The following is a 105,182-nucleotide window of genomic DNA, read 5'->3' as shown; positions in this document are numbered from 1 at the left end:
CATGAAACCCGACTCCCCTTCCAGGACAATTTGACGCGGGAAGTGTAAGAGGATAAAGTATTTGAGAAAAGCACCCCGGGAGCATTGGGTTGCCCAGAACGAGAGAATGTTGGGGTGGGGTTTTTCGAACAGAGGAGAATCGCTCCCGTGCTCTTTTCTGGAGGAAAACCAGCCCCTGGCTCAGGCACCCTCCTCCATGGGATTCTGCGATTCCATTTTCCCTGGATGCAATTCCTCTTTATTCGCAGGGGCTCAGTCGTGCCCAGGGCTGGGGCAGTACCCGTGTGCAGGTGCAGTCCAGACAGGTATTTCCACACCGCTGCTCACAGACACGGCGCCTTTGGCAGGCACCTGTCCCCCACAGGTTATTTCAAGCTTTACCCCCCCAAAAATCTCTCTACCTGTCCACTACAGATTACCTCAGTTTACCTCAAAAATCCTTGTTCCCTCTCCCTTACAGATTACCTCAGATTTTACCCTCAAAATGTGAATTTTGTCCCTGGTAATTACCTAGATTGTACTGGCATGAAAATCCAATGGGCTACATTTACCTTATCCCCAATTTGTTCATTCTGGCCCTAAGGATTTGATCAGACTTTTCCTGGAAAATACTTCTTTTCTCTTACAGATGGGCTCAAGTTTTCCCCCTAGATTTTTCCCTGTCACTCGTGGTCACCTCATTTTTACCTCACTATGTCTGTTCTCTCCCCTAGAGATAATCTCAGATTTTAGCCCCACAACTTTCCCTTCCAACCCACTACTGACAGACAGTTTTGGTTTCACCTCAACGCCACTTTTCTCCCCCACAGATTAACTCAGATTTTTACCCCCAAAATTTCCGCTCCCTGCCAACTCATGGTTACCTCAATTTTACCTCAAAATGTTCATTCTCTCCCCTCAAGTTTTACCCCCAAAACCTTTCCTTCCTGCCCACTACAGATAACCTTGTTTTTACCCCAACACGTCCATTCTCTCCCCTTACAGATCACCTCAGATTTTACCCCCAAAACATTCAATGTGTCCCCTGTAAATTACGTAGATTTTATAACCACACACACAAAAAAACCCAAAAAACAATGACTACGGGGAGGACCCTTTGCGGGGGGGTCGGACCGCGCCGTGCCCTGAGGGGGCGCGCGGGGGGCGCCCCAGTGCGCACGCGCCTCCCCCCAGCGCCCGCCGGCTTGGGGTGGGGGGGGAGAGCGAGCCGGTCCGGCCGCGCTGCGCATGCGCGGCGCCGCTCCGCGCCCTGGCCGGGAAAAGCGGCTGAAGAGAAGGGAGGGGAGGGGGGGGAGCGCAGAGCCCGGGGCGCATGCGCAGAGCGGCGGCGGCGGCGCGGGCAGGGAGGGAGGAGAGAGGGAGGGGAAGGGGAGGGGGGAGGGTTTATCGCGCGGCCGATTTTTGGTTAAAATATTCAAAATGGCGGACGGAGGAGCAGCGAGTCAAGATGAGAGTTCGGCGGCGGCGGTGGCGGCGGCGGCAGGTAATCATTACTGCGTTTTACATATTCATATTCATACTCGCGCGCGCGGGGCGCACCCCCCCCCCGCCCGCCCGCCCGGCCCCGCTTAGCATAATTTATTAGTACTCAGGATTATTATAATTAACGGCACAGGAGGGAGCGGGGGGGGGAAGGAGAAGGAGAAGCAGAGCAGGCTCCCCGCGCTGGGGAGACACACACACACACGCACACACACACACCCGTCCCTGCCGCACACGGAGCCCGCACCGGGGCACCGGCCGTGGGGCGATGGGCGAGGGGCGGCGGCGCGGCCGGGCGGAGGGTCGGGCCGGCGGGGAGGGAGGGAGAGAGGGAGGGAGGGGGGACACACACGCTGGGAGGGAGAGGGGGAGAGGGGGGAGGCAGCCCCGCACCCAAAAGCGTTCGGGGGTGGCTCGGCCGCCACCCGGCCCGCACGCCCACAATAAACCCGCTTTACATATTCATGGGGGGGGGGGGGGGGGGGGGGGGCAGGGGGAAGGGAGGGATGCTGGAGGAACCATCCCGGCGGGTCGGCAGAGCGGGGCAGGGTCCCCCCGGCCGTGGGGCGGAGGGGGCCGGGGGTGCCGGCGCCCGCCCGGGGCCCGGGGAGGCAGATAGGCTCGATTTCCTCACCGCTCCCCTCGGTGCCCCCCTTCCCCGAGCCGCCCCCCAGCCCCCAGCCGGGGTTTATTTCCCCAGAGCTCGGGCCTGGCGGAGCGGGGCGGGTGGGTGCGGGGAGGGGAGGGGGCGGCAGGAGAGCGCGGTTTGGTTTTTTCATTTAAAGCTCCCCCTCCCCTCGCCAGGGGCGGGTTCGGCGGGGGGGACTGCAGGGTGCACGGGCAGAGCCCCCCGCGCCTTTCCCCGGCGGGTTTGCCCCCCCATGGCCGGGTTTGCCCCCCAGGTTCGGCCCTGCCCCGGCGGCGCTTGCCCCGCTCTCCCCCTTTGCCCCCGGGCACGGCCGTGCCGGTCCCGTCCCTCTCCCCCGCGCGCTCCCTCGCTTCCTTCTCTCTCCTTCTCATTTGAATAATGTCTAATTCGGGGAGGTTTATATTATTGAAATGGCCGCCCGGCTTTCCCCGCCTCTCATGTTTAGTAATTCAGACCTTTAATAACAGCCACTCAGAGCCCAACGCCGTGTTTATATTTTACATTCGCCCCATGTGCTTTTGTGGTTCAATATGATTCTTCTTTCTCGCTCTCTCGCTTTTTTTTTTTTTTTTTTTTTTTAAATTTTCTTGGCAAACCCACAGGGCCCCGAGATCAAACCCAGGCTGTGTGAGGAGAGGAGGGGGAGAGCCAGGCCCCGGCTTCTCTGGCAAGCGCCTAGGCCTCACTCTGCTGCTTGATTTATTTACTAATAACCAAAATGACCCCCCCATCTCCACTCCACCCCTGCCAGCAAAAACAAAACCCTCCTGGGGCTTGAGCAGCATCAGATCTGCTCATAGATTCTCAAACACTCATGTCTTTTAAATAAGGAGCTTATTTTTAATTTATAGCAACTCAAGACTGTAAAGCTGTTCCTTTCATATCTGCTTTTCAGAGGCTTGGGCATTTTTGGTCCCTTTGTCCTTGATTCTTTTCCTTAAAGGAGAGTTGGTTCTAATTTACGTTTCCTGGCACTGAGAGAGCTATAGAAGACACACTCAAAATCTAAACAGCTTTCCTCCTCCCTCTGAACACAAACAGAATTGAATGCATTGAAGATAATCTTATTCACCTTCTTTTTGCTTAATGTGGATGAGGTTTAACAGTGCAGTGTGTCAGATGCTTTTGTCGCTGCTTGTATCTTTGACTGTTCTGGGCTGAGGGTGGTTTTTTTTTTTTTTTTTTTTTTTTTTTCTCCTCTCTTTCATTTAGATTTGGCTTTCAAGACAGAAGATACCACTAGGCAGTACAGGGTCTAGAAAGGAAGATAAGTTTTCTGTGATTGTGTCATAAGAACGCCAAGTGAAAATTGAAATTAATCCTCTTAAATTGTCTGGAGTAATTCAGTTTTAAACCAGATATTAGTCTACTTAGAAATAAAACAAATGGGCTACTTGATTAGGGGGAGGCAGTAATTTAAAATAGAAAATATTTATGCAGGGATGGGTTTCAAATAAAACTGTGTAGGTTTTCATTAGTGACCATTGTTTTCACCCTGTGGAGAAAAAGGACCGAACAGCAGGGTACTTGAGAGTAGCAGTGCCAGATTAGCATGTAAACATCTTTGAAACACTACTAGGAAGAGCCTTCACGTGCAAGTGCAGATGGCGTATTTCGTAGTTTGGTTCTAAATTTAATTTGTCACAAAATACTGCACTGCAGCTAATGAAAAGCATTTTGATTTAAAAAATAACGACTCAGATTATTTATCCTTTTTTTCTTCACCCTCGGCAAAGACAGGCCTTGAATACAAGAAGGAAAAAAAAAAAAGCTGTACAAGCTGTAATGAGACTGTTCAGGTGACTGACTGTTTCACAGACCAACAGCACAAGGCTGGCTGGACAAAAAGCAGTAATATGATTTCATGCCTTAAATAGCATATGTTTTTGCACTCGCTTCACAAGATGTGGTCAAGCCGATGATGTCATTGGCCAGAGGACAAGGTGCAGTTAATTTGATTTATTGACCTGGGGTGAGGTGTAGCACTGAAACCTTCTCATAGGGAAACCATTTATCTGAGGACAATTTCCTTTATAGCAGCAATTTAACCACTGCTGAGACTGTAGATATTTTATCCAGCATGATAAAAATGTACATTGCATCTTGCGAACAAAATTTCTTTGTCACTGGCGTTTTAGTAATTTTTATAGAATGGAATACTGGACAGTGGCCTTGTGCAGTCTTATGGCTGAGCTGGGGTTTGTAATGCTGAATTCAGGTATTTGCACACCAAAATACAGATGTATTTCTCTCAAACATGTATCTGTGTGCTTGTGTTGCAGGTTAAAATTTTACTGGGATGTGCTAGGGATAGAAATGTGTCTTTACCAGTGAAGCCCGTAGGCAACATGTTAGCGTAATGCGCCTTTTCCCAAACCTTGGCATCACCTTCACTTGTCTGAAGGTGCCCAGACTGCTGTATTACTGCTCTGTGGGTGTTGCTGCTCAGTCAGAGAGTGTGTCTGAGTCTCAGACTTCTGTCTTAGTTGGTCACAGGTGGGTGTCAGATTTTAAGCTGCTCCTTGGACCATCTTTGTGTATGTTGGGTCAGAGAGTAAAAAAAACTTTTTCTCCTCTATTGTCTACCTGGCTGTGGTGAGAACAGAGGATTGTGCTACTGTTACAGTGCTTCCTAATTCTTATCAGGAGAATATACTCAATTTTGGCTGTCTTTTCAGCTTCTAATTTATTAGAGACAGAGGGAAGTGTCCTCCTGTGAAATAGTTCCACCGCCTGATTACATCTACTCAGTTATTAAGGTGATGCTGCATTTTTTATCTTTTCTTTTTTTTTCCTTCTCTTTTTTAAGACTGACCAAAACTTAGCAGTCTGACAGCTGGTTGGAAAACAGGCCAGGCTATGCCAGTAGCCATGCTGCTGCATGTGGAGCCGAATTGGGAAGGCGTGTGCCAGGATGGTTTTAAAACTGGAGAAGCTAGAGCTTCCCTCTCGCTTCCCAGAGGGAAAGGGAAAAAAAAATCTAAGCTTCCCACCCTGTTATTTAAATAGGAAAAAAAATCTCAGGTTTGCTGTCACTATCAATTTCTCCAAGATTAGCCTGCAGCCCTAATTCAAGCATTAAATGTTAATAGTGGCTCCCTGATGCTGGATGTGGATACCCTGTGAGTGCTTGTCTTGGCGAGTGACGGTGGCGAGGTCTGGAGGTGCCTCGTTTGACGGGATGGGTGAGATTGCCTTCGCCTTGGTCTGTCTGTTAAGCCCAAGGAAGCACCAGCTTACTCTGTGTTGAGAGTCCCTTGTCTGTGAAGAAGTGCTGTTCCTACTTTGGCTTGATCATAATAGTTTATTGCCCAGAAAAACGAAGTTTGGAATGCCATAGTCATAGTGAAATAATAGTCAGATTTCAAGCGGTAAATTCCGCGTTTAGAGTAGCACACTTTTGCTGTTTTCTTTATATCCAGATGCGTGAGGATGCAAAGAGTTCTGTAGTAAATATTTTGTCCATGTTGCCCAGGATGTTTTGCTTTGGTTGAACTGTCATCCAGTTTCTTTCTGTTAAATAGGGTGCAAGTCCCTCTTAGGTAGGTTTGTTTACTCTCCTGGTTCACTAGCAAATTAGCAGTAGTTTTTTGCAGCATGCACTAAGTTTTCATTTGCTTTCCTTAAATTTTTACTCCTGTGGAGTTCAGGATTTCAGAACAGGTTGCAGTGTCATTTTCTATTCCTCTTAAACTCTTGTTGCCCTCAGGACAATAATCTTGATACTTCTATTTTATACAGCTGACAATTAGGCAGCTTCTGCTCCTTGCACTTACAGCTTTATTATTTTTATCTTGAGAGAATCAGTGACAGTCCTGGCAAATGACTGTCTTTTTTGACATACGTATTTTGAGACTTGGTGACAAAGCTGTTGTCAAAAGAAGGTGTTGAACAAAATTAAGTATGACTTGAGCGTCCCAAATGTGATGTGCTTGGCTGTGCTTAAGCTGGAATGTGAATGAAAGACTATCTCGTGTTGCTGGATAGACTTACAGTGCTGGCTGTTCACTACTGCAGAGATTTGCTTCTGTGTTAACACATCCCCCCCCTTTTCCAAATGTGCTTCATTGTTACACAGAGCAAGTTAAGTGTGGGAATTGTTGGGCTAAGTGTAGGAGATAAATTTAAAGGGAAGATACTGGTCTCGCTTAGGGTATATTAAATAATTGCTGGCATTTCACATGAAATGATTTTACAATGCTAATCTGTGGGAAAAAGAATCCGTAGCTGTATTTTCCTTTCTGTAGCTCTTTGCATTAAATTTCTTGGATTGTGTGAATAGGGCCTCATGCTGCTTCATGTGCACTTATTTTTCTCTATAGAAAAGGAAATAATTACTTAAGATCTCAGTATTATTCCTTTCCCACTTTCTTATTTCACAACTATCTAGGAAATATCCACATTTGTTAACTGTATTATATATGTGAGCTTTATAGTGCATTAGAATGTCTTTGCAAAAGGGGCTTTTATAGACTGCTACTGACTAATTGAATTAGTTTAGGGTTAATACTGAGTGATGAAGTGTTGGTTTGGTGTAGAGGATTTACTGGGTTCCAATCCTGAGTTTGTCACCAATTTTGCTTGCTTTGCTGTTCTGGGCTAAATCTGTGTAATGGGAATTATAGAGCACGTTTTCACAGGGGTGTTGCTGGGGGAAAAATTAGCTAATGTTTTCTAGTGTCTCTGAGGATAAGAGAACTGTGATTCTCTTGCTTTTACATGCAATCATCCAGGCTGGTGCCCAGGTTGAACTTTGCCGAGGATGTTTGAGTGCTGGCACTGTTGGCACACTCCCGTCAGCGCTGAAGGCCTCCCGTTGTACAGGCACAGATTACTGTCAGTTCTAACTACGGTGTGATGCAGATCTGCTCCAGGGTATGCGCTTCAGTGACAGCTTAAATCAGCCCCAGCCTCTCCTCATCTCCCTGTGTGTTCCTGCCTCCTGCCCTGCACTGGTGCAGATGCTTGCTGGATTCCTTTGCTGAGCTACTTCAGGGAATTAAATTGGCAGAAAACAAGCCTCGCCAAAAATAATGAATGGTTGTTTTGTTGGTTTAGCTCTTTGAACTGGCTTACAGTGAGATTAGAAAAGTAACAGTACCAATCAAGGAAGGGAACAAGAAGCACACATGTTGACCCAAGTCTTCTCATAATTCCATTCTCTCTGATGGCTTTCCTGTTGGCATAAATGGGGACTCATGCTCTCAGCCCTGTGATCCTACCACTTATTTGTCCTAGGACTTAACTGGATTCCAGGATGCTCCAGGTTGACTTGCTAACCTGGTGGAAAACTAGCTCCAGATCGTTTTATGTTTTTGGTTTATGAAATTGGCTCCACAAAGACCTTTGAGTGCCGGCAAGGGGGTAGCAAGAACCACTGAGTGAAAGTGGAGGAAAGGGAAAGAAGGAAGGGAAAGGAAGCTTCCTCTTTTCAAAAGCAGTAGTATTCTGGTTAGCTTAGTTATGTAGCTTTGCTTTTAGATTTATAGAAACCATTGTGGAAGCACAGTTGATTGAGTTGATGAGCTGAACTTTATTTAAAATGGTACTGACCAAAGGGGAGCAGTGGCAGTGTACAGCTGTGGGCTCTATGCTGGACCTTCTCTTTGAGCAGTAGGCTGTACATAGATCCTGGAAGCCAGAGGTGAAACTGCACCTAAGTGGAATAGTAGCTTGGAAACCAATAGATGCTGAAAATTTGGTGTGGTTTGTACTGTCACAGGTATGATTACATTAATGGTAGCAAGGGCAGAAACTCCAGTAAAAATAGTGGATGAGACCATTAAGTGGTTTCCATTATTTTAGTGCTGCTTATAGTGAGACACGTCTCCAGAAAGGACTGTGGCTTTAAAGGACATATTGACAAAAGTACTTGGGAAATTACAGACACCATTACTTCTGCTAAATTTTGGTCTGACATCCTTATAAAGCAACCTTAAAAAAACCCCCACCAAACCCAAGCATAAGTGCTTCAGCCATTTAATATGATCACTCTGAGGCAGATTTATCTTTTCTATAAATTGTAATATTGTGACAAGAAACCTTTTGCTCGTCATTCCTTTTATTTTTTTCTTCCCAGAAATCTGATTTTGCCGTATAGAGATGAAGTAGCATATATAGCATGTTTGACACTGTATGACAGGGCACGAAGCATTGGAAAAGGGAGATAAGAACATCTGAGTTACTAAATTAGTAAATACAGTTGAAGACTTAAAAATAAGTATAGAAAAACCTGTTGAATCAGGCTGGAGGTGTAGCTTGCATCTTTTTCCTCCTCCTTTTCTTTGAGGGCTGCTAGGAAGTCACCATCTTTTTTGCAGTGAGCTCCTTTGCTGTTTGTTCTCTTTGTCCTTTCGATGATTCAGTTTTATTTGAAAAATACCATGTGACTTAGTAATTTGTGCCTGACCATACCAGTGTGAAGTTGTGGCTTTATACTACTTGGCTGCAGCAGAGGGAGAGGAGTGTACAGTGAATACAGGTAGAAATGATTCACATGTTTGAATCACTCCTTTCTACATTATTAGTTAATACAATCTACTGAATGGGAAATGAGATTTAAGTTTCTTTCAGGAATTCTGTTGGCAAAGATTCATTTCTAAGTATTCATAATTTTTTTTTCTTACCTGCTGATCTTAAGTAGGCTATTGCTTTTATTTGAATTTTCAAATGTAAGTTTAGATAGATACTTGAATTTTTCTAAGGCTGCAGAGAGATGGATATGACAGTAAATGCTGCCTCCCCTCCCTACCAGCTCCTCTGGGAGCATTTCCCACCCCATCCTCCAATGCATGTACACACACCTGCATGCACATATGCTTTGGAAAAAAGTAACAGAAAGCTTGGGCTGGGGACAGCTTCTTCTAGCTCAGATTGTAGTAGTAGAAGACCTTGCTGTTTCTAATTGTTCGTTTTCCTGTTCTTCTGCACCTGTTAGTGGGTATTTCCATTTGGGCACTCTTTAATCCATTTCTTTTAAAATCAGCTGAGTTATTAAAGGCTGTGATCTGAATTGCCTAAAGTAGCCCAGATTATTCGGATTGAAACCTATGAGGGATCCTTGGAGGTGCTTTGTCATCACACCTGAGGGTACAGTTCATGTTACACTTAATCCAATTGAAGGGTGGGCTGCTGCCCAAAAGGAAAAGAAACGTAAGCATGGTAAGTATTTGGCCATGACTCTGTGGGCTGTTGTCCCTTTTGACAGAGACTGTAAAATTCTTTCCTGGCTTCTTGCAGAAATGTGTTGGGATTGTATGAGGAGAGGGCAGGTAGGAGGGCAGAGGGAGCAGCTTTCCACTTGTAACATTTGTTTCTGAATGAAGATATCTGTTAGCAGTGTTGGAAATGTGTGGCCCTTTTCTGGTGTTACTGACTTTGCAATGATACTTTCCCATTTTTAATGAATTTATGTTGATCTGAACTACACAATTTAAATTGTGGTGTTTCCAGTATTGCAGTGAAGCATACAACTTACTAGTCATTTCCCTTAAGTGGACTTTATAATAAGAACATCTTTACTGCTGTTCCCTTTCAGTCCTATTACAGGTATTTTAGACAGCTTATGGCAGCAAAGTTAGCTAAACTTTAGGAGTATCTTTTGGAACAATGGAGAACTTCTGCATATTTAGTCTGAGGTTTAGTAGCTTCTGACTTCAAATCAGTTACAGTGTGTCACACATCCCAGCTTGAATCTCTTCATCACTAACCTTGAGCTCCTCTTTTCATGCCAGGATGGCTTTGCTTTGGTTGGGGTGGGTGTGCCAAGGTGAGGAAGAAAAGACATCAGCTGCCAGGCTGCACTGCTGCATGCCCAGTAGCCATGATTGTAGGACAGACTTCTAGTAAAAGTTCTCAGGTGAGAGCACATCAGGTGAGAGTATGAACTAGAAACCTGATTGTTTTCCTGATTGGTTTTACTCAGGTTTGCAAAGAAGTGAGTCTCCTAAACTTGCAGAAATTTTTCATGTATCTGTCTACCCCTTTTTCAGTTTGTGCAAGGAGGTACAAAGAGGGGCTGAGCATGTTGTTCTTTACCTCTGTCTCAGTCATGTGCTGGGCTGCAACTTGGTGTTTGGGAGTGTAATCAAAGGAGCTATCCTTGTGCTTGTCCTGTTTTTATACTCTTTCATAGTTGTCTGTTGTTGGAGAAGAGTCAGGTAGATAGATCTCTGGTCAGAGCCAGGATGGTGCTTTTAGTTCTCTTCCAAACGAAAAGAAAATACCTTCATGTGTATTTCCCAGTGCATCCTAAGTTTTGTACCTGACTCCTTTCCTGAAGTGTTCAGGAGCCACCATAAAAGAGTTCAAGCAAGATGATGTTCCTTGTCTGCTCTGCACATTTTCAGCTCTAGGAAACAAGTGTGAGGTTGTTCCAAGTGCTTTCCTAATAATTTTTGATTCCCTACCAGCGAGTTGGAGAGCTGGCAGCTCCTTTTGTTCTCAGAGTTTGTGCATATAAGAGGGTGAGTATTAAAAATTCAGTGCTTCTGTTACTACTTCAAGTAAGAGATCCACAACTGAGCAGATTCTCAACTCCTTAAGACGAGTAAAGGGTCTTGAGTATGAGAATTATCCTACAGACAGGGACTGGAGAAATCTTGAGATTTTGAATTATTTTTATTTCCAGACTATTCCTTTAGTCATTACTCTGGGAGATAGTGACATTGTAAATATCTCCTCTCAGTTCTGAGAAATTAAAATGCTGTGTTTTATCATTTTGTGATTCAGTTTGGTTTGGAACTCAGTTGCAATGTGGGTGCATCTTACGTGGTTCAGTTCAGCGGTACATAAGAGGCTGATTTTAAATATACCAATGTATGAATCAAGGCCAGTGCCTCAAAACTTGCTGAGATCAAGCTTTAGCCATGCCTGGTTAGAAAGAAGCTATTTCATTAATATCATTCTCAGCACAGTTAAAATTGAAAATGGATCCAGGCACATGTTGTAACACATTTGAATGGTATCTAGAGTAAACATAACTATTTCTAAACTAACAGCTAAATTTAGTGGATATAGCATTGTATTTAAGTGCTTTTACACTCAAGTTTCCTGTAATTGTGGATGATGGACTCCTAATAGTGGAAAGAATTGCTGTGTGGAAGTTTGAATAAAGGAGTTATAATAGTTGTTTGGCATCTTAAATCCCCTAGCCTTTCTCAACTTGGTTTGTGAGGGGAGAGAGGAGGGACAGGAGGTGTTTCTTTGTGCTGTGGTGTCTCTAGTAAGATTTGCAAGTGGTTTGATCATCTCTACAAATCCTAGTGGAACATTTTTAAATGTTGCTTTTGTTATGATACTGATACATGAATAATATAAGAAAAAGTACCACGTGCAGAGGTGGGCCAGCACCTACCTCTTTGCATTCCCCTGTCTAGTATTAACATAAAAGTTAGACTTAACAGAAGGACTGCCGGGGAAGACCTAATTTAGCAAGTTCATTTTAAAGTCATATGAAACACTTTGTAAAATCTTGAGATAATCCATAATTTTCTGTGTGCACTCAGAAAAGACACATTAGTTGCTTAAGGGATCAATTAATCTGTCAGTCTTTCAAACAGCAAAATCAGTTGCAGACGTGGTGGGGATTTTTTTATTACTTATTAAGCAGTGATTTCATATTGTGTCAGAGCTGGAAATGCAGCGTGTACTAATGAAGAAGGGAATGTCATTGCCATTTATCCTGTGTTTATATCACAGATAGGTTTGTGAATTGTATAATATGGACACTTTCAATTTATACTCAGTTGCAGAGAAGAAGATTCTGCATTTGTGATGTACATTGCTTGAGGTTTTATCAACTTACTTAGTTTTCTGCAATTGTGGCAGTTGTTTTAACTGTATTTGATGTATTTGGGTATATGGTTGGAATCACAGTTGTATTCACCAAAGGCAGCATCTGTTCCTAAGACTTTTAAAAACCTATGAAAGACTGTTAATTTCCTTACATTTCCGTGGGAGGGAGTACATTGGCACACTCCATGATTGCCTTGGAATGTGTTGTCAACTCTAATAATTTCCCAAGTACACTTGATGTTGTGGAACATGAGTTAAACTTGGGATTTTTGTGGTATCATCACTCAAGCAGTAGTCATCATTCTTGATTGTGTGAAGTAATATTGAGAGAACACCGAGGACAGAGGGATATGGGATACAGCTGCCTACTAATCCTCAGTATCTGAAACTCTTGATTGTATTGTTTGTATTCTCTTTGTCCAGTGCTCATTTTTTGAGACAGTCTTTATAAAGAGGCTGGAGAGAGCAGGTTACTGCAGTACTCTTCGTTTTGGTGTCATCAGTGTGCTTGATACCAGTAGAGAAAGTGTCCTACAAAGGCACCGAGCCAATGTGGAAATGTGCTGTTAATTGGTAACTGGGGCACTTTTGTTTCCTTAGAAGCTGAGAAAACCCCATCAGTGTGTACTGAAACTCTTTAGACACACTGACTAATTACAAGTAGTTATGTGTAAGTGTTCTTTGGTCCAGCAATAATTTATAGATTGCTCTTTAAGAACCATTGAGGTAGCAAATAAGTATACTTTACTGTATAGCATGGGCTGTTTGTTAAAATTTGTTTTGAAACAATTTCTTTGTGGCTAATCAGCCATAAGGGTGAAGTGTGAAACACTGTCTCCTATTACTGACCTGCAGCTCTTGACTTTTATATTCAGCAAGTTAATTTGAAGAAGTTAATTTTCAGATGTGCTTTCCTTCATGTGCCGTTTTAATACTGATTTATTCCCGCAGATATTTCAGCTTGCAACATCAAATGGGGCACTTGTGCATTTTATGTGTAAGTGCTACTCACAAACATAATTGTGACCTGATAAATTGGCAACCGCTTCTTTGTAGTTTTTGAAGCTTTTATATTTGTGAATGGGGAGGAGCTGAAAATAGCAGATCTGCCTCATGTGAAATAGGGCTGTTCAGAGGAAAAGGGCTGAGGTTTTTATTTACAAGGAAGCTGTTGTGGGAGCCCTGCAGATTTGAAGCTCTGTGTTTAGTCAGTGCATGAAAAACCGTGACTGGGGTTCGAAGGCGCTGTTGGTGCACTCCTTAAACAAAAGGAACCGTGGGCTCCAAATGTGGAATATGTTCTTTATCAGTTAGTTCTGCTGCTGTGCGACAGTTCCAGTTTGACCATTTCTGGCTTGTTGAAATAAGAGATGGAAAATATTGTTTACTGGAGGATTTTTGGTTCTTTTTTGGCTCTGTTTCATGTCTAAACTGAGTTTTGTTGTATATGACTGCAGTCATATGCATAGGAGAAGAAAACACAAGAAGAACTACTGCTCTGGAAAAATTGAGGAACATTGGAAGAAAACCATAGTTTTTTCAATTACACTATTTTTATCATGCATATCAGACCTCTTTGTATGTGCCACCATGTTAAATAAGTCTCACACCAGGTGAGCAAAACAAGGTATAGAAAAAGCAGTCCACTCGCAGTAATATTTTATTTCCTGTGTTGTTGACTGGATTTTTGTTCAAATAAGAACATTTATTTTGTGGCAGCACACGGGTGCTCCTTGATTCTGCAGTGAAGGCAGTATTCTGTGCTTGATACTAGCTAGTTGCCATGGCAACAATTATGATGTCATGAATTCAGTACAGTGACTTCACTGCAGTGTATTTTATCTCTATTTTCAGTTTTCTTCAGATCTTTCTAGCAAACCAAAAAGCACTTCCATGTTGTAGTGTGACTTGATTATACTGTGATCCAGCTCCAAAAGTTTGCTGATAGGAGGAAGAGGAGAATACATTTTTTTAATCACTCAAATGTGGTGGTTTTTGTCTGAGAGAAAAGTATTTTTAAGGCTGAAAACGTGAGCGTGGCAGTGTCCCGTTATGCCTCTTCTGCCAGAACTACTTGTTCAATCCTGGCTTGCCTTTTTTATTCCTGTATTCTATAGAAACAGGTGAAATGTTCTCTTTTCATGGGTTTGTTGACCAGCAAATTGTAGCTGGAAACTTCCTGCCCATCAGCTTTTGGAAATGGTCAGCTGCTTTCAGCCTTGTGAGCACTTCCATTTATCACCAGGTTGTGTACCTCCATTTCACAGGTAGCAGAGCTAACTGTTGAGTGCATAGTCTGGCCTCTATTGCTTTCTGACAGTCAAAAAGAAGTATTTAGCATTTTTTCCTAGTTCTGAAAATGATACTATTTCCAAATTTAGCCCCAGTAAAAATGCCAGTAAAAACACTGAGTTTGACTAGCCTGCATTTCTTTTGTTGACATAACTGTGTCTGTTTAGAGCTGGCTTATTGGCTTAACTCAAAGGTTGCCTGAGACTTCTGGACCATCTGATTTTACATTATTAATGAATAATGCAGAGTGTGCTAAAGTGCTATGCCAGGTATTTTTTCTATAGGTTTATTTCCCCCCTTGGTATGTAAAAGGTTCTTCACCTTTGGCATAGTTTGGCAAAGATCGATTCTTCATATAGATGAGGCCTAACTGTGTTCTAAGTGTCCTGGAAAGCCTTTCTAGGAACAGGAGAAAATGTAGGATGGGCTGATTTCTTCCCATGGCTTCTTGCTGTAGCACTAATTTGCGTTAAATTATATTGAGCATAAAGCTGGTTAGGCAAGGTTAGAATTAAAAGGCCTCTTCACATTTTTCTTCCTCTGAAGAAGGATGGAGATTTGAAAAGCAGCCAGTAGGAAGGAGCCTTCCACTGGGAGGGTGTCATGGACAGCACACAGGGAAGATGAAAAACATAATGGGAAAAACAAAGTTGCAGTTGTTTTTCTGCAGAAGGGAAATAGTACCCTGTGTAGCCTGTCATTTGTGATAAACATATCACGGGAGTTGAGTTGTGACATGCTGCAACTGCAGTTAAGAATATGTGATTGAGATGTTTTTGTTAACGAGCTACTGACAGAACAAACTCCAAATTAGTCTCGCAGGTACTGCTGTTCCCATCACCTAAATTATGAGGAATTGTACTTGAAGATTTTGCTGGTTTTTGTTGCTTAGTAGCTTTTCTTTAATGAGCATAAATGTGTTGGTGATGGGGTGACTTGTGTCAAATTCTCTAAATGCCTTTTCAAAATTATTGTCTTGTTATGGAGGGGTTTATTTACTTATAGAATGTGCCATGATTTGATTTGTTGAAGTTTGGGGTCTTTAGACTCCTTAGTCTAACCCTTTGTTATTTAGGTATTTTTGCTTGATTCTTTCTGTTAATTTCTTTTCTAAACATGTATGTTTTCAAGATGTGATTGGACATGGAACTGAAGAATCTTACCTAGGCTTTCCTTCCCACAAAAGGTTGGACCAGGTGATTTCTCAAGGTTCCTTCCAAGCTGGACTGGTCTAGGATTCTACGATTGAACTGTTGGAAGGAAGAGCAGCTTTCTTAATGGCAAACTGACGTAACAGTGTGTGAAAAAATTGCTAACTCAGAACGAACTTTTTAGTAATGAGGTGGAGATGAGATCATCAGTTCTCAACGTGAATGAATGTTGCATTTAGAAATCGTATTATGGAAGTTAATACTAGACTGTGTATATATGGAATTTAACTGCAATGGCAGCTTCTCTGAAGGGAAGTATAAAAGTTTTTTTGAAAACTTGGGAAAAGTGATCACATCTACAGTGCTTCAGTATGTGAAAATGAAAGGAAACTTGAAATGGAAAAAGCAAAACCAAGGTTTACTGCGTGAATCCCTTGTTCTGTTTTGTGAATGGATGGGCACATGGCCCGTCTGTACCAGGTGGAGCAGAAAGGAGCCTGCTGCATTTTCTCAGACTCAGTGTTTTGGAGACTGGGATGATGATTTGATGGGGAATGACAAGAAAGCACCCATCCCACCATTTTCTTTTAGAATTATTAAACGTAACAACATAAACTTCCAGTGCTTCCTTTATTCCAGTCCAAATGCTTCTGAGAGAACCAGTTACGTTCTTGCCCACTGGGACTCAGAAAATAAATAAGCAAATTACAATTGCCTCAGTTAGTGCTCTGCTTCTACTTAAACATACAACAAAAACCCAACGCTGAGCATTGGCTCCAGTTTCACTTTACAGGCTGTTACATGTTCTGTTTATACAGGGAGGCTGAAACCGACCTTTTAAGTTATTACCAATACTGGTAGTGTGAGGAAAAATGGTAATATCTGTGACAGTATGGGAAAGTGTTTGTCTTGCATTTCAGGATACAGTGACAGTTAGTGGCTTGAGTTTGTGTTTAATCAGTCTCTAATGTTTTTAGTTTGGCACTTTTTTGGTTGCAGCTTTGAAGACTTTTCCTCCAGTTCAGTGGTTTCAAGAGAATTTCGGTGAAAAGAGTTAAAATGCTTGGATGCATCTTCTTGCAGTGCCTTCTTCACAGTCCAGAACCAAATTTGGTTCAGAATTGGAGTGTGAAAGATGAGTCAACAGAAGGAGGTGGAGACTTCTAGGGCTGCTTGCTACTGTAGATAAGTTAGGAGGCTGGAAGGGCCAAAGTGGTGTTTCAGGGCCAGTATCTGGTGAAAAGCTGATCTTCTAAACTTCGTCCTGCTCAGGGGTCCCTTGTGACCTATTCACCTGTCCATGGGCTCATCTGTCATCTTCTGGATATCAGGTGACCCAACCCACCAGTCCTTTGCTGCTTGCAGTTTCCTGGGGAAGGCTGTGAACACCATCAGAGGTAGAGGTATCCTGTCTTTTAACAAAAACTCTGTTTTTTTAGGGTGTTATTGACTTCATAAATTGCTGCATGTCTTGCAAAGACTTACATAGAGAACTCTATGTATCACCTTCAAAGCAGGTTTGAAACATTGTTTTGAAAGCAGTTGGGAGAATCTTCATTGGTACAGAAGGGCTGGTCTTAGCATGCATTTGTTAAAATTATTATAGGTGAGCTTTGAATTAAAAATTTGCGTTAATTGGGAACCAAGTGAAAATGTCCATGACAAATCTGTAGCTGGAGATGGGTGCTTCCCCCAGAGCCAGGTCTGTGAGTGGGAGTGCTGTGGGCTGGGGGTGACATGGTTATCTTGGCCTCAGCAGGCTGCCTGGTTCCCTTTTGCTGCAGCTCTGATTCAGATTACCCAGCAGTCCCCGTGCTTCGCTATGATCAAACGATACAGCCCTCACGGAAAAATGTGCTTCTCAAAGCTCTGTGTGGCTCCTGTAGCCAACTTGATCTATACAATGGGAAATAGGAAAGCCTTCTTTATCTGATTAAACAGCCGACTTTGGCATGAAATCTCCTTTTTAAAATCAACTTGCTGGAAGTGCTATGACAATAAAAATGCCTTTTTTTTTTCCTCTTGTTGTGAAAGCAAAAAATTGACTGACGCTTCCTCGTTTCATGTATTACTGCCAGAGTGTTCTCTGACATTCTCTGAGTTTAATCATCAGATGTGATATCCTGGTTGTACTTAAGCACAAAACTTTCCAGTGCTCTATCAGCTGCCAGTATCTGTGCTGCATGAGGGTTTCTTCATGGTGACCTCAACTGTTGTTTCTTCTTGCTTGCTATACTGGTGTTAGATGAGTCAATAACAAAATCAATTGTCTTGACAGTAATCATTAAATTACACACATCAACTCAAATATAAATGATGTGAACATGTTTGAGTCCTGAATTTATCTTAAAAAAAAAACCACGTGAATTTTGGGAAATAACTTTTAGCACACAAATTACATTTTAAATGTAAAATATGTACATGGTTAACAAGAAGTAGTTTGATAAAGTTGACTGTATACATAAGGAAAAAAAGGCAAGTTAATTGTGTATGTTATTTTTTTAGAGAGCTCCATGAATGTGTGTATATCTGATTTGAACCTACTGTGTCTTGCCTACTGAAGCTCCCTCTGCAGTCAGTGTAGCTGGTGATTCAGATGGTGAAGTTGGTCTTTACTATCCAATAGCCATGAGACAGTGCTCCTTGTGTATTCAGGTCACCCTGCATAATAAGTATTTGTGAACTTTCAAAGATTAGCCTTGGTTCTGATTCTGGTCTGCTTTCTAGTTTTGGTTCCTCTAGATAATTTTGATTACTGGGGACTCAGGAAAGGTGATATTGTTTAGACACTTTTCTTTTTGATGTGACTCAAGGTTTTCTCCTCACTTACCAAATATACACGTTGTTGCTTCTGCTGCAGTGCAGTGGTGGAGGAAGGATTTGGGGGAAAGGGAGAGGAAGCACAAAGGCAGAGGAATAAGCCTTTGGAAATGGTTTGGAGACAGATATAAGAGAAAGAGAACAGCTCTGTAGGAGAAGAATACTCTGCATATTCTTTATAAATAATGCATCATATGGATGAGCTTCTTGTCTGCATCTGTGGTGTAGCAAATAGAGATACTTGCCTGGTTGTAAATGCCAAGTGTAGTTGGAGTAAATGATAGAAAAGTCACAAACTGTGAAGTCTTAGGATCAGAGAACATTTTCTTTTGTCATTCAGTTACCTATGAGTACCTGTAATTAAAAAAAGAGCAGTTGGAGTAAGAGCAGTGTTCAAGTCACACAACCTCAAGATTTTAGGCAGAGATTGGCATTTCATCTGGTTCCCCAGATTTGTGGTGTTTGCATTGGCTTCTGCTTCTCAGACAGCATTGATTCAGTAGGAAAAAAAAAGATGTTTACAATAAACACTCTTTAATATAGTGTTTGTGAGCACTATCATTAATTGTAGGCATAATTAATTATAGGATGAGGATAATAAACAAAGTTGATGATAAATAAGGTTGGTATTTAGTCAGACTGAAGAAGAGTTTCATTGAGGTGTTATCTGAATAAAAGCAGTTGTCCAGAGCTCTTGGAACAGAGAGGGCAGCATTCTTTGGACTCTGAGGGCATCACAAGGTTCCGTGTAGGATTTCTAGGGATGATTCCAGTTTTGAGAGCATGCAGAGCATTTCATGTGGGACATATCTCTTCCAAGCTAAAGGAATTTATCATCGTGTTTTACTAAACACACATATGTTATAATAGTTTTGTTCTTTGACCTAGAATTAAATTCAAATCTAGAGACTATACAGCTCAGCTGGTTGTGCTCTCTTGGTGGGATTGTATTTTAATTTGGGCAGTGTCCACGATGGGGAGAAGACATACAGATTTCTTAGGAAAAATGTGGATGTTTGATATTTCCTGTTCCAGAACCTTTGCTTGAGAAGCTGCATTGGATTTATTTCCCTTTTAGATTTATAAAAGCTATCCTGAACACTCAGCTGTTTAAATACTGGTGTGATGTGCCACTGCAGAGGCGTTTTACTTTCATATTGCTTTCATTCAATAAGATGCGCATTTTTTCTGTATAAATGAACTCATATTCAGTAGTGCAATTGATGAATTCTCCTCCTCTTTTTTTCCTGCTGTAATGCTGGCAAACAGTTCAGTTCATCCAGGTGTCAGTGCTTTTAGTTATGTGATCAGAATTTTCTAATGAGGGGAGGAAACAGTAAGAACTGGTTTGAAATCACTTTTCAAGGTCCAAAAAGAAAAAAAGAAAGCAAAGCCATCTTAAAATTAACAGCTGGAGTATTATTCTTTATGGCCTTTCAGAAGGGAAAGAATAGAGGTGGATTTTTTTTTTTTCTTTGCTTGGATAAGTGCAACCTTACACAGTTTTCCTCTCATTTTTCTCTCATGTTCACCCCTCATCTTTATCCTAGAAATGTAATTCCTCTTCTGATGTCTTTCCTCTGAGGTTTGTCCTCTGTGACGCAGACTTAGTTCGGTTGACACAATCTCTGATTCTGTTCAGTTCTCCTCTTTTTTTTTTTCATCATGTCTCACCTTATTTTTGGTCAATTAATTTTAATGATCTTTTTAGAAAAAATCTTTCTTTTATTTCAGGGTTTTGGGGTTTTTTCCTGAAGCCCAACTAAATTGAAAGCAAAAATAAAGCCTTTCCAAGTGTTTTCAGGGTGCTTAGGACAGAGTAGTGTCTGCACAAGGGCACTCCACCCCATCTTGTGAATAAAAAGCTTGAGTGAGACAATATTTCTAGGCTCCAATTTCTGTTTTCTCTTGGCATCTTGGCAGTGGAGGTGGGATTAACCACATTTAAATAATATTTTGAATATTTTGGGGTGGACTTTTTTTTTTTCCTGTGAAGATGTTTCTACAAGGAGAGTCAATAATTTTTTCTTTCCTTTCCCTATCCCCAAAACCACAAAACAGAAATGAGGAAGTCCTTCACCAACCAGGCTTGCAACATCACAGATGCAATACTGTGCTACCTGAAGTGACTGACTTCTGACCTCGCTCTGTGTCATAAGAGCTTTTTTTTTCTTTGATACAGGATACTTGTATCCTGTTTGGAATGACTTCTAGGCTTTATTGGGGTCCACTTGGACAACAGGGGGATGTAACTCTTCTGCTAGGCAGCTCTTGATTTTTATGCAGTTGAGTTGTTGAGTGGTTGAGGCAGATGATGTCTTTCATTTAACTAGTTCCTTCCTCCCAAAGCCAGTGGGTTTGATAACTTTGAGCAGCAGCACTGATGAGTATTTTACCTATAACTGGGTAAGAAGTATTTTGAAGTGGGAATTGGGACAGGAAGCTGCATAATAAACAGGTGTGATTTCTAGACAGACACACGAGTTCTGCAGACACAGGTTGGTCAAATGAGGATGTTTGGTGCTATTAGAGACTCAAGTGTGGGAGGAAAAGTGTTATTCAGGCTGCTTTGTAGCATTGATGCTTCCAGTGAGCAGAAACAAATGTTTGGCACACAAACGCCTCTGACTGTTTGATTTCAAAAGATAGTCCAAGTTTACAGTAATAAAAACCTATTTTATATTTATAGTGTTCTAGCAAGGAAGGTTTTTTTGCCTTTAGAAAGTCCCTGTAGGACTAAAGAGTCTGTAAATGCATTACAAGTTCTGTCTGTAAACTGGCAGCACAGTGCAAAGCTGCAGTTTAGTGCCAGAACTTGCATTTGTAGTAGAAACAGATTTTCATAGGCTGTTGCTGCAAAGTGATGTGCTCTGATATTTGAAATGGTTGCTTCAAAATGCCTTCCCTGGGTTTTCAGAGGATGGCAGTTGGATCACATTTCAGTTGAGTAGGCTGGGCTTTAATCTGAAGGCACCCTCTTCCTTCCTGAAGTCTTGAGTGAGAAGTTAATGCTGCAAGAATGTGCTCTGCTTGTTAGAGGAATCTTATCAGTACACTGGGCTTTAATTTAAGGTGGAAGTGAATGGACAAATACTCAGGAATTCTATGGCACTTCCAGGCTTTCTTCCTGAGAAGCCAGCTCTCAGTGCCTGCTATTTTGTCTCAGGGCCACCATAATCCATGTTCCTCACATGCAGAGAAGAAATGAAGACTCTCTCTGAACTCTCATTTGGTGGAGTTTTAGCTGTATCATGGAAAGACTGTTGGCTCTTATACAACAAATATCTTATTAATTGTGCTGTTTAACAACAACTGAGGGGAGACTATATGACAGGGTGAAGACTGATCCTTTTATGAAGTAGCAATAGTTTCAATTACTTTGTTTCATTTTAGAATAAGGATCTTGTAATTATAAAATTTAGGATTATCTTTGGCTTCCTTTAGCACCATGCTATGGATATGTCTAACCCTGCAGAAATGTGGAGTACACATTTGCTCTTCATGTAAAAGGAGAAAGTATTTTTAGCTGTAGTAGCTCTAATTAATTTAATGACATCACTACAGTAACAGAGGTCTAGGAATGCTATTATAATTCAGTCACATAATTCATGCTATTATAATTCAGTCATAGTTAAGAACTCATTTTTGCATGTAGATCTTGGGGCACAGCATGCCCATTCATCAGGATTCTGGTGAAACTTGAAGATCTGTAAGGTTGAAAGAATAAGAGCTGGTGGAGGGATGAATAGGGATATTTAGAAATTCCTTTGTTGTACTGTACAGCAGTTCTAGCCAGGAAAATAGGCTGGATGTTATCTTCTTCAAACAAGAAATTTGGTGTGCTTGTGGAAATTCGGCCTTTCAAAGGGACATAATAAACCAAAGGTCTCAGCAATGTCTTTTTGCTTTTCCAGACAGAGACTTCCAGGTCTTTGAGCTTTAATCTTGGAGCCAGCAGTGAGAGGCGCTGCCTTTTGCGGGATCATTGCAGCTCTTGGCACCATCACCAAATTTTAATTTTATTGTTGGTTAGGGATTCTTTTGTCTCAACTGCAATTCCTTGAGGGGTATTGTTTCATAAGTATTAGCAGATCTTCCCTGTTTCCCTTGAACATAATTCTGCCCTGAGGTGTTGCTGTTTCTTCCCTACATTAAGGTTGTGTGCATTAACTTTGAACATATTCAGATCAAGATATTTCATATCCATAAAGTACTTCCTATTTAAGGTTTTGGATGTTGTGAGGTAGGAAATAGGACTACACAGGAACATAACTACCATGTTGTTAACTGAGGAGCAAAGAAATCAAATACAGAATATGTAGTAAAAGAAATGGTTTGCAGTTGTTGTTTTGGCAATGAACTTGTATCTTCACCAGGAAACTTTGAGGTACTAGGTTCCATAGCAAAGCAAAACATAAAAATGGAATAAAATCCGTAAAATAAGGGTTGATTGCCAAGTCAAATATTAGGATGCTGCTTTTCAGTATGCTACTGTGAGTAAATTCAGACAGCTGAGGTTGGGACTTGAGAGATTTTTCACTGGTTTATACTGCCTCCAAATGGTATTTTAAGCAAGTTTCCTTGCTTATGTGTTCCTCAGTTTCTCAGGTTACAGTGGTTTTGATTTGCTTTTGTTTCTTTCAAGTTAAAAAAAACCCCAACAAAACAAAATGTCAAACAGATAGAAACCAAGCAGAAAACCACCCCCAAACCAAAATCCTAAATAACCTGCCTTGTTGGGTGCTTGAGGTTTTAACATTTGGGATGTATTTTGTGACCATTGGGTAAAATACACGTTCCCTTCTTCCCACTTTCGTTTAAGTATTGCTGGAGTAAATAATCTCAAATGTTGATCCACTGATAAAAGATCCTTCAGACCAGATAGGGCACCACAGACAAAGGTATGTTCTATTCCTGCCCAAGAAATGGCATGATTGCAATTTTCAGATTCAGGTTCTTTTTCTTGAAATCCTGTCTCCTTTATGTTATTCAATATTCAATTTGTAGTTTTCACAGAGTATTATTCAAGCTACAACCCTTTTCAGCAGTTCGCTTGTTTTGCACTGTCTGTTCAGGTTTTGTTCTGATTGCTGTCAAATATCTGCATTGTGTTATTAGGTTAGCTTTGGGATAGCTCCCTTGGATATTTTAGAGCTCACTTACACTTAAAAAGTCATAGATGTAGTAATCTACCACTGATCAAAAATTTTTAGTTGAATTCTCAAAAACAAGAATTTGTAAGAATAGAAAAGTATGGTTTCCAAGGAAGCTTTGGCTCTGTTACACCAGATTCTGAAAAAGGAAAAGCCATACAGTTGAAAGAGCTATTGTAGAAGTTTCTCTGATTGAATTAGTAGTGAATGCTCTTCTAAAAGCAGCCTTCATTATTAACCCAAATCAGTTACTGATACTCGAGGACAGCTGAGTGAGGAGTCACCAGCAGTGCACTGAAGAAGGTAATTGTAAGAAGGACTTAAGGAGTGCTCTTCCTAAGTGCCGTGGTATGAGCTGCTGCTGTGGTGAAGCAGTAACCATGTACCTGTGATATCTGAACAGTTGCTGTTAAAATGAACGTGATGTCAAATGTTTGCTGTTGGCATTTCAGTATGGTAAAAGAAGATTGGATAAATTGAGAGGAAATGAGCCAGTCTTTGCTTGAAACTCACGAGTGTGTGGTGCGCAAAGCCTTGTCATGAGGGAAGTTGTTTCCTCTGCTCTGGTTTCCTTTATGACTCTCCCAGCTTCTCTAAAAGAAGCATGATGGGTGTTCTTAGTTGCCATGGAAGTCATGTTGTGCCGAGGCAGGAGGTAGAACTCTTCTAGCAGAGTCCTTTTAGTCAAGATACGAAGATACACCATTTAACTTAACTGAACCCTTGAATTACACTGAAGCCATAGATCTCAGAGCTACTGCTTTTAAAAGCTTCATTTGACTGTTTGCGATAAGGATGTGGTTTCTTGTTTTTCTGCCTTACCAGATTTGGGAAGCTCGTGATACCAAAATCGGCCAGGAAATAAACTTTTTAACACAATCTGAAGTATTACAAAACAGGCATTCTTTATTATGGACACAACCAGAGGATATCTCCCCTAATCAGATGTGTATGTTGAGGTTTTACAACGGGGTATTTATTCCATCTTGATCAAACGCTCATCACAACATACTTCCTAGCTAATGCATAAATTCGTTTTCTCCTAGCACTAATTTCCATGCATCTGCCTCCATGGGAAGTCCTTTTATGGTCCTGGAGGGTCTTCTAAAGGGGTCTCTGGTGATTGTACTCGCTGAGTTCTTCAGTATTAAAGGTGACCTTTCCTTGAACTTCTTTGGGCATGTGCTGTTGCTTCTTGTTACAAAACTTGCCAAAACCCCCACTATATTCCTCATTATCTGTTTATCCCCTGGTTCCAGCTATGTTTATCATCCTGTGTGCATGCTTTTACCTTCTTTTATCTTGATTTTTTTTTTTTTCTACTTAGCCTTTAAGATCTATCTAGCAAGCTCAGGGGAGCTGAAAATGTCTATTCTCTGTTATTTATCACTTGCACAAACTCCTTGTCAGAGCATGAGACTATTTCACGAGTTGTGCTCTGCATGGACCAAACCTTCCTTATTTGGGGGACAAGCTCTCTCCATTTCTATCGATGTGTAAGCAGTAGTGTGTCCATCTCCATCATTCAAACAATAGCTTCTCTTTTCCCAGCAGCCACAGCTGCTGTTGAGAGAAGGATGCAGAGGCCAAATAAAAGGGCAGGCTTACAGCTCTTACACATCTGAGGATGTGTGGCAGTGTTGGCTTAGGGAAAAATCATGCAGCATTTCCACAGTGTTTTTCTACTTCCTTGGTGTCAGGAGCAAGTCTATCTCGGGGTAAGAGTGTTCATACAAGAAAAGCTGAGCTGCCTGGACAGTGTTGCCTGCTTTAAGAAACATTCCTGCAACAGTGGAAATAGCTTTTGTGCACTTGTTCGACCATACTGGCTTTATGCTGACTTTTGAACTAAAATAACTACACTGGTTTAATATTGCTGCAGAACCTCATTCAGGACTTGCTAATTCAGTGTCAGGAACAGAATTTGTCATGTTAAAGGGTCTTGTACCAACCAAACTGAGGGGTTTGTATTTTGGAATTTGATGACAATGTTGCCTTTTTTTTCCTCTTGGTACTCTTTTTTTACCTATACTATGCTCTTATAATCACAATGGCTTTAAATCCTGAATAAAAGTTACCTCTAGTGCAGTTTCATGTTAGTTTATCTGATGTCTGGCCCTTCATGAATCAGATCTCCTTGCCTCTTTGACTATTAGTTTTTATGCCTTTCCTCCCTGAATGTTTTATTTTGTTATTGAACAATGAAGATGTAGCTGTTTAATTTGTTAATTGCATGAAGATCTGTCCCTCATTTCAGGGTTGATTTTGCACTCTATCAGGTGGGGGAGCTGATTCTCGTGGTGCCACATAGTAACTGTCTGAGAGAGGGGAGCAGTGGAGCGTTTGCTCTTTGGGATAATCTCATCTCTTCGCTTTGGTGCAGCCAACTCACACTTACCTGTTTTGGGGAACTGTGGCACCAGGGTGATGGCCAGCTCTTTGTGGTGTGTTTTGCTTTTTTTTTTTTTTCTTTTTTTTTGTAATACTGACACGAGGGTGTGTTGCTGCTGGGCAGAAGGGATCTCGTGTTTCCATAGCCTTCCAGCATTCCTGTGACTTGTGTTGCCACACGCCCACCACCAGGCCTCTGCTGGGCAAATTCCTGCTGTCATTTGGAGGCAAGTGCAGTGCTGAGGTCAAGTGTGCAGAGACCAAGGGAGGATGGAAAGTCAGGAACTCTGTGTAATGACCCATTTGTACCTCAGTTTAGGATGGTGCTGTTTCTGGCCGGCGTGAGGTTCTCTTTAAAGAAGCAATCTGATATAAGTAAAGTCTCTTTGAGACAAAGAAATGCTTTTGCCTGATTGCTTTCGGTTCTGGTTTGATTTTGTAGTCCTGCTTTTTCTACAGACACCTATAGGAACTGAGGCTGCGGTTTGATTAGGGAAGAATGCCAGAAAAGTAAAAAGAGGATGAGAATGTGGAGAGATGATGATGATTATTGTTATGGTTATTATAAAGTTTATTTTTGCTTCTTGCTGTGGGTCTAGTATAGCCCTGAAATCTGATGTGTCTTTAAGTAAAATAAAAAAGTGAGAGCAATTACCTGGTTTTGGTAGCATGGCAACATTTCTGGAAAGATTCTCTGAAGTATTCCCAGTGGACTTGCACAATTAAGGGAAGTAAGTAGTCTGGGATAGAATATATAATCTACATAGTGACTTTGAGAATAGAAAGCCTCTAAGTAGACAGGTGATTACTGTGTGCATCACAGGAGAAGGAGGACTGTATGAAAGCTATTTATGCAATATACATATTCCCTGTCTGAAAGCTAAGTGAGCCTATGCCTGGGAGCTGCAATAACAAAATAAACAGATGAGATTGCTTTTTAACTTCAAAATAATGCAACTGCTGCCTGCAGTCAGCGTGAGGATGAATGACTTCTCTTTTGTGATCTGTATGCTGGATTAATGCGGTATATTTTATTTGGGTTGCTTTCTGAACTGTTTCTTGATGGCTGGTTCAAGTGTGGGATATGACTGTACTCTGCTTGTTACCCCAAAAATTAAGGCTACACTCTAGAAGTCTTTTCTTAAGAAGCTGTGCTTAACACCTTGTTCTCCTGTGTGCGTGGGATAAAATGATTCAGGACCTGTCTGCTGAAGGAGTGGTGACTCTTATGTCAGTCATCATGATAACTGTTGCTTGCTAAATCTTTGGTGTTTTCTTTCCATGTACTTGAAATCTTCTGCTGCCTAAAACTAGTTTTTCCATCTTTCTTTTGGTTGAGAATTGTCAGAAGTCCATTGTTGGAACTATTGGGCTTGAGCCAGAGGAAAGGTTTTACACAAATCGAATCTCTTTTTTACAAGAAACAATTAATTTTCTATTTTAGAAAATTAGTAGTGGTGTGTGTTTCCAGTTCCCTGATTAACTTTCTAATTTTGGTTGATTCTGAGCAATTTGTCAAAAAGGCAGATGTACTTTTTCTGTAAGTCCCATGAAACTGAGCTGGGGCAGGAGAGGGATCTTAGGAATGCTCAGAGAAGACAGTGAGACGGACTCGTGTTACAGGCATGGAAGAGTTAACATCAATAAATCTGTCTTTAAAAAGTCCCAAAGATAAGCTGTGGTCAAATGTAATGTATGAAAATCTAGCATTTGAGCCAGCATTCTCTGAAGGAAATGTTGAGATGGTCAAAGCTCTGGGTTTTGGCAAAACAAAAGTAATTTTAACAGCTTTCTGTGGATTTTTTAAAAAATATATGGGAATTCTCCTTATCAGCAGTAAGGCTTTGTAGTCATTCATGTATTTCTTTGCCAGCTGTAGGAGCTTCAGTGCTGTCCAGTATCACCAGGCACTTGTGTCTGCATTTCTGTTCAGGTAGATGCTCCAAGAGAAGACAGTAGAATCTTTGAATTCAGCAATTTTATGCAAAGTTATGTTAGTGGTTGTCTCAAGTATTTTACATTTCTACGATTAGTACCTCAGAAATATTCCACTGCTGTCTGCTTCATATAGCTGTAACACTGTCAGTATTCAAAGTGTTTAATAAATTTAATTAATACTCAAAGACACTCATTGTACACAAAACAGATGGACTTGGGTTTTTTTTCAGTTACCTAAATTGCTCTGTAAGTTCTCTATTCCTTTTTTTTTTTTTTTTTTTTTTTTTTTTTTTTTTTTTTTTTTTTTGCTTCTGTTCAGCATCTGTAATGTGAAATACATTCAGTCTGGTTTGGAAAACTGACATAATAGTTGTAGGTTTTGTAATTCTCTCTAATGCAACTCCCCCAATTTATTATTACTAAAAACCCAAACAAACCCCACATAATTATTTCAGAAGCACAGTTCTTAATCATGGTAAAGAAGCCTGTAAAAAAGGAAGGTTTTTACCAATTTTATTTCACAGTGTTTCCCAGGTTACCTTACAGGTGATACAATAGAATATAAATATGCTGCCAACGTGAGAAACCTCCCTAAAAAACACAACGACTGAAATCCGCTGTGTCAGTGACAATCTGCTGGAGATGTATTTGTCTGTCAGTTTATGACCTTGCAGTTTTTGGTAGAATTTTCATAGTCTAACTGTGCACTGGATTTTAAAGAAAATTAACCTTGTGCAGGCTAATTAAGATTCATATCCTTAAAACTGGCTGTACTTTATATCCCTGTTTGGAAAAGAAAGAGAAATCAAGTTACAGAACTAATTTAAAACTTTTGATTTTGGGTACTGTTTTTGTTCAGCTGAAGAAAAGCTCTGTCCTCAGAATAGTCAAGAGAGTATTATCAATTAGCAAAGTTAGATTGTTAATGTTCCTTTCTGCACTCTGGAAATAGCATGCTCTAGGTAGACTCTGGTTGTCAGAACATGTAAATCAGGATGGAGATGGGTTAATTGTTGATAAGGGACAGCTTAAGATCATTATGCATTAAAAATCTATTATTGAATTAAGTTAAAACTATTCACTATTAATAATTTATCGTGATATTGACACAAATCTGTACATTTTCCAATCTCATGCTTTATTACAAATACTATTGGCAAATATTTGCAGCATATACATCATAGCTAAAAACCCACGAAGGAATATATAAATTATGTGTAAGTAGTTGATGCACATTACCAAGGGGAGGAAGCGGTCTAGAGGACAAAAAGATGCTCGAGAGAAGCACAGTCTGCAGTTATGAATTATTTCATATAAACATTGCCCATGGCATGGATATGGATATTTAAAGGGGGCGAGAAGCCGAATACATTACAGGGAGCTCATATCGGCTGCTGTGGGCGAGCTCCGGGAGCGGTTCCGAGAGGAGGGACCCAACCTGGGAGCCTCGGACACCCCCGAATGTTCTGTCTCCAGTCACCACACCCGGCGGGCTCGGCGCTGTGAGGAATCCCGGCTGTGTGTTCCCCGGCGGTGCAGGGCCGCTCGGGCCGGGCCCGGGCACGGCTCGGCCGCAGCCCCGCAGATGGCGCTGGCCCCGGCGCCGCTCTCCCGGCGCTGTCCGGGCAGCAATCGCTGTGCCGGGAATCCTGATGGGCTCCGCGCACAGCGCCTGCCTTTCAGGTGACTGCTGGAAACCAGATGTTTTTGATAAGATTTTGATAAATGTATCGGGATCCACTGAGAATAAGGTTTAACATGAAAATAAATAAAAAGCACTCGGGGGAGTAATTCTATTTTATTTATATTCCTTAGCTCGGATAGATTTATTTTTTAAAATTTTTGTTCCGTTCCTTTCTTCTAGCCTTCTTAATAAGAGCATCGGACAATTTATCCCCACGATGAAATTATATGAAATGTTTTTTGCCCTTTTTTTTGAATCTAAAACCTTCAGCAATGCATACATCACAACTGAATTTTCAAAGGAAAACTCTTTGAAGTCCTTTTTTCTTTTTTCTTTCTTTGTGTCTCTGTCTCCCCCTTTCTCCATCTCTCCCCCCTCCTCCTCTCTGTCTGTCAAGTTCAAGAGCAGCTCAGATGCCATGAATTAAGTGAAGCACAAAAGGGGAAAAGGAGACCCTTTTGAAGAACAAAGGCCTCCCATTAGGCTGCCGTGTTCTTTCTCTGACCAAAATTGCTCCCTACATGGTTTTTATTGCTGTCCACATGCTTGGCACATAAGGTAAATACAGTAGGACCCTCGTTACCTCACACTCTCTCTTCCTCTTCCCCCTTCAATAAATGTTTTGTCTCTTTGATGTCCCTAGTAATTCTTATACTGATTGTTCCCACCCTCATAAAAGCCCCAGGGGTAGTCATGGTGGTGGATAGCATTAGATACTGTGTAAATGCTTCCAGAAAAGAAGACAAACTGCAGCCAAAGAATTTATTTCAGGTGGAAGAGAATGGGAAGGAAATACAGATGTTTTCTTTTCAACGTGTTCCCTCTTTGCCCCAGCTACGCTTATATTTCCCAGTGAGGTTCCTAATTTCTTCCTGTTTGTTTCAAAAACAAACAAGGAAATAGGGCTAGGTCAGAATCACAAGAAAATGCGTGCCACAAGACTTAAAAGTGATAGGAACATTCTCTTAAGCCTTCTTGATTATTTATTTTTCTTTGGTTTGGACAGCTCTCTGTTTCAGAGCTCTGGTGAGAAGTACCAGCTAAGGTTCAGACTGAGGTGGATTTTCAAAATGTGAACTTTGCAGTGCATGCCTTTTAAAAATAAATCAGTCAGGCCCTTCCTACTGAAGAGAAGTTTAAAAATAGCACTGAAATGTATGCATGCATATAAAATCTGGAATCAGTGTAAAACGCTACTTTAAACCTAAAATTGCAATGGAACTTTTTAGTACTTGAATGACAAAATTTGATGATAGTTTCAAAGACACCTTTTGGTGTGTTAATTTTTATGGCAGAATCCTGAAAGGTGAGAAGAATTGATGTGAGATTGCATAATTCATGCTGAAGTTGTCTGGAAATCTAAAGTATACAAGTATTTCCTGGAATTTGAAATTATGTTCTTCCCAAATAAATTGTTTTCAGAGCTGTCTATTTGTTTTGGTATTTGTACTTGTTTTCATCTTCTGGCTCTGCATTTTTGGTGACATGAACTAGTTTCATTAGGTTGTGTAAAACAATTTAATATGTAATGATTAACAGAACAGGTAACTTTTTTATTTTTGGCACTGCTTACTGCTACCACCTCACCTCCTGGAGTAGATGCTTTTTGTTACAAACAGTAATTCCAGAGAAAATGTCAACAAGGCAACCTAAAGAAATAACAATGACTCTTATCAGTCTATTTTGTAGATTACAAGGCAAGGAAAATCCACCTTGAAATCTGACTTTTCATGGCAAGCTTGATTTTTTTTTAAAGCTTCTTTTTTTTTTTCCCCCATGTTGCTCATGTTGCATAATAAATTTTCAAATAAATTATTGATTGTAATCAGTTGAATATTTCCTCACTCTGTGTGAGCAAGGTTTTACATACACATCTCTGCAAAGGAATTAAATTTGCTTCCCCATCCCCTTGTAATTGGCCTACTTAGCTTCCTGCTGTGTGTGTGTGGGGGGAGATGATGCTGGCACTTACTGAACTTTCAGTGTGTAATTGGCATATTTTGATCCATATTTCATGCAAGGATGGGTCGTCTAAAGCGGCATCTGCACCTTCAGGTGTTGTGGTAGAAGGCCCCATAGGTAGCAGTGGTTCATCTGCTCGTGGTGGATGTGGATGCTGTGATTAATGGCAGTGGCTACAGCTGCCTGAGTATGGAAGATGAACCTTTGTTCTGCCTCCCCCCTCCCTCTTGCCATGCCCCATTTGTCATGTAGCCTCTCCTGTTGTCGTTTAACCTATGTCCCCTCGCTCCATGGAGCTGTACCTGCACTCATCTTCCCCAGCCCCACAAATCTGTGCAGACCTCCCTTCCCCTGTGCCTGGGGGCTTGGTTCTGCTCACAGGGCAGAGCTGATGCTCACCCTGGGCCTGAGCAGCAAAGGAGGACCAGGCTGTGCCGGGATGGAAGTGGCTGCAGCTGGAAGTCCAGCCCAGGGAGAGGAGGCGCAGCTGCCACATCCACAACCCAGTTAGTTGGTTTGCATTACCCACTGACCAAGAGCACTGGAATGCTTTTGTGGGGACCTGGCACAAGTCTGGGAGCCACTGGGTTCAAAGGCCCCATGGGCAGAGGAAGACTTTCTGAGGGAGGTTGGGCTGTGTCGCACAGAATTAACGAGGTTGGGAAAACCTTTGAGATCACTGAGTCCCACCTATGGCCTAACACCCCCATAGCACTGGAGGAGTGCCACATCCAGTCTTTTCTTAAATACCTCCAAGGATGGTGACTCCAACACCTCCCTGGACAGCCCATCCCAATGCCCAGTCCTTCTTTCTGTGAGGAACTTCTTCTTTTTGTCCAGCCTAAACTCCCCCTGGTGCAGCTCAAGGCTGTGTCCCCATGTCCAGTCACTGGTTTTCTGGGAGAAGAAAACAAGGTCATGCAATTAAAGTAACATGATTTTAATACTACTTAGAATTTCTATGAGGATGAATAGGAACTAAACTATAAATCAGCTTTAGCAACACAATAAAAAGTGAGTGCCAGCTTCTGAGTATTCCTTTCAGCAACAGTAAAATCATTTTCCTAGGCATGTCTTGTAGGTAACTTTTTTTAATTCCATCAGATTTTTCTTCCTTATACTTTTTTTAAAGAATATGTAATATACACCTGAAACAGAACACTGGGAATTTTCAATTGTATGTCTGCACAAAACAGACTGAATTTTGAGTTTTACTTGACAATTTCTGTATAAAGACCAGTGCCATAGTAGACATAAAGGTTTGGTGGCTTCCATTAAAGGCTTGTTGAAATAAGTAATGGAAGAATGTGTTAGCAAGAGGCTGAGTTTTAATTATTCAAAACTCTGTTCCTTCCTTACATAGGAACTGCAAATTTGTAAGAATTGTACCTAGTGCCTTGGAAACACTGCACAATGAAAACACTTAGATTGCTACTCTTTAAATAAGCTGAACATTTTAAAGAAATGATGATGTCTTCAGAATGATTTTGTTTCTTTGGCACTGATGCTGCTGGAATTTTCCCAGGTTTGTCTTCATTTTGAACTGCTAGATATTGAGGAGAGGCTTAGCAGAGCTCTGAAATGGGAGGTTGGTTATTGTAGTCATTGAATAGTCATATTCACAGTGTCAATCCAGGATAAGGGGTTCTGTACATCATCTGTTTCTTCCCAAAGGGATAATATTTCTTATTAGATTCTTAGTAGAGCCTTGAAGCTGTGTAACTACTCTCATCTTCATCACACAAAATGTAAAATCTCTTGAGGTAAATAACATTTTCTGCTCTTTTATTCTTTCATTTGCAGACAGCAGTAAGCAAGACTCCTTGTACTTCAGGTTGTAGCTTGCATTCTGAGTTCTCTGCCACTGGAACGTGCTCTTTTTCACCAGCTTGCTTTAGGTTATAATACAGAGATTATTCTTTCTATGTTTACCTTGCTTGTTTCTTGTATTTAGCTTTTTTTTTTCAGGCAGCAACATAAAATAGAAACTTGTGCAAAAAAGATTGTGTTGCATGTTGAATTTTGAGCACTGGCTAAAATGTTCAAAGTTAATTATCATTCCTCTGCAAGAGGAGATTTTGCATACTGACACTTGATGTTTTCTTTTTTAGGGGCTTTAGGGGTTAAATAAATTAGAAATTGGTTTGACAACATCCATTCAATCACATTCAGTGAAGAGACTTCTCTGGTGGATGATTTTTCAGGCTGTAGTGGTTTAGGAAATGATGTCCTGTTTTGCCATGGTGGTGTGGCCTACCCTGACTGGCCATTAGAAAAGAGGAGACAGGAATTTACATACAAGTGACCTTATAGTAACCACTTGCTCTGAAGAACATACAGGAGCTGTCCCTGTATAGAAAAGTCAACACCTTTTTGACTATAATCTGCTTTCATTAAGGGCAAAAATCTAAAATACTGAATTATTTTGTACAGCTGCAAGGACACAGCCCACGTTATTGACACACTGTCACTTGTGGTGCTGGAGACCTTTTCTTTTTGTGTATCATTTTTGGATAAGGAGCCTTGTGTTGATTTTTGGGTATGTGTGTAGCATTCAAGTTTGGGAAGAGCAGATGAAGATTTTAGATATGGAGGGCTTCATAATATGTAGCCCTGAGATGTCATCTAGAGAGATGTATCTACACTTACCTGTTTTCTGTGGCTTAGATTTAGGGACCATTCCTGATTTTTTTCTGAGCTACCTACAAATTTCTATGAGCATATATTGTAATATTGTGCAGGAGCAACTGTCAGTATTGTTGGTGTGGTCTAGAGAGTTGTGTAAATGGCTTTTTCACTTCAGAGCTGTTGTATGAAACTCGCTGTCGAGGATTAAGCACTCTGATCCCAGGGTCTGTTTCTGGGCAGAGAACCCACACTGGAGGAGAGCAGCCCTGCAACACTCAGTTTTACATTAGAGTCTCACGGATGACTTCCATATCCATACTTGGAGAGCTTAATTAACAAAACTAATTACTGCTCCAGATAGATCTACATGTCCCAGTGCAAATTAACATGGACTTTAAGAAAGTAGAAAGGAAATGAAGCTGTCATGTGTGTGGCTGCTTATCGACTGTGCAGTCTGTTTTAGGAGTGCTGAACACTGGTGTGATCCTCGGCAGCTGAAAAGTGGTGTCCGTGGTTGTGCCTGGCATTAGGAGAAGCACAGAAGCCCTTTCTGAGGCCAGTCTGCTTTTCCTTTTGCTTGCCTCGTAGCCAGAGTGTGGCTTTGCTTTGTCTTCCTCAGGAAAATTGCTGCTGCTGTCGGCTGTGCGGATTTGTTCTGCGGACACAGGCCGGGAGTCTTGGGAGGAGAGAGACTCGCAGTTGTAATCTCTCCTTGCCTTGCCTCTGGTCAGGCAGCCGATTGTTTTTCTGGTTTGGTTCCTCCGGGTGGCATCTGTCTTCAGGAAAAATTTCCTTACAGCCAAGTGTGGGCTGCTGAACTGTGGCTGTCTCAGCGCCACTGTTTCTGGCTGCTACGCTGAATTAATTATGTGAGCAGTTATGATGTAGGTGCTGGAAATGTTTGTGGCTGCTCAGAATGGAAGAGCTGCTCTTAAATGAATTTCTTTGTCATCCTCTGGAGCCTTTTTTGGGTTGGTTTTACTTAACTCTTTAAAAAAAAAATCCTGAAAAATAATATTTCATATGTATAAAAGTTGTGTTTGTGCCACTTAGAATGCCTTTCCTATCCTGTGATTTTATTCTCAGTACTAGAAGTGTTCATATGCCTACACAGCTTTTCACTCCCATCTCCTAAGCTTAATCTTACTGTCACTTTCTAGTTGTAAATGCTGGTTTAATACTAATCAACTGTTTCTTTGTTGTTCAACATATTATATTTTAACTGTGTGTTATTGACACAGTATTACTTGAAGGTTTCTCTTAAATGCCTGCTTTAAAGATCTGGAAAACAGTGTTCTTTGAAAGATTGGGTTAAAATGACTTGTACAGAATTAAAAATATGTGAACAGTGTGGCTGTACACAGCCAGATGTTGCAAGATCAGCATGAACCTGACAAAGCCTGGAAGGGATTCTGCTCTTGCTAGGTAAAGACTTGAACAAATACATGGGACCTGCAGTGTTCCCCCAAAGGCCAAAAGAAATGAATTCTCTTGAATCAGAATGTGATTTCTCTGGAAAAGTTTGCTCCACTGAGAACACCTTCTCAGCATCTCCTGGGACTTGAGCCATAAAGGTCTTGGGTTCAAAGCAAGCTGGAGTTTGCACAAGGCAAGTGTAGAGAAATAATTAGTCTAGTCAAGGCTGGGGTACTCAATTCTCTTTTGTTTCATGGAGAAAATGTGGCTGTGTTTTTGCTGTATGAGTTATTAAATTGTTTTCTGTTGCAATATTTTCATTAAGAAGGGGAGAGCTTTAAATGTCCACTTTTTTTTTTTTTTTTTTTTCATGTTTAGTTTTTAAGAAATCAAGGGCTCTTTGGCTGGCATAGTGATTTATGCCATTCATAGCTGTAAAACTGAAGTTCTTTGTAATACAAGACTCAAACTGGTGTAATGGCGAACAATTTTCCAAATACAAAACAAATGTGTATTTTACAGGGTTTGTATTGCTTTGGCTGCATCAGCTGGGAGGTGCCCTTGCTGCTCAACAGCTTTACTGGTCAGTGCCTGAGTGAAGTTAATAGGACTTGCAGGTAGCAGAACCTCTTTGGTTTTCAAACAAAAAAGCAGCATCACGTTCATGTTCTTGTTTTTCTTCCTGGGGAAGCCACGACTAAAGACACAAGTTAAAAGTATGGAAATGACAAAATGCGATTAAAATAACAGAAAGGTTTTTAAACGTTTATCGGTGCGTAAAATATACGGTGTAATGTCTGCTCTCAGAGATAACAACTGTATTTTTTATGGTGAAAATGGAACACAATGAACTGTTGTTCAGCAGATACTTAAAGCATTACTGGGACAGCTTTGCCTACTCTACGCCTGCTGTAAATTTATGTAAACTGTACCAAAATCTGGGTTTTAAGAAAATACGTGTGCTGAAGTTTCCAGTATTGTTTTTTCAGATGTTTTGAGCTTGTCTTATGTGCACAGAAGTTCCAAGTACCAGTGCTGCTTTAAAGTTAAAATAAATCTTCTGCATTTCAGCATGTGCTATTTTAAAAGAGTGTAGTTCCAAATGAGGGGAGGGAACTCTCTTATTCTATTTCAGAGTGTTCCATGAGGAAGAACCTGTAAAAATGCTGCTTGTGTGAATTTTCTCCTCTTCATGGGCAAGGTGGGAAGTAGAGACGAGCAGCAGTTGGAACTTGAAAATGGATATTTCCGTATAACTAATAAAATTACTCTTCAGGTCACCGGGGCTGCAGAGTCAGCTGTTGTGTCCAGTGGATTTTGATTAAATTGGAGCGCAACATTTTCTTTTCCCCTTTGTGTGAATCTGGCTCTTTGAGGCATGCCCTCCTAGAGCATGTACTGTTTCAGTCCTTATTTCAAGCATTTCCACTCTTTGTACCTGCTTTGAGCCCGAGGATTTTTTGCCTTATACCTTGACCTTGGCGTACCGTGCATTTGTGAAGCTAATAAGGTGGATTTAAGAGAATAGCCTGTCCCTCAAGTTAAGGGTGAGAGGCTAGGAAATAAACACACAGCGTGCTACAGAATGGAAGAGAGCAGAAAGGTGTTTAAGTGGAGATTAAATACACCTTTACATACTTTCTAGGCAGCAGGGAAAAAGATGATGTACTGACAAAAGATCATATTTTCTTTCTTTGGTAATATATTTTTGTTGTTTGTTAACCTGTTTACAAGCTGTAAATTAGATTTTTATACAAAAAATCTCTGAGCTTTATTAAACCTCAAAGGGTGACAGGAGTTTTTGGGCAGGGGATGTTTAATCCTGTTTTTCAAAGAACATTGAGATTATTAGATTATGCTGACTGTTAATTCCATTTCTTGTCATTTTTTTACATCCATTGTCCAGTTGGTTACATTTTTCAGGCGTATAGAAGTTTTAAGGAGACTGATTTCTTAGGGATTCCCTAGTAAATGGGCAGGTAGAAGAAACTGCTACCATTCACCTGAAAGGAAAGAATTCAGTAAGAATATGAGACACCTCAGTTGTTGGAAAATTAATGCAGAGAAGGGACCTTTATAAACATGCTTATTGCAGAAGATCAGTAAATCAGAGAAACCCATCTTTAATCTATCCTGTATATATATATATATATATAAAAATATATAAAATGCCCTTAAGGTAGACAAGTCTTTTGTATGGTGAACTGTACAGTTACTTTTCATCTCTATCAAATGACTCTGTTTGTGGGACACTGTACAAATGATGGTACTGATGCAAGTGAGGGTGTAGGGTAGGGCTGGAACAGTGCAGGCACAGAACTGGGTTCAGGGGACATGGCTGCCAAAAGAAATGCTTGCCAAAAGGGTGGATTCACTGCCACATGAATTCTTGTTCTGAGGTAATACAGATTTTTAGCTTTTCTGGAAATGACTATGCAGAACAGCTTTTTGTGGGTTGAGTCTCTGATGTACCTACCAAAAGGGGCAGACTTCTGTTTTAATCATAATCCGGTTGCAAAATCTCTGAAATATAATAATTGCAAGATGCAAACAATTCAGGAAAGAACCTTTAGTAGTTTCAATTCCCAGTGAATTACATTGCTGCTATCTGTGCTCTAATAACATTTATATCTTGTGTTGCTTCAAGAGGAAAAAAAAAGTTTTGGCTAACTTTTAACCAAAATATGAAAATCGTATCAATTCATGTTTTCTTGGAAGTTTCTGTTCTAAGAAAGGGGGTAGTGTCTAAATAGATTGAGATATTAAGGAAAACTGAAATTGAGCAGTGCTATGCCAGCTCTTTTTCTGTGAATTTCCTCTGTTAGAGTATTACACATATCAGATACTAGTTCAATCCAAAATAAATGTTTTTATGGTATGGTGGGCTCTGACTTGTTCTTCATTACCATGGCAAGTATTAGAAGCACCTGGAAAAATGAAGGACTTATGGGTAACTTTTCATTCTCTGTTGCTGGTAAGAGAGTTGATGGAACTCAGTAGTCTTGTTATTTTTCAGTCATAACAGTCTGTCAACTAATTTTTAACATGCTTAACTATGAACTGTTGATCAAAATCTACCTAGTAATTCTAAGAGATGAGAATTGCATCAGATGTCTTGAGTCACTGTTGACAAAAACACATCCTGATTCTGTGGCTACAGCTTCAGTAGGTTTCTGTTGACATTGCCTGATTGCATTTTGCATTGCATTTTGCACATTGCTTTGTATTTGAAGGAAACTGAGAACATAAAGGTGCAAGTGTATTTTGCAGTAAGACTTTTGGGTGGTCACAGTTGAATTTAAGGGGAAAGTTAATATGTTACAATCACTAATGTACTGGAGACGAGCAGCAGTGATGGTGACTTGAGTGACTCCTCTATATTTATATCTGATTACAACTCTTTTTTGGGGGGCACTTTACACTGTAACAATACATCTCTCTCTGAAACAGAAGTATCTATACTTAAGTTATGGTTCCAAGCTCAGCTAAGCCAACTTAACAGCTCTCTGAAGCTGAAATGGAACTCCCCTTGCTCCTTACCTTCAGCTTCATTATCTTGTCTTTGCTCTTCTTCCTTTGGAAAGTCTTCTACTGTTCTAACAAGTTACATACCCTTCTGGAAGGGTGCAGTGACAAAGCCAGTACAGTATAGCCGAAAGTGGTGGGAAATCCACGTGTGGAGTGGGGCCTCTCTTTAACACTGCTAAGCCATCACATTGCTGTACCCTGGCTCTTCACCCTCATGCTGAAGCTGTGACAAACCTTTTTAAGTTTCCTGCCACTGAAAGGACAGGGCAGTTCTCCTGTCTTTCCCACTCCTTCATTTCAGTCTTTGGCTACCATTCATAGCTGATTTAACTTAAAAGGAAAATAATTTTCTTAGGGTTTTTGTTTTTTTTTTTTTTTTTTTTTTTTTTTTTTTTTTTTTCTTCTGGACTGCCAACTAAAATTGTCTCTCCCTCTGTTAGGTGAGCACCAGGGAGGGGGCAGTCTGAGGGAAGAAGTAGAGCCAACTTGTGATTGGGGGACACAAAGGAAATGAAGCTTTTCTTTTTCAGTGCTGGACAGTCATAAGATTTGGTTTGTTATAAAATCTAAAATTATTGTGAGGCTGTGTTTTAAACAATTCAAACTGAACTAGATTGATTCTGCTTGGTCCCACCCTCGATGCATTTGCTCTGCTGGGCTTGTCTGATTTTGCAGGTTGGGAGCTGAGCTGCCAGAATTGTTTTTCAGAAGGGTTAATTTTCTGTTGGCCACTTCTGTGGGCTAATCATGCCAGCCATGGAGTGAATGGGATGCTGGTGTGACCCCATGGGAGGGATGGCCAGGGGAAAGGGGGACTGCCCTACAACTTTGTCAGCTTAGGTTGTTTTCACTACCACATTAATAAAATGTTTCAACTACTTTTACATGTGTTTTGTAGATGAGATAATTGACATACATGATGCAAACAAGAGGGAGGTGTTATGTGAATAAGACAATGTTTCTGCAGCCCTGAGGAAGATTGAGTTATAGTGAGAGTAATCAGGGGTTTGTGAAAAATATGAATCAACAAAGGAGATAAAGGAAGCTCTGATGGATAGAAGGTACTTGACTGGGGCTCCTGGGAGTCAATATGAGACGTTCTTGGTATGTTCCTGGCAATCATGTTCCCATGGTGATAGGAAAGCACTCAGTTATCTGTGTCTTGTTCTGGACTTGTATTGGACAGATGGAAATCAAAATACAGATCTTATACTTCTTGCATAATTAACATTTGCATCTCACTGCTGTGAGATGTAACTGAGGCCAAAAGATTAACAGGATCAGGAAAGAAAAGGGATTATTCATTTACAGTACATTATGCTAGGTTAAATGAAAGCTTTGTAAAGCCTTTGTAAAGAATTGAAAAACCATTATACAACAGGGGACAAATAAAGTGCTAACCAAAGGGGGATTAGGAAGAAACTTCTTTGGTAAGTGGGCTATTCCATGGGTGTCCACTGTGAGATTTCTTGTACCTCGTATTAATCATAGTCAGGCAAGTTTTAGGTTCAGCAGTTCATCTCTTTGCAACAATTCTTATGACCATTTCCACAGATGCTATCTGTTGATTCCAATAGAAATGTGTAGCTGGAAAGGCACCTTGGGGAAGCAAAGTTTAAATTCAGTTGTGTACGGGATCTCTTTCCAGGAGAGAGAGCCTCTGGAGAAAGGCCAGGGTCTGCCACCACCAAAGTGTAACCAGAAACCTGACAAAGAAATAGTAAGGGTGGTTATTTGCAGTAGGGGTGTGTGGTGATACTTGTGAGGAGGAGCATGTGGAACATCAAATTGGTGCTGGGGAGGTTTAAAAATTCAGCTAAAATAGTGGGCACATGATTGAGAACTGAATGTATGTCTGATTTCAAGTGCGATAATAATAATAAAAAAAAGTAATAAAAATCAGTGTTAAAACCAAATAAGATGATCCCAGCAGCAATAAAAAGGACCTTTATAGTATGATACATGTGTTTCTGTAATTAGCAGGACAAACCCCCTAATAAATCAGTCATTAATTTGATTGTTAATTTAATAGGCAAACTGATGATTCATTGCACACATAGTAGTTGTCAAGTGAAGTAATACTGTAGGATTTCAAACTTGCTTAGTGAAGTAAAATATGAAAAAGGAATTTTGAGAAATGCTGTTTGAAGAGACTTCCTGATGTACCTGTTGACTCTTGCAGTTGAGTAATCTCTGAGAGAGCAGCTCATGGGGAATGCACAAGTATTGATGGCTGATATTTTAATACAAAAATCAGGGAAATTAAATAATAAATTCAGATGACTTATTTAAAATTGTACCTCTGCTACTGGGTGACTACTGTGCATCAGCAAAAGCTGCTTGAAAGACAAGTAGTTGTCCATACTCTGCTATTTAGAAGGCTGCTATAGATTTTTAGATTCTTTAAAAAAAAGGTTTATTGAAGAATAAACATAATAAATACCTTATATGGCTTCCCCCCTCCTGATGAGGTGAAGAGGAGTCCAAATGGAGGTCTAGTCTTCAATGTCTTTCTGCTGGCTTAGAGGGATTCCAGCTCCAGCTTTGCCAGTTTGCTCTCTGTACTCTCCTTCTGAAATAGCAGTCTGTGTTATTTTCTCTCCACAGTGGTCATGTCCTGCTTAACAAATAAGGAGGAGAGGCAGTGGCATGGCTTGGGAAGCACTCTCTGATGTAGTCATGTGGAATTACCTTTCTTAAGCTAATAAAGTACAAGTACACAAGGAATTGTTCGGAATACCCTGATCTGTTTTTTCTGATTGTGTTTAGCAAGCTGATAAAGCTCAAGTAATACCAGTGAATGCCTTTATTTCAAAATTTGCATATAGCACTTGCTATGATTGCATGATGCAGGATGAATGTCTTTGGAGATAGACTTGATGAGCCGAAGTGAGCCACCACAGCAGCACCTCTCCCCCTGCTCCCCATTTATCAACTTCTGCACTAGTGAGACACCTCTCTGGCCTGATAAATAGTGCCAAAAACCCACACCAAGCCCCCCAAAATAGAGGAAATTGTGGAATTTCCACTCCCCTCTTTGGTGAGAGACAATTGTTATGTTAACTGACCAGGCTGTGGAGTTGTAGTCCCTGGGCACTTTCTGAAATGTGCAGAAGGGTGAGGACCTCTGTTCCTACACAGATCACCACCTGCTCACCTGCTTTGAGTGGCCTTAAGTGTTTCCTAAACATGGGGAGAAAAATGCCATTCCCAAATTAATGGGAGTGGGGAGGAAGAGGAATGCTTGAGAGAGTGCATAAGTTGGGTTTCTAAAATGTGCAAGACAAGGCAGCTTGCATTTAGTACTTTAAACTGACTGGAAAGAAACTAATTTGTTGATGTTATGTATTTGTTGATGTCAGTAAATCTTAAGTGACCAAGGAAGCTGTGGAGAGGCGGTGGAAAAATGAGTGAGTCAATAATGTCAAAAAAAATAGGGCAGTTTTATTTTAAAAGCTGGAGGTCAGTTGCACTCGCTTGAGTAACTAGATAATTTTGTTTGCTGATAGACAATTTTTGGTCAATAAAAATAATCTAATGTCAATTCATACAATTTTCTGGGGTAGGAGAGAAAGTATTTTCAGATGAATTTGCTGTAAGCCTTTTCAGTTCTTGTTAAGATTAAAGCTCTGTTTTGTAATTGTATTGATAAAATGCACTCTTTTATAATGTATGTGATTTAGAATGGCTTACTTCATTGATTACCAAATTAAAGTGATACAAAATCAATAGTAACACATACTAAAAGGATTAAGGACAGGATAACTGAAAAATCTCAATACAGTTGTTAATGGAAAGTCAAAGTCTACTGACTGTGTCTTTTTCTTCAGCAAGTGCTTTCTGTATCTGCCAGTGATCAGGAAGAAGTATGGAAACTTCAGTGGTGAAGTTTTCCGTGGATACAAATACTGGTGGAGTCGCTACTATCAGGTCCATTACTGCAAAGGGGTCAATTTTTTTTTATGGCAACTTACCCATGTATTTTAATTCAGCTAAACAGAGTGTCTGCTAAACACCTAGCAAAGAAAGATGTGGGTTTCACTTTTGGTAGAGGAGCTTGTGCTCTGAAACATGTACACTCTAAAAATGAGTTGAATTGTGGTGAATTACAGTCAGGAAATGGCTTTTGGAGGGAGGCAATACCTATGATAACACAAGAGTTACAAATATGGTTGAGTCTAACCTTATGGTGCTGCTGGGAAATTTGTAACATCAGGAGAGTTGCTAACAAAGCCAGAGAGCTGATGGATTCAGAATGTCTCTCAAACTGAATTTAAAATTCAGAATCTTCTGGTTACACCCAATTTGATCTAGTGGACAGTGGCTTGTTCACTGAATGTGAGGAGTCTTGTGGTTAAGGGAGCCTCTTTAACCAGCCAAAGGTGCACAGTAAGATCCAGTTGCTGGTGATGCTGGTGATTTCAGTCTTAGGGCATGCCTCCTAAAAAATGAACTGCCAGTTAACAGCTGAAGTTAAGAAAATGGTTTATAGCTCTGTGTATTAAAGTGTGTTAATGAGACTGTTTTTAATCTAATCCATCACCTGGAAGTTGAGGTAGAAGTTATACTGGAGGTGCTCAATGGCCTTCTTTTATTACAAAAATGTTGTGTTTGTCTCCAGGTCTCATGAGAAGGCAAAACCTTCACTTGTCCCTATTACCTTCTCCCTTCCCCTCCATCCTCTATTTCAGCTGTTCATCAGCAAGTACCAGGTATAGGGTTAGAGTTGGTCAAATGACATTTGAATTGCATATGGGCAATTTCAGTGCCAGTTTGTCCTCGGCATGCAACAGATAACATGAAAGGAAGCACAGCAGAGATAAGAGCTGTAGAGGACAGAATCAATATGTACTTAAATCTTCTATATTTTTGAGATGTACAAAACTTGCCTCTTTGTTGGTGTAAGAGATACATATGAGTGAGAGCAGAGAGCATGCGTGTGTGTGCATGACTGAATTTGCATTTAGAGTGTCTCCTCCTTAACACCTGACATTAAATATTTATTTGTTATACCAGTATTAGCTGGTATTACTACTAATTCTTTCAAAATTGCATGTTCACTTCCAGTGTAAAATCTCTTCATTTTTCAGCCTCTCAGTTTCCAGACTTTTCCAGTTGTATGCCTCTTTTTTTCTTCCTGTAAAATGTGCAAACTTACTGGCTTGCAATACAGAGTGCCTTCAGTTTTTAAATCTTTGGCTTTTATTAATATGCAGTGGACTGTCAGTGTTAATATGGTGTGGTTCTTAAAGTGCAAATTATGCCAGGTGTATAGGGGGATACTATTTTTTTCTTCCTTCTGATGAATTGTGATTTTTCCTTTTTTCCCCCAATTGAGAGAGCTTACACTCCTCATTTTTAACATTAAATGGCATGTTTCTCTTGCTCAGTGGTTGTGCCCTGCCAAAGCTTTGTGTGTTTCCCTGGTCATTTTATTGCCACCAGCTCAGCTGTTTCTTTGAAGTGCTGCTGATTAGAAAAAGAAAAGAGATCTGGAAGGCAGAAAGGGTAGAGAAGAAAATCAAAAGTAGTTAAGCAAATGAGCAGCTTTCAAGTTAGTGATGGATTAAGGGTAGTTCCCACAGGTGGGATGATGGGAAGAGCTCACAGGTGTACAGTGTCTTGTATATGTTATGGAGGAATGAAATTTATAGCTGATGTCCAATATGCACATTGAACCGCTCCCGTTTGTTTATATTTCCCCTTTCCTAGATAAATGTCATATAAGACATCTGGCATAATGGTGGCCTCTTGTGAAGTTACAGGCTGAATGCTCTGGGTAAGCTGCCATGCCCTCCTTGAAGAATAGGGATCACTGGGAGATAGTTATGCCAGGTACAAGGACAGACATTTTGTAAAGTCAGCACAAACAGGAGTGACTGATACCGAGTCTGTTTCTTATCAGCTTCCTGCTCTTTTGGGGACTGATAAGCATCATGTCGTTATTTTTACTTAACCAGGTTTCCAAAGGAAAGAGAGGTTTGTGTCATGTCTTTTTGACTTTTCCTTTCCACTCTTCCTCAAAAACAGTTGTCCAATTTTAACCAAATTGAACAGATTTTGATGTTTCAATGATACTAAGTTTATGGAGAATAAGAGATAAGATCCTGAGTTTATGTGCAGTTAATATAGGGATTCCTAATTCTTCATGTATGAGATCTTTCATATTACAATTTTTCGTGGAAATAATTGCTGTATTTTCATGCTCCACAAGGAGTCAAAAAGCCAATCAAATGCTAGGATTTAGCAAGAAAACATCAGAGTGCAAACCAACATAAGAAAAAATAGCACAGTGCCACAATACATTAGTGCTTCTTTCTCTTGGGTACTGGACTGCAGCTTTTCTCATCAGACATTAAAAAAAATATATAGAAAAGCAGTATGAGGAATTATTTTTTTGATCCATTCACACTTTTAATGGACAACTGTGTAGACAATGAGATGAGATTATCATCCTAGAAGATAGATATGGCAGAAGTTAGTGAAGTGTCATGAAGGGGGACTAGAAGCTTACAGTTCATGGATTCTTTTTGCACAAGAAGTAGGGGATATTAACGTAGTCCTAAAGAAGAAGATAGATTCAAAGTAAAATAGAAAATAATGTTCTTTGTTGTATGCTTAGACTGTAGGACTCCTTGCTGCAGTCTGGTTCCACAAAGTTTGTGGGGCTTCCATGGGATGTTAGTGCAGATTCATGGCAGAGAAAGATCTGTTGAGGTCACTTCGTGTTTAACACCATCCTCTGCCCCAAAAAGTCTTTGATTGATAATTGAGAGTGGCAAGTGTCTTAGGTACCATCTGTGTTCCTGCTTCCCAAGAGCCGTAGGATGTTAGTAGGGATACTTGGGCCCATCCTTTCCCCTGTGCCTCCAGGGGTTGTTCTTACCTGAAACCTCAGTCTGAGGTGAGATTTCTTCTTGTGGCTGTGCCAGAGGAAAAGCAGAGAAAGCCTGGCTTTCTCTGTATGGCTTTCCTGATGGGTTGACCAGCCAGTCCAAATCTGTGGCCAGTCAGCCCTCCCCAGGTTCCAGATCAGCCCCAGTGCTTTCTCCCTGGTGGTTCAGCCAGCTGATATGGAGTGGCACGGTGAGAAGGCTGGGATGAGGAGCTGCAGGCAAAAGTAGTGAGCTGTGAGTGCAGGATGCTGAAAGGCATGGAATTAATAGAAGGAGGGATCCATGTTTGTAGGTAAGGAACAAAGGGCAGGTTTTGTATGGAACGAAGGGCTGTTTGTCAGTCACGGAGTAGCTTTGGACTTTTACATTGAGGCTTAGAAAGCTGATACAAAAAGAGTACAGTGAAAATTTGAAATTTTACAAAGCACTTGTCACAGAGGTACTGTCTTGTCGAAGTCTTATAACTTGTTGAGAAGGATTTGAGTTTCTGTCTTTTCTCTTCCAGCTGTGTTTTTTCTTGATGGCAAGGTACAGAGTGACAGGCATTTTCCAAATGCTGTCGTGATTCTTAAACTTCAGTTCCTTGCAGCAGAAAAGAGAAGCCATTTCCTTCGCAGGCATCGCCTCTTCTAAATAACAGATACTTTACATGCTGAGCAATCGTTGGACTAGGAGCATATCCAGAGGTTTATTTTCCCATGTTAATCAAGGAAAAATGGATGTGCTTTTTAGTAGATGTTTCCTTTACAAGATGCGGTAATTGGTGTTTCACTTGCTGAGTGTTTAAACTCTGTAGCCAATATGAAGCAGATACAACCTCTTTCTCGTGGCCAGCTGTGCAAGTTGCTATGGGAACTCGGTGGGGACTGTCTGCAGATTACTGCTCTGGGGACCACACCTGGTTTATTTGCATTCAATTTAAGTTGGGGGAAATTCAAAAGAAGAAAAGAGGAGTGTGGACTCGCCGGTAGGCAGGCAAAAAAGGGCTTGTCATTTTGAGACTGTCACATTGGATGGAAAAGATGCTTGTATTCATGCTTCTTACAGGCTCGTGCAGGGCTCTGAATTTTGTAGCCATTTTTCATTCATTTCACCAATTTTCTGAGGCTTGTTGGAAATGAAATGTCACAGAGGATTTTTTTTAAATTATTGTTATTGCCCCTGACTTAGCAAATTCTCTGGGATTTAACTAACTTCCTCTGCATTTTTAATGAGTAATCTCTCTGTGATGGTGAGAGATTGTGAAGGCAGTGTGGAATGCAGGTCCTTCTTTTAAAATGGCATGTGAGATCAACTCAGTGCAGTATTAAAATGTCAGTGCAATATTGAGTGTTGCTGGAGAGCTTAGCTTGAGGGTTTTTTTCTGAATACTGAATTGCTCTTCTTTCAGTGGTGACTGACTTACTAAGAAGGCTGGGGAATGGTTTTCATTCAAGTCAGCAGCACTGGTCAGTTGGTAGCTCTTGGGCTGTTTGTGGCTGGATTTTTGGGGATGATGGTATCCTGCCGCTTAAGGGCTTTACTTTTTTTCTTGCTTGTTCATTCTCACTACAGTGACTTGCTTTTTGACAAAGACTGGACAAAAGTGATGAAAACAGCCCTGTGTGCTGACTTGTTCTTTATGCTGTTTCTTCCACTGGGTTGGCAGTGTCGTGGTACCTTTCTGCAGGAAAACAGGGCATGTAAACTATTTTCAGAACAGGAGGCTTAAAAGCTTTGAGAAATCTGAGCTCATTACCTTATTAAAAAAATTGATATAAACATATTGTGTATACTATATATAATGTAGTATATATGTTCTAAATAAAACACAAAATATGTATAAATAAAAAAGTATGTATGTTTATATATCAACTATGTGTGTATATATGTTTATAGATCAAATATATATATATCAAAAATTCTGAGGGTTGATGTGTGGTTGCTTGTAAACAGCTTCAGTTCTGATTTGTTGTTAATGTCACCGGAGCTGTGGTGTCCCTTGAGAAATCCAGTTTTCAGCCTGGCTTGATGCTCTGGATCAGCCTACAGTGTTTGTATATAGAGGTCTCAGACATTTATGAGGTGTACTTGTTTAATTTCTGTAGATTGGTCTACTGTGACATCTTAGGGTTGTTAGTAGTTATTTTAAATTCTTATGTGAACAGTTCCTTGAATTTGGGGTTTAGTGCTCTAAGTTGGGTCTGTGCTAAACTTCTTACTGGTATAATTGTAGCTGTTATTCTGCTGCTGCTTCTGTCAATCCACAACTCCCCGTTTTCTTTACTTTCAAAACCTTGAAATTCTAATGCCTTCTTCCATGCATCTGATGAAAATAAGTCTTAAAGGTACAGAACACATATCACAGAGAGAACAGACGATTGGGGATCCAGGCATCATAGTCACCCTAGGACAATAAGTGATTCTATGGTGAATTTTTACAGTGCAGGAATCACATTTCTATTTTTGAGCCTGGAAATGGCCTGAGACCAGAAATCAGAATATTCTCCAGAGAGGCATTGGAGGGGTGTGTAAGTGTACTTAATTATTACAAGTTGTCAGCATTAGGGCTGAGAGTCAATGTCCCTAAGAGGAGATAAATAGTTGTTGTGAGGTATTAATTTCTTCTGTTTGTCACACAGTTTGTGTGACAGAATTCATAAGATGGGTGTGTAATATAGAAATAAAGCTGTAGACAGTGAAACTTCTAAGGCAATATTCCTGCTGAAACCATCTTTCCCATTTGTTTGTTTCTGCATCCTTGCTGTCTTCATGTTTTCACCAGGGTAAACATTTCTCCTCTTGGATTAAAAACCAGGTTTGGGTTAGTATTTCTCCTTGTAGGTGGAGTACTTTTAAGACAGACCAATTCTCTTGTGTAGTTGTGTAAGAGGCAGCAGGGCAGCAATGCTGCTTTCTGCTGCCTCAGCATTCATCACCCATGGTTGTGGTACTGACAGAGCCCTAAATTAAGTGTCCTGGTTTTAATTTTTGATTTCTCTGTGGGGAAAAAAAAAATTAAAAAAAATAAATTAAAAAAAAAAAAAAAAAAAAAAAAAAAAAAAAAAAAAAAAAAAAAGCATATATGAGACTTGTGTTTTATTGATGAATGGACAACTAAGAACTTAAGTATTCTGGACATCACTTTTGAAAGTTTTTCGTTAGGCCTTTTGACCTATATTTTTGAATTGCCTTCTTTTACTGTGTAATTTTTAAATAGATAATGATTTTTTTTTGAGAGGATTCTGCACCTGTCAAGCTAACAATTCCAATCAAAATAAGCTACAGAAAGTGAGGCAGTGTGGAAAAGTTTGTCTCTTCTCTGATTCGCCAGAGAAATTAACAAGACATTCCTGCCTTTGATGGTGTGTCCATGGGCCTGCAAATAAAGTGTGTGCATGTCTTCCCAGCAAATCCTCTGCAAACACAGCCACAGGTGTCAGTCATGCTGCCTGCCCTTCTAGAAAACCCCTTCTTATGGTTATTCCCTGGAAAAACTGGCCAATGCCTTTCCTGCTTAAACACAGCATCGGTGCTAAAACAGGCAAAAACGGGCTTGTGAGCATCTCCTGGAAAGCTCATAGAGGTGGTACTTTATCTGTGTAGTTATGCTGTGGTTTTCACTTTCTGCTGTTCTTACATTATTGTAAATTAAAGGCCCGAGCACTGCGTATTATTTTTTTTTTCCTAGTTGGTAGCAAATACAGCATCATGTTAGCTCTGAGCAGCCAAATGATAAATACCTGGATACCTGTGCTGATGGATGGAATCAGTGTCTGCAGTGTGAATAACTCTGTTTCTTTCTTCAGATCTTGCATCTGGCAATTTTTTGTTCAATTTGTAACATACAAAGCAGCTTGTCTGGAATTTGGCCTTTTCCTCTTTTGAGATCAAATAATTTAAGCTTCAGAAAGAAGCATTCTCATGACATGTCTTGTGGTTCCTACAGGTGTTAATAGTGTCTGGATCAGTGTGCTGAGGGCATTAAAGCAATATCTTTCCTTGGATTTGAGATAGTTATTAAGGAAGAGAGAGCAAAAGCAGTTCCTGCAAAACGTGGGCACAACAGCCCCATGCAACTCCAATTCATATGATGAACTGCAGAGATTTTGCGTGTGCTTTTTGCTGTTAATTTGTTTGCCAAACACTCTAATTAGCTAACTAGAGCTAAATACTGTCAGGGCTGTTGATATTGATGAGTCAAGTTGGCTCCAGCAGGACTCAGTGTAAGCTTAAACCCCTGACTTTGATTTATGTATTTTGGGAGTGACCTGTAGTGTAGTTAATGACAAGTGGTGTGGAGGCTCTGGAGTTTGAGCAGCGCTGTGTGGTTAAGGCATACACTGAATTAGTCTCTTCTTTGTAGAGCCCCTGTTCATCAAGCTAGACTAGTAATTGCTCCTTTGGCAAAGTGGAGAACAGGGAAATAGGATGTTTGCATAAGGCATTATGTTTTGATTTACAGGTGAGTTTGAAAATGATGTTTTTAAGCTTTGAGGGCCTGTCCCTATTATGTGAGTGGACATGGGGAGGCAAATTTAATGCTTTTGGAATGCACATAGAGTGATGCTTCCAGAGCATAATAGTTCATACTAAAACAAATATTTCTGTTCAATATTTGAGCTTGGCATAAGTACTCTTCATATGTCAATTGTGTTGTGATTTGCATATTAGATAATATTTATTTTTCTGAAATATGTGTTATTTTTAGTATGTATTGCAATAACAATTTGAAACTACCAGTATTTATGCCACCTTCACTGGTTGGTGTTTTGGTAGTATAAGCTGCATTTACCTTCCCCATTAAAATGTGTGCACAATTTCAGTAGCATGTGGTAGAGACAAGTTCCCATAAATGTAATTTGTGGGAACAAATGACCCCACTTTAGGTCCAGGAGGTACATGAGGGTTGGCTGGTGTTCCCTGCTGGGGGAAATTTGGGGTGACCCCATTCCTCATGGGGCTGATGGTGCTCCAGGTTCTCCAGCTGCCCCAAGATGCAGCATCCATAAAAGCTTGCAAGCTTTTCATGAGGTTATTTTTGGGTTTTGTTCGTTTGCTTAGGGGAGGGGACAGTTGGGAAGGAGGAGGAAGTAATATGGCCTTTTTTTTCCTCCTCCATACTACTATATCACACATCTGCATCCTTAAATTGTTGCTTTTTTCCTAATTCTGATAAATGTTGAAGTTTTACTGATCTCGTTCTCCAACCCTCCCCTGTGTTTTGTTCACACACCTTCACATCAGTCTTCTTTTCAGACTTTGTTTTGTCCTGCAGTCCTTTTTTGAAAAGCAATGTGAGGCATGCAAATCCTGTAAAAGTAATAAAATACAAGAGGTGTTAACTAAAAGGTAATATACATCCACCCAAGGTGTTGGGTACTTGTCAGTGTGAAGTATTTTAGACTTGACAAAACAATAATTTTGTCGGAGACGGAGGCCCACATGAGTGAATAAAAATTCAAAACAGGTGTTTCTCATACAATAGTCACATTTTAAGACATTTTTGTGTGTGTTTTTAAAAAAGCCCTGCTTAAGTTTGTATATTACCTTTCATATAGAAATTTACTTTTCATATAGAAGTTTACTAGCACAATGAATATGTAATGGTATTAAACCATACCTTAAGTGTGGTGGAATCAGCATGACTTGTTCATTTTCTATGCCAACTTCAAGTTAAGTTGGAAGGAAGTGAATGCCCTGAAGACAATAAAATGTGCTAATGTGCAACAGCTCTGCGGCAGGTGGAACATGGTAGTTAAACAGCACAAATTGGTTCTTGAAGGTGTGACACTTGGGGTTGGTTTTTGAAGTAAGTTCCTGGAGTCAGTGCTTATGATGCATGTAAATAAGCAGAAAACACTCAAAACAACAGGAAAGAGAAAAAGTCTCAAGCCATTATGAAATAGTCATGAAAATGTGAAAACATAATGAGTGGAACACAAGAGCTTAATTCAGGAGACGTAAAGACCTAATGTTTGCTGCTCTTCAAAATATCCCATCATTTCTAAGTAAATGTTATGACAATAACATTTACTTAGACAACAAGGGTTGTGTGCACTGAATTTGTGTCCTTTGCTGCTGAAAAGAAAACGTTCAACAGGATGAAAGAAAAGCTTTTATGTAAATATAATATGGATGCTTTCTTATGTGCCATGGCTTGTAGGCAGTAAGGGTAGGGCAAGAGTGTTCAGACAATGCACCTGAATGACAGAATTTGCTGTAAGTTTCAAATAAGGCTGTCTGCTTGTGGAAGTTATAATTCTGTATTTTTTGAATAAGGGTATTTATTTTATTTTCTCTCATCATATCACTGCCCCTCCTTTTTTCTTCCCTCTTCAGGTGGTGGTATTGTAAATTTGTCATGAACAGAGTTTTCTTTCTATGAAAAAAGAGATTTAATCCATAGTAGTTGCTACATTCTGTGGACAAAAATAAGTTGAGGCATAAGAAGCCAAACTCACAGAAAAACCCTTTTATATGAACATATCAGGTGTTTACAAGTATCCGCTGTCCTGCACTGATAAGATAAATTAGCATTCCTGCTTAGCTCTCCACATGCTTAATTTCCTTCAAAAATGTACACAAAGGAATTTTGAAAGGCGTTTTGTGTGGTTGAAAGTTTTAAAGGATAGTTGTGATTTGAGTTTGTGAGAAGTAAAATTAGATGTAGACTAAAGTTCCAACTCATAGCAATTGCCTAATGACCAGTAATTCTAAACCAGGCCAATTTTATTTGACTTTTCCAGAAAACTGCTCTTTTTGGCTTTGAGAGCAAACTTACCAATTTTCAGATAAAATCAATTTTGTTAGCCACAGTCAGAGGTGGTGGCTAAAATTAGAGTTAGCTTGCAGCCCTAGCTATGAACAGGCTGCTGTCTGTCTGTAATTACTCTAAGAGGATTGTGCCAACTTGAGTAACAGTTTATTTTGTTGAAGTATGTGATTTTTACAATTATTTTTAACAGCACATTGAAGTTCTGTTTGTTGAAATTTTTGTTAGGTTTCATTTGTCTTGTGGGATGGAGACTTGGAAATGTCTTGAATTAAAATGTACCTTCAAGGTAAAATGTCCTAGGCATTGATACACTAATGAAGGCAGCATGCTAATGTTGCAGTTAATACTGCATTTCCTTTCCTTGTATTTTGTATTCCATTTGTATGTATTCCTTTGCACTTCACTCCACTGTTTAAAAGGGAAATAATGAGTTGGCTGATTGGCTAAATCTCATCAGAAAGTGCTGGCCCTGAAGTTTGCAAAGGTCATGGTTGTCACCGAGCTGGACAGGGGCAGAAATGTCTTACCTGTCGTGGAGGGCATGTAGTAAATGACATTTTAGTAATATATGGAAACACATCCATGTAAAGAAAACAAGAGATGCATAGTCTACAGGTAAAAATGATGTTCCCTTTCAAAAAATGGAGTTACTAAGGAATCAGGTATTGTCATTATAACTGAATAAAAAAAGTGACATATTCATGGGACAGACTGCAAAAGGAAGACATTCATATGAAATGGTGTGGTGTGGAAAATACATAGAAAGTGACCAAAAAAATAATAAAAATCAGAATGGAGTAGAAAGAGTCTCCTGAAATGTTGTCTGCAGGTTCCAAAGTGTTTGGCTGAAGAAAATCCGTCTTTGTCGTACATGGGTCTGTGTTAATTCCCTTGGTTTTAAGGAAGAGTTTGAATAGGTTTATGGGGGGAAAAATCATTAATGTAAAAACCGGAGAATTGGCTGAAGAGGAGAGACACATTTTTTGAGATATCAAAAAAGTAGTTTCATGGTATGTGGAGAGCTTTTTACTTATCACAAGGTCCAGCATTTTCTCTTCTGAGAGGTGCCTTTGGAGGGAAAATGAAACTGTGAGCAAAGCCCAGAGTGTTGTTTTGCTTAAACATGAGTACCAGAAGAATGCCCTTGGTTCGGGGTGTTAAGTAACTTTTAATAAGTAGCCATGAAGAAAAGAATGGGCAGTGTTGTGACAGAACCTAAAGAGAACATTAAACTAATGTATTCCACTACTGGTTTTGGAGCAGAGAGATAGGCACTGTTCATCCCTAGACATTTTTCTTCCCTACTACAGCAGAAATTAAGACTGTCAATGGTAAATTTAAACAAACAAACATAAGAAAACCAGGGCAAAGCAAAAAGTGGATGCCCCATCCCTGCAAGTGTTCCTGGCTGGGCTGGATGGGGCTTTGAGCAACCTGGTGTAGTGAAAGATGTCCCTGCCCAGGGCAAGGGGTTGGAACTGCCTGATCATTAAGGTCCCTTCCAGCCCAGACCACTCCATGTTTCTATGAGCTTAGATAAAAGGTAAGATAATAAATTTGTCAAAGAAGGAAGTAGTCACTGAAAGAATCATTTGGTCTGGGTTTTTTGTGGTGTTTGGTATTGGTTGGCTGGTCGATTTGGGGTGGGTTTTTGTTTATTTGTCTTCTTTTTTTTGGCCAGTTGTTAGTTTGACAGGTCAGCACATAAATTTTTATTTCAATTAGGCTGTTAGTGGACGTTCCAGCTCCAGTGAAGATTTGTGTGTAGGGGGTTGATGTTTGTGAGGCAGATGAGCCATGGCCACACGGGCGCCCGATTCTAACGGCCACTTCCTGCGCTCTCGGGGCTGCACCTGTGTTCCCCCAGCCCAACACACTCTGCTGAGAGGAGAGCTCTGCTGTCCTGCTCTGCTGCTGCCCCAGCTCACACACTTGCCTTGTGAGGTGCTTGGTCTGCTGCACCATTGGTGTCCAGGCCCTTCCCATAAAGCAAAGGGGTTATCTCCCAGTGCGCTCCAAAAGCAGGTGTGCAGGAGTGAAGTTTACTGAAGGTGTGTGAACCATGAAGATGTGCCTCAGAGGTCTCAGTGGGACACGTGAATGAGTAGAAAACCAAGTTGGAAACAAGGTATTAGGAAAACCTATTCAGCGCATGCAGTTGTTTCCCTGTGGTAAGGAGCACCTTCTCCCTCTCTTCTTGCAATCTTTTTCAAGTGTAGATCACTCATGTTAAATATATAGCTGGGAACATCTTGTGTTAAGTAGAGATATGAACCTGAACAGAAGAAGAGGTCAAGCGTGGAAATAAATTCTAGTCAGTACTGGATGATTGAGAAGTCCCTTTTCTCTCACTCCCTCTTGTTTGGAGAGGTGGTGCTTGAATTCACTTCAAAATGAGGAGAAGAAAAGTACAGCTAGGGTATTTTTAAAGGAAAAAAAAAAGAGAAAAACAACTTACTCTTTAAATTCACATTAGCACCTGGAAGTGGGTGGCTCAACCCTATAATCATCTGCATCATCATATTACCTTTTCTTGATCAGAATATGAAGTAATAAATTTTATGATATCCACATCACGCTTGAATTTTTATATAAATGTTCTTGCTGTTTAGGACACAAGTATTTGAGTGGCAAACAAACTATTCGAAATGGTTTAATAGAGCTTCATAGTTAGTCCACTTACTTACTTTCCCAAAAGTGGACCACTTTTGGAAAAGCAGATTGATTTCTCCGTAGACCAAAGCCTCTTCTCAGTTCTCCAGTGCTCTGGTGTACTTCGTGGTCACAGCTGTGAGCTCGTTCTGGTTATCACTGAGTGGTTCAGAGATGCAACGTGGGTGTGACGTGCCCCTTTCAAAAACCATAGCTCTGCAATAAGCTTTCTTTAGCCATATTGTGTACGTGTTTGAAGGGATTAGTAATAGATTTTTGGTATTTTTTCTTGGAAGTCTTTGGAAAGCAAAAGACTAAATCTATTTTGATTTCACTCGGGATAGATTAATGGGTGTCAAATGTTACACAATACTTGACATATCCACTGCTGTTAAGTTGGCCGTGGCAAAGGGATTACCCGATAATGAATCACCAAGCTCTTTAGCTGTTTAAAGAGAATCGTGCCACTTCCTTGCCCTGGTAGGACTCTCTTCCCTGCTTGGGACCTTGCTGAAAGAGCGCGTGTTTGGATGTGGAAAAACTCCACGCAGATGTGCGAGCACCGGTTTGACAGCTTTGTGTTCAGCTTCTACCTTGCTAATTGTTTTCGTGGGATTATTTGGATTGTGTGGAAAGCTTTTTCCAAATCCCCTTTATTACTGATGTTATTGTTGCCAGCAGGAATAAGATTAAAGGTGCTTAAGTCTGTAGAGTTGTTTCTAATTTGTACGTGTCATTTCAGTGGCATTTGAACAGAACTCTGTCTCTTCCCCTCCCTGATCCCCTGTGGTACTGTGCTTGAGTTAGGGCTGAGAAGCCAAGCTATTGGAAGAAAATTCATTTTGTTCCCTAATTATTATGCTGGCACTCGGGAGATAATTTTTCCCTTCATGCACTGCCAATTAATATGCAAATGAGCTGATAAATATTTATACCGTGATTTAAATTATGCAGGGAGCGCTTTCAGTGTACTCTGCAAATGAATTGTTCATGGACTTCAAAGTGCTGGCTGCTGTGCTAACGAGAGGAGATTTGCATAAGGCCCTAATCAGGCGCATACTGATTAAGCTTCATTATGGAAACTGCCAGCTGCAATCTTTGTTTCTATTTTATTACAAAAAGGGGAACTTTTCACGCTTCAGTCGCCTTGACAATGTCAGACACAGCTAGTAGGAGAGACTAAAACTCCACACAGCAACTGAAGTTTCCCTGTTCAGTTGAAGATTGCTATGGTGTAACTGAAGTTGTATTTCTCCCCCCACCTCCCCACTCCCTTTCATGTTCAGTCAGAGCAGTAGTGTAGATTTGATAGAAATTGCCATTCTCCCGTTCCTTGGACTATCTGAACCTGTAGAGGAAACCACAGCAATGCTGGACTGCAGCGACTACGTTCTAGGTGGGTACCAGCTCAGCTCTTTCTTACGGACACCGAGGCTGGGAGATTGACTATGCATAGTGGCTTAATCACATATGCAGAAGGTATTTGGGGGGCTGAAGCTCGCCATGAATCGGCAGCAAGTAGCTGCCTGCTAGATGGATAGCTCGATCTGTACCAGGGAAATACATGCTTTGGTTGGTTTGTTTGTTTGTTTTCCTCTTTTCCCTCGCTCCAGGAGAATTCCTTTCCTCTGCACAGACTTGGGTGATATTAATACAGACCTTTTGCTTTTAGGATTTCAGTCTGAGAAGCATTTGCCTTTTAACAAACACTGGACTTGACTTGCATATCTGTGTGTTATGAATTTTAAAGCATTAAAATGAATGAGAAGGAGCCTAAGTGTTGAAGGAATGTAGTAACTGTATTGAGCCATTCCACAACAGAATGTATGTTATGTCTGTGTATTTTTAATATAGCAAGGTTCTTCGTGTGTAATAGAAAATAAGGGGGAGTGCACAGTGGTTGCCATTGATACCGTTGCAAGCTGTGCTTAAGGTTACTGGGATAATATATTTCCTGCGCTGAGATTCCATCAGGACTGCAGAACAGACATGCCATAATTCCTTCTTCGTGTCTTTTAAAGTTATTTATAGTAATGGATCATCACAGTTTTACAATAGGTTTTATTTATTTTCAAGGCTTTTCCCTCTGAAGCTCAATGTGAATATATATATATATATATATTAAAAACATTTTTTTGTTATTATTTTCATTCTGTCATATAAGTTCATGTAAGAACTTATATCTCTAAGTAAAAGAATATATTTTTGGATGGTAAATTTTAAAACAGACGTTTGAATATGTTTGTTTCTGAATATGACGTGGTTTTTGAAAATTAATTGCTAAATATTTCTTGTCATGTTTTCACTCACATTAAACTTTGTTTTTTCCACGCACATAAATGAATCATTTTTGCTGGTGCAAATGGAGTGTTAGGCAGTTCCACTTTAATGGGTGAAAGGAAACAGTTAATGGTATATACCATGTTAAGATTTTCTTTGCTTTGCCAGCTGTGTACAGTCCTTATAACGCTTCAGGTTGGTCTGGTGTCCACTGCTTCTTTCTCCTGAATGCCTTTGGAAATGTTCCTGAGGGTGTGTGAAAGGCTGGCACAGCACTGCCTGGCGACACCTCAGCCCTGCTAGCAGAGTAGCAGCATGGAATGTATTCACTCCTGAGAGTTTGATTTCAATCATGCACCTGCTGCTTTCGATCCTTCCTTCTGGGGAGTTTGTTTTTAGATAATGTTGGCAGAAGTTGTAGCCCAGGGCCTTTATTTAAAACCCAAGGAAGATCTAAAGGAAGAAAAAAAAGGTGAAGGCATTTAAAGTTTGGGGGTTTTTTAGCCCACTTCATTTGTTTATTCTTTTAAGTTTGAAGCAGAAATTACACGGGCACGTATAAACCAAGTAGCCTTTTTATTTGACATAGAATGAATCCGTGGGTTGACTATCCTGCGGACATGAGCCTGTTTTGCTGGTAGCAGTTTTGTGCTTCAGATGGATGTCATACCATTTGCAATGGAAATAGCGGCATTGTTCTTGATGCTTTACATGCAGAAGGCCCACAGATTGAACAAGAAATAGTCAGCTGGTGAAATAATGGATGCTGCTCTCCTTATGGATGCTCGCTTCAACCTGAGCACTACCAGAAAGATGTTTCTTCTTCCAACTTGCTGCTTTTTTCAATAGCAGTGTTTGAGGTCTTTGGTAAGGGTGGATATTCACAATGAAGTATTCTTCATTTAGACAAGCTTTCAGTAGTTAAGTAAACTTTGAGTATGTCTAGTATTAAAAAACCTATTCTAGAAGGATTTATTTTGCAGCATAGCCTGACAGGAAAACGTATTCTGTCCTGGCTTGTTTTGTGGAAAGAGGTCCGTACAGTTATAACTTTGTGTGACTGAGCAAACTTGCTCATCATGTAGGAAGGCTTCTTGTGTGAGCTTCCTCATGGGATGGAGCAGTGACTACCCTGCTTGAGTTCAATGCACAGGACAGCTGTGTCCCCTCTCTGGGTTTAGTTTGCTTTGCTTATTCTATCATTATTATCCTGCACCTTGGCTCTAATACTTCAATTCCTGCAACAAACTAGCAACAGGAGGCCTTCTGTTGTTCTTCTATGAATTTTCTGAAGTGGTTCAGCAAATGGATTCCATGTTTGCATGAGACAACCTTCTCAGCCTGTGCTCTTCCCTTTTGTGGTCAGTTGTATCTTGAGTTCAAGCTATTCTTCTACTCTGGGCTTAAAAATTACATCCTGTGTCCAATAGCCTCACGAGTTAGCCAGGTTTCCACAACCAAATGCATTTGACTTGTAAGAACTCTTCTTATTTTCCTGTTGGAAAATGTGTGTGTTCCATGTTTGTGTTCAAGGCAAAGGACTCCCATTTGCTGTTCTCTAAAGTGAAATTTCAGTAGCCATCTGTGTGTGAAGGAATGCACTAATGGTGCTTATCAAATGCATGTTGCCTATAATCAGTCTAAACAAGTGTGCTGTTGCCACAACAATAAACTCAATTTAAGATATATGCAGTGTCTAGATAGGATCACAGATCTCTCAGCAGAGAGGGCCAAGTCAAGAGCAGACATTTCTGTATAGTCAGTGGAACCTTTGTTCTGTTTCTAGAGTGTGAATCATGCTATCCAAATGTGGAAAATTACAAAATAAGGAGCCTGGAAGAAATAGGTTCTGTACCTGCAACCTTAGCAGAGCTCTGTTTTTAAGATTGTAGCTTGAATGTGCTAAGCAGAGGTTGTGAAAAACGGGACAAAACTTGCTGAAGGGTTGGCCAACAGCATTCAGCTGCAAAGTTTCTCCTTATTCCCTCCCCCTTTCAGAAAGGAGTTTAACATGTCTGCCTTTATACCAAGGGTAACATTGGTAGTCCAGATCTCTTTTACACGTGGCTGAACATTTGAAAGATTTAAGAGTAAGCACAGGAACTTTCTGAGAAGAGTTGAGGCTCTGGAGAGGTTGTGTTAACTTGTCAGGGGACATTTTGTGGTTGTTACAGTCCTCTGGATTTTCAAGGCTCTATTGGGTTCAACCGCCACAGTTGTTCATGTGGATCATTATATTAGCTTTAAAAATATTGATCACAGAATCATAGAATGATTTGGTTTGGAAAAGACCTTAAAGATTGTCCAGTTTCAACCCTCCAACCCCCTGCCATGGACAGGGACACCTTGCTCTAGATCAGGTTGCTCAGAACCCCATCCAGACTGGCTTTAAAAACTTTCAGCATGAGGCATCCACCACATCTCTGGGCAACCTGTTCCAGTGTCTCACCACCCTCACAGTAAGAATTTCTTTCTAATATCCAGCCCAAACTTGCCCTCTTTCAGTTTAAAGCCATTCTCCCGTCACTACATGCCTTTCTAAAAATTCCCTCTCCAGCTCTCCTGCAGGCTCCTTTAGGTACTGTGAGGCTGCTGTAAAGCCTTCATGGAGCCTTCTCCAGGCTCTACAGCCCCAGCTCTCCCAGCCTTTGCCCATGGCTGAGGTGCTGCAGCCCTTTGATATCTTGGTGGCCTCTGAGCTCACTCCACCAGCTCTCTGTGTTTCCTGTGCACAGAAAGTAGCAGGTGATGGTGGTACATGGCAATAGCCCATCCTCTCATATCCAGCTTTCATGGACTGCCAAGCACTGAGGTGTCTGGGCATTCGTGGAACTGTCTGGGGAAAAGATGCAGCACAGTTAATGCTGCTCCTGTATTCTTCTTCAGCCTGTTGGTATTTTGGAAATCACTGCTTTGATGAAAGTACATGACAGAGGTAACCTTTTAAGCACCTAGGAAGAGAATATCCTGGAGTAAAGGGTTCATTTTAAGCTCATTGAACTTGCTTTTAGCTCATTATGGGAATGGAAGAGTGTGCTCAAGGATTTGCTTACACTTCATTTTATGAGCTGTTCTGTCTTGAGATTCTTTTTGTAATTTTGGTTTGTGATAATGTGGCACACTGGGGTCGGTGGCAAGGAATGAGGAGGTAATAAGCTGGAAGGCTGATGCTGTACACAGAACATCTGTATAGATTCCTATATAAGGAAACTATATTCTCTGTCTGCCATCTGGAGAGGCCCTCTGCATTGCACTGTATTCAGCTGACAGGCTTTGAACAGGAACAGACTTTTCAATACATTCATCCAGAGGGAGAAAGAAGAGGAATTATTTTATATTTGTGTGGTTTTGCATGAATATATAGGAAATATAAAATAACTGTGTCAGTGACATTCCAGTAAAATAGAAATGCAGTATTAGGAAAACAGCATCCATTTAATTATAGTGACTGAATTTCCTTTCTTTTGTTGGGGTGGGGCAGGGGGAACAAACACAAGAATAATGTAGGCCATGATGGTCAGACTTAATGTTTTTGAATCTTGGTGTAATCATTGTTCCTTCTTCCCCCCTCCTTTTTTTTCCTCTATGACTTTCATTGTATTGAAAATTAAGTTCCTACCTATCATTGCCCTCCAGCATGCTGTCTTTTATTCCCTTAATACCACGTTTTCACATATGGGAATAATGTCATAGAAAATTTTGAAATAATATTTATCTGAAAGATTCAGTATTGTGTTGTTCTTTTTTTTTTTTTTTTTTTTGTGTTATAATCTGAATTAGGGTAAAGTATATAGCAAATTTCTGCTGTTCTGTACTTCCCTTGAATAAAAAGGCATGAATAGATTTGGGGATTCTTTGCTAGTTTGTTTTATCTTTCTTTCTGTTTTAATGCAGACTCAAGAATGAACAATCCGTCAGAAACCAGTAAACCATCGATGGAGAGTGGGGACGGGAACACAGGTAAGAAATTATCGATTGGTGCACAGATGTTTTCTGGTGGAATTGAATGGATATTAAAAGCAAAGTTTCTTTACCCATTTAGTGGGATGTTAAAAACCCTCAAAACCAAACAAATAGAAACCTACACCCTTTGATTTTAGAGACCTGGGAATACTTTTGTCATTAACCCTACTGCATACAGGGCATTATTCATACCTACTTTATTGTAGCGCCATCCACACTTTTTATATAAGATTTCCCTTCCCCACTTTTTCTATCTGTAATGTTCCTGATACTACTGAAACTCTGGTGGCACCAGCTCTCCATAAATAGTCTCGTTTTTTCCTGGCAGAGCAAACCCTTGGCACTTCTAACTTCATAATTTATTTTTGGGTTGAAATTTTCCCTGGCAGATGTGGGCCACCGCTTGATCTTGTTTCCGTTTTAGATTTCATTCAAGCTGTCACAACAGTTCTCAAGAACAAGTCAAATGGACAAAGCATAATATACCAAAATTTTTAAAAATGTTAGCCAGCTTTTCTGTAATTTCTTAGTGTGTTAGAACAGGACCTCAAAATTTGGTGGAGAGGAACAGATTTTGTGTCAGGGCCAATCTGTCTTTTGGCACCCTCTTATGAGTGTGACCAGATTCTAAACCATTGAAGAAGCTTGTTGAGCCACTATAACTTAATCATGCTATCTCATGCTTTAATTCCTTTCTGGAGGTAATAAAATGCTCATTCTGAAAGCAAGAGAAATGACAATTCTAAATGGAAAGTGAGTAGTTTAACCTAGCTCAGAATCTTTAATCAGCTCAGAATAGTGTTTGGGAAGAGAAGATTCTGATGAGAGGGAACTTGTTGTTTTGAGAGAAATCCAGTTACTTTGTGTGAGGAAAACAACTTTTCTTCTTCATGGTTCAGTAATAAGAGTTTTATTTTACACTCTGGAGTTGTCACAAAATTAACACTATTTAATTTTCTTTATCTGAGAGGCTAGTTTTTTTCTGCCAATATATAGGTTCAGTCAAAAGGAATTCTACCTGCTTATTAGTGTGTGTTTTGTCACTGGCATCTCAGGTTTTATAGTTGTCATTTTATTTTTAATGGGAGAGGTATCAATTCTTTTTCTGCACAAGAAGTGTTTTATTATGTATTTAATGGTTTAAGAATATATAAAACATTATTTCAAAAACATACGGGCTGTAAATATTTCATGATCATAAACAGCATCAAGGGAACAATGGTTTTAAATATCTCTCTGGACTCCTTGTAGCTGGAGGATGTGTGTAAACTTCTGAGAAAATTCAGATTTCCTCCCCTGTGTGACCACAGTTCCCTCCATGTGCTTTCTCCTGAGCTCATACCCCACATGCTGCTCTCAATGCAACTTTAGCAGTTTCACCTCAACTGAGCTGGTAAGGAGGAGGATTTGTTTTATTCAAAGGTAATCAGTCAGTTATCACAGGAGCATTGCATCTGCTCAGCAGAGCTCAGGTCTCTTAGGCAAATATTTCATCATAGTGAAGGTGGTGGTCATGACATCAAATGGATGGTCTGGAAAGCTGCATGTAGGTCCTTCTGTGTTAAAAGGGAATATAATGACTGTATGGTTTTATATGCTTAACATTCAAGTTAGTTATTACAAAAGTTTGACTCTGATTGGCGTTTAAAACTTTTGGAATATTGCTTCTTTAGTTTAAATGTTTCCAGTCTTTCCTTCCAGTTTTGTATCCTGATTTTTAAATTATATGAGCTAAAGTAATCTAGAATTTTTGAGGACTCTCTGTTCTGCAGTCATTGCTTTGTTTTAAAATGTAGTGCTCCTAAACCACTGGAGATAGTGATTGATGGCATTTGGAATGTTCTTTGGGAGCTCAAGCATCAGTTGTATTAGTCAACTTGGCAGATGTTAGGCTCTGAAAGGAATACTCACAGAATGTAATTTTAGGCTTCTGATCGGGGTACTTAGATTATGGTTCTGGGCTCAGTGCATACTTGAGTGAAAAGAAGTCAGCTTTCAGCTCGAGTGCTGAGGAACTGGAAGTGCCATTGATTTTCTGTCAGTGCCTGTGCTCCCCAGATAATGCGTGATGATGATTTTTATAAACACTCAGAGTTCTTATTTTTGTAACTTTCTCTAACTGTCTGCTTTCCAGTGGCATTTGTAAATCACTTGAGTCTGCTGCGTAAACACTAATAGTCTTTTAAACTTCAGTGGAGGCTTGTTTGGGTCATTCCCGTTTTAAACTGTAGTGAGATAATGTGACTTGAAAATGTTAAGAGAAATTACTGTGGAGTGTGAATTTACATTTGGCAGACTTGATGTTCTCAGGAAAAAAAATTATAGTTACCACTGGTTAAAGATGACAACATCAATAGTTCTCTGAGCTACCAGCTAAGTTCCATGGAAGTTAACAAACTTGGGGTTTTTATTTTGAACTCTTGACTATTTAGGAAGCATCATAAAGTCCCCTAAATATATTGGTCACAATACAGTGCCTGGAATATGTTATGACTTAATTTTTTTTGTGCTAAATGGACTTGTCTTTTAAGCATCTGAAAAACCAACACATATTTCAGACCAATTAGAAGCAACAAGCAAAACATATGAATGAAAGAGCTGTTGGGTGGATGTTTTCTTAAGAACATGTGTTGACACACTGGTCATCAGTATTGCAGAATTAGAGAAATCTTTTCCAGGCGTCAGCTGTGGGCAGACAGTCTATGTAGTATCTGCTGGAGAAAGGAGAAGTAAGAAAAATATCTTACAGTAAATGGTCAGCCCTTTTGATCTCCTTTTTATAGGCAGTGTAAAATTTTCCAAAACATCTCAACCTTTTTGTTTGTTTAGTGCATCTTCTCTTGTAAGAGCTGTGTGAACGCAGAACTGTGAAAGCCAAGGTTATAATGACTATGGAAACTGTACTATTATGACATTTGTTGACATAGCAGCAAAATAATAGTTACTGTAAATGTAGTATTTGGAAGGATTCTAAGGATACTTGTTTGCATTGCTTCATTTCCAAGGATTGATTTTCCAGTTTCCATAAGAAGGAAGTCTGTAGGAGAGAGACCATGAACCGTCCTCCATCTGCTAAAATCAGGCAATTATCAATGCTGAACTCGTTATTAGGAAAGGTGGATGGGGAAACAACAATTTCTGAGTGTTGGGGGTATCTCTCTGTCTTTCAGCAGAGGGGAGGAGAGAGAATGACCTGGGAAAATGTGGTGGTGGTGCTGGGAGGTGTCTCCCAGAGCACAGTGCAGATACCCACTCTAGCTGGTTTCCTTCTCCTTGACTGCCTTCCCTTCCTGAATTCTTCCTTGCACCTTACTCCACATCTCACCTGGAGTTCCTCACTCCTCTTCCTTTCTAATACAGTTTGCAAACTCAGGCTGAAGTCTGATGGTTATAATCTGGAATTTTGAGAGTAAGTTATTCTCCTGACTGCAGGTGCAGTGTTCCCTTGCCTGCTTTGCTTTGCTTTGTCATGCCTTTACCCTCCGCAGGTACAATTCCAAAATGCCGTAAAATAATCCACATTCAGTATCTACTGTTCTGTCCTTTCCCTGGAGTATCACTGTATCTTCACCCAAACCAACTCCATGCAGGAGCTGAGCACATGGCTGAATTTATGCCAGGATTTAAACATGCTTGGGTTACACTGGCCCTGGACTGTAAGGGTGAAATCTCATCCCATAGCTTGCTGGGAGTGGAGTACCCAAACCAAAACTAACTACTGGTGAACTTACCAGAAGGGGCAGGACAGGGAGAATGGAGCAAAAAGAATGGAGAGATAGGAGTTGGAGAGTTCCCACTCTTTTGGGGCTGTTTTTGGCGTTGGCAGCTCTAGCAGTTATGGAAGTTGGGATGAAGATGGCAAATACATTAATACCCAGGACTGTTAAAATCACAGTACATGTGATTGTATCTACCATGTCTGTTAATCGTCACAGGGTTTTGTATTTAACTCTTACCTTGAGTAAAAGTGGCATTCTTGTCCTTACAATGTGCTGACCTTCTGCTTCTGACAACTCCATTTCCCAGTTCCTTATCAGATTTCTTGGATTCTATGGGGCTGGTGCCACATCCTTCTGAGCTCCTTAAAAGCAAGGCCTCTCATATGCTGGACTCATTTGGTTTTCTTTACTCTTCTTCAAAAGACACAGGCATCCTGTGATAAATGCAAGCAGCCAGGGTAGCATTCCTTCCAGAATTAAGGCTGCATCCAGAGGGGAAGAGATACTGGGCTCCCAAACACCAAAGGAAGTTTAAGATGCACGTAGTAAACCAGAGAGTAAACAGGTGTGATGTGGATTTTTGCACCCTGAGTTTGGTTTTGGGAGTTCTGGGGAGAGCAAGTTGATGTTCTTTCAAGACTGAATTTAAAGAAAATGTTGTTTTCTCTCAGTGTTTGTCTAAGTTGTTTGCTGGGAGCCACGAAGATTTTAAGCTCAGTCTTAGAGCTTGCTTTGTGCTAAACCATCACCTAGGAAGATTGTTTCAGATTTCCATATTAAGAGTCAGCAGAACAGAAATGTGGAGCATTTCTTCTGCACACCTGTGCAGTAGTGCTTTTTTAATATGGTATCATGATTTTTTCAGGCCCTTTTTGGAAGATAGTTGACTCAAACAGCTTCACCTATTTACCTAAGGTGAGGCCTGCAGCTGGTTCTCTCAGAAACAGATAATTTTTTTAACCCCCACAGATTTCCTGTTGGAATGAGGAGTATTTGCCCTCCAGTAGGTTTTCTTATCTGTATTTTTTTCACTCCCTGACCATTGAAAACTAATTCAGAACCTTTGCTTAAATGAGGAGGTGGTAGGTTGTTTCCTTTGACTTATGGTTGCTATTTGTCAGGAATTACTTTTATATATTTACCCAAGCCCTTTTTCATTCCCTTTGTATTTCTGCATGGAGAGAATTCTGAAGGTTACTGGAAAGAATGAAGATAGATGAGATTCTTCTGGTTCTTCCCAGCAGGCCTTCATATATACCATTCTTTGGAGAAAGGCAATGGAGTTGCATTCCTTCAAGAGCAATTCAGACTAGTGAGAATCCCTACATTCATGTTGAACTGGAATTTTAGACTAATAAAGGAGAATAAATTGATGTTGTTTAAAATTAGAATATTTTAACACATTTGTGGATATTTGGCCGCATGTATGTCTCTTAAGTCTGTAAACCTTGGCCCAAAGCACAGAATTCAAAACTTGGGAGTCGACCAAATCTTGCCACACAGAACCCCCACCAAAGATGCATCAAAGGACCACCTTAGGCATACTTTACATGGATGGTAGGGAGCTTGATATTATGTCTGTATTTAGTTGAACAATGGCTCAGTCTTTGGAAATGTTACCTGTATAAGCTTTTTGTAGGTCAAAATAGCAGTGTAGGATGTTGGACAGTCTATTTTACTAATCACATTTTATGCCTGCTTGCTTTTCCAGATGTTTCTAAGGAATAGCAACCACGTATTGTTCTTCAACAACCGTGACTCTTTTGCTCAATAGATAACCTAGGTTTTTATGGCAAAGAATGCAGATGATGGAAGGAATTTTGAAGTAGGAGTTACTATGCACACCTGCCCATAGGCACTGAACAAAATCCAATTGTCATGACAAGTAAACATGCAAGTCTAAAGCTGGTTTTGCTTCATTTCAGTCACGCAATTTTGAAGATTGCATCATCTGTTTTAGAAATTCTCTGCAGCCCAACACACTTGGAGTCTCCCTTCCTGTTATTAGCCACTGTGGGTAGTAACAAAACAAAAGGACTTGTTTATTTTTTTTCCTTTTTCTTCTCACACCCAGATTATTTTGAGATAACTGGGGGGTTTTCATGTCTTCCGAACAGTTTAGGAAAAGACTGCAAAATATAGCAAAATAACCAGGTTTTAGTTATATGAGAGTAAATGAAAGCAGAAGGAAGCCCAGGTAGTTATCTTACCTAATGAGACCTCTGAACAAACTTTAACAGAAATGTAGGGGAGTAATTTCTGGAAAGAGTTAAACTGTGGCCCATAACTGGTGTAGCTTTACCTGTCCTTAAGGGAAGATGGCTTTTATATGAACCTTGCTGTTGGCACTTTCTGAACTTGATAGAGGTCTTCATCTATTGGATAGAGGGTACATGGAGAATGGAAACACAGTTTAATCATAGCAGCAAGCACCCATTTGGTTCTCAAACTGTGTAGAGAGTGATGGGATAGTAGTGTACATAGAAACACAGGTCATAGAATTATTTAGGTTGGAGAAGACCTTTAAGATCATCAAGCCCAACTGTTAATGCTACCAAGTCCCTGTTAAGCCATGTCCATAACTGCCACATCTGCACATCTTTTAAATATCTTCGTATCTATCAGAATAGATGATGGAAGCTAAAGAAAATGTGATGTTGATTTTGTTCAGCTGACAAATACTCTATTACCAAAGCCTTGACTCTACTTCCCACACCACTTTCACAAAAAAAAAAAAAAAATACAATTCTTGTTACTCTCAGAGTGGTTTTTTTACTATATAATGTTGAGAGAATAGCAGGAAAGTTGGAGTGTTAATTCTTATTGCACTTACAAAAAGTAGTAATTAATAGTTTTCAATGTCTCTCTTTCTCCAGGCACGCAAACAAATGGCCTGGACTTTCAAAAGCAGCCTGTGCCTGTCGGAGGAGCAATCTCTACAGCCCAGGCCCAGGCCTTCCTTGGGCACCTTCATCAGGTAAGAGAAGAGACATTTCAAACAGAGGAGACTGAGGCAGCTGTGAACAGAGCTGCCTTGCTGTGTTCCCTGTTCTTCTTTCTGTGAACGATGGGGAGTCATTTATTAGAACATGACTATGGGTACACCACCTGAATAAAGAGCGTGGTTGGGAAAAAGCCCTAATTGTGGCACTCATTTCATTGCATTAGGCTGCAGAACATGTCAAGATAGAGTGAGATCTCTTTGGGAGAGCTACAAATCACATTTCTGGGGACTTGAGAATGCCCAAATGTGGTGTATTTTTGAGTAGGTTTTTTGTTTCTTTGTTTTGTTGTTGTTGTGTCACCTTAATAGAGGTACCATGTTGAAAGGCAAGACAAAATTCAATTTTTTTAGGAAAAGATTGTATTGGCCCAATGGCTGCCAAGGTTCCAAAACTGTCACTATCTAGTTAAAAATGCTTCACTCTTACAGATTAACTAGAAAAAAAGTTGATTGTACTTACTAAGCATATATGGATTGTGAGGTTTTCTTTTTTTACAAAAAAGTTATTTCAGTGACCTGTTTGTCAGATGATATTCAGACTTCTAATACTATCCCTCTATTCTGCTGCTGCTGTGTTTAGGGAATCAAAGCTGAACTTCAGATGCAGGCTGAAGCAAAATGGGGCATCCCTAGGTGAAGAGAAGTATAAGGGGCATTTTTTTGTAGTTTTTTTATCTGTTCACACTTGATGTATGAAAACAAATGTCCTAATTTCTTTCCCTTCCTCTGCACCAAGTTTAACTTTAAAATACTGTACCTAATTGGATGACCTTGAATGTTTGAGGTCTGAGGTTGCACAGTTATTGTGGTATAATTGAAGTACTGAAGCTTTTATGCCCTCTTTTAAGAGCTCTGAACTGCCGTTTTATTGTATGGAACATTCCACACGTCTTGTCACATAATTGCAATTTTCCTAGCAGATTGGTTTATATAGGACCTAGGGAGTGCCACTGTTTGAATTTGCTGAACCAATAGGCTGTTGTAGGCTGCCTTTATGTGAGAAACTGACTAGTTTTTATGGCTTGCCAGTGTGTGTTTAACATGGAGACAGATACAGCTGTTCTGCAGAATTCTGTGTGTTTGTTTTAGTCTTCATTTTGTTATATAGATTGACCCAGGACAGTAATTGGGTTTTGCACAGTGCTTTATCCTGCTTTGGAAATTTATTTATTTAAACAGTTGTCAGGATCTTTATAACTTCATGTTTGATAAAGTGTGATTCATTTCCTGAAACTGGTTCAAAGGAAAATCTCGGGTATTCTTTTATTCACCTGCAGGTGTGTGGGAATCTATTGTCAAACTGTCCTCTGCTAGTAAGGCTGCTGTTAGTGGGATATTATTCAACCTTAACACACAATGCTTTGCTCTAGACTAATGCAAAATACTGGGCTGTAGGCAGCATTCAGGTACAGATTAATTTCTGATTTGGAAATGTTGGCTGTGTGGTGAAAAGGATGTCCAAATTGCATTCACAGAGATTTTTGGGAATATGCTGGCTGTACCTGAGCAATATACATTTGTAGTCTTTTATGTGGTGTTTGTGCAATTTTAAACTATTATTTTGAGTGTATCGTTTGGATGGTGGGGTGGTGTTATTTAGGCTATTCTCTGCTGTTAATCCATGGTAAAAGCACAGATTACATCAACTGTGTCAAACTGTATTTTGCTTCTGATGAGGAGGGGCTTTTCTGGGAGTGTTTGCTTAGATGTAGATCATACTTAGTGTGTTCTAGTACCTTCATCTAAAGCAAAAGGAAATATTTCCAAGGTGACTCTTCCAAGGTTGCCTGTTCAAAATATTCAGTTATTAATTTCATGTGCTGCAGTTTTTCCTGTGCTTGAAAATATGTGGACTTTCTGTGTTGGGGGTCCTCCGTCTAGAGGCAAGAGTGCTACATTTTGCTTTGCTTTATTGTATCCTTGCATGTCACCTGGTTTTCAAATGAGCAGTGGTTTTCAAACATGGCTGGAGATGGGATTCTCTACAGGCTGTTACTCTGACCTTTGAAAGTGTTGGTAATTAATTACAGAGCATTCCTTCTGTATAACTAGGGGTGCTGGTAGAAACAAGGCGAGACTGATCCAAATAGGTTTCAGTAACTGAAAATACAGCATTTTTTTGTACAGAGGAAATCCTTATTAAAGATAAAAAAGCACTCCAAAAATATCACTTTCCGAAGCATCTGTTTTTCCTTGCTGCTCACCCACAAGACCACCTTTAGGGTTATTAATTACAAACATTGAATTCAAGTTTTAAGTATACCTGAATCAATACAGCCTTTGTAAAGTGTCTCTGGTCCTCTGTGTTGAGATCTTCTTCTTGGTGGCTGAGGGCTGCAAATACTTGAATGGGTTAATTTGAGAGAGAGTGGTTATGCTCCGAGTTCAGTGCTGTGCATGTGCTTGCTCGTATCAGAAAGCTGGTGAGTGCAGTGTTGGAGTAAGACCCATTCTGAAATGGGAGTAGGATGATGATGATGAGTAGAGCTTAGTGCCCTGCCCTGGAGCTTGGATTTTTCCAACAGGAATAGGACTAGTTGGCCTGTCCACCCCAATATGCTCTGCTTCAACTCCATCCATGGTAATATCCACATCCTTAGGCAGGGATACCTTCAGTAAGAGGCAGATAAACAGCATCATGAGAGTCTTACAGATCTGTTTCATCTGTTTTGGAGTACAACCCCTATTCCACTGATTTAGGTGTTAGAGGCGCATGCACTTTTCTTGGGGGAGTTTTTGTTGGGATTTGGGTTGGGAGATTGTTCTTTTTACGTTATTAGTTTTCTGTGGATTCTACATTATTTCATTTCCATTTTTGCACTGTTGTAGGTCCAGCTCGCTGGAACAAGTTTACAGGCTGCTGCTCAGTCCTTAAATGTACAGGTAAAGACAGACACCTTCTGCTGCCATCCTTCTCTCATCCCAAACAGCATCAGTAGAGATAGTTCTTAACCTATGATACATTACTCAGCTTTTTTCAGTCTGACTGGTTTTGCAAGTGATAGGTATGAAGGAATAACACTTTTACAACTGTAAATCAGGTTCAGGATTTGTAAGCATTCAGGCTCTGGAGTTGCTTAAAGCATGGAGTGACCATAACTTAATGCTGAATTTTAGTCGGGTGTGGTATCATGAAAATCTTAAAACTCCAGGAATATTTTTTGTACTTCTGTTTATTAACTTGCTTTAAACACGTAGTGAGCATTACTTTGCAATTTGTCCTTTCTTCTGGTAACTGAATGTAGGAATATAATGTAGCATTAACTGTGTAATGTAGCCAGTTTAGACTGCTCTTGTAAATAACACACAGTGATTTCAAAGTCAGAGTAATTGTTGTTTAATAATGTACGTGAGATGACAAAGCTTTCAAACTTTCCTATGATGCTGAACACTTCAGTTTATCTGTTAACATTCTACTTCCTCTCTGTACTATATTAAGGGGCAAGGGATGCAGTTTTATTGAAAACTGGTTTCAGTATTGCTTGTTATTAAAGAATGTAGGTAGTGCATTACATGAAATGCAATAGAATGTGGACCCACTTATACATAATAACAATTTGGAAAGAAGAGGAGGTATAGTGACCTTCCTTTCTAAGAGGAAGGAGGCAGAAAATTGCCTTGGTTGCCATGGTAAACTTCCATCCCTGAGAGAGATGTTGGCAAACAGGCTGTATCTCCAGTGCAGAATGTTTACAGTCCTGCGCTGTAATTATCGCTCAATGACTGGCAGAATTAATCAGAGCCTTTATGTTAATTAGCCCGCTCTGCAGTCCCCAAAACAGGTGGTGGAAAATATGCAAATCTATGCAGAATTGTAATGTTCTGCATAACCAGTTTTAATTATCATAAAACTCTCTCCCCCTCTTCATGCACTTGCATTTCCTCCCTCATGGTTTCACAATTTCTTCTGTTTTAAAAAACAAACAACCAAACCACAAAAATAAATCAAAATAAACTTGAATATTTTAAAATAAAGCAGTATTCAATATAATAAATGCTTTGAGTATTTAAAAGGCCTTGTATATATTATATATTTTGCTGTATATTGAGAAACAGGTTGCTGTAGGTTGAGGATTTTTCAAAAAGGTTCTGTATAAGACAACAGTATGATGACTTAGAGGTACAGGATGGAGATAGAGAAAATGGAAACACAATCTCCTTTCCCTCAGTCTATTGTTCAGGATTTTAGACAATGAATAATTTTAACAACCTTCTCTTTCTTCATGGTGGAAGGTAGCGTCAGCTTCAGTTGCATGGCGTAAAATGAAGTGAGTCCTGAAAATAATGTCAGAGAGTTACAGCAGACCAGAGAGTCTCTTTGTTTTGTTTAAACTGCATTACCTACAGACGTGTTTGAGCAATCATAGCTGAGATGGTGGGCACACAGAGCCATTGCTTAAACACACTCTTAAAATAAACCCAAGGGCTTTTTGTATGCAGATGAAAGATTTTTATTGTGCAGTGTTGAGATAGCAGCATTATACATTAACATCTGTTTTACACTATAAAGAGTTGTATTTTTTTTTGACTAGTCTAAATCTAATGAAGAATCTGGGGACTCTCAGCAGCCAAGCCAGCCTTCCCAGCAGCCTTCAGTGCAGGCGGCCATACCCCAGACCCAGCTCATGCTGGCCGGAGGACAGATCACCGGGGTAAGAGTTACCCAGGGCTGCTGCAGTCCCCGCAGCTGGCACTGAGGGGCGTTGCAACTTCCTGTAGCCTAGGGAGGAACTTCAGTGCAAGTGGCAGCAGAAAATATTTTCCTAGAAAAATAAGCAGACTGTAATATTTGGGGTTTGTCGCTAAGTGTTTGCTTCCAAACAACAAGAACAAAGGATTCTTCCTCTCTGTTCTCAGTATCCCTTTTGACTCTGTGAGGAAATTAAAACCTGTTGTTTTACAATAGTTACAAATGAGACAGTCACTGATGTCATAAAGAGGAATTTATTTTTTTTTCAAGATTAATATGAGGCATGGGAGAACAAGACTGAATCTTATAGCTGGGTGAAGAACCAAAATTATGGGAATTGTTAATTTTTCCTTTTATCATACACATTTCTTTTTAATAACTATTAGTACTTTTCTTAAGCCTGTGAAACCCTTTTGTTTTAACCTACTGATTTTGAGAGGGTTTTAATTGCAAAGCTTTGGAAGTAAATATGGAATAATTGTTGTTTTAGACTTTCTAGTGTGTCTGAGTTGTTGTAAAGGCTTTCAGTCATTTCAAAAAAGATCAAGTTTTGTGAATGGGCTGGTTAAAGAATTTGCTTCCACATAATCAGCTTTGCAGTATGAGAGTTTGTGTGTTAATAAGCTTAGGGCAGTTGCTCCAACAATATATTTATGATTTGAAGTGTTAGGTTAGATCATCCCTACACTTGCATGAAATGACTTCTTAATCTCAGGCTCAGTTGTTCTTCAATTGAAGAATTGAAATCTTCTCTTGTGTTAGTATGTAAATAAACATCCTATTTAGTTTTCAGTTAAGCATTGAAACTTTTAGAAGTGAGACTGTTTCGATGCGTTGTTAAAACCTGGCATATTTTATTATTTTTTTTGTATTCTCAGAAAATACTAGTTTGTTTTAATTCATGATTGTCTGCTATAGTGAAACATTCAAAACTCCAGGCCTATGCAGATATGGGTTGTAGCAAATATGGGCATCAAGATTCATTTACATGTAAAGGAGAGACTGCTGCCACCTGTTCCACAGAGATAATGTGTGTTTGGGAAAGGGAAGGGATGTAAAGTTGCCAACTCTATTCTATTAAAAAAAAAAAAAAAAGGGCAGATGGGGAGACTTGGAGAGAAACAAATGGAGCTCATGTTCTTTACTTATATCTTAGGGCATAATGGAAATGATGGAATATGGCAGGGATTCATGCTAATGTGAAGCAGCTGGGGCGTTATCAGTTTGTTCAGTAGCCATAGCCAGCATTCCTGCTTCACATTCATCTGGCTAATCACTTGCTGTTCTGCTGGGTGTAAATTTCCTTTCAATTCCTGGCAATACTGATGCTTTTCTTTTGCTCGCTACTTAATTGCTTTTTCCCCTGAAACTCCTGGTAGAGTTGTGAGGAAAACTTAGGAGCAGAGTTAGGTTGTGTAGGTTGCAGTAAGTGCAAATGTTGGTGGTGGTGCAGTTTGGTTTGTGTCAGGCCTCTGGTAGGTCGGTTCCCACACTGTGTTGAGTAGCCAGCTGTCCTCGGCCAGTCAGCGGAGTAGCCCTAGGATTGCCTGGTTAACATAACTAGTACTGAGCTGTCTAATGACTTTGTAGCTGAAGTGGCTCTTCCCGTTATTAATGGCTGTGTTTTCTAATTGTTTATAGCTCACGTTGACGCCAGCCCAGCAACAGTTATTGCTCCAACAGGCGCAGGCCCAGTTGCTGGCGGCTGCAGTGCAGCACTCAGCCAGTCAGCAGCACAGCGCTGCTGGTGCCACCATCTCGGCCTCTGCTGCGACGCCGATGACGCAGATCCCTCTATCTCAGCCAATACAGATTGCACAGGTGAGCCTTGAGGCTTGAGAGGGTGGAAAACAACACAGGTTTTTGACTGATTGCACCATTCGAATGAAATCTGTTGGCGAGTTCATAGAGTCCTCGAGAATTGTTAGTCTTTCCCCATGCATCTTTGGATGATAAGGGTGAAGTTTGGTAATCTTAGCCAGGAATGTGTGGCAGCTGTTCCTCAGTTCCACTGGCTTCTGAGTTTGTACCAGAATGTGAGTAGGTGCTGTGTTTTCTGAATTTTCCTCCCTGTAGTTAGCATGAGAAGGGAGAAAAAAGGGTATGGTAAGATGCCCACAGAAATTGGACTTGTTGAGACTTGTATGGATGGGAAGTGATGCCTGTGTATCAAAAGCTGCTTGTCAGACCCAAATGGTGCTTGTTAGAAGCAGAATGATAGAGCTGAAGCATGGCAGTTTGACTTGACCCATTTGTGTGCTATTTTGGCTTGGTATTTAATGCTGGGAGTTCAGTGACAAGGAATGGGCACGCCTGTGTGTCTGGAGAAAAACTTGGAGAATGAGTCTGGTGTTGGAATCTGTCCAGTCTCATGGTCTGCTACTAAAGACTTGTGAATTCTGAAGAACTGCTTGCTGTGGATGTTCTGCTTACTAGAAGCAATAAGGAATCTCCTGGGTCTTCCAGGACTGGCTTAATTCAGTGTGGAGATGGCAGTGGCTCTAACTCTGTGCTTAGTGTATGTAGTGTGGAAAACCCTTAGACTTGTGGACAAGGATAATCAAATGTTCAGCTTAGACATCTTGAGTACTACGAGTAGGTGACTGTCTTGCTCATGCTGAGATCCATCTTTCCATAGATTAAAGTTCTTGGTACATAATATCACTTTTATTAGTCTAACTGTGCAGAGTGTGTGGGGTATGTAATCTTCAAAGTTGCCGCTTCATAAAATGAGCGAATTCTTTAAGACTGTCTGATGCTTTCTGTTCAAGCTATTTTCCCTTGCATTCAACTGGGATGAAGTCTCTAAAAAGTGACCATGAAGTCTGATTAAGGACAAGAATGCAAATATTGCAATTGTCTGTGAAGTCCAGTGGTCAAATGTTCAATCCTTTACTGTACGGGCCCACTAGCTGAGTAACAGCCTGGCTGTGCGATCAGGTTTTCATTAGCTGAAGTGACAAACTTCTGTGGTGTTGGTCTAGAAGTTCTGACCTCTCTGGCTGTCCTTATAGAGGCCAGAGTGGTGCCAGCCTGTTTTTAAAAGGCCAGTGCTGATGTTGCTGTGTTGATGAGATTCCTCCCACTGAAGCTCTTGTTGCACTGTGAGAAGTCATGTCACCAAATAACACCTTTTTTTAGCAAAGGTTTCCACTTCACTGGCAGGATGTGGAGATGACTGAAGGATGTAGCATTCAAGGAAACTTGTAATTCTCAAGATCATATCTTAATTTTGTTAAGTGTGTCTGTAGGCAGTAATACAGACTGATTTCAAGAAGAGAATGGGGGATGTCCTTGTCAAGGAAGTTGTTGGTTATAGCTTCTGACATCTTTCCATGCACCTGTCACAGTTCCCATTTGATGGGATATGAATCTTTTAACATATATGTAAGCAATCCACAGGTGTGTGCCTCTCCTCTTCCAGGTGTGCAGCTTAAGATAGTGAGGTCTGCTTCACTGAAGTGTGGTGGCCTAAAATTTCCTGTTAACAAAATCTGTACCTTTTCAACCATCTGGCCTTAGGTTTGTCAAATAGGCCCCTAAAGCAGTGGGTACCAATGTGATGTGTGTGTGAGATGTTTCTAATCCTGCTCTCCCACCTCAGTGGGAAGCTCTGAAAATGTGTGAAGCATTTACAATTATTAGTTTTGTACTGGCTTTTTCTCCAGAACTTGGAAAATCTTCAGAGAAGTGTTTGAGAGGAGTTGAAAAGATCAGGCATGTGCTGTCAGATAGGAGTTTCTGAAGGTAGAAATTGTCTGATTTGTGCACATGAGTGAGCTAAAGGCTCTCTGGAAAACAGCACATGATCATGTAGTTGCCACGTGCAGAACAAATTAAAGTTGCACTTGTTTTCTGGCATTTCTAATTACTTAGATGTTTGACTTTACAATTAATTTTAGGATAGGTTATTTTGATACATAAATAAGCTTGGTTGAATCTTGTTAACTGCTCCTTTTGATGAAAGTGCAAGGGATAAATTGTGCAGGTGTTGGATATAATTTGAGGTACTTATGGAAAACATCTACCATCTAGGTTCATAGGTAGATAGCACCATGCTTTTTGATCCATCTTGGCAAGGATTTGTAAGCAGTGCTCAGCTTTGTTTGTGTTGCAATTGTCAACACATAGCTGATTATACAAATAGCTGAATGTTTGTTTTAATTGATGATTTTTGAATAATTGATTAACTGGCAGATCTCTGCAGCAGGGAGATTACCATATTTATTTTAATTAACTAATTGCAAAAGCATGACTTCTTTAATGTGCACTGCAGTTCATATAAGGTATCTGCTGCAGCAACCTGGTGAGGAGCCCGTGCTGCTCCTGGGTTGACACTAAACAGGTTGTGTATCAACTTTTGGGGGTTTTGTAAAGTTTCTTGTGTTCAGTATTCAGTTCCCTGTAATTCTGTGATGTAAATCTCAAAATGACACAGATGCTTAAGTTTGTGCTGAACTGTAATTGGAAATAATGGCATTGAATTTAGAAATTTAGATGACTTTAAAAAAAAAAAAAAAAAAAAAACCCACAAAAAATCTTCCTCACAGCACATCATAGCACTTGACAGATTATTCTGCTGGGGTAGGATTTGGATTGTTTTGATCTTTCTAAATTGCTAGGCAGCACCAGAAGACATGCATGTCTCCCTGAAAGTCTTTCCATCTCTTTCTATGTGCTTGTGCTAGCATATAGATTATAACACTGAGGAAAAAAGATCAGTATAGGAAAACAGTGTCAGGTTTGTTCGTGTGGTTGCTATTGGGAGATTTATTGTAATGGTATAATTAACTAAATAATAAAACTTTCCCAAGGTGGAAATAAAGTTGGATTTCAAATGCATTTGAGGGGCTGGTAGGGCTATTTAGGAGTGATTAGCCTTGGAGGCATCATTTTCATTTTGCGTTGCAGAATTATATTTCTGTATTTAAACAAGACTTAGCCAACATACCATTTACCAAGGCAGATGCACAGAATAAGATTGCTTATATCAGTTACCCCTGAGGCCTCAATTTAAAAACAGTTTTCTCATATTAAAGTGTAAGAGCCTGATGATAAGAGCTGTCATGTCTTAGCTGGGTAGCCAGCGTTATGAATACTATAGTCTTAAACAAAAAGCTCTCCTCCTTTGATCTTACAGATACACTGCCACTGTTTCTTTGTATTCTTTCTTGCATGTAACTCCATCTCCTGTGGGGGTGCTTCAAATCATGTGAGATTCTGCTTGGTCAGCTGGGGTGATTTCATTTGTTTGCTTTTGACGGGGAGAGGTCCTTAACCTATCTGTTTTTCCATTGATACTTTTTTCTTCTACAGTGTCTTCCCAACTCTTCCTTTTATGTTCCTGGTTTTTTCTCTTATCTACCTCTATTTTCATCCGGCAGCCTCTCTTTATTTCCTTTCCTTCTGCCCAGTGTTCACAACCTGAGTCAGCTTGCCTGGCTCTTTCCATTTCTGTTTTCAACTCTGCATCCAGTCCTCACATCCATTCCAGTATGAGCCCCCTCTGAGCTGGAGGGTCAGCACAGTCTGCAGAGGTAACCAGCTGAGCGTTGAAAATCAGTGAATTAATGAGTGGAGATCCGTGGCGTGTTGAGCTCAAGAAGAGGTTTTGGTAGCAATTCTGACCAATGTGATGTTAGGATATGAAGTCATAAGAAACATGGAGTTCCAGGATAGAACTGGAGCAGTTATTTCTCTCTTTCAAGAAGGAAATTTGCCTTGATTTCATAGGAGTGGTTGCATTATTTCTGCAGTTTTCTGAAAGCAAACAATACTGTTGACTTTAAAACCACATTTTGCTCATGGGCACTTTTTAAAATTTTACTGTTCTCTTATAAAATAGAAGCTTCCATTTTTTAAAGAGCATTGCTTGATCAATCCATCTGGTGTCTGTCTACCATATTATTACACTGCATGCTTTTGACTTAACAGGGCTAAGTAGCCCAAGTGATTGATGGCCAGTGTCTGTGTAATGCAGGTTAAGTAGTCGTTTTCTTATAATGCCTGTCTATGGTCTCATAAATCAGTGGACTCCCTATTTTTTCCCCTCCCTGGTCTTCCTTTCTGACATTCCCCACCCCTCATCTCCAGAAGGAGATTGTTGCAACTTTCAAGCTACAGTTTTAACAGATATAAAATAACGTAAGGTCACAGGTAACAGCATTGTGTAAGAAAGAAGTTCTTGTCAGTCTGTCTTGACTTCTCATCTCCCAATGCACTGCTGGCAGTGAATGGCCTGTGCCATCCTCTGGGGGTTGTGGGAGTGCTCAGTAACCTGCATCACTCCAAGGAGCAGCTTAAGGAGCAGCTCTTTGTTACTCTGGTTCACTTGAACTCAAGTGTGTTTGGGGCTGTGTGAGGATGAGCAGCTCCAAGCAGCCACACTGGGCACTGTCTGTGGCACTGCTGCACCTGAACACGGTTCCTCTGCAAACAGGGACCTGAATAACTTCCCTGAAACAGAACTTTGGGGGAGTCTTCTGCTCTGCTTGGTTTGGTTTGTGTAATGGGAGGTTGCAAACCTTCATTCAGGCTTTTTTCCACCTGTTTGGTGAGTATTTTGAAACAGATTCTTCCTGGAAAGATGGAAAAATCTGAAGTGTGTTTAGATAGTTTTAATGGATTACCACTGTTACGTTGGCTTACTTCACAGTGTGTTTTTTTAAATTTCAATTGTTCATGTTATTATCCTGTTTGGAGATGAAATGAAAAAGGCTAGTTAGGGGGAACAATATTTTTAAGCACTTCCCTATGTTTTCTTTCTCCAGCTAAATGTCAAGTTGAAGCATTTTTATTGAAAGCTCACTTTCTCATAAATTAACATTTTACATTGAGATCTGTTATTTAATTATAGAAAATTAATAGTCCTGAATGGTTTAAATACATAAAAGTAGGGTTCTACAATAAGGCAGTGTTTTGGATTATTCCTTTTAACCTTTTATTATATTCATATCTATTAAGCTTATTGTAATTTGTTTCAGAACAAATTGCATATATTTACTAATTCAGTTAGCTACTTCCTGAAATTTGAACTGAACAACCAGAGTGCAAACAAGGAATCTGTAATATTTGGCTTTCCCGTTGTTGATTTAAGTGGCAATTGCAGACTGTTGTTACAAAAAAAAAAAAACCCAACACAACCTCCCAGGTAATATGCTTGATTTGTAGCAGAGTTCCATCCTCAAAAAATAACTTCGAGAGATCTTTGTGCTGATAGTCTAATGTATTTGAAAACTACCGAATTTAGTAAATAACTTCGGTTTTATGAACGAGAGTGAAATTCAAATTTCCATTCTAAAGGACATTCAGTAGCAGGACTTCTGCTGTGTAAGACATCCAGTTTTATCTCTGAATGTTTGAATGTAGTTGGCCAATAGGAGATCTTATATTGGGAATCATTGCTGACTTAAATGTCTAACACACAGCTCTTTCTTTTCTTTTTTCTTTTTTTTTTTTTTTTTGTCTTCTCTCTTTTTTCTTTTTTTTTTTTCTTTTTTCCCTTTTTTTTTCTTTTTCCCCCTTTTTTCCCCCCTTTTTTTTCTTTTTTTTTTGTCCCTTCTCTTTTTTTTTTCCCCCCCTTCCCGTTTCCTTAAGGATTTGCAGCACTTGCAGCAGCTTCAGCAGCAGAATCTCAACCTGCAACAGTTTGTGTTGGTGCATCCAACAACCAACTTGCAGCCAGCACAGTTCATCATCTCACAAACGCCGCAGGGGCAGCAGGGTAAGTGCTCCTTGCACACACAAAAGCAAATCATGCACAGCATTTTTTAGGGGAGAAAGTGAAACTCAGGTGGTTCATACCTGGGACTCTCTCAGGGACTGGGAATTCTTTGGGAACGGCTTCACTTGGAACCCTTTGAGCACCTGGAATCCCATGAAAACCCCCAAAAAAACCCCTAAAAATCCCTCAAATTTAAAAAAAAATCCAGGATTTTTTTTGGGAATGACAAGATGAATGACAGAATGCCCAGCCTTCTCCTAGGCAGTGGCTCCCAGCCAGCTTTTCCCCCCAGGTTTATATCCTGAGTATGAGCCCACATGGTGTGGAATATCCCTTTGGCCAGTTTGGGTCAGCTGTCAGGGCTCTGTCCCCTCCCAGCTCCTTGTGGCTCCCAGCCTGCTTTCTGCTAGGATGTGTGAGAAGCTGAAAACTCCTTGACTCTAAATACTGCTTGTCAATAACTGAAACATCAGTGTGTTATCAACACTGTTCTCATCCAAAATCCAAATCACAGCCCTGTACCAGCTATTAAGAAGAAAATTAACTCTATCTCAATCAAAAGCAGGACAGACTGGAAAAAGATTACAAAATCAAAAGTCCTTTTGGGAGTTTGGAAAAGTACTTAAGCCTAAAGAGGGTACAATGAATTTTGTCATAAACTGAAATAATAATTAACGCCTTGGGAAAAGAGCTAGAATGCTGGATTTGTGTAACAGCTCTTCTAATAATATTTTGGCAATGCACTGGGTATGACTTGCATGCCAAGGACAGACAAGGCAGTGGTAGGTGATGCTGTGTCAGAACAGTTAAGTTGTTGTACAGCAGCTTTGTTCTGAGGACTGATGTGTTCAGGCTGCAGTGCATCACGGGCTGATTGCACCCCATTTGTTGATGCCCACGGAAAACTGCATTTAGCCATGGCTTCTTATGCTGATCTACTCCAATGGCCTTTTTTCCCCCCTTTCTCTTCTACATGAACTCTACTCAGTTGTTCAGGTCTGGTAATCCAAAGATTCTTGCTCAGAAGGCAAATCCTGTTATGCTTGAAGAGTCCTGCAGAGCTTGGCTGTCCTATAAAGCAGCTCTTTGCACCTCATTTTCTTCTGTTCCTTTCAATTTTTTTCATGCATCATTCCTTCTTACATACTATGACTTGGATAGAACTGGCTGAAGGGCTCTTACTGTCTGTATGCCCTCACATTTGAATAAAGGGTTAGTCAAAATTACCTTCCTTTTAATAGGACTTGATTTAGGAGAGATTTTTTTACCAGCACTGGTAGAAAATGGCTGAAGGGCTATTCATGGAAGCATTTAGTGATGTATTGCTTTCTTAAAATGAAGCAGAACTTGTAAACTTAACCTACTGTACTAAAAGAAATCAAACCACTAAAATTTAGTTCCAGAATTCTTCAGAATAGGTGCTTGGGGTTTTTTTTCTAGTAAGTTCTTTAAAGAAAACAGCAAGCACAAAAGCATTGTTTTGAAAAACTCAGTGGTATTGATGTCTGCCTACATTTTTCAGCTAAATTCTGCTGGTTTTCTGAAATATCTCTGAAGATGTTTTACGAAAAGGAGAACTAAGAGAAGCAAATTGTATTTGTCCCCAAAAATGAGTTGTTGGCATTACAGAAGGGAAGCAAGGCTTTCTTGTTTGTTTAAAATCTCCTGGAGTAGAATAAGTATTAGATGAGATTTTCATAGTACCTTTTCCAGAGGCCATCTCTGCAAAATTATTTCTTCACTACAATTTAAGACCTGCATATTGCTGTCATCAGTGACGCAGTGTAGGTAGAGACATCATGTTTTACTGGTAATGTGCAGCCTGGACAACTGAATAGCTCAAAAATGTAGGAAGATTTATATGCTGAATTCTGACCATAGGCCATTAGTGTGTGACAACCTTCCAAACTGAAATGCTTGAATAGGTCTCATTTTCTTCATGAGCACTCAATGATAAAGCAACATGTATGTCATAATACCCCTTATATCACTTTTTGATATGTTTTTTTTGCAGTATTTCATGGTTATTGTTAGAAGATCTCAAACAGTACATTATTATTTATGAGAAGGATTGAGAAAGTGTGTATTTTTATTTTGTTATTTGCTGTTGCAGCTCACTTTTCCATGTTGTTCTTGTCCTATTGCTCCATTAGTCAACTTCAAAAAATAATAAATATTCTGAAAAAACTAGCATAGAGTTTTCTTCAAAACCAATGCTTTTTTTTTTTTTTTAATGCTCCATTGGTACTGTGTGGAGCTTTTTATATGTACACATTTAATAACAAACATAAAAATTCAAATTTGTGTGTAGATAATGTATTCTGGAAGAAATTTCTTGCTTTACAGACTACGCTATGTATTTTGTGTATGCCATGTAGTCATGTAAATGAGAAACACTGGTTTTGAATGAGAAGAATTTTGAGGGAAATAAGTGAAGAATAGTGGATCTAAACAAGATTGTAGAAGACATAAACATTTGGTGAAGAAAAATGTTTTGCTTGAAGAAGCAAAGGGGTACAGAGAAATGCAGCCATCAGCAATTGTATTTAGGTTCTTGAAGGGGTTGAACATCATGAGCTGAGATCCAACTCTTGAAAAAAAATTTAGGAAATTCAATACCTGAAATACTAATCAGTAATCAGGATGTTATTCTACTATCTTTCTTCAACGCACACATTGTAGCTCCCAGCAGCAGATAGAAAATTTTCTCCATAAATCCACTGCCATATGTCTAATGTAGTCACCTTCATTTTTTACATGATTTCTGTCTATTTTGGGTCTTATAGGAAATAAATTTTAAAGTTCCCACTTTTCATGGCTGGTAATTGATAACATAACTGAAAGAATTGTCTCAAGCCTCAGCAGATATGCAGAAGATTGAATGGAAATAGAAATTTGGAACGTTTTCTTATTCAGCACAACTGTTGTTCATATTATTGTTGAAGTCACCAGCAGGAATGTAGCACCTTGTAATGTCTTTATAACTCTTGTATCTGTTCTTGTATCTAATAGAGCTGTCTCTAAAATAATCAATTTAACATCCCTTACTACAATTAGAGCTGCTCCTTAAAAATATTACCCTCATCAGGTGACTGTTCACCTTTTTACTTGTGAGATATTGCTAATACAAATTGTATCAGTAAGAATCTGAGTGGAGGGGGAAATGGTGCTGCATTTAATATAAATTAATCTTGCAAAGAGGAGTTGTTAAGATCTAAGCAAAGACTGTATCACAATGACATTTAGAAATAGTACTTACAAAGAAAATATCCAGAAGAGCAAATGTGGAGGATAAGCTACTAATTAGCTGTAAACATTGAAACTGGGTCTACCTAGTCTCAAGTTAATGCTATTTATTATTAAAGACTATCTTTATGATTTTTTTAAATTTTTTTTTTTTTTAAGTTGCCTGGGCCAGATCCAGTCCTGTTTTCTTCTTTCATACATGTCATGCAGACTTTGAGACCTCACTCATGTGGAAGTCATAATGGCTTTGTCTTGCAAGCTAACTTCCAGTGAGAGGATGAACAGCTTTGGCAGAGATAAAGCAGTCAAGTTCTTACATGAAAAAAATCATTCTTTTGGGAGATCAGTTTGGGATGAATTATGTATTATGCTTCTGGGCCAACTTTTTTAAAATTATGCTGAAAAAGTCTGTGCTTGAATGTTTGTTTTATCTTTTGTTTAATTTTAGATAGAACTGAACCCTGGATCAGCCCTAGGGGACTCTTGGCTGGCAGGAAGAGTTTTTTGGCTTGGAGCATTATTCATGCTACTCTTAGACATTACAGGAAAAATCCTAAATGATGGTAGATATATTTACTATAACTATTAAAAAATAATTAAAGGCCTCTAAATGATCATACTTCTGCATAGATCTGCCTCCATGCAATCATTATTTTAGAGTGCCACATGGGTTATTTGTGTGCCATATTTAATGCAATAATACCACTGGGCTCTTAAAACCCAGAGCAGAGGGTTAGGAGTACGACCTCTGTAAAGTATACAAGTACAATAGCAGCTTTTATAGGTTCAAAAAAATCCTGTGGGTTGGAAGGGACCTCTAGAGACCAGGTAAAATTGTTAAAGTAGGTCCAATTACAGCAGCTATTCAGCACCTCAGCCAGTTGAATTGAGCATGTCCAAGAATGGAGTTTCTGCAACATTTTCAAGTACGTGCCCCAAGAGTTGACTGCTGTCATGTTAAAAAAAGAAAGAAAAAAAAAAAAAGAAAAAAAAAGAAAAAAAAAGTTTTCCTATATGTAGTTGGAGTCTTCCATGTTCCAACATCCATTGCATCTCATTACAGTGTACCCTTGAGCAGAGTCCATTTCTGTCTCTGAAGAAAGCAGTACGATCTCACCTTAGTCTTCTCATTGGGCTGGAAAAACCAGCTCACTTACCTGTTCCAGGCTGTTAGCCACCCTGGTGGGCCTTGGATGCACAAAATCTAGGATGGCCCTGTGCCTTGTACTGGGAAACCCAAGGCTGACCACAGGACTCCAGCTGTGGTGTCACAGGTGCCAAATGAAGGGGGAGAAGCACAACCCTTGACCTGCTGGCTGCACTCCTGTGAGTACAGCCCAGGATGTGGTTGGCTGTTTTGAAAGGGCACACTGCCAGTTCGTGTTCATCAGGTTCATGTCCTCCAGGACTCCTAGAACCTTTTCTTGTGGGACAGCATTCCACCCAGCCAGTGCCCACCCTGTATTGCTGCACAGGGTTATTTCAGCTCCTTCACACAACATTGTATTTTCCTGCATCAATCTTCATGAGGTTTCATTTGTCCAGCTAGTCTACACCCTGGCTTCTGGCCTGTTGACCACTTCCCCGTCTTTGGCATTGTCTACAGACCTGCTGAGACTGTATTTTGTCCCATCAGCCTTCTTGGTAATAAAGATGTTAAACGGTTCTGGTGCCAGTGTGAGTCTCTAAGGAAACAGCAGTGTTTGAAATGCCAGGATCTCAGCAGGTGCCTAAAAGATGTGGGTTTACTTAGAAAAGGCAGTGCTATGCACTCTGTAAATTAAGTCACTGAAGTTATTTTGGACCTCAGTGATTTCTTCCCAGAAAAATAATGAAGGAGAAGCTTGGACTGGTTCAAGTCATGTCGTAAAAGAGCACAATTGCAGCTGCCCACCCGTGAGAGCCAAGGAATGCCCAAAATGTGTGCATGGCAACTGCCTGAAAAGGCTGTGATCAGGGGGAGAGACACATTGCCAAAACAGCCCAGCTGCTTTCCCCATCTCTTGATCATTGCTTCAGTCAGCTGCAGGTTGAACCGACTTGTTCTGTCTCCAGCTCCTGCCTGTGACACCTTGTGTCAGTGCCTCTTACACAGGATAAAATGATGTAAATACAGAGTAGATTAAATGTGTTCAGGTTATTTTATACTGATAATTCCATGATAATAACGTCAGACCCTGTGAGTGAGAATAAAATTAGGAAGAGTGTAGTCATCTTGTGCTCTTTAGCAAAATCGTTAATGCCAGAAAAACATCCTCTGGGATTTTTCTGGGGACAAAAAGTCACAAAAGGCCAGTCCTAATTACTCTGATTGCAGTCATAAGACAAATCAGTAACTTGTAATCGATGTTGTTACCAGTGGACTAGAACTCAATGTCGTCACTGTCAGCTGCCTGGGTTTTGTTTCATTGTTGGTCAGCCACTCTGTAGTGACACTGTGATGGGTTTGCCCCTTTCTCTTTCAAGTTGTCAGTTTAAAATTCACTATCAGTGAACCAAGGTCAAAAACTCTGCACTTAGAGGTGATTGTTTACTAATTAATATTTAGATTTGGGCAGCTAAAATCATCTTTCAAGTGAACAAATATTTGCATTGTAAAAAGCAATGTGTAGCTGTAGTAGGTGGCTGTCTTGGAAGTTCCTTTAACAGCTCTGTTCCCTCAAAGTGGCTTTTCAAAAGCACAGCTGGAACACATTGATTATGTGATGCAAAGCAAATTTACATTGTTGTCTGTGCTATGCTATTATGTTACATAAGCAACTGGCTTATTCTGTAGGTCCTAAGCATCCTGATACCAACACATTCTGTTTAAAATACATGTTCAGCTCTTTGTTAAACAAAAACCAAGTATCACTGTCAGATGATAGTTCTGCTGTGCTTGTGTCTCCCTTACTGAGGATACATTTTCTCCTTCTTAACCATGGTAATCCCTCTTTCCATGTCTCTTATGGCCTTAACCTCGAATAAAACATCCAGTTCCTCACTCAGTATTTATCAAGCCCTAAATTCTGTTTCCCTTGCCTTTGTTCTGCTAAGAGGTAGATCAGGCAGCTGATGGTGTTGAATTTAAGTGGTACATAGTCTGATGGTGGCATAGCAGTCCATCCATCTGTCCTTCCCCCCTGGTTTTAGGGACTAGCTATATTGAAGTGTAAATTTAATTAGTCGGGTTCTTAAAATTATTATAGTGGAAATTGATAGTTGTAGCCAGGAGATACCTAAAAATAACGGTTAATATTTTTCCACAGTAAAATCAAGGGATTTGACTAACTGTAAGTATATTTTTGTCAAGATTCTGTCCCTTAAAAATAGATACATTTTTGCATTAGAAATGCAAAAAAAAAAAAAAAAAAGCTTTTCATTAAAATATTTAGATGTAGGCATGTATCTCAATTTTCTCAGAGATTGAATAAACTATACAAATAGTGGACTGTAAGGGAATTTATTTGTAGATTGCAGCATATTATATATATTGATTCTATCAGTTGCAACTGTTTTTTGATGTCACCTTTTCATAGTAGCAGGGTTTTCCTATATTCAGTGTAGTGTTGATTCTGTTAAAATTGAGCAGTGTTCGGTATCTTACCTAAACTTTAATTCCAATTACTTCTCCAAAAGATTCCTACTTTATTTGACCCAGGGAGGGAGTTATCTAGGCTTGTTATGTCTTATGGTGTGGTCTGCTTAAGTCTGCCAGAAAGCTTCCATCTCATTAGGCAGCTGGCATAGGCTGGTTTGGAGGGGAAGGAAGGTGATCAAGAAGCCAGATTTGTAGGTTTGATTAGTATTCAGTTGTTGAATTTGATCCCATTAGTGGTCAGTATTTTTTTATTGCTCTGCAATTCTTGGTCAGCTCTTGGTTACCAGGAGTATCCAAACTCTGCATGCTGAAAAGGGCAGTAAATAATTCCTGCACACAGAAGTGGGATGAGCTAGATCATTACCAATTCTTTCCGCAGAGGAGACTTACACATTTCTCCCTCTTACCTTTACATCACCACTTACACTTCAGGGAAATGCAAGAGGATTTTGGGCTGAAAACTCCCAAGTCTGAACATACCTGTGCGAGGATGAAATGAAAGCTCACAGCTCTTTTTTTTTTTTTTTTTTTTTTTTTTTTTTTTTTTTTTTTTTTTTTAAACTTCCCATCATTTGGCAAGAGCCTTGTTTTACCTCATTTCATGTTCTAGTGGTTTTGAACGACAAACCAAACACACACTTTTCTCTCTCCAGGTCTCCTGCAAGCGCAGAATCTCTTAACGCAACTACCTCAGCAAAGCCAAGCCAACCTCCTGCAGTCTCAGCCAAGCATCACCCTTGCCTCGCAGGTCAGGCTTTTTCCTACACTTCATGCCTTGCTTTGAGGGGATTTAAACTATGGCAAGTGAATGGACCCTTTGTATTAGTTACCTGAACAGATGTTGTAGCTATAATAGTGAATTTGTCTTTCTACATAGTTCAGGTTTGTAGCTCCCACCCCAATGTGCCTCTTTCCAGGCCTTAACGTTCTAAAGTGGGTTTTTAGCTGGAAATTTTCATGATTGATACCTTGAGTTAATGGCACTAAAGCATCATTTGATTTCCTATAAGGTTTTCTTGGAAATTCAGAGGAGTGAAGGTGTGAGCTCCCTCAAAAGCTCCAAAAGGGGATTACTGACAAGTCTCTTTCTGAAGATTGCAGTGGTAATCTATCTTTTTTTTAGTGTAGTTGTTTTGCAATCACTGCTAAGTCATTGCCAGTCTTAACAGTTATCATCTGTGAAACTGAAGAGGTTGTTAGAAATGAAATATTTGAATATTCTGATAGATGTATATTAAAATATTAGAGTTCTGTGATTAAGTTTTCAGACTATAAGAAAAGCAATTTTAAGGTTGCATGTGCCTGTAAATCTAGTTGTGCTTGGCTCTGGGTTTTACTGTGCAGTTTAGTTCCATGGCTGCATGCTGTTTCTCAAATACCATGTAATATCACACAGTATCTTCCTGCCACCTCGGTTACATGTAAGAATTTTCTAGTCTGCAATAAGGTGCCTGAGTCTATCAGAGTCTTAGAAAACTACATTTTCTGTTATACCACCTCTAGTATTTTTCATGCACCATGTGGAAAATGGAATTTGTCCCACCTCTAGTTCATACCTCAGCTAGCAGCATGATTCCTCACTAAAGATTATTCCTGGACTTAAAAAATATATATATTAAAACTACTAAGAAAGAATAAATTATGTAAAGTGGGTAAAATCAGTGAAGACATATTGCAGTAATTACCCACTATGATTAATGTAAATTTAAAAATATTAAAACCTGTAAGTGTGACACATGTATCTGCAATCCTAGAAAGATCATATGTGATTACATTATTTCTCAAGAAATGTAATTATAGATCTTGACCTCTCCCTACCATCTGCAGTCCACTGCAAAACACTGCATTAACCCAGGAGGAGAACAACAAGGAGTTATGTAAAGACTGAGCTATATGTAGGCCATTTCTTTTAGAAGAGCCTTTTCTGAACCTTTGCATACACTTTGCATAATACTCTAGGGCTGCCTGGACATCAGGCTGTTCTTATTTGCCCTGAAGGAGTCCAGAGTTTCAGAACTAGGCATAGGACACAGTGGCATGGAATCACCTGAAGAGCCACAGCTAAACTGACTAGAATTTTAACTGAAGTAAATGATTTGTCTCTGCATCTCAGCATGTAAGGAGGTAGAGCTATGCACTCAAAACATAGTGTTTTTCCAGTGTTCTTGTTGCACATAAAGCCTGAACTGTGCAATACCAGATCTAAATATATTTTATTCATGAGCATTTTCATGAGCACTATGAACATTTTCCAAGATGCTAATTTTTTTCAGATATTTAATGTAATTGCATTACAAAATACTTTAGTGTGCCAGTGTTCAGGAATAGTGAACCTTCCATGGAGTTCCTAGAAAATGAACCTTTATACAGAAGAAAAGTGTGACCTAAAATGAATCACTTTTTGCAGATTGCCTTTGCTTAATTTCTTGTATCACCAGTATGTTAATTTTATTGTTGCAACTATTGTTGGAAGGGTTAGAGGTAAATCTAGAGGTAAATCTAGTTTTTTCTTCCTGAAGACCTGAGTCAGATACAAGAGATGGCATTGGAGGAAACTTGCCCTGTTTGTTGCATCTATATGTGCTCACTCTTCCATGATTAAATAGAAAATGTGAATCTTTTGGGCTGATGACAATCTGCCACCTCACAAGACCATTAGATTCAATTTTAAATTTTTTAAAAGGGATGAATGCCAAGGTGTCTATAAGTGATAGGATCATATGAAGTTGAGTGCGTTGAGCCTTTGTTTGCAGCTTCTGCAGCAAGTGGAAGCTGTTGGTTACCTTTGAACATCTCTTACTTTCTTTGACTGGTTATGACAGAACCTTTAAAAGCCTGTCATACTATTGTAGTTTTTGGGATTGAGTTTGCTTATTCTGGAGAGGAATATTAATAAATTGGAGGAATTTCCAGATTGCAGGAAATGTCCAGTTCACTGCCCTGTCTCACAAGAACATCACATACCGTTTAGGAATTTAATTTCTGTTGATTGTCCTCTTAAGTCTGATCTTCATCTTTCCCTTGCTGTCTCAATAGCCAGCAACCCCAACACGCACAATAGCAGCGACCCCCATTCAGCCACTTCCACAGAGCCAGTCAACACCAAAGCGAATCGACACTCCCAGCTTGGAGGAGCCCAGTGACCTTGAGGAGCTTGAGCAGTTTGCCAAGACTTTCAAACAAAGACGGATCAAACTTGGATTCACTCAGGTGAGACTGCGTACCTTAGTGCCTGCCAGTGTGGAACCTGAGGTCTCATCTTTCAAGTCTGGGGGGAGACTACAATTCCATCATTTCCTAGGAGAAGCTGCTTAAATAGGGTTATGCTCTGGCCTTTATGTGGGGGATTTCTAAGAAATAACAGAAAAAGCCATACATCCATCTTACTTCCCTGTTGGTTTTAAAGCATAGCCATTTTCCCAGCAGGGGAAAACGTGCATTTACCAGCTCCAGATGTCATTGCATGTGCACTATTCATTCTATGGGATGTGACATGAATGGGACAAAGCACTTTAAAGCTGCCTTCAGAAGTACAAAGTTCCAAAAATCATACAGTACAATTAACTGCTCTGTGTGTTTAAAAAGTGTATCACATCTGTGCAGTTGCTTTGGATGTCAAAGGGTTTTTATCTCTCAAGCGTATTTTCCTATTAAACATCAATGATTTCTGTATTTAATGCTTTTGCTAAGGTTCCTAAACAAAACCTGAAAGGACTGTCACCTTTGAAGTTTTTTCCTTACAAGGGTGAACTGGAGTTGTGGTTTGTTTTGGTTTGTTTAAAAGCTCAGAAATACCTGTAGAGCAGAAGAAAAGTAATCTTGAACATACTGAAGGTGGTTGAATGAAGACCACAATTAAAAGTACAAAGTGCATTTATATGTTCCATTATTCTGTTGAAAGGAAGTTGGTTCCAAAAGTCCTTTCTTATTAATATCAAAATTATTTTTTTCTCCCTGCAAAAATTAAAGTATCTCCCCAGGTAAACAATTAGTTTTGGCAGGAGTCTGTGGTTAAGCTTAAGCATGTTTTTACTAGAAGAAAGAGCATGCAAAAATCAAAGTATTTAGAAGTCTGAGCTCAGAGCAGTCAGTCCCACATATGTGATGGAATAGAATATGTAAATCTAATCTAGCTGAAAGTATGTGCTGAAGTCAGATTTATTTTTCTAGCAAAGTCCTAAATTGAAAAATCAAAGTTCATAATGAAAGTTCCTGGCAGCATCTTAATTGTAACTCAAGAACAGAATGTTTTTAGTCAAATGAAGTGCATTTTGCTGGCATGTGTGCCTCCTTCCCTCCCTTCTTTCCACTAGAGGGAGGCACAGAAATACAAGTGATGGACACACACAAAAGCTCGAATAGAGCAGCACAGAATAGGGTAAAATACAATAGCTTTCCTATAGCCTGACAGAGGAGGTTCGTGTAGATCTCTCATTATTGTGTTTAATCTGCCCCGCTGTGAGATGATTATAAAGGCTCAACTAGACTTTTTAAGTTATGTGTTAACCTTTCTTTATTGACCCTGTTATGAATTTTCATGGTGAGGAAAAATGAACACAACTGCTCAGGCTTACATTTCAGTATTTGCTTTTCAGATTAAAAAAGAGAATCTTGAGAATGTGATAAAATTACATTTGGTCATTCCTATCCTACTCTGAGTTTGTATGTGTGTAATTAGGCTGTTCTAATAACTTCACCCTAATTGCATAATTGGATGATAATTAGAGACCCTGATTACTTTGGTTTCCTATAGTTGGATAAATAGACTGTCTTTCAGGGGATAAAAGAAATTTATTTCCAGCAGTACTGTAAGCTTTTTCAGACTCACACCACCCCTGCCTTTCAAAAATAATTGTAAGATTTAGTTTGCATTGCAAACTAATCACTTACTACATTCTGTTGTGTGAACAATAAAACAGGTTTTGAATTTCAGCAGTTCTGCCTCTTCTCCCACCCTGAAATGTGGGTGATGCATTTAAATCCCTTTGTTTATTTTCCTTAAAAATACCTTCATGTTTGAAATACAGGGACATAATGAGCAAACTGCACCTTAGCATCATTGCAGGCCTGGGAATAATTGCTCAGTACAGATTCAGGCAACGTGAATGAACATTTTAGACAACGTTATTTTTATTCTGTGAAAGGTATTGCCTCTGCTAGACCATCTGAGCTTCTTAACAGACCAGTACACACAACAATGATGTACTTTATAATCAGTTTCAGTTCATTACCAGAGCTTCAGTCAACGTACAGAGCAGATTAGATGTGTGTACAGTGCCTTTATACTCTGTTCCATCCTATTCGTGGGGCATCCCAATTTATAAAATTCTCATCCCAATATGTAAATTCCTTTGCCTACAGCTGAAATGCTGCCACCTTTTGGCATTGTCAAAGAAATGGTTAACTATTCATTTTAAATCAGATGGCGAATGTTTGTAAGAGCAACATAAATCCAGAATTAAATTTAGTTGGGAGACTGGAGCAAATTTCATAACTCTTTCCTGCAAAGACATAAATCAACTTATCTCTAAAATGGTTTACATAGCCAGGTTTTCTTCTTCATAAGCCCAGAAAAGCATCCACGTTACTCCTCTTGGAATGATTTATGAGTTTTAAAATGCACAGAATCCTGGCATATGAGTAGAAGCATAAATGTGAGTTCCCACATGTTTCCTCTGATTGAAGGGCACACAAACCAATTGTTCTGGTCCTCCTCTAGAAAGGAAATTGTTTTCTTTGCTCAACCTGCACAATTTACTAAGCTTCCTGAAGGTTGTTTTCTTCCTGGCTTGTGTGTGGCCACTCTGCATGCTGTCAGTGTACTCATACCCAGCTGTGGGTTTGGAGCTGACTCAGAGAAAAGCGAGCTTTATGCCCAATCCAACTAACCCATTTGCAATTAAACTCCACTAACTGTGCTCCAGCTTTTCAGCCTCTTCTTCCAGACTTCTCATACTTTGCTTTGTGCTGAAAAAAAATAAAAATCTAAATAAAGCTACTTTAGACCAAATAGTATACTTGACAAGTGCCTTTTTTTTTCCAAAGGGCAGGACCTTCCAGCTTTAAAACAAAGCATGAAGATATTATGGTGTTTTTAGTGGCCACAATCAAGAATGGATTGGTTATTTTTTTTTTAAACACCACTTTGCAAGTGTTTACTGCATAGCTATATAATTTATACATAAGTATTAGGATAAGCAGAATGTCTGCTAGCAGAATAGCTAGCTAAAACTGAGTTTAAAAAGCAATAACAGATGTAAAGAGGTGATCATCTGCCTGTAAATCTCCTGGATAGCTTTCTGGCAGATGGGTAATGATAGTCAAGACTGCAGTTAATCATTATTTGAAATGGTTCAACTTCTTGTCTGCTTTGAAATTTGTATCTATTGGGGAGAAATTTGGTTTGAACCTCAGAAGATACTAACAGTTCACATAAGAATATTTCTGCATCCATTTAAATGTGATATATGTTTGCAGACATCTTTTCTAGAGTATTATCTACAAATTTGAGAATGTGAATTCATTGCATTTCTGCTTATTTGAACTTTCCTTCTTTGGTGTGAAATATGCAGAAAAATTTAAATCTGCTCCTAAAGAGAGCTTGGCCTTAACTTATTTTAAAGAAATAAGAAAAAAATTATGAGTTAATATTCAGTGGAATGTGCTGCTCAGTGATAATGCTAAGAAGACAAAGCATCAGGGATTTCCTGGAAAGAGTTACACGGTTAAACTGACTGAAGTTTGACATTTCTTTATGATTATTGCTTTAGCATGAATCTTGGTAGCGCTGAGAAAGCCTCTGTGAAACTGAAATCCCACGCAGCAGTGGAGTCACTGAGAACACCAGAATGCGACAGGATTCCTTGCTTTGGAAGTGCCTATGTCAGTGAATCCCTTTTTTCTCTTTCTTTGTCCAGGGTGATGTTGGGCTCGCTATGGGCAAACTCTATGGAAATGACTTCAGCCAAACTACCATCTCTCGCTTTGAAGCCTTGAACCTCAGCTTTAAGAACATGTGCAAGTTAAAGCCACTTCTGGAAAAGTGGCTCAATGATGCAGGTGAATGAGTCTGTGTATTTCTTCACCAGCCTACCAAAATCAATAGGATTCTGAAAAGTTGCTTCGTTTGTGCCCTTATGGTTTTATGAAGCCACCAGCCTTTGTAGCTGCCCATGGGACAAATGAGGGTGTAGAAATAAGGGTCCACACTTCCCTTTCCATGTGCCTCTACGCATCCAAAGTAGTTCTAGTATGAACTTTCAGAAATGTGTTCCCTAGACAGCTGAACAATTGCATGGGGTGAGGTACAATATGTGTCATGGTTTTCCTCCTTCATGTATGTTAATGCATATAACTTCTAATCCTCTTCTAGCTTTCTTTTTCAGATGTATAGTAGAGAGAGGTTTGCATGATTTGTTGTTTCAGTGGGCAGAGCTTATTGCATCCATCTCCTTCCATACCCCTGTGTGCATTCCTTTTATCTCTCTCCAAGGGTTCAGATAAACAATCTTTTTCCCTGTAGGAAGAGTTTTTTGTGGGTTAGGTTTTGCTTTTTCTCTCCCATATTAATTCTTTTGCTGGGATACAATTATTCACTGTGCCAGTGTTGGTAGTGTTTGCTTTTTTTCAATCTCCCACCAGCAAAAGGAGCTTGTGCGGTGGTGCTAGGTGTTAGGATAGAAAGTGTTTGAGAGTGCTGTCAGCCAGTTTTTTCTTCCAAGTATGCAGTTGTACATAGTATAAAACTGATGGATATGTTAAACAGATGGCAGGGATGATGTGTGCCTTTCTATTTTTACCAAAATGGAGAGAGCTTTATGCTGGCGCCTGCAGCTTTCTCTGAAATTTTGAAAGTAATTTCATGCGGTGTTGAAAATTTGTCCTGCTTTGAGGAAAGGAAGTGTCATTCTGTTGTGCTGACAGGGGTTATCATTAGGTGCTCTAGGTCTGTGATAGAAAACATAAATACCTCCACACTGAGTGCTCAAGTCCACAGGACAGCAGTCCCCAAACCCTCCAGCAACACTGGATGGATCCAGTGCTGCAAGGAATGTCATAGGGGTTTTTTCCTTATAGCCTGAAGAAATACTTGCCTCTGTAAAGTTAAGTAAAGGACTGTGAACAGTGTCAAGGCTCTTCACATCCTGCAAGTGGGGAACCATTGTGTTTGGCTCTGGCTCAGTTTCATGAAAATCTTTGGAAGAAAGATTCAGGCAACTTTAGAGGCTGCTGTTTTACTTTCGGGTAAAAGTAGGCAGGAGAAGCATACCAGTGATTCCAGAATTTATGAGTTCCATGGAACTCAGCTGGTTCTCAGTGGAGGTTTCAGGCTGAGGAAAGGGTTTCCACATGTTTATAGGTGCCATTTTCTATTAAAAAAAAAACCTAGAAAATACTTGCCCCTTTGAGTCTATCAGAATAATGGTGGGCATTGCGAACTTTGACACCCAGAAACCCCAGTGCAATGAAGGAACTCCAGCCAGTTAATAATTTTGTTTAAATTCCTTGCTGAAACTTGCCTTTTGGTTAGATTGTTCTTCCTGCTGCAGAGTGGGGTGAAATGTTCTCTCTTTGCTCCTCTGTGAAGGCAGAAAGACAGGATTAGGGGTTAAGAGCCTGGTGAAGTTAAGGAGGGAGAGCTGCTTGCCGTGTAGAGTGGTTGGTAGCACTGAGTATCTGCTAAGATGTCCTGAGAGAAGAGACTGAACATGTGAAGCCGGTTATGAACTTCTCTTCCTTGAGTGTTTTGTAGAGTGGGTAAAAGAAATTTCAGGCTGCTCAGATTTTTTCATAACTGCCTGTGACTTTCAGCTATGGCTCGTGGATATTAAGTACTCCTTTTTCCTTTAAACTGGGGCTTGCAGTGAGTGAGTGGGAAGCAGAGTGAGTGAGATATGGGAGACAAACTCTGCATAGGTATTATAAAAGGGATACTGTGGTAGCATACAGGAGCAGAGGGCAGCCTCTGGCCTTACTTGTAGCTTTTTAGTTTCAGGTATATGTTGTAATTTGTAAATACAGTGATTAATGCATGTGATCTTCATAAACCTCTATGTATTTGGAATAGAGTAGGACTTAACATACCTTGCACAGGTGGAGAACACTTGCATTAGACTGCACTGCATTCAGATGAAATATCCTGATTTGTATTACTTTCTCCTTTTTCAGAAAACCTTTCATCTGATTCAACTCTCTCCAGCCCAAGTGCCCTGAATTCTCCAGGGCAAGGGATCGAAGGCTTGAACCGTAGGAGGAAGAAACGCACCAGCATAGAGACCAACATACGTGTGGCCTTAGAGAAGAGTTTCCTGGAGGTCAGTGGAGCACAGTGGTGCTGTGCTCAGCCTGTGAAGAAATGGAGAAACTTTACTTAACAATATGTGTCAGAGTGAACACGTTGCTGTGCTATTTAGGAAAGTGCTAGTACTAAACAAGGGGAATACAAAAGCCGTGCCAAGAAACATGCATCAACATCTGCTTCACTTTAAAAACAAAACACAAACCCCCTCAGAAAAAGTCACTGGTTCTTGCAGTTCACTGACTTTGTGATCTTGCATTCTAGGATACTCAGACATAGGTTTAAACACTAATCTTCATGGGAATGGATAAATGGGGCAATAGTCTAAGCACACATAATTTGAAGTTTTTAGCCGAAGGGCGGAAGCATCTACTGTGGTTTGTCTCTACTGGCCACATTCTGGATCTAAATCACCACTTCAGTTTCTGCCTACTGGAGAAGAAGCTATGATGCAAAACTCCAGGAGGTAATTTCAGAGCTTTTCAAATGCCATTTTCTTTTGTCAGAACCAAAAGCCTACCTCGGATGAGATCGCCATGATAGCTGACCAGCTAAACATGGAGAAGGAGGTGATCCGCGTTTGGTTCTGTAACCGGCGCCAGAAGGAGAAAAGGATCAACCCACCCAGCAGTGGTGGAACCAGCAGCTCGCCCATCAAAGCAATTTTCCCTTGTCCAACCTCACTGGTAAGAGTCAACAACTGTGTTGACAAAGATCACTGGTGGAGGTAGTTCTGCTGTGCTCACTGTGGAAGCTACACATGCTGCACCTTCTTTGTACAGCAGACTTGTTCTCACATATTTATATTTTACTGGCATTTTGAGTGTTCCACCTGGATAGTGTCTAAGAGGGATAATGCTTACAAATCAGGCACTAGTCAGGCCTCCAGTGAGGGTGTTTTATTCAGTCAGCTCATGAACAAGTATTCTGACTACCAAATTTGCACTTGGCATTATTGCTGTGAACTTACTTCAGGTAATACCTCCTGTTTATATCTGGACTTTCCTTCTTTTACCCCATTTTTTAAAAAATATAAAATAATAGTAATTTTTTTAAGTGCTTAATCCCTCTCCCCTCTTATTTTAGCAGCTCTGATCAGTAAATGGGCAGCAGTAAAATGTATCATGTACTGGAACAGGTTTCCCAGAGAAGCTGAGGAGTCTCCCTTGCTGGAGATACTCAAGAACCATCAGGACTCAATTCTGTGCCATGTGCTCTAGGACTGACCCTGCAGGGAGGTTGGACCAAAGGATCCACTGTAGTCTTTTCCAATCTTACCCATCCTTTGATTCTGTATCATTTGGAGACTTAGATCACACAAGTCCAATGATACCAGTGTTGTTAGTTCTAGTCAGAAATTATTTATATAAAAGAAAGACATGGAACAAAAGACCAGTTTAGCTAATACTCATGTAATTAATTTCCCACACTTGTATTTACCTCAGGTAAACACAAACTTCATGAAAATAAGAGTAACAAAACACATGCATCAAGGTTCCTTCAGCACCTTTGCTACCAATGTCCATGGAGGTCTGTTTTCATAAATAGAAACAGTAGCTATTAGATTTCATAGTAGCTATGCTAATAGGAATGTGGTGGAATTTATGTAGCCTGTAGCTGTCCTTTTGTAGTATTTATTCCACCCTCATCACTGTAGTAGCTAATATCTTCCAGTACTTCATTAAACCATTAATTTTGGTGACGTGTTATTCTCTCCCCTCATCCTTGGCTCAGGGTGTGTGCATGCAACCTTTTGTTTCAGGGGAAGGGCTGTGTTAAGTGTACCTAGTCTTTTTTATTATTGTTGTTGGTTTGGGTTTTTTTGGTTGGCTTTTTGGGGTTTTTTTTTGCAAAGCAAGGTTGCATGCCTTGCTACCAAAGCAGAATATAGTGAGATTTATGATAGTGTGTTTTAGTAACTGTGCAAGTTCCCTCAGACTGCAACTTAAAGAAGCTTTCCTACAGAAATTTTCCTGTTGCTGTAATCTGCCATTGTATGTAAGAAATTGAGGTGTTAACCACGGTCTCCCTTTCATCAGTGAAGTTTCACTAGTGTTTTCACTCATTCTAAGCTTCTCTTAAGACTCTGCTGCTGCACAAATGGATGTTCCAGCCCTGCTGCCCCCAGCCTTCACTGACTGTGTGCTTTGTTGATTCCTTGTGTCAGCTCTGCAGATTGTGTCCATAGGATACTTGGGCTTAGTTTAGTAGTTTGACTGCAAATTAGCCATGTGAGGAACAGTGATGAATTTTCAGTGTGGTTAGATAAGCAGTGTGGCTGCACGGTGGCGAGGGCTCTGCAGCAGGATTGGAGGGGAAGGCTCCTTTTGGGGGCAGCCTCCTTTTGCATTGGCTGAAGTCACTCACTGTAACCACGGGGGTGAGCTGTATTAATTCCAGGTCATTCTCTGCCCTGAAATAGGGAGTGTGACCTTGGCCTTAACTGCTTGCTGGACAGATGACAGATGCAGTGGCTGGGCTGCATTAGTGGGAGGGTGTGCTGTGTAGCCAGCTCCTCTTAATTTCATACACTGTTTGAGATGGGCAGAAAGCTTTCAGATCTGTCCCAGTTGCCCCAGTCTTGTTTAAAATGCGTGAAGCATTTGACTCCCTCTAAGAGGATGTGTAGCATGAGAGATATTTCTCTGATAATAGACTTAAGGTAAGAGAGTGGAAAGGAGGAATTTTTAGCCTATATCCTTGGCTATGTTCTCTTGAGCAATTCTAGAGGATTCATTTCTCTCATTGATGTATAACAGCCTTCAGATATTACTGTTGGACACCATTTCTTGTCCATAGAAAGTCCTTTCCTTATATTTCATTTTTCCTCATAAGCTAGTTTCTCCAGCCTTAAATCTTTAGTGTTTATCTGTAATGTCTCCAGTTTATTGTAGCTTTCTTGTAATAAGCCATTCACAATTGAAAACTCCATTTGTATGTTTTCAAATTCAGAGATTCTTCCTCTGGCACAAGGAAACTTATCAAAGTAAAGCTTATAGTTTGGTTGAATAAAAGTGAAATGTTATTCTGCTTCTCCATACAAACACGTTACCCTAAATACCTTTGTTAATGCTGGGACATTTACATAATTTTATCAGAGAAAGAGATTCAGAGCTGAAAAAACGTTTAAGCAAGAAAAATGAAAGTAGAAATAATATATTTTGTAGCTCTTTCTTATAAGAGTTTCTCCATTAAAACAAGGTGCTGTCTTTGTGGGGTGGCAGAGAGCAGGCCAACTTGCAGTCTTGAGACAATATGGATAGGGGTGTATCTCCTTTCAAATACTGAATTATTTGAAGTAAAGATATTGCTGGTAATTAGAGAAAGTGCTATGGTTGTTTCATTAAATGATAAAGTAACCAAATTACGAAAAAATTAGTTACTATGCAGCATTTCCCTGATAACTTCCTCAGGTGAGGGTGGAAAGAAATAAATCCAGGTCTAGTATGTAACTGTCTTTGAGCAGCTGAGCAGTTTTATTCATTTTTGACCTCCAGGTGGCAACCACGCCAAGCCTTGTGACTAGCAGTGCAGCTACAACCCTGACTGTCAACCCCGTGCTCCCTCTGGCCAGTCCTGCTGTCACCAGTCTGTCAGTCACAGGTAAGGGCTGATTTCTGCTGCCACCACATCAACCCCTACCCTTTGTCCGTTTTGAATTCTTAAAAGAGTCTTTCACTATTGGTCACTGGCATCCCAGGACATTCTTGTCATTGTTCCTTGTTGCTGCACTAGGAAGCTTCAGTTTTTGTCAGCACAGAGTTGATTTTTCCAGGTATAAAATCACAGATGGTGCTGAAACAAAATACACTGTACTTTCTTGCTGGCTTCTAGAGCTCCTCAGCCTCCCATTGGGAAGTGTCATTTCATTTTTCTTTTGAACTCTTGGTACTACAGAACTGTGTGTTTTTGTGCGGTTGAGATCAGGTGGGCAGGAGTTTCTCTTGTCTGTGTCTGTTTTGTACTGATCTGACCAGAACCCATTTTCCAGGCACAACAGAAACCACCTCCAACAACACGGCAACAGTGATTTCAACAGCACCTCCGGCTTCTTCAGCAGTGACATCACCCTCCCTGAGTCCTTCCCCTTCTGCCTCAGCCTCCACTTCAGAGGCATCCAGTGCCAGTGAGACCAGCACAACACAGACAACCTCCACTCCCTTGTCCTCCCCTCTCGGGACCAGCCAGGTGATGGTAACGGCATCAGGGTTGCAAACGGCGGCAGCGGCCGCCTTACAAGGAGCTGCACAGTTGCCTGCAAATGCAAGTCTTGCTGCCATGGCTGCTGCAGCAGGGCTAAACCCAGGCTTGATGGCATCCTCGCAGTTTGCAGCTGGGTAAGGATCCATTTTGCACACCCTTTTAGGTGAGGTGACAGAGGAGTGAAGGAGAATTCTTGGGATAAATTGCTTTTATGTGTCACTGTCATTTGTCTCAGGTTCTGAAGGTTTACTCATAGATGGCAATTGGCCATTCCCTTCACAGTACACAAATACTGTGTTCATTTTAAAGGTGAAAAAGCTGTGTTGCAGTGATGTTGTTGTTTGATAAATCATTCATCCCACTGCAGAGCTTGACTTAAAAACTGCAACTTACCACTGAATCATAGACTCTGTCCTAATAATTGTAAAATGGAGACATAGCCTAGACCCACTTCACACCTCTCTATTCATTTCTCCATCATGAGCAAGAAGTTCTCAAAGATGCAAGATGATTTATTGTTGAAGTTTTAGTTTTAGGAATGTGGCTCAGACAGATGTTTCTTTAATTCCTCTTGATTTACATGTTTCTTATCTGCATTTGGGAGAGGATGGTAGTTATCTAACAATTAACAGTTTTTCCAAAATACTTTACAAGAATATCTTACACTTGCAATCAATGCAAGTCATGTATTTACAGTGCTTGTACTTCTGGCATGTCATGAACCCCTCATGGAGTTAAAAGTAAAATAATCCAAAACCAGCCCTTAATCTCTGGTCTTTTCTTCCTCCTTGCCCTCCCCTCCCTTCCCCCTTTTTAAAAAAATATGATGGTGTACTTTTGAACAGTGACAACCTTTTCTTAAGAGTAACACTCTTTCTCTTTTCCACTTCTTCCATGATCTTGCTTGCTGCAGAGGTGCCTTACTCAGTCTCAATCCAGGGACATTAGGTGGTGCTCTCAGCCCGGCCCTGATGAGCAACAGTACACTGGCAACTATTCAAGGTCAGTAGTGTTCCTTTTAATGCATCTCTGTCACACAACTTCAGTTCATGTGCTCTGGTTTTGTCTGCCAGAGAACACAGACTCCTCAGCACTGGGCATAAATAGTGTAGGAGTAAAGGTTTTACAAAATTAGATGTGCAAATACATTTTGTGGATCATAGAGATACGAGCAGGTACAACTTAAATACGGAATCAGAACTGTGTATGATCTTACAGTGATTGAAAGGAGGCATTTAAGATACTGAATATAATCTGGAATTTATTTTGTTGTCCTTGTTTCATTGGCCTGTATCTCTAGCAGGTTAGAGATTTGCTTTTCATAGTTCTACAGTCTCCTTGAGCAGACTTGCACCATTCATTCTGAGGTCTCCTGGGAGGGCAGTTCTGATCAAGTCTTGATCCTGAATTCTTGTCTTCATATGTCTTTGAAAAGAACCTACAACAAACATCCTGCCTCCTAAGATCTTTAGGTAGAACTTGAAATACATAAATGCACATTTATTTGTTTTGGAAGTGGCACAAAGCCAGAAGTTACTACTGGCTTCAGCAAGAGTTGTTCTGAGTTCATAGTTTGCCACCTGTAAAAACTGGGTGGTACAAGTGTCTAAAGAGCTAGGTAACCTGTGTGTTCAAATATCCTCTAAACTAGCTGAACAAATCTTGTTTCTAGGTTGCAAGAAAGAACCATTTCATAAAGTGTCACAGATAAATTTAGGAGATCATAATCTAAGGCAGACTGAACGCTGTAGACCCCTGAGAGTAAGTTGTAACAGTGGTTGGTTATATGTCAACATTTAAAATGTTACGCTCAAGGTTACATGACCTTCTCCATCTTGTGATAGCTGTCATTTCACATGAACCCTCATCTCAACCCTTCCCAGTGCAAGTTGCCTGGATGTACAGGCAGGAAACAGACCAGTATTGTGCTAAATGAGCTGAAGAAAAGCACAGTGGAATTAGTTTAGCAGCAAATGAAAGACGCGTTTTAGTATCTGCAAGATCTTGTCTGGTGGTTGTTTTGAAAAAAAAATAAAAACCAGCCTATGATGAGAGAACTGCCCTCAGTGATTTAGAGAGCACACATATCAGAGAAAGGCAAATGCAGAGACCCTTGCTTTTAGGCACATTTTGCATTGTTGCTTACTGCTAATCTTACCTCCTCCCTGCTCGACTTTCCCTTTTTTAGCTCTTGCATCCGGTGGCTCTCTTCCAATAACATCACTGGATGCAACTGGAAACTTGGTGTTTGCCAATGCTGGAGGTACCCCTAACATCGTCACTGCCCCTCTGTTCCTGAACCCTCAGAACCTTTCTCTGCTCACCAGCAACCCAGTTAGCTTGGTCTCTGCAGCTGCAGCCTCCGCAGGGGCCTCTGGACCAGTCGCCAGCCTTCACGCCACCTCCACCTCAGCCGAGTCCATCCAGAACTCTCTCCTCACCGTGGCCTCTGCCAGCGGGGCCACGTCCACCACCACCACTGCCTCCAAGGCACAGTGAGCCGGGCTGGGCTGTGCTCCAGCTCCAGCAGCCTGGGTCACTGTGCGCTGGGATCGGCTGCCAGCCCGGGTGACGGACTGAACATGCCACGGGCATCCTCTCACCGTGTTGCTGGGGACAAGAGAGAGAGAGAGAGAAACAGAGAGAGAGAGAGAGAGAGAAGGAAAAATATTTAAAAAAACAAAAAAACACACAAAAAAAAGGAGAAAAAAACTAAAAAAAACACAACAGAAGCAAAACAGGAAGGATTTAAGCTGGGACAGACATTTGCCTAATTTTATAATAAACACTGTCTTTTCAGGATCGCTTCATGGATCGGAGAACTTTCTAACCAAAAATGTAAAAAAAAAATCAAAAAAAACCACAAAAAAACTAAAAACCACAAAAACACAAAAAAAGTGAAAGGACTACTTATCATTTCCAGCAGTCACAATGACAAGTTAAGGTGGGTTATCAGTTCAAACATAGGAAGGGGATTTCTTGGTTTTTTTGGTCTAAATATCTTTCTTTTTTAATTATCATTTTATAGGTCTGTTGTACAGGCCATTATGTCATACAAGGTGTTTATAATCGTATCAATCATGTTGGGGGTTCCTTTCTTAACTGGTACAATTTAGGCAGGCCTGTATTACTGGTGTATCTCTATTATTATTATTATTATGATTATTATTATTATTTTTATATATATAGTTTGGACGCGTTTGTCTTTTGCTCCTGGATTATTTTCAGCGAGCTCCCACACCATGGGGGGAGGGCGGGGGGGTGGAGAGGAAGAATGGAGCACAAATAGACTTTCTGTCCTAATCTTCTGGAAATGTTCTGAACAGTTTCCTCATCCTTGAATTTGTCTAATGCCTACTTGTAGGGGTCAGAAGAATTTATGTTCATCATTTGTGCAGGAAGCTCAGTGCAGCAGCAGAGATCATCACTGTGTGCAAACTTCCAGGCTGGTCTCTGCTTTTTAAGCAGAGGTAAGAATTAGCTCTAAACTGCCGTTCTCCTTCTCTCAAATATTTAGACAAAAACGGCCAAATTCTGCTCTTAGCTTCGTGTGCTTGGTTCTTTTTACTTCTGAGAGCGGGATGTGACCTCTGGACTGTGGATTGTGTGACAATACTGATGGCTCTTCTGTTCCAGTGATTTCCTTTTGCTGTGCAAGAGCACACAGAAATATTTAAAGGACATCCTGACCCAGGCTAATTGGCAGCATGTAAAGCAGCATTTGCAGTCCTAGATACCTTCTAGGTGAGTCGGTACCAGATTTCAGAAGGTCACGTTCTCCCCATTCATAGCAATATTCCTTTTCTGATGCTTCCAACACTATTTAGAAGAACTTCCTAGTAAAATAAAGCACTTCTGGCTGCAAAAACCAGCAGCCAGGACTATGGGAACAGAAGGTGCCATTGTTAATGCCAACACAACAGAGCCACTCTGGGGCTTTGCACACCCTGGGCTGATCTCATGTGGTCTCTGAGCTGTGGGGCTGAGGGTGGCACTCAGCATCCCCAGCTGGCCTACCACTGGAACTCACTTCTCGTTCTAAGGTTGATTCTGATCCCTGGGGCAAAGGATATTTTTGTGGATGAGGAAGGAGTAATGAACTGTACAGAAGTTAGATCTGTATATTCTTAAATATACAATCTAGTATCTGAACCAAAAAAAAAAAAGAAAAATGATTTTTAAAGAGAGAAGACTGGATCACTGCAATGCAGTTCACGTTGAACTTTCCATTCCTGATGGATTTAAAGGTTTCTGCCATGTGTCTAAAACTAAATTACTTTTA

The 105,182-nt window shown here is 40.1% G+C and overlaps 1 protein-coding gene across 8 annotated transcripts; it reads left to right on the top strand.

The window, feature by feature from the left end:
* Positions 1 to 1,419: 1,419 nt before the first annotated feature.
* POU2F1 (POU class 2 homeobox 1) lies at positions 1,420 to 103,627 on the top strand (the record flags this gene model as incomplete). Of its 8 annotated transcripts, none has more annotated exons than XM_083855379.1 (16): positions 1,420 to 1,483; positions 61,369 to 61,434; positions 68,033 to 68,133; positions 70,990 to 71,043; positions 72,693 to 72,812; positions 74,492 to 74,671; positions 80,447 to 80,573; positions 88,053 to 88,147; positions 90,436 to 90,609; positions 94,317 to 94,458; positions 96,568 to 96,713; positions 97,204 to 97,383; positions 100,195 to 100,300; positions 100,689 to 101,034; positions 101,814 to 101,902; positions 103,089 to 103,627. In XM_083855379.1, the coding sequence occupies 16 exons, from the start codon at positions 1,420 to 1,422 to the stop codon at positions 103,397 to 103,399; spliced, it is 2,301 nt and encodes a 766-aa protein (XP_083711505.1). In that variant the 3' UTR covers positions 103,400 to 103,627. The 8 variants fall into 8 exon arrangements, with proteins under 8 accessions (XP_083711505.1, XP_083711504.1, XP_083711507.1 ...); XM_083855378.1 differs by lacking the exon at positions 1,420 to 1,483 and adding an exon at positions 35,540 to 35,944; XM_083855377.1 differs by lacking the exon at positions 1,420 to 1,483 and adding an exon at positions 56,473 to 56,590 and having other exon boundaries at positions 80,456 to 80,573.
* Between the last annotated feature and the right edge of the window lie 1,555 nt (positions 103,628 to 105,182).

The sequence above is a fragment of the Zosterops lateralis genome, assembly GCF_965231275.1.
Source record: "Zosterops lateralis genome assembly, chromosome: 2".
Classification (NCBI taxonomy): Eukaryota; Metazoa; Chordata; class Aves; order Passeriformes; family Zosteropidae; genus Zosterops; species Zosterops lateralis.
Note: the sequence above shows the minus strand (reverse complement) of the source record. Positions and strands in the feature narration are given on the sequence as shown.